The sequence below is a fragment of the Bos indicus genome, chromosome 2 (assembly GCF_029378745.1).
Source record: "Bos indicus isolate NIAB-ARS_2022 breed Sahiwal x Tharparkar chromosome 2, NIAB-ARS_B.indTharparkar_mat_pri_1.0, whole genome shotgun sequence".
NCBI lineage: Eukaryota > Metazoa > Chordata > Mammalia > Artiodactyla > Bovidae > Bos > Bos indicus.
In genome coordinates, this window is record NC_091761.1 from 98,999,299 (window position 1) to 99,143,477 (window position 144,179).

The following is a 144,179-nucleotide window of genomic DNA, read 5'->3' on the forward strand; positions in this document are numbered from 1 at the left end:
TCCTATCTTGAAAGGGTGTGGAATTTGTCAAACACTTTTCCTGTATTTACTGAGATGATCAGAGGATGTTGTTGTTGCTCAGTCACTAAGTCATGTCTGACTCTTTGCCACCCCAGAGGAGCTTGCCAGGCCCCTCTGCTCATGAAATTTTCCAGGCAAGAATACTGGAGTGGTTTGCCATTTCCTACTTCAGGGGATCTTCCTGACCCAGGGATTGAATCTGCATCTCTTGAGTCTCCTGCATTGGCAGGTGGTTTGTTTACTGCTAGTGCCACTTGGGAAGCCCCAATGTTTACGCTTAATTCTGTCATTTGTGACGTATTACATTTATTAATTTGCATCTGTCAAGTCACTCTTGCATCACAGATATAAATTTCACTTCACTCTGGTGTATGCTGTTTTTATTGTGCTGTTGAGTTCAGTTCAGGGGTTTCACTGGTAGCTCAGATGGTAAAGAATCCACCTGCAGTGCAGGAGGCTCCAGTTGGATTCCTGGGTTGGAAGATCCCCTGGAGAAGGGCAAGGGTACCCAACCCAGTGTTCTTGGGCTTTTCTGATGGCTCAGATGGTAAGGAACCCATCTGCAATGTGCAAGACCTGGGTTTGATTCCTGGGTTGTGAAGATCCCCTGGAGGAAGGCATGGGAACCCACTCCAGTGTTCTTGCCTGCAGAATCCCCATGGACAGAGGAGCCTGGCGGGCTACAGTCCATAGGGTCACAAAGAGTTGGACACAACTTGGGTACAAGAGGCTTAAGATCTGGAATAAGACAAGAGTGCTTTCTTACCACTCCTATTAAACATGGTATTGGAAAGTCCTAGCCAAAGCAAATAAGCAAGGAAAAGAAATAAAGACATCTGAATTGGAAAGAAAGGAGTAAAGTTGTCTCTACATACACATACATTATTTTATATGTAGAAAACCCTAAAGACTTACCATTAGTGCACACACATGAGTTCAGTTTGTTAATATACTGTTGAGAATTTTTGCATATATATCTTTCAGATATCTTGACTGTAGTTTCCTTTTCTTGTAGTGTCCTTATCCAGATTTAATATGGGATAATGCTAACTTGATGAGTTTGGGGATATTCTTTTTCTTCAATTTTTGGGAAGAGTTTGAGACAGGTTGGCATTCATTATTCTTTGGATGTTTGGTAGCCCATTGATCCTGGGCTTTATGTTGTTGAGACATTTTTGATTACTGCTTCAGTATCCTTCATGATTCTTGGTCTACTCAGATTTTCTATTTCTTCAGACCTGGTCTTGGTAGGTTTAATGTTTCTAGGAATTTGTCCATTTTCTTTAGGTTGTCCAATTTGTTGGTATATAATTGTTCATAGAAGTCTCTTTGACCTAACAGGCATATGGAGGGCATTCCATCCAACAGCACCAGAATACACATTCTTCTCAGGCATACATGGAATATTATCCAGGATAAATCATATGTTGGGGCACATAGCAAGTCTTAACAAACTTAAGAAGATTAAAATCCTATCAAGTATTTTTCCAATCACAATCGTACAAAGCTAGAAGTTATATAATAAGAAGAAAATTAGAAAATTCACTAATGCTTAGAAATTAAGCAACACACTCCTGAACAATCAATGGGTTGAAAAAGAAACCAAAAGGTGAATCAGAAAGTATCTTGAGACAAATGAAAATGAATGTGCATGTACAAAATGTATGGGATGCAATAAACCCTTTCTAAGAAAAGAATTTATACAGTAAATTTCTTCACATAAGAAAAAGAGAAAAATCTCAAGTATACAACCTAACTTTACATGTCAAAAAATTATAAAAACAAAATAAGTCTAAGGTTAGCAGAAGAAAGAAAATAATAAAGATTAGAACAAAAAGAAATAGAAACTAGAAAGACAATAGAGAAAAATCAATACAATTGAGTTAGTTTTTTTTAATATGCACAAAATTAACAAACTTTTAGCTACAGCAATCAAGAAAAAGAAGACTCAAAAAGAAACTATAAATAAGAGATTACAACAGACACCATAGAAATATATAGGATAACAAGAGGCTATGATGAGCAATTATATGCATAATCTCTCTGTGACAACATTCTGTCTTTATTGGTTCTCTTAAGAAAATTAAAAGCCTCAATATTGTACTGAAAACAGTTGCTTGGATGACCATGGCTTGTCCTCTTGTATTTTATGTTTCTGCTAGGCTCAGCTATTTCATTGCCTCACGTGACAATTTTCTTCACTCTGCTCTGGGCTATAACACTTCTGCTCTCTTTTCTTGAATGGGATACACTCTCTCCTTTTTATATGCTCATCCTCTTGTCCCCTTGACCTTGTTAATTTATTCTTTACCTTAAGTACTCATGTTAGAACTTATAGCCCAGGATATCTTTCCCCCCCAGTTTCGTTAAACGATCATCTTGTGCTCTCCTGTTATTTTAAACTACTTACTTCATTGTATTATAATTTCATTTTAAAAATATTTCCATCTGTCCATTGCACCAAATTTAGAACTTAAAAGGTAGACTACTGGATATTTCTCAAGCATATCCCTTGTCATTGCTGTGTTGATTAAGCAAATAAGCTCACTTCCTCTAAGCGGTAAGTTATAATTTCAACATGGGCCCGTCTAATCCAAAGGTCCATAGTCTTTCACTTTATGCTCTCTCATGAATGAAATAGATCATCAGTCCAGGTTCCATGCATGAGGCAGGGTGCTCAAGGCTAGTACACTGGGTTGACACTGAGGGATGGGATGGGGAGGGAGGTGGAAGGGAGGGTCAGGATGGGGAAAACATGTACACCCATGGCTGATTCATGTGAATGTATAGCAAAAACTACCACAATATTGTGAAGTAATTAGCCTCCAATTAAAATTTTAAAATACACATAAAAGAAAAGAAAAAAATGAATGAAAATGCATCTCATGAATGAAAGAATTTAAAAAATGAATGAAAATTAAACTATACTGACATAGGTAAGATGGAATGGCCTCATAGAACACAATAAAAATAACTTACAGACTAGCTTCCTGATTTTTACATTTTTACATCTACATTGTCCAGCCATACATGCATAAGCCACAATGCTCTCCAAACGTGCACTTGTGTCCTAGTGTTCTGTTAGGTGGAGAGGGCAGAAAGAATTTTTCCTTTCTAGTAAAAATTTAGATGATTTCAGAGTTTATCAAAAACAAACTTACATAGGAAGTGTTAGTGGTAAAGAATCTGCCTGCCAATGCAGGAGATGCAAGAGATGCCAGTTCAATCCCTGGGTCAGGATGATCCCCTGGAGGAGGGGATGGCAACCCATTCCAGTATTCTTGCCTGGAAAATCCCTGGACAGAGAAGTCTGATGGGCTACAGTACATGGAGTCGCATGGAGCTGGACATGACTGAGGCTACTTAGTAATAGCACTAGGAAAAAAAAAAGCTAAAAGCCTAATTAATCTCAGTTATTAACTGCAATGAGAAAAACTGCCAAGACTGTGCTTATTCTAACCTGCCTCTTTTTCTGTTCTCCAGATTGAGAATCTATAACTTATAGTTGAGTTATATAATTTAAATGTAAGGAAGCATCTCGACAGTTTAAAAAGTATTGAGAATGGATAGGGTTTCATTTTTTATTATAATTTTGGTAGCATATCAACTCTGCTAGGTATTACTTAGTATTCTGAATTCTTTGAAAATATATAGCCAATCAACCTTGGATTTTGTCTAATAAAAAGCTCAAATCCCTCCATCTCCAATAAAAAGCTTTCTATATGAATAACAGCATTAGTTCTCCATACTACCAGTGTCATGATATAGAGATGACACCAGGAAGATGAAGAGTTGCAAAAAAGCAGTAGGTGGCAATACCATAGAAAGTATTAATATTAGGATCCTCTGACTTGATTTTCAATCTATGTTGGATCAAATTATGTAGGGTAAATCAACATAGTGACTGTCTATAATCATGCTGAATATTTGAAGCAAAAGAGGACAGCAAATTTCATTTTTGAAAGTAGAAATCGACAAAGTAGAATTATCTAACTTCTTTCAAAAATAGCACTAGAGGACTGATGCTTGATTATGCTAATCATCGCTGATTTTTCTTGTTTTGAATTGGATTTAGAAATAACACTTGGAGTGATTTGCACATTCGTCTTCATTGGGAAATCAGCCAGGCTCCTTAGGCTGGCATTCAAGGCTCTCTTATAGTCTGATGAAAATCGATGTTTGATTTTGACCTATTCCTCTCAGCATACAGCCTTTTATTGGCAATAGTAGCTTACCGTGCTGCTCACTAAAGCTGCCTTCACACTGTAGCACCACTTGAGTTACTCTCCCATTCCCAGTTTATAAAAACCTGTCTATCCTGCAGAGTAAGGACTTGTTAAATTGGTTGTACACACGGTGTCTGATACACAGCAAGGGCCCAATAAGTATTTGTCAAAGGGGCCAATAGAAGTATCATTGAATAAGAACTTGTCATCCTTTTCTTGGAATTCAGTCTTGTTAGAGATACGTTATGTCTAGCATATTATGGGGTGCAGTCAAAGAAATCACAATCGTAGGTGATTGTTTTGCTTAAGGGAATTAAGATTTAAATTTTTATTGAAGGAATTTCACTAGAGTATACTTAAAAGAAAGCACACATCGCTTTGCTGACAAAGGTCTATATAGTCAAATCTATGTTTATTTCCAGAAGTCATGTATGGATGTGAGAGTTGGACCATCAAGAAGGCTGAGTGCCAAAGAATTGATCAAAATCAAACTGTGGTGCTGGACAAGACTCTTGAGAGTCCCTTGGACTGCAAGGAGATCCAACCAGTCAATCCTAAAGGAAATCAACCCTGAATATTCATTGGAAGGACTGATGCTGAAGTTGGAGCTTCAATACTTTGGCCCCTAGATGCAAAGAGAGGACTCATTGGAAAAGACTCTGATGCCAGGAAAGACTAAGGGCAGGAGGAGAAGGAGTTGACAGAGGATGAGAAGTTTGGGTGGCATCACTGACTCAATGGATATGCATTTGAGAAAACTCTGGGAGGTGGTGAACGACAGAGGAGCCTGGTGTGCTGCTGTCCACCTCTTGGGGGTTGCAAAGAGTCAGACATGACTTAGCAACTGGACAACAACAAAAACTCTGCACTAACATTCTACTTGTGCATGAATATTCTTTTCTGAGCTGGGACATCAGCAAGATATCCTAGCCTATTCAAAAAATACGAATAAAATAACTGGATGGAGATGGGGACTTTCACAATTGATAAGAATGCCAGTTTACCCTCTTTTACTTGACTCGGATTCTGTGTATCTGGGAACTGAATCCTACAACATTGGCTTTGAAGTTGGACAGGCTGATCTGTGCTACTTTTCAGGTTTGTAACCTTAGTGAAGGATTTGTTGTCTTTGAGCCTTAGTTATCATCTATAAAATACAAATGATATCACATACACCTCACTGTGTCTATAAAGTTGTTTAGAATAGAGTCTGTATTATAGTAGGCATTCAGTAAATGTCAGAGACACATACTTTTTATGGTCATATAGCAAGATATTTTGGGCTTCCCTGGTGGTTCAGATGGTAAAGAATCCACCTGCAATGCAAGAGACCTGGGTTTGACCCCTGGCTTGGAAGATCCCCTGGAGTAGGGCAGGGCAATCCACTCCAGTATTCTTGCCTGTGGAATCCCATGGTCAGGGGAGCCTAGCAAGCTACAGTTCATGAGGTTGCAAAGAGTCAGACATAACTGAGCGATTAAGCATAGCACAGCAGTAAGATATTTGGTTTAAACACTGCTGCTGCTGCTGCTGCTGCTGCGAAGTCACTTCAGTTGTGTCCGACTCTGTGCAACTCCATAGACGGCAGTCCACCAGGCTCCACCATCCCTGGGATTCTCCAGGCAAGAACACTGGAGTGGGTTGCCATTTCCTTCTCCAATGCATGAAAGTGAAAAGGGAAAGTGAAGCCACTCAGTCGTGTCTGACTCTTAGTGACCCCATGGACTGCGGCCTACCAGGCTCCTCCATCCACGGGATTTTCCAGGCAAGAATACTGGAGTGAGGTGCCATTGCCTTCTCCTGTTACTAGACTACTACCAGTAAAACAAAGAATTTAAAATGACTAGGTAAGCCAATATGACATGTTTAATGTCTAAAATTTAAACTTTTAAAAAACAGGAATTGTGCAGTTCAACAAACTTTATTTTGCATAGAAAAAGCTCAGAGAGTAAAAGTAACATAGATAAACCTATGGCAGTTTAGTGTGATAGGCCACATACCCATTTTTATTTTATTTTCTAGTATTTACCTTAAAAACACACATACACACACATAAGTTTTGACTCTGGGTAACCATCACTAAAATTCCACAAAGCAAATTATTTAAGCATATCTGGTTAATAGACATTATGGTATTTGACTCAGAGTTTAGCTGACCTTTTAAGACATTACAGAACCCAACGTAAATTGTAGTTAAAATGGGAACAAGCCAGAATAGAATCCTTAGGTGTCAATAAATGTTGGAGAGTTCATAGCAAAAAGTAAAGGAAATTGTAGAGGGTATTGGCCGATTTTTATTGATTCTGGTGTCTAGGATTGTTAAAGATTTGCAGAGCAGCCAAAGTGCAAGTGGAATGAAATTCAAAGTTATGTCTAGTTAAAACTTCTGATAGCAGAACTTTCATACTACCTATTAAAGGCTAAAGCCGTAGGGGTTATGGCTAAGCCAGAGAAGATTGATCAATATGATTTGTTGCCGAATCTTAAGAATTTTTTTTTCTTAATTTCTTACCTCATGTAACCCTCAGCCTTATTGCAACAGGTCATAGAAATCTCAAACCTAATTCAGATGGATAAATTTAGGACAAAATTTGCATAAGTTAAAAATATTGTCCAGTTATAATAACTATAATAGGTATGTATTATGTGTGCTCAGTCTCTCAGTCGTGTCTGTCTCTTTGCCTGTGTCTTCCAGCCACACTATTTTCTCTCAGTTTTTCAGGCATGTTCTTCCTGCCTTAGGGCCTTTACACTTGTCATTCCATCTAACCCACTTCCCCTTCACTTGGTTAACTCTCTACCCTTCAAATGTCTGCTCAAATTTTCCTGATCCTAACAGGCTTTCTCAGGACCCAAGGAGGATGCTTTATTTATTTTCTTTTCCTCTCTATTTCAAATAGCATTGTCTATGAATATGTTTGTATCTTTATTTAATTGTTAGTTGTTTAACCAACTAAGCTATAAGTTTCATGAGGATGGGGCTCATGTCTCCCTTGCTCCCTGTGTTTCATACCCAGCCTGCTTTCTAGCATCATGTGGATGTACAGTGTTGAATGGAAGAATAACATGTTTGCCTTGACAACTAAGGTGGAGCAAATCTGGGATGTGATTCTCAGCCTTACATCTAGCAATGTGGAGATGGAAAACAGAGGCAAGGGATTACCCAGAATTAAAGTAGTGATTGAATATCTACTGTTAGTGTGATGGGTAATGGCAGATGCTTTACTTATTGACACGTAGTGGCAGCTGATGGCCATATGTTAGACCACAATGGGCTTAAATTCTGTTTAACTTGCCTGAGGCCTTGCCACCAACTGCGTATGAGCAACCTATTTAGATAATATCAGACTCTGCTTCCTCATCTATAAAATTAAGATGTTAGTACATTATCATTATTATTATTATAATTAGCAATAACATGGGAAGAACCTAGTAATAATAGTGGTGGAATTAACCTAACTTGACACTTAAGAATGACATTTCTCTCCTATTCCATCCAGACTAAAATAATCAGTTATATCCGACTCTTTGTGATCCCATGGGCTATAGCCCTCCAGGCTCCTCTATCCATGGGGATTCTCCAGGCAAGAATACTGGGGTGGGGTGCCATGCCCTCCTCCAGGGGATCTTCCCAACCCAGGGACAAGACCCAGGTCTCCCACATTGCAGGCAGATTCCTTACTGTCTGACCACTAGAGAAGCCCAACTAAAATAATTTATTCTTTCATCTCTTTATATACTGTTTCATTCAACAAATGGAATAAACCCTGCTTCCTATCCTCTAGTTGCTTGCTGGATAAAGAGATATTCAGATATCATAAAGAGAGATCCAGAAAAACATCTTCTTCTGCTTTATTGACTATGTCAAAGCCATTGACTATGTGGATCACAACACACTCTGGAAAATTCTTAAATAGATGGGGATACCAGACCACATTACCTGCCTCCTGAGAAATCTGTATGCAGGTCAAGAAGCAACAGTTAAAACTGGACATGGAACAAACTGGTTCCAAATCAGGAAAGGAGTATGTCAAGGCTGTATATTGTCACCCTGCTTACTTAACTTATATGCAGAGTATATCATGTGAAATGTTGGGCTGGATGAAGCCCAAGCTGGAATCTAGATTTCTGGGAGAAATATCAATAACCTTGATCAATGATCAAGATACGCAGAGGACACCACCCTTATGGCAGAAAGCAAAGAAGTAAAGAGCCTCTTGATGAAAGTGAAAGAGGAGAGTTAAAAGTTAGCTTAAAGCTCAACAGTCAAAAAACTAAGATCATGGCATCTGGTCCCATCACTCCAAGGCAAATAGTCAGGGAATTGATGGAAGCAGTGACAGACTTTATTTTTGGGGGCTCCAAAGCCACTGCTGATGGTGATTGCAGCCATGAAATTAAATGACACTTGCTCCTTGGAAGAAAAGCTATAACCAACCTAGACAGCATTTTAAAAAGCAGAGACATTACTTTGCCAACAAATGTCCATCTAGTCAAAGCTATGGCTTTTCCAGTAGTCATGTATGGATGTGAGAGTTGGACTATAAAGAAGGGTGAACACTGAAGAATTGATGCTTTTGAACTGTGGTGTTGGAGAAAACTCTTGAGAGTCCCTTGGACTGCAAGGAGATACAACCAGTCAATCTAAAAGGAAATCAGTCCTGAGTATTCATTGGAAGGACTGATGTTGAAGCTGAAACTCCCATACTCTGGCCACCTAATGCAAAGAACTGATTCATTTGAAAAGACCCTAATGCTGGGAAAGATTGAAGGCAAGAGGAGAAGGGGATGACAGAGGATGAGATAGTTGGATGTCATCACAGACTCAATGGACATGAGTTTGATCTAGCTCTGGAAGTTGGTGAAGGACAAGGAAGCATGGTATGCTGCAACCTATGGGATTGCAAAGAGTTGGACATGACTGAGCGACTGAACTGATGTACACTCTGCAGACTCAATTTTACAGTACTCAGAAATACTGTATTTTCTGTTGTCCCTCATATTCTATATTTATTTAGCTCCCTATCCCCTCTTTCTTTTTAGAAGTTTGAAATGTCCACGTTCAATCTTGAATTTGTTTTCTTTCTCCTAAAAAGATTGTGATTTTCATGTCCTCTTGTCTTTCTTCTCAGGCATTTCCTAGGTCAGGTGAAAGCTCTCCCTGGTGGAAGGGCATACAAGCTGGGTGGATGGGGTATGTCTTCTGGGCAGGTCCAGGTACATTTCCAGGCAAGAAGTAAGATAAAAGTATAGTGTAGACTTCTATTGGAACAGTCTCGGATGTCCTGTAGTCTAGAACTTTAAGACAGTTTGATTAGAATGTGTTGGGGATTAGAGAGAGACAGGAGAGACAGAGCCAAGAGGAGAAAGTATGCTGCATATGAGTAATTTTTCTCAATCTCACTTCCTAATACATGGAGAACAACAAGAATCCATGTAACCTGGAGGTGTATGCAAAAGGTACACTTCCCTAAAGATGGAGAGGCAACATTTCACTTGGAGCTCACTAAGATTTTGCGTGTTAAAAGCAAAAACCTAAGAATTTTTTTTCTTTTTTTTTAAATTTTATTTTATTTTTAAACTTTACAAATTGTATTAGTTTTGCCAAATATCAAAATGAATCCACCACAGGTATACATGTGTTCCCCATCCTGAACCCTCCTCCCTCCCCATTTTTCTTAAAATGCTGATCCCTTTAGTTCAATCCTTAGTTGCAATACAAAAAGTGATCTTAAGACTTGAAAACCATTATAAAGACTATAAATATTATTGGCAATTTTCTCTATAAGAAAGCATAAGTGTATTTAGGTATTTGAGTTATACATACTCAGAAAGTAAGGGCTATATTAAAGTACCCATAATTCATTGTATCTAAAAGATTGAAATTTAAATATTTGAATTTATATGTCATAGCGTATTAACATGGTATATACCATTGTATTCTAAGTGCCAGTTTTCACATCTACTCTGTCTTCTGAGAAACTCAAACTGAAAAGACTATAATAGTAAATAGGCTGAGTCTAGGATATGCATTACCTTCCCCTATTGTTAAAGCATAATTCCTCCTGCTTTGCCATCATATGTCACTTTTCTGTTTTTCTAGTGCATTTTCCTGTTGAGAAACCAGTTGGAGCTGGTGAATGCTTCCCCACAGAGAAATTGGAAGTGAAATCATTAGAGAACTTTTGTACATTAACCTTAAATTATTTCATCTTTTAAGGAAATTGAGCCCTCAAATTATTAACTTTTGCTTTGTATTTACCACAGTGAATGCTTTTTATTTAATTCTATATTAAGTGAAAACTTTGTTCCTTGAATTCTAATACCATTCCTGAAGAGCAGGAAAAAGGACGCAATTCTAGCACTCCGTCTTCACTGAAAGCCTCTATATTTTACTAAGAAATCAAGCCAAGATAATTACCTCAAGTTTTTTGTCACTAAAAAGTGAAAGCTGAATGGTATCGCACACTGGTACAAATGTAATATTTGTGGTAAGTATGGTGAAAGTTATGTAAAGATCTACTTTGAATTCTGGGGGAGGTACAAAATGTACAGATGTACAAAAGTATTCCTTCCCTTAATTATTCTTGAATTCTCTCTATTACACTGTGAGCTTCCTGAGTGCAGAAGTTCAATTATAAGTTTCCTGTGAAAAGTAGCACCTGAGTAGAATAAATGGAGGGGAAGACAGACAAACAAACAAAGCTAAATCAAAGAAATAAAACAGCACCACTTTATTTAGACAGCAAACCTCTCAGATGCTGGAGGAAGGCTGGTGGAGCTAGAGGAACATTCACTGCAGCTGTCAGTTGTCCCAGTACAAAGTTATCCCTGGGAAGAGCTTCTTCCATTTATTTTTCTTACAGATTCCATTTTATTGTTTCTAAACAATCACGTTTTTCTGAAGAGTCACCTCTCAGGATGCATAAACCTTGTCTGAAGCAGTGGCTGCCTTTTCCTACCAGAATATTTTCTACATACATTTGTAAATAGTCTGATGAAAGCTCCCTTTGTTATATATCTTGACATGCTTGAATCTGAGAGGTCACAACTCTGCCTTAGTTTCATTTTTTTATCCCAAATTCTTTCTCATAACAGGTTAAAGTAGGAGCATGATAATACCTGTATATACCAGAAGTATAGGATTATAGCATAATGTTTTGCTTTGAAAATCAACTCCAAATCCCTGGAAAAACTAGCTAATTTTAATGTTCCCATGCTGGTTTATTATAAAGACTAAAACCCATTTTCTATGAATAAGCATATTTATTTGGAAATATTGATGTACATTGGAGAGGAAAATAATTCATCCTGTGTTTTCTCCATCACTGTCCCTTATAAATATACAAGTCAACCAGAATCATGACCAGTTCTCTATTTTCATCAATAAAAGTCACCAACAGTGTCAATACTGACAACAGCATCACTCAATAGTGAATCAAAGGTTAGCTTTTTCAGTGCCCATCAGAACATTTTATCTTTCTGAAATTAGCATGATTCACTCTATTGGTTGCTATTATGTAAAATGCATAAAATTTATATAGTAATTATTAGTTTAACAGAGTTTCAAATTTATTTAAAGTTTGACTCAAATCATTCAAGAGGAATCTCTTTATTTATCTATAAGAGAAATCTATTCTGAGTTGAACAGTAATAAAAAAATTTCATAAAATTTGTGCAGTTCTTTTTAGTGTACAAAGATTTTTTTTACAAACAATAGCACATATTTTCATCATCTTTATAGTCTTCATAGTAATAAAAAACTTTAAAAGAAACTTATTTTGTGACAATCATTGCTTTAACAGTCATCATGAGCAAAAAATGTTTAATCTCACAACAATGTCATAAACAGTTCTATGACTGTCCTTTAAGTTATTTATTTATTGATTTATGGCTGTGCTGGGTCTTCATTCCTGTGCACGGGCTTTTTCTAGTTGTGGCAAGAGGGGGCTACTCTCATGTTGCAATGTATGGGCTTCTCTTTACAGTGACTTCTCTTGTTGCAGAGCATGGGTTCTAGGGTGTATAGGCTTCAATAGTTGCACACTGGCTTAGTTAGCTCTATGCTATGTGGAATCTTCCCAGATCAGGGATCAAACCCATGTAAACTCATATTCTAAGAGAATTGGGCTACTAAGAGGCATGAGAGTCCCTTGACTGTCCCTTGGACTGCAAGGAGATCCAGTCAGTCCGTCCTAAAGAAAATAAGTCCTGAATATTCATTGGAAAGACTGACACTGAAGCTGAAATACAAATACTTTGGTTTCCTAATGTGAAGAACTAAAGTTTGAAGGCAGGAGGAGGTAGGGACAACAGAAGATGAGATGGTTGGATGGATGGCATCACCGACTCAATAGACATGAGTTTGAGTAGACTCTGGGAGTTGGTGATGGACAAGGGGGCCTGGCATGCTGCAGTCCATGGGGATGCAAAGAGTCAGACATGACTGAGCAACTGAACTGAACTGAAGAAGCATAGCTGAGGTTACAACCAAGACAATTTGACTCTGGAGCCTGCGTGTTTGTCCACTATTTTCAGTCGAGAATATGGGGTTGATGTAACCAAAAAGGCCTTCTAACACTGAGGAAATTTTATAAAACTGGAATTGGAGCTGTAACCATGACATTGAAGCTAACTAAGCTAGTTGGTTGGAGTTGTATTTGCAAAGACAATGCTTAAAGAAATGACAGAAATCAAGACATAAAAATTGAAGATTTGGAGAAGCATAATCAACACATAGTTCTTTGAAAAGAAAATTTAATGATGTAACTGTGTATATATTTTTCACATATTTAAAACAAGAAAAATGGAATATACTTAAGTATACATTTATTTGTTTAAAAATTATTGTATACTTTATTATACATAAACTGTGGAAAATACATAATTTCAAAGACATGATCCCTATCCTCAAAGGCCTTATGGTTCAGAGAAGAGGCTAAAGATATGAGAATCTTACACCTTCACAATAATTCATGTTTTCAGAGATTTTCTATAAATCATTTTACACCAACTCTGTTAAATAGGTATGTGATGATCTCTCTTTCACAAATAAGTAAACTGAATTTCAGAGAGGTGACATGGCTCATCTAAATTAAAAGTTAATGAATACATTAAGGAGGAGCACACAAAAAAAGACCACAAGAGAGATTTGAACAAGATGATATGGAATTATCAAAAGATATAGATGGAGCTATTATAGAAGACTTTATGGAAGACATAATAGAAAATCGAGAATTGCAAGTTAGGTTACTAGGGGTAAAGTAGGAATATGAGCATTTAAGTTTTACATAACACCAGGAGAAGGACCAAAGAAGGCCAGAAAGTGCAAATATATTCAGACAACAACAATCAATATAATTTCTCTGAAGCTTTGGTAAAGGGAAATGGGTAGGAGAAAATATAGGCAGTAGGATGGAATCAGATTTTGGAGTACTTAGAATGCCTTAAAACTTGTTTTAATTTAATAAAAGACTGAATTTTTTTTTTAATTACAGACATGACATGAAAAGTATCTTAAGAAAATTAATCTGGGACTCTCTAATAGTATAAACTGAAAATGAAAAGATTGGAATCAGAGTCCATTTTCATCTACTTATAGCTTCTCAAATTTTAAGTAGTTATGAATCACCTGGGAATATTGTTTAAAATGCAGATATCAGAATCAGTAAGGTCAGGGATGAGAGCTGAGATTTTGTATTTTTATTAAGCTCACAGTAAATTCTGATGCTCCCTGGCTGGTCTGCTGATGTTGAACAGCAGAGATTCAAATCATCTTCTACCCATGTCTCTGAAAATAAGAAATGATGTAGAGGTTTCCTTCCTATGAGAGGCAAATAGAACCTTGAACTTCCAATACCTGAGAATGTGTAAGTTGAAGCTTGAGTCTTGAAAGATAAATTATGTACTAAAACCTTGACAGAAAAGGACAAAGATAATAAAGCTGTAACTGCCAAATCTGAGCTCAGCAGGCACCCAATGCTAGAAGCCTCTAGCAAGGGCTTACCGTGTTGTGGCATATCCTTGGAAACTTCACAATTACAACACACTTCAATCAGCAATGTCCTCCGCAGCCAGCAGGGGCCCAATACTATCACACCCAACTCTGCCTCCCAACTAGACTCAAGGAATCTCAGTGTCAACCATTATACCCTTTTCCTCAGATCCTCACCTAGCTCTCCTTAGGAAGCTCTCCTTCCTATCTCCTTGATTTCTTCAGTTCAGTTTTAGTGATAAGCAATGTTTGATAAATATTAGATAAACAATATAAAAATCGTCATCATTACCAAAACATCATCAATACCAACTCTGTCAATATGTGACTTCCTCTATTCCATTTACTGAAACTCCATACTTCTGATAAGAAGGCACTTCATTTTTCTTCTAAAATGTGTGTCTCTGATGCCCCACCAAAGAGATGTTATCATTATCATGTTTTACATTTTCTAGATACTTTTGTCATTTTTTTTCAATTTTTATTACAGTTGATTTACAAAGTTATGTAGTTTCTGCTGCAGTACACATACATATAACTGCTTTTTTGTAGATTCTTTTCCCATATAGTTCCTTACAGAGTATTGAGAAGAGTTCCCTGTGCTATACAGTAGGTCTTTGTTAGTTATCTATTTTATATCTAAATAGTGTGTATTTGTTAATCACAGTATCTCAATTTATTCCTCTTCCCTCCACCCCTGCTTTTCTTCCTGGTGACCATAAGTTTATTTTCTATATCTGTGACTCTATTTCTATTTTGCAAGTAAGCTCATTTGTCCCATTTTTTTTTTTAGATTCTACATATAAATGATATATTTGTCTTTCTCTGTCTGAATTACTTCACCCAGTATTATTCAAATATCAGTCCCTTGGACTTACTTGTCTTATTTTTAATAACTTTAAGTCTGTTCATACCAAACTGGACTAAGAACAGAAACTAGAAGTGGGACATCCTAAGAGTCCCCCCACCACACACACACAAATTTAATAATATCCCATGGAATCTCAGAGAGTTGCTCTGGCGCACTACAGTTGTTTAAAGATCTTAACATCCCTAAGAATCACCTGGGATCTTGTTAATAGAACAAACCAATAGGCTCTATATTTTCACCCTGCTTATTTAACTTATATTCAGAGTACATTATGCGAAATGCCAGGCTGGATGAAGCACAAGCTGGAATCAGGAGTGCTGGGAGAAATATCAATAACCTCAGATAAGCAGATGACACCACCCTTGTGGCAGAAAGTGAAGAACTAAAGAGCCTCTTGATGAAAGTGATAGAGGAGAGTGAAAATGTTGGCTTAAAACTCAACATTCAGAAAACAAAGATCATGGCATCTGGTCCCATCACTTCATGGAAAATAGATGGAGAAACAGTGGAAACAGTGTCAGACTTTATTTTGGGGGGCTCCAAAATCACTGCAGATGGTGATTGCAGCGATGAAATTAAAAGACGCTTGCTCCTTGGAAGGAAAGTTATGACCAACCTAGACAGGATATTGAAAAGCAGAGACATTACTTTGTCAAAAAAGGTCCGTCTAGTCAAGGCTATGGTTTTTCCAGTGGTCATGTATGGATGTGAGAGTTGGACTATGAAGAAAGCTGAATGCAGAAGAATTGATGCTTTTGAACTGTGGTGTTGGAGAAGACTCCTTAGAGTCTCTTAGACTGTAAGGAGATCCAACCAGTCCATCCTAAAGGAAATCAGTCCAGAATATTCATTGGATGGACTGATTTTGAGGCTGAAATTCTGATACTTTGGCCACCTGATGTGAAGAACCAACTCATTGGAAAAGACCCTGATGCTGGGCAAAATTGAAGGTGGGAGGAAAAGGGGATGACAGAGGAAGAGATGGTTGGATGGCATCACCGACTCAATGGACATGAGTTTGAGTAAACTCCGGGAGTTGGTGATGGACAGGGAAGCCTGGCGTGTTGCAGTCCATGGGGGTTGCAGAGAGTCGGACACGATTGAGTGACTGAAATAAATAGGCTGTACCCCAAAGATTCCAATTCATGAGTTATAAAAAATAAAACTATGTATTTGTATTTGAAGCATCACTGTGCTAAGTCACTTCAGTATTTTCTGACTCTTTGCGACCCTATGGACAGCAGCCTGCCAGGTTCCTCTGTCCATGGGATTCTCCAGGGAAGAATACTGGAGTGGGTTGCCATTTCCTACTCCAGGGCATCTTCCTGGCCCAGGGGTCAAATCAAACCTCCATCACTTTTGTCTCCTGAATTGTCAGGAGTGTTCTTTACCCCTAGCACCGCCTAGGAAGCATCACCCCAGCTTACTTCAATTTGCACAGTCTTGGATCTCCCTCTAAAAAGCACAAATATAGTCTAAGGAATTCAGAGATTCGTGTTTTTCATCTGTTGTTTTTCAGTCACTCAGTTATGTCTGACTCTTTTCAACCCCATGGACTGCAGTATGCCAGGCTACCCTGCCTTTCATCATCTCCTGGAGCTTGGTCAAACTGATGTCCATTGAGTCAATGATGCCATCCTACTTTCTCATCCTCTGTTCTCCTCTGTAAGGAGATGAAATCAGTCAATCCTAAAGGAAATCAATCCTGATTATTCACTGCAAGGACTGATACTAAAGCTCCAATACTTTGGCCACCTGATATGAAAAGCTGACTCATTAGAAAATACTCTGATACTGGGAAAGATTGAAGGCAGGAGGAGAAGTGTCTCACAGAGTTTTTCATCTGGCTTCAATCAAAAATCAACCATGTGACACTGGACATGTCATTTGGCTTGTTTGCGTCTAAGTTTCACATCTGATTGTAAATATGATTATGAATTTTTCAATGTCCGTTCCAGTTCTGTTTATCTATGAATCTGTAAATATCTAATCATCCAACAAATATTAAATGCAAAAGAAAAGCAGTCCAGATAAATACAGAATGAAAATAAGGCAAGACCAAGCAGAGAATTAGGAAGTAAATAAGAAAAAAACAATATTATCAGGGTATAAACTTTTTCTGATTCATCACTTAAGATTAAAGGCAGTATCCTGAAGAATTAACATAACTGCATTTTGCAGCTTCTTCTAAACCTGAGCTATCACATAGTTTTCATATTCTGATACTCTTTCCTCAAGCTGTTTCTATATAAAAGAGCCAGCATGCCATATACGAAGAATGACCTGACTCAGGATGAATAATCCGAAGTCAGACGATGTGAACAGGTTAATTCTAGGACAGGCAAAGCTAGGGGTGTTGCTTCACACTTACAGATTTCTTTGGCAAAATAGGCCAAGTTTCGTGGGCCTAAATTCTCATCTTTTTCAGTATCCCTGGATAATAATTTAAAGGGAGCGTGATCATCAGTAAGCCTTCTTCCCTGCTAATGTTCATAGTATGGAGAAGCCACCTCTGAATTATGATAATAAGGCATTAGCGTCCACTCTGAATTGCAAGCACACAACTTCTGTTGTCTGCAGTGCAGCTGCCTGCATGTGGTGGAAATGAGAAACTTTTATGAAATAATTATCTTCAGAATAACTCTGAACATTTATGAAATTAAATGCTATTTATTCATTAACATTTGAAAAACCAGAAATATCTTTCCATCTGCCTTTGATGAAATCAGCTCTTTATTCAGTTTGATATTACCACAAATTAGTCAGCTTGCTTTCATAGCCTTTCACGCTCTTCGTTTCCTTTAACTCTTAAAAGTGATGTGTACTATCGCTTAAAGACAATGCTCTCCACTGATGAAACAGCCACAAATTACACAGACACAATATGAGAACCTTTAATAAGCTGAATAGAAGTATTTACAATATGCATCTATGCATGGCTGTCTGAACAGTTTTGCTTAGATTTCATATTTCACTTTCTATGGCTGGTTTGATGGAAGTCTTAAGAGAATAATATCATTTTGTAGCTTTTCATGATTACTATTGTACTCTGTTATAAACTGTATATGCTTCATTTAGATATGCTAAATAGTATTTTTCTTTGTTAATAATGGAAAAAATATCTTTTTGTACAGTGTTCAGAGTGAAAATTAATATTAATATTGTGCTCCTCTGGGTTAGTAAAATGAATTTCAATAACTTCAGCCAACTGTGGAAGAAAAAAATGTTGAAATAAATGGATAAGATTTGGGTGTAAGTTCTAAAAGTGTTTAGCTGATAGTGATCTATGATGAAAGTTGTTTTTATTAATTTATAAATATAAAATTCTTCCATTGTGAGAAAACCAAATCTGTAAAATCAAGCAATGAGAGTTCTATTAGTTTTACATGTTGCAATGATTTGGATTAGAATGGACCTCTGTAGAAGCAGTTCTCCATTTCCTGTAAGTGAAAGAGTTGATTTGATTTCCTATGTTTTGTTTCTTGCTCTTTTTTCCAATCAGGTTCATATCAAAACTACTAGAACTAGTGAGACACCTTCCATAGCTTGCTTCTCTTTCTTTGTATGCCATTTTCAAGATGTAATATTTTAACAATACTTTTCAGCTAAACATAAGCCCCTTAAGCAATTCTAGTAGTTAGTAGTTCTCTATCTTAACAAAAGGTCAAGTCTGAGAAAGGCAGTAGATATATTGAAATTATGTATTTATTCTGTCCAAGCCCTTGGACTTAGGATTTTATAAATGTCATTCTCATTTTGCTGGGCATGTCTACCAGATTCCTTTATTCTCACCTATTTTCATGAGCTTTGTCCTGTAATACATTTGTGAAATATATTTGTGTGATCACCAATAAAAACAAACGCCTATATCTCCAGGAATGAGAATAGCAATGGTATCTACAGCTACCAGACACTATGAACAACAGATAATATCTAGTGGAAAAATCATATACCTGGTTTCATTAAAATTTGATGTCTTTATTTTCCTATCTTAATGCCAAAGGTGAAAAGAAAGAAAAGTGAAGTAGCTCAGTCCTGTCTGACTCTTTGTGACCCCATGGACTGTAGCCTACAACGCTCCTCCATCCGTGGAATTTCCCAAGCAAGAGTACTGAAGTGGGTTGCCATATCCTTCTCCAGGGGATCTTCCCAACCCAGGGATCGAACCCAGGTCTCCTGCATTGCAGGTAGATGCTTTACCATCTGAGCCACCAATGAAGTCCCAACATCAAAGGTAATTATTGTTGATTTTTAAGTGAAAGTCCCTTAGTTGTTTCCAACTCTTTGTGACCCCATGGACTATAGCCCACCAGGCTCCTCTGTCCATGGAATTCCCCAGACAAGAATACTGGAGTGGGTAGCCATTCCCTTCTCCAGGGGATCTTCCCAATCCAGGATTGAACCCAGGTCTCCTGCATTGCAGGCAGGTCCTTTATCGTCTGAGCCACCTGGGAAGCCCATATTATAGTGCAAATGTTGAGATTTTCAACATGCTATTAATAGAACCTTGATTATCCATCTATTTGTTGACATCATCTTAGCTTTGAATTGAGTTTGAAATGAAATGTATGGTATGTACTGTTAGAATATTTTTGAATGGAAGTTAAAGAAATTAACACAGGACAGCTTAAGCAGAAATGGGAAATTTATGATAAGGACATCAGTGGTTTCTGAAACCAAAAGAAAAAAAACCCCTCAGATCATATTTTTTTATTTCAAATTTCTAGGAGAGAGTATTTCATAGATCCAGGGTGACCAGGTGGCCTCTATCTAATCACGTGTAGCTAAGGGTGGTGATCACAGAGGAAAATGTTGCCATGAGAGGCCCATTGGTCTAGATGACGTGAGGTAAATGAAGCAATTATTTTCTATTGAGTAGATAAGCTAAGAGTTTTCTGTTATAATATAATTGGTTAGGTTACCATAGGGACTCAAGTGTATTTCCAATGAATTATCATTTCTAATTATCCACTTAACAATTGATTTTAATCATCCATTCTTTTCAATGAAACAAATAATATTTTCTTTCCATTTTTTGAGTCTAGTCCATACCCATCTGAAAAAATGTCTATTTCTTAATAACTAGAAGATCCCAGGTCAGTCTGAAAGGAGAGATTTGGGTAATTGTGTCTTTGCACTGGCAAAGTAGAAAGGTAATAATTATAGCTAAGATTTGTTGAGCACTTACTAAGTGGCAGGGACCACACAAAGAACTGTACATAATTATTTCATTTAACCCTATGCAGTGGAATTTTATTCCACAGTTATCTTTGAGAAAAAGAAGTAGTGGCCCAGAGAGTCTAAGTAAATTACCCAAATTTGTATGGCTAGTAAGTGGCGAAAGAAAACCTTATCTTAGTCATCTCTGAAACTTGATAACAAGTAGAAGCTAAGTGTTATTTCATGAGAAAAAAATATGTATTGATGTTAGAGCAAAAATGAAGTTAGAAATGATGTTAGAAAAAAAAGATCAGTAAAATTCTTTGTTTCTTTTGCTGTGATTCTGAGGGTCAAATTCCAATATTTTGGTGGTTGTAGTGTGGTTCTTTGCATTTACCTTATTTCTTGCTATATTTTATTATTCTTAGAGTAAACTTCCTTGACTTAGCACTTCCCCTCTCTTACAAGCCAGGCACAGTACTCCTCCTTATTTCTCTTCTCAAGGCCCCTGTTGGTCAGGTTGACAATGCCTACATCAGTCTTGCTAAGAGAACCTGGCACCACCTAAGCCTGCATGGGTATTCAGGGAGTGTTTGTTGAGTGAATGGATGGATCAAAATTATTCTTTACTGGTTTAACAAATTCAGTGGTCTTACATTTTCTGTAGAATAAAATTCAAGTTTGTTAATTGAAAGTGTTTTTCAAGTTTTTTGAAAAAAGCTTCAAAGTATTTTTTTTTCAACTGGCTGTGAAAATTATCTCATTACTCACTGCTCACTTTTTCTCCTATCTTGTTTACGGTGTACATCAGAGAATCTCAAAAATTACCTTTCTCCAACAACACACACGCCCTGGGCATGACATATTTCCATGAACACAGCCACTGGCATAGATACGGATGATTTGTCAGACACCCTTCACAGCTCCACCTCTTTGCCTCTCACTTGGAAAATCTTTTTTGAATGCTGAGTAGAACTGACATTCTTTTAGTGAACACCTCAATCCACTCTATTTCCAAAAAAAAAAAAAAGGAAACTTCAGTGTACTTTAATTATTACTTTTAAGAAATAGTTTGCAGAATATCATTTCATCATGATTCCTTGGTTGAACACCATTTTTAATAGTAAGAGTCAATATCAATTGCCTGCCTTTAAACTCCCCAACAACCTTGTGAAGTAAATATCATTAATCTTCTTATTTTATAGAGGAGAAATTTAAGTTCAGAGAGCCTAAGTAATCTACCCAAGGTCACAAAACTAGTCAGTTTTATGTGTTTTTCAATTTAAAAAAATTTAAGGTGCTGTCAATTGCTGTCAAGGTACTCCCTTTCCCTGTCTGCCACACCCATGTCTTGCTTTGTGAGCTATCTTGTGACATACACACATACACTAAATTTTATGGCTTTCATTACAAATTATATGTTTTCAAGTACTGTAATATTGCTAAAAGAAAAAAAAATTAAATACCTCTTTGGTAGAGCAGATTACACAAGTAAGTGTATATTAGGCATATTTGACACCAGTACATCAAAGTTCCCTGGTGGCTCAGACAGTGAAGCATCTGCCTACAATGCAGGAGACTCAGGTTCAATTCCTAGGTTAGGAAGATCTCCTGGAGAAGGCAATGGCATCCCACTCCAGTACTCTTGCCTGTAAAATCCCATGCATGGAGGAGCCTGGTAGGCTGCATTCCATGGGGTCACAAAATGGGGTCACAAAGAGTCAGACACAACTGAGTGAATTCACTTTCACATGAAAGTTCTGACCTGATATTGTTTTTGGCACCATTGCTTCACACATTGCCTTATGTTTCAAAGGGAATAGCTCCTTTTTTTATTAGTTCATATCAAGTTCAAATTTGATATTCCCCAAATTAATTAGACCAAAGTCTGTTATGTTTGTTTCACATGGGGATGTGTTTCCTTCAACATTTTCTCTGTGAGCAACTTTGATCTAACTAAATACATATTATCTGGTTAAATACTTTTTGCATCAAAGATTGTACATAAAATTTGGTGAGAAAATTCCCTGATGGTCCAGTGATTAGGACTCTGCTCTCTCATTGCTCAAGGCATGGGTTCAGCCCTTGGTTGGGGAACTAAGATCTCACAAGCTACACTGCCTGGTCAAAAATAGGGAAAAAAAAAAAATTTGGTGATACCTCCCTGAATTCACAGTTATAATTCCTCTATAATGTTTTCTTAATGATTCCACTTCTTAATCTTTCATATAATAGAAACCAGAGCTGCATGTGGTACACCACATATCACACACACAAATTATTTCTTTATAAGTATAGCTCTGTGATCCTTTCCTTGGTGAGGCTATTTTGTGGAGCCTCCAACTTTTTCCCAAAATGCTATGGAAAGTAAACATCTTCTGGGGTAGCCCCTTGTTGAATGAGATGCTCTCCTTCAAAAACTTAGTAGCTATCCTCTGCATCTCAATAAAGTTACCTGAAGTACCATAGTGGATAGCAGTTGCTTCTGTGGAAACATTTACTTCTTTATTTCTTCCTTATTACAACAGAACACAATATTTGTTACTTGGTACAAATGACCAGTATATTAAAGAGAGGCTAAAAACAAAATTTTCAGCTAAACTACCAAACTCAGAATGACTTTTCTTTTTAATCTGCTGGTAATGTTGAAAAATAAAAGAAATAAAATGGATTCTTAATGTTTTTAAGACTTTGCTAAAAAAAATCCAAAAGAAAAGTTAATGAGGGAATATTATTTGATAGGATGGTGAAAGTGGACAAACAAATAACTTTGGAGAGAAGATAGATGGCTTTAAAGTCAAGGTCACACTGGTGTCTGGATGGACACAAGCAAACAACCTACTGAGTCAGCTTTGGAAACGCAGCCAGCGTTGGGAGGTAAATAAGAAACAGGGAGACAAGATAAAACGGATTTTCCTCAAAAAGTCAGGCCAGATTCTTATTAGAATGCCATGATCATTTCTTGAGATACTCAAGAGTGATTAAGAATAAGAGAATTAAACGTCTAAATATTTGGAAAAGAAGAGTGCCTGGGACAGGCATTCTTAACTTGAGTGCTACTGACATTTGAGACCAGATAGCTCTTTCTCATGGGAGCCATGAATTGCAGGATGCTTTCCGGTATTCCTGGCTTCTACCCACTAGCATCCCCTATTATGACAATGAAAGATGTCTCAAGACGTTGATGAACGTGTCTGAGGGAACAAAATTGCTCTCAATGGAGGGCCACTGGCTTAAGGGAATTATAGTCATTAATTTAGGCTGAAGGTGAAAAAGAGACCATAGATTATAATGGATTCTTATATAGAAGATATTATTAACTAGTTTTCCATTCCACCAAAGTGGAAAAGTAGATTTTTGGAAGATTGACAGTGCATCTCAATTGTTAGATTTCTAATAGGTATCCACAGTAAGTATAATTCTGAGGCTGAAGTATTGTCCAATAGAGAAGTAGAATTTTTTGTGGCCTTATACCAACAATATTTTGTTAACTATTTTATTTAGCTTACTATTTCATGAATAATTAAATGTTAAATTATTCAAACATGCACTTAATAAGAAAACATATTATGTGTACCACCCATTCAGATTTAATAACATTTGGTCATATTTGTTTGATATATTTTTTCTTGAGATTTTTTTCTTTTGTTTACATTTTTGGTATTGTAATTACACCTACAGGGTCCTCGTGCACCCTTCTCACATTGTCCCTTGTCGCCCAGAGGTAGGTAACCAATAATCCGAAGACAATAGATATTCTTTCTGGATGTGTTTTACTTTTACACTTTGATTCTATGTATAATTCACCCATGGCAACATATGGCATTGAGTTTTTGGTGTTTTGTATGTTTTTACATAGGCAGCATCTTTGCGAATCTTTATTTTTCACTCAGCTTTATATTTTCAAGATTTTTTTCATGATGGCGTATATAGTTCTTTCCAGTGATACTGGCCACTACAGGAGGTAAAAATAACAAAGAGGAAATAAATAAGCCCCATGATCATGATAGACTCCTACCAGTTCAGGCCAGGGGTCCAGGTTAACAAAGACAACTGCGCCCCAGCCTCTTCCCTTTTTTTGACTGCCATGCAGGGCATGTGGGATCTTAGTTCCCTCACCAGGTATGAAACCCACTCTCCCACAGTGGAAGCACAGTCTTAACCCCTGGACCATCAAGGAAGTCCAAGCCCAGCCTCTTCTTGAGCCACTTCAGGACCATGCCCAGAGTGAGTGATGCCTAGAGGAACCCGAGGGTCCAGTGTGTCCACTGATTTGTGCTTGAGTTAGTGACTGTTGTTTCATTGCCATTACTCTGGTCCATGCTCCTGGATTTAAAGTCTTCATGTTGGAGGAGCCTTAGAAAACACCTCAAACTCACAAAAGCAAGGAGTTCTCCTCTAAGATTTGATGTACATGTCTTTAAAATGAACTTTCTTCTCTCATATTAAAGTTCCTTTAAAAATGAAACTTTGTTCTGGGCTTCCCTTGTGGCTCAGCTGGTAAAGAATCCACCTGCAATGCAGGAGACCTGGGTTCGATCCCTGGGTTGGGAAGATCCCCTGGAGAAGGGAAAGGGTACCCACTCCAGTATTCTAGCCTGGAGAATTCCATGGACTATATAGTCCATGGGGTCACAAAGAATTGGACAGAACTGAGTGACTTTCACTTTCACTTTTCTGAAGCTCAGTATGACTCATAGGCCCAAGAAGAGTCCGTTAGCAATTTCCCTTACGCTGAATAGATAACCCCTTGCTAATATTCTAGTAGCAATAAAGAGCATGATCCCATAATTCCCAATTTAAGACATATACTCTAACATGAAATGAGGATACTCTGTTCTTTGGATTCCCTATAAAAGCAGAATCTGAGGAGTAGCTTTCTTGCTAGTGGTTTATTTAGGAGGTGGAGGACTCCCAGGTGGCACTAGTGGTAAAGAACTCAACTCCCAATGCAGGAGACCTAAGAAACATGGTTCAGTCCCTGGGTCGGGAAGAGGAGGGCAGAGCAACCCACTCCAGGATACTTGCCTGGAGAATTCCATGGACAGAGAAGCCTGGTGAGCTACACCCCATGGAGTTGCAAAGAGTAGAATACACCTGAAGTGACTTAGCATGTCCACACACACCAAGGAATAGGAAGGAAGGAATGGAGACAGTGGTAAAAAGAAGGAGGAAAGGCCAAAACAAATGTGTACTCTCAAACTGGGCACCAGCTCAGTCCTGCCAAGATATCCCCAAGTCCATTACTGGATGAATCCACAGAAAAGATCAACAGATGGGCTTGTTCTCCATGAGTGAAGGGTTGTTAGCTCCATCTCACTCCAAAATGGTGCATGTATGAGGTCTGGGGAAGTTCCTACAAGAGTGTCATGTACAAGAGAAGACTTAGGTGGAAAGCCTGAGATTCCTGGTACCACTAAGATGGAGAATCCTCTACTTACATCTACTTGAAGCAGCTTTGACACAGCAGCAACAGGAATAAGAGGTGGACTGAGGGGCGATGTGGAATTTTAAAAATCCAATGTATAGGTCAATTGCAAGTTATAAAAATGTGATTACTGATTCTGGTTTAAAGCCAACTATTTAAGTATCTTCAAGTTTTACAGTTGAAAAAGACCTTTACTTTCAGATGAAACTTTTTAAATCTTGTTTAGTCCAAAATAGTCTCTGCAGATCATATTTGGTTGGAGACACTTTCTTAAATTGCAGTGATTTTTATTTTGGAGACAGCAGAAAGCAGTGGTAGTATTAAGTTAATTACGTTAAATAATACAGAAGATAACATTTACAGGAAATCTCTCAATAGGTTTATCAGTAATAATGTCTTGCATAGTTGGCAGTCAGATTCCAGGATAGACCAGATCTAATCTTGAACCAAGAGCATTCAGAAGCTGAGTCTATCAAGTGATTATCAGCAGTGTTAGAAGTGGGAAGTAATTCAGTAACTATGAAAATAGTATCTTACAGTTTTATTTGCAAATTCAACTTCCAACAGGTACAGTGAGAGAATCACACTATTCACTTCTTTTTCCATAAGTTGCCTGTGATTCAAGAGATGTAATTTAAAAATGCAGATGGATGTACCCCAAGGTCCTACCTACTATCCTGTCTAATTTAAAAATGACACAGTGCAATTCATAAGGTGAGAAAAGAAAAAAAAAAAAAAAAGAAGAAGAAGAAGAAAACAGAAAAGGAAAACAAAAATAAACTATTTTGGATACATTTAAATAGTGCCAATCAATGATGCTGTTTTGTTGCTAACCTAGTAAATATGTTGATCAATATCATGAAAAACCAAATAGCAGACTCTAAGTCAAATGTTATTTCAGAATACTTCATCATTTTGCTAGCCTTGTGCAGTGCTCAAAGTGGGAAATACTTCATATGATCTCAGATATAGCAAAGTTCAGTGAAAAGTCTGGGGAATTAATTCCAAACGTACTCATTAAAGGCAAAAGTAGTTATCTGCTTTCTCTTGTGTATCTATTCCCATTTTACTAGTAGAAATTAAACCAGTGTTTAGATAATTTTATGCTTTTATTGGTTTTAAAGGAATGATTGTACACAGTGATGTGCTAAAAGAGCCCTGATTAAAATCTTGTTTTAGTAAACTTTGTAGTAAGTTAATCACAGGCATTTCTAACATAGCACCTAACTACACTTGTTAAGCCATCAGTAGTCAAGATTCATCATGCCTGTGATCAAATAAATCTTTTCTTAAGATGAAGAGCACAGGCCTTTTACACTTGATTTGTTTTATCACAAAAATAAATGTCAGTGTACATTGTGTAGGATACAACTCACCTCTTTTACACCATAATTCTAACTATACTTTTCTCACCATTAACTTTTTTCTCTGTGATGACATTCCATTTGACTTTGACAGAAATTTTTTTTAAGCTGATATTTAGTTTAAAATAAAAAGAGTTTCAGAACACTGAATCAGTTCAGTTCAGTCATTCAGTCGTGTCCAACTCTTTGTGACCCCATGAATTGCAGCCTGCCAGGCCTCCCTGTCCAGCATCAACTACTCAAACTCACGTCCATTGAGTCAGTGATGCCATCCAGCCATCTCATCCTCTGTTGTCCCCCTACTCCTCCTGTCCCCAATCCCTCCCAGCATCAGAGTCTTTTCCAATCTGTCAACTCTTCACATGAGGTGGCCAAAGTACTGGAGTTTCAGCTTTAGCATCATTCCTTCCAAAGAACACCCAGGACTGATCTTCTTCAGAATGGACTGGTTGGATCTCCTTGCAGTCCAAGGGACTCTCAAGAGTCTTCTCCAACACCACAGTTCAAAGGCATCAATTCTTCGGCGCTCAGCCTTCTTCACAGTCCAACTCTCACATCCATACATGACCACTGGAAAAACCATAGTCTTGTCTAGATGGACCTTTGTTGGCAAAGTAATGTCTCTGCTTTTTAATGTGCTGTCTAGGTTGGTCATAACTTTCCTTCCAAGGAGTAAGCGTCTTTTAATTTCATGGCTGCAATCATCATCTGCAGTGATTTTGAAGCCCCCAAAAACAAAGCCTGACACTGTTTCCACTGTTTCCCCATCTATTTGCCATGAAGTGATGGGACCAGAGCCATGATCTTAGTTTTCTGAATGTTGAGCTTTAAGCCAACTTTTTCACTCTCCTCTTTCACTTTCATCAAGAGGCTTTTTAGTTCTTCTTCACTTTCTGCCATAAGGGTGGTGTCATCTGCATATCTGAGGTTATTGATATTTCTCCTGGCATGTCAGTAATTTTGAGAGAGTGAAAATCTATGGCAGAGATATTTTTCAGAGGAATGGTTAATGTAAGGTAGAAATATACAGCCTGAGAAAATCTTATATCTCTCTTATATAGATCTTTCCTCCTTATATGTTCCGACCCATTTAGTATCTTCATTAATTTGGGGGATTCAATATGTTTTCTACCTCAAGGAAAATAAGGCATGATTTAACTTTCAAAATACTGAAGTAATATTATTTCATTAAAATAGGCAGGTTTATTTATTTTTTGCTTTAAGGTAGTGCTTTATCCAAATGACTTCACCATTAACTTAATATCCTACTGGAAATTCTATGCTAATTTTCTAGATTGTTTACAATACAAGAATGTTAGGATATTAAACCAAACTGAAAATATTTAAAATACTATAAGAGTAGAGAAAAATGCCATTGTGAACAGGAACCATTTTCCATCCGGCTTAGCATTTAGACTGAGGAAGGCATCATAGAACTTGGAGTTTGTTTTTCCAGATGTCAAAGTAGAAATTCACAGGGTATTTTAAAATGCCCAAAGCATTCTAAGTGAATCATGACTGTTCTTCAAAAATATTTTCTAAATTCATTTACATCCCAGGAGTTATTGGTATTATTATTCCACCTATTCTGACTGGCAGAATTTTCCAGGTATTTCCTTCCTCACAGCTAAAACTCAAGTATCTTTGTTAACAAGTCTTCTGGTATATTCCCCAGTGCCTAAAATAATGGAGCTTACATAAAGAACCACCTGAATAGGAGTTGGGTCCTATTGAACTAAGTTCTTGAAGGGCTGCTCCTAAAATTTAAACATAAGCCTTTTGCTAATCTCCCAGTCCTCTAGGTACATTGTTGTTCAGTTGCGAGGTTGTGTCCACCTCTGAGACCCCATGGGCTGCAGCTCGCCAGGCTTCCCTGTCTTTCAGTATTTCCCAGAGTTTGCTCAAACTCGTGTGCATCAAGTTGGTGATGCCATCCAATCATATCATCCTCTGTTACCCTCTTCTCCTGCCTTCAATCTTTCCCAGTGTCAGAGTCTCTTCCAATAAGTCAGCTTTTCGCATCAGGTAGCCAAAGTATTGGAGCTTCAACCTCAGCATCATTTCTCCCAGTGAATATTCAGGGTTGATTTCCTTTAGAATTGACTGGTTTGATTTCTTTGCTGTCCGAGGGACTCTCAAGAGTCTTCTCCAGCACCACAACTTGAAAGCATCAATTCTTTAGTGCTCAGCCTTCTTTATGGTCCCACTCTCACATCCATACATAGTATATAAGGTATATAAGGCTCCAGGCCTAAAAGGCTGCATAGATCACTGAGTATTAACAAGTATATTGGGGAAGTTTCTGAGAGGTAAATTTTGTCTTCCTTGACAATTCCTTGACAGCTAGCATTTTTAACACAATTAATGGAAAGATGTGCTGTATACAGAGAGAATATATCCAAAACCTTATGGAGAATTTTAAAAAACCTATGAAAACCTACTTGTTACTGATTTATTACTGGAAGGAACAAGTGCTAGAATAAATCTAAAATCTATTTCTGTTGTGATATGAAAGTTCTTTACTGAAGTTTTAATAAATTGTAAGAATTAATGTCCAAAGTGTCTATTAAAGTGTCAGTTTTATCATCATCATCATCATATATAATATTTATTGAGAATTTACTACATATTAAGCACAGTTCTAAGCATTCTATATTCATTACCTTTTCTAATACTTATAAAAACCTTATGTGGTTCTCAGCTTCATAGAGAATGTGCCATTCTGGTAAGTGACATTAACAACAGAGGACATCATGCATTTGTAGTTGCACTAGATGTATGGAAAATCTCTGGACCTTCCTCTCAATTTTGTTGTGAACTGCTTTTTAAAAAATGCGGGGGGGAAAAGTTTTTAAAAACACTATTTAAGTTCTTTTAACTCAAATTTCTAATAAATAGATGATATTCTTAAAAATATTTGTGATTCAAACATACATGGTAGAGCAATAGATCGATAAATACATAGGTAGCAATTACATCATTATATATTAGAGAATTATTGAAAATAAACAACTTTGTTTTTAGGCTACTAACCACGATAACAGAGACTCTGATTATAGATAAAACCTCTACAAGAAAGAGTATTTTCATGATATGTAGAGTGATACAGTGGACACAAAAAGGGGGGTTACAAAGCGAATGACAGTGACTTCAATGGGAAATCATTTCTCCCTCTCCTTCCATTGCAACCTCTATCCACTAAACTCCTGTGGATTCTCAAGTCCCAAGACCAAGAGGTAAATAAATTTATAAGGCTTACAGGACATTTGGATTTCAAAATTAGCTCCTGAAATGAGTCTCAAAAAGGTTTAACACTAAGGCCCAATGAAATAAGATATATATTTGGTTAGAATATGATAATATCTGAGTTTAATAGTACAAGATCAAGTGATTCAAAAGTAGCACCCTGTGTCAAGAAGGTACCCGTCTCCATCAAAATGTAAAAAAATCTGAAGAAAATCTGAGTGAGAATAAATGGATTAAAAATATTGACATTTATTTTCAGACCACCCATTCAGGTTTGACTATGAAAATGTTTTCAAAATATATATCAAAAGGTGTATGCAAAATATAGTTGAGATAGCCAACTGGATATCCATGTCAAAACATCACTGGACAAATGGCCTATTACAAAAAGACTTGATTGCCTTTGATAACAGTTTCATTTTTATAACATTAACAAAGTTAAGAGTGAATTTACTATTCCAAACTTAACTGTGAGCAGTAATGACATGATTGATGATCTTAGGGAAAAGTGACTGTTATCATGGTGAGATTTTAGAACTGCAAAAGAGAATCTAGCAGCATTCTTCAGCATTCTTAAGAAGAGTTCATAAAACTCTTCTTAAGGATATGATTTAATAAGAGTTTCTGACCTGTGCTATAGCTATTCCACCAAGTTGTAGTTCTTGCTTGTCTGGGTGATCCGTTGCTTCGGTGGTGTCTGACTCTTTGTGACCCTATGGATTGTAGCCTGCCAGGTTCCTCTGTCCATGGGATTCTCCAGGCAAGAATACTAGAATGTGTTGCCATGCCCTCCTCCAGGGGATCTTCTCAAACCAGGGGTCAAACCTACATCTCTGGTGTCTCTTGCATTGGTAGGCTGATTCTTTACCACTAGTGCCACCTGGGAAGCCCAGTTCTTGCTTATTGCTTAATGTCATTTTTATTACAATTTGATTATTCAAACAAACAAACAAAAAAAGAGCAGCATACTGAATACTTCCCTTCTTTTTAAACCCAAATTATGCTTACACTGTCTCAGATCATGTGATTAAACAATCAAATTTTCAAAACCTCAGTTTCAAAATCCTGTAAAAATAAGAGGACAAGCTGGTACTTTCTTTCATATCAAGCAACTAACAAATTACCAAGCATCTCTTAAGTGCCTACTTTGTGCTAAGAAACTAATGTAGGCAAAAACATTTATTATTTTCCATCTTTCTTTTTCCAACGGAATAATAGTTCTTTCACTTTTTTCATTTAAATAACTTAAACATATACAATGAAATATTGTACTCTAAATGTATATTTGCTTCCAGCCCAGAATTTTATATTTAACCATAGTTAATCATTTTGCCTTTAAATGCTTTTAGATGGTACAATTTGTTCTTAATGCCTTAGCTTTCTTCTTCGGTCACACAGCTGGAGTGGAACGTGAAGGCTCCATGTAGCACGTCTCTCTGGGTGAACGTTTAAAAAAAAATCACAACTAGTAGGCAAAAAGCCATTTTCTCTAGTCAGGCTGTGGTTATCTTGATCTAGCATGACAAATTGGTGTTCCCAGAGTGGCTGCAAAGTAATCAGACTGTGACAAATGGTTTACTTATAGCAATTTGTTTCCATTTTACTGAAAATTTCCACAGTCTTAAAAAAATAAAAAAAAAGATTTTTAATGGTATTTGAACATTGTTGAAAGTGAACTGCATGAAATGGCTGAAGCTGGAATCTAGAATCATTTTGAACTCCCAGGAGATGTGACCACAAACAGGAATTTCTGAGTCATAGAATCTCTAAAGAAGGAACACCTCTGTCCATTGATGATACCACTGAGTGACTCTCTACCCCAGATAGAATCCCTTAAGATTCTGTACTCATCCTAGGCTAGAGGATTCATGGTATTGTGTTCGGCACAATTTGTATCCTTTAAGGGTGTTCTTTAAGCCCGACAAGATCCCCACTCTTGTTGCAACTAAAGAATATCTGTTTGAGCTTGGATTCTCTAAAGACTGACCCCCTTTTTCTGGACTGGTATTCCCATTCTCTGCCTGCTTATGCTAGTCTTTCAGGAAATTCTACTTTTGTCCTTGGCTGGTGGCTCCAAGTTGACTCAAACTGATTTGTCATACACCTTGACTGACCTGCTTTGTGGCTAATGTCTTCTGTCTCTTTCTTATTTCAGTGAATTTATGGATGTTCTTCAAGTGATGCTTTTACAGACAAAAGACCTTTCTCTTCTTCCCTAGTTTCTTAAAGGAAAGAAGAGATTAGAGAGGGCATGGAGAGGGCAAATTTGGTGTTAGGAGTTAACTCAAGTGGCACATGGAGGTCTTGAGTGAGGTGACTGGCCTGTTATCCCGTTTAACCTTGTAAAGTCTGCACTATTCTTATTTCCTAAAGTACATGTTATTCAGAAAGATGAAAAAAATTGTTAGAGATTAAGTATCTTTGAAGTCTTCTTCCTGTCAACTTCCTCAACACCATGCCTTATTTTTATTTCTGTTTATAGGTAGTATGAGGCATTCTTTGTTTTCCATTGGTCTGTATTATGTGTTACTACAAAAAAAAGTGAGAAAAACTATCTATACATTAGCAGAGAAATAGTTTATAATCTAGAAATTCAATTAAATGGTTTATAATCTAGAAATTCAATTAAATAAAAAGGAAATGATTTATTAAAATCATTGCACTGTTAAGCTTCAATTTGTACATTTCCCATTTAAAGCCATTTGCTTTACTCTGTACTTACTTGCAATTTTTACATTATATTACTCCTTTAATTTTGTTGTTCTTACTCTTATCTAAATATATACTGAAAAAGAAAAATCTCTAAACAAGAAATCCTGTTTTTTATTCTTTATGATATATCTTCAACAGCTGTAGTCATAATGCATCATTGGTAATTTTCATATCCTAACAGAATTTCCTAATTGTTATTGGATGCTCTGTGTACTACTATAGGGTTTCACATAACTAAAAAACAAATTAGTCACAACTCAAAATCTTCTGATGTTCTGTGTTATTTTGGAATCTCTTCTTTTTCTCAAATTGTTTCATTTACTCCATTAATGATTATTTCTTGGGCTCGGTACATGTGACTCCCCTTGTGCTCTTTACCTTAAATTGTAAGAAATGGTTTGAGATATATGCAATTCTTTGGTTTGTCAACAGAAGAAAAAAGGGAGGTTATTCAGCTTTATTTAAATAACAAATGTAGTTTTCATTTGTCAAAAAGGTCCATCTAATCAAGTCTATGGTTTTTCCAGTGGTCATGTATAAGGGTTAATGAAGTAAAAATCAGTATAAGGGTTTCATACAAAATACAGTTTAAACAACTCATGGTCTATTTACTAACAGTCCCTTTGCACAAATACTATTACTAAACTGATGTGCTTGCCTTTTCCTCATACTATTTAAAATTTTTTAAATATTTTTTTCAGTTTAAAATAATATACTTTCATTGTTTTAAGAAAGTAGGACAATACACCTTAAACATATAGAGCAATGTATGTCATTGTTTCTCAAAAAAATAGGGAAAAAAGAAAGTAGAGCAAATAATTAAAGATGCAGATTGATAAAAATGTCTAAGCAATATGGAAAGACAACTAATGACTTTCTTAATCTGTCAGGACTTACATAACAATCCAAAAATAGTCTTCAAGGATTTTTTTCTTTTTAAATTTTTAACATAATATAAAATATAGGCTTTATATTTATCAGTAGAGTACAAATATGAAATCTTTTATTTTCATTTATACCTAATAAAGTGCCTTTGCATCATCAGTTCAGTTCTGTTGAGTTGCTCAGTCATGTCCAACTCTTTGCGACGTTCATGAATCACAGCATGCCAGGCCTCCCTGTCCATCATCAACTTCCGGAGTTCACCCAAACTCATGTGCATCGAGTTGGTGATGCCATCCAGCCATCTCATCCTCTGTCGTCCCCTTCTCCTCCTGCATCAGAGTCTTTTCCAATGAGTCAACTCTTCTCATGAAGTGGCCAAAGTATTGGAGTTTCAGCCTCAACATCAGTCCTTCCAATGAACACCCAGGACTGATATCCTTCAGAATTGACTGGTTGGATCTCCTTGCAGTCCAAGGGACTCTCAAGAGTCTTCTCCAACACCACAGTTCAAAAGCATCAATTCTTCGGTGCTCAGCTTTCTTTACAGTCCAACTCTGACATCCATACATGACCACTGGAAAAACCATAGACTTGATTAGATGGACCTTTTTGGCAAAGTAATGTCTCTGTTTTTTAATGTGCTATCTAGGTTGGTCATGGAGAAGGCAATGGCACCCCACTCCAGTACTCTTGCCTGGAAAATCCCATGGACGGAGGAGCCTGGTAGGCTGCAGTCCATGGGGTCGCAAAGAGTCAGACACGACTGAGCGACTTCACTTTCACTTTTCACTTTCATGCATTGGAGAAGGAAATGGCAACCCACTCCAGTGTTCTTGCCTGGAGAATCCCAGGGACAGGGGAGCCTGGTGGGCTGCTGTCTATGGGGTCGCACAGAGTCAGACACTACTGAGCGACTTAGCAGTAGCAGCAGCAGGTTGGTCATAACTTTCCTTCCAAGGAGTAAGCGTCTTTTAATTTCATGGCTGCAGTCACCATCTGCAGTGATTTTGGAGCCCCAAAAAATAAAGTCTGACACTGTTTCCACTGTTTCCCCATTTATTTCCCATGAAGTGATGGGACCAGATGCCTGAATGTTGAGCTTGAAGCCAGCTTTTTCACTCTCCTCTTTCACTTTCATCAAGAGGCTTTTTAGTTCCTCTTCACTTTCTGCCATAAGCGTGGTGTCATCTGCATATCTGAGGTTATTGAGATTTCTCCCGGCAATCTTGATTCCAGCTTGTGCTTCTTCCAGCCCAGTGTTTCTCATGATGTACTCTGCATAGAAGTTAAATAAGCAGGGTGACAATATACAGCCTTGATGTACTCCTTTTCCTATTTGGAACCAGTCTGTTGTTCCATGTCCAGTTCTAACTGTTGCTTCCTGACCTGCATATAGGTTTCTCAAGAGGCAGGTCAGGTGTTCTGGTATTCCCATCTCTTTCAGAATTTTCCACAGTTTATTGTGATCCACAAAGTCAAAGGCTTTGACGTAGTCAATAAAGCAGAAATAGATGTTTTTCTGGAATTCTCTTGCTTTTTCGATGATCAGAGAAAATCACTGAGTATTCAAAAATAGGTAAGATCCATATCTGTCTAAAAACCATTGTGTTCTTTATTGATTTAACTGCATTCTGAATTTGATGGCAAAGTCATAGTGGGAAAACTTTATTCTATGTTGTTGTTCAGTCTCTCAGCCTTGTCTGAATCTTTGTGACCCCATGGACACACCAGGCTTCCCTGTCCTTCACCATCTCCCAGAGGTGCGAAACTCATATCCATTGAGTCATTGATGCCATATAACCATCTTGTCCTCTGTCACCCCCTTTTCCTCCTGCCTTCAATCTTTCCCAGTATCAGGGTCATTTGTAAGAAGTTGGCTCTTTGCATCAGGTGCCCAAAGTATTGGAGCTTCAGATTCAGCATCAGTCCTTCCAAAGAATATTCAGGGTTTATTTCCTTTAGGATTGACTTGTTTGATCTCCTTACAGTCCAAGGGACTCTCAAGAGTCTTCTCCAACACCACAGTTCAAAAGCTATGTGTTGCCGCTTATTACTTTTGAGAATTTGATTGGCCAGGCATAATAAGAATGGGTTGGGAGGGGAAGAATGTTGACTTTGCTTTCAAATTTTAACACAATGTCAGTCCACATTATAAACATTAGTAAAATGATGGAACATATCATTTACCCGAGCAGAGACACACTGCAAAATGACATACTAGTTGTGACTAATGCAGGCTGATGGACACTTTATCCAGGGTAAAGAGAATTTCTTAGGCTTTGCTCCTTCCAGTCAGATTTGGGTGGGTTTTTATAAGATTCCCAACTCTCTGCAATGACCCCATAGTCTTTCTAGTCACCTTGAACATTATGATTTCATTAAGAGAAGAGATTTCATTAAGAGATTTATTAAGATATTGATATGGAGATCTTACCACATATAATCCTCCACATTGCTTATTTGCTACTAAACTCAAAGGATGTCACCCATCCTTTGTCAACATATTCCAAGTGAATCCAATAAAAGTAAACTAATCAGAAATCAAAAAGTCAACTCAATTTCTGTATGATTTTCTGAAGATCTAATCTATATGCTTCCCAACGATTTTAGTTTGTTAAACAGCCATTCCATTAGTCTAATGATGTCTCTTAAGGAATATGTCTGCATTAAATTATTGCTATATTTCTTCCTTCCTGAACGTCCAGAGAATTCTCTTGAAACACAAATACCCAGCATCTATTCACTTGTATACTTATCAAAGAATGCTGCTTACTATTCTAATAAGAGCAAGAACCTGAGGATAATTACTTCAGTTATACTTCTCTTTCCTCTTATTGTTAGCCACCAACCCAAATTCAAGGCCATCTTTTAGTGATCCTCTTAGTATCACATTGCATAATTATCTTCTCCAATTCAATTCCTCCTTTCACAGTTGGCTTCTCCTTTTCAACAGCAGCTGCTTGAACCCTCATGCTCTTACCATTATGCTCTGTATCCTTAATCACAGATACTATGATACCATTTCTGTGATAAAGGATACCATTATTCTCTGTATCCTTTATCACAGAAAACTTCTGTTACCTGATTAGATTTGAAACCTGGATCTCCCTTGAAAATGTCTCTTCCCTTGTTCCCAGTCAAGTGAAACCTTTTTGTACTTTCACACCCAAAGATCATGATAGCTTGGTGTCAATAATCTCCCAGCTCTCAAGTATTTTTGTAGCTCAGAAGGTAAAGTGTCTGCCTACAATGCAGGAGATCCGGGGTTTGAGAAGATCCTCTGGAGAAGGAAATGGCAACCCACTCCAGTACTCTTGCCTGGAAAATCCCATGGACAGAGGAGCCCGGTAGGTTACAGTCCATGGGGTCGCAGAGTGGACATGACTGAGCAACTTCACTTCACTTCACTTTATGCAAAAATCACTCTTTTCTTGAGGCTCATGATGACTGAGCTTGCTATTATTTATTCTTTTGATTGACATTATCCTCTATAGTCTTGACTACTCCTATCATTCTCTTTGGACTTCGAAACCTAGCTTTCAGAGTTCTTTACTCCCATCAACCATCATCAACTGAGTAATTTCTATATGTAGATAATCTTTCTAACAAATAGCATGAAAGATGGTTGACTTCAGTATCAATATCATTACCACAATCCCACTCCCTCTAAATCACTTTCACACCAATACTATGAACATGGTCTCTCACACTCTTGTATGAAATCATAAAATCCAAAACATAATCATCTTACCATACCTCCTGCCCATTTTGGTCTCTCACTCCTGTTCTTTCATTCATGATGTACAATGGATTATCTTTCCCTCCACTTATCATCTGCTACCCTTCTTCATAGATTTATGTCATTTTCCCTCTTTGCTTGAATCCTGGTAGTTTTTTTTTTTTTTTTTTTTTGCAATAACGTTTTTGCTAGTATCCCAACATTTTCATTCCTTCACTTCAAAATCATTTTCAAATTATCTGGTTTTTGCTGTTCACAGATTTATGAATAGTTAGACAAAGTAATCCAGTTGTGTGAATTTTTGCCAATTATTTGGTCTCCAGATGGGTTTTCAGCAGAGCTCAGCAACTCTTCTTCTGGCTCCTGGTTCTATTCTCTCCCCAGTTTCTCAAAAGTGTCATTTCTAAACAAAACTAATAACTTTATACTTCATATTCCACAACAATTTCCTTCAGTTTCAATCAGATATCTTGCCTCTTAATTCACAGAGAAACTTTCAGGCTATTTTGTATGATATTTCACTAATCGATATTCACAAACATATAATATTTTCATCTTTTAAAATAAGTTATTTGTTTTCTTTCCTTCTATTTCCTGATTCTGCTTCATCAAAAATAGCCAGGGCTTTTCTAGTGTTTTAATTCATGAATGGTTTGAGTTAGGGGCTTAAAAGGAGGAGATGTCTATATTTTTGCTTGTCTAATTTTAAAGTTGAGATGAATAAATAGATTGTGATAAATAAGCTACAACAACACAATGAGTGTCTTAGGGGAAGAGGAATAACCTTGGAAGGAAAGTTATGTCCAACCTAGATAGCATATTCAAAAGCAGAGACATCACTTTGCCAACAAAGGTTCGTCTAGTCAAGGCTATGGTGGTCATGTATGGATGTGAGAGTTGGACTGTAAAGAAAGCTGAGCCTCGAAGAATTGATGCTTTTGAAGTGTGGTGTTGGAGAAGACTCTTGAGAGTCCCTTGGACTGCAAGGAGATCCAACCAGTCCATTCTGAAGGAGATCAGCCCTGGGTGTTCTTTGGAAGGAATGATGCTAAAGCTGAAACTCCAATACTTTGGCCACCTCATGCGAAGAATTGACTCATTGGAAAAGACTCTGATGCTGGGAGGGATTGGGGGCAGGAGGAGAAGGGGACGACAGAGGATGAGATGGCTGGATGGGCATCACTGATTCCATGGATGTGAGTCTGAGTGAACTCCAGGAGTTGGTGATGGACAGGGAGGCCTGGTGTGCTGCGATTCATGGGGTCACAAAGAGTCGGACACGACTGAGCGACTGAACTGAACTGAACTGAAACAATAATAAGAGGAATACTTTTGATCAAATCAAAAGAAAGCAAAAAAGGATGAGGGATAAAATGAATATGGAACAAATAGAAAATAATATACCAAGATTTTAAGATTTTATAGTTAGACTTAAATAAGTCAATGACTACACTCATGCATGTTGCTCAGTCGCAAAGTCATGTCCAAGTCTTTGTGACCCCTTGGACTGTAGCCCACCAGGCTCCTCTATCCATTAGATTTTCCAAGGAAGAATACTGGAGTGGGTTGACATTTCCTACTCCAGAAAATCTTCGCGACCCAGGGATCAAACCTGAGTCTCTGCATTTCCTGCACTGGCAGGTGGGATTCTTTACCACTGAGCAACCTGGGAAACCCTGATAATTACATTAAAAGGATCCAAATTAAAAGATTAGATAGTAAAACAATACCCAGCTATACGATCGTCACAAAATAGAAGTTGAAAGAAATGCACATAAAGTCTGAAAGTTGGAGAATAAAAAAGATATACCAGAAAAAAACTATTCTACTTACAGAAAAATATAATTGACAGCAAAAAGCATATTAAAGATACACAGGAATTTTTCAAAATTTTAGAGGGAATTCAATAGTAGTATTTAGCAATTCTAATTGTATACATTTAAAGCAACATGGCTTTAAAATATATAAAGCAAGCAAGAACTAAGAGGTGCAAGAGATAAATCCACTTGTATTTTAGATTTTTAAATATATGAAAGAATTATTAGACAAAATTATTCTGTAAGCACATAAGAGATCTGAAAAACATACTAATTAACTTTAAAAATGCTAACTAACCTAGTAGATAATTATAGAACATTACACTACAACAATGCAGAATATACAATATTTTTATGGGACATTTACCAAAATTTACCACATCCTGGGTCTTCCAGCAAGTCTTAACAAAGATCAAAGAATTAAAATGGTAAAATCTTGTTTTTGACCACAGAGAAATTAAACTACAAGTGGAGAACAACAACAAAAAAAGAACTGGAAAACTGCCTAAAGTTTGCTAATGTATTAGCATACCCCCAAATTATCCCACTAACCAAACAAGAACTCACCATTATAACAGAAAATATATTAAATTGTGGGATATAAGTAAGGCCAAAATTTAAAGAAATATATAGCCTTAAATGTGGGGCTTTCCAGGTGGATCAGTGGTAAAGAATCTGCCTCCCAATGTAGGAGACCTGGGTTTGAACCCTGGGTCAGAAAGATCACGCAGAGAATGTAATTGTAACCCATTCCAGTATTCTTCCCAGGATAACCCTCTGCACAGAAAAATCCGGAGGGTAGCAAAAGAATCAGACACAACCAAGTGACTGAGTACATATTGCCTTAAATGCATATATTAATATATGGAAAAAAGCTAAAAATTATGATTAAAAATATATCTTTAAAAATTAGAGAAATAGCAAGTTAAATCCTCCCCAGAAGAGGATGGAGAAAATAAACTTTTAAATAATAGAAATTAATGAAGTAGAAATAAAACTGGAATTCTAATAGATTTCTTAAAAGATTCTAAACTGGTGGAAACCAGGGCCAGGACTAGGGTGAGGCAAATGCAACTCGGGCACAAGATGTAAGCACACACTCACCGTCAGAGCTCATTCTCACTTGCATGATCCAAAGAGTGAGTGTCTCCTCAAGGTCATGCAAGTAGAAGGTCAACCCTGAGTACGAGAACCTTCTTAGACCCTGTGCCCTAAGTGTTTATCTAGCTCAACTGATTTTAGTTCTGGCACTCATGGAAATGGCAACCCACCAGTATTCTTGCCTGGAGAATCCCATGGAAAGAGGACCGAGGCAGGCTACCGTCTATGGGGTTGCAAGAGTTGGACAAGACTTAGCAACTAAACCACCACCAGCACTCATGCAGCCAGTTTGGAAAATGGTTTGGCTGTATCTGGGTATATCTGAGCATATACATATCCTGTGAACTATCAATTCTACTTCTGGCTATACACTCAATAGCAAATGCATACATATGTTCACTAAACAACAAAAGAATGTTCATAGCACCATTATTTGAAATATTCTAAAATTATAAACAGCCCGAATTTCCATTCATAGTAGAATTAATACATAAATTGTGGTAGTTTGATATAACAGATGACACTATACAAAAACAAGGAATGACTTACTGTTACATGCAAACATGGATAGGACTCACTGACATAATATGCAGACTCCAGCACTCATAGGTATAAGTTCTTTCATACAAAGCTCAAAAACAAGCAAAATTAATCTGTGGTGATAAATGTCTGACTAGTGGTTACCTCTGAGAAAGGGGAATGATTTTCTGAGGTGCTGTTAGTGTCTTCTCTTGATCTCCATTGTTGTGACATATGAATATTCATATTATTAAAAAATGGCCAGTTTTCTTCAATGTCAAGTAGGGATCAAGTTTAACAAGAAGATATGTGGTGTCCACAATAAATATCAATACAGAGTAGTTTTATAAATGGCACGCAGATCATGATATCTGTGTGTCAATGTTTCTTTTCACTGTCATTGCTTTAGGATAAATCTCTATGGCTTTCTACTATACAAAACTCTAGCGACACCAGCAATTTGAAAACAAAAACCTAAAGAACTTTACAGTAACATATTCTGGTCTCTAATGAAATCTTAGAAGAAGGGTAGAGATGTAAGAAATTTTATGGGACTGGCCTAAGAGGGAAAAATCTCTTTTCTATTTTATTTCCTCAACATAGCAACTTTCATTTCTCTTTCACTGAACATAATACCTTAGTTTTCAGTTTCAATTTCAATCAAATATAGGCCAAAAGTGGTAGCAGAATCCCCATTAGCCTCACTACCAACACAAAGTACAAAAATTCGTAGAATAAAATACCATAAGAACTGTCTGGCAGTAAAAATGACCCTGGTATTTCCAGTTTACCTGAAATAATGCTCTGAAGTCTTCTGCCTTGACTAGCATTCAAATAAAAATGAAATGTTATATAAATTTTTTCTTAAAAATATAAAATATAAGAGTAATAAGCAGGTAAATTCCCTCAAACATTTATTACATCTTTAAACTGTATACATTGATTTTCCACCCTGATTTTACACTTGCCCAGTACCCACATCTGGGCCAGACTCAGAGCTTTGCGGTATCCTAGAAATAGATCCAACTCCATAAAGCATTAAGAGAAAAATAATATTTAACTGGAAACTGCATGGGGATACAGGGAAGAAACTGACATAGTATAATTGCAAGAAATTTAATCAAATTTCTATTAGACATCTCAATTTTCACCTGAATGCTTCCTGCCCTCTGGTGTCTCATCAACATCCTTCATTAACTGAATGGTGACTCCTGTGGTAAGTTTTGGTGGTGTTGGTCAGTCACTGAGTCATGTCTGACTCTGCAACCCCTTGGACTGCAGCACAACAGGTTCCCCTGTCCTTCACTATCTCCTGGAGTTTGCTCAAATTCATGTCCATTGAGTTGGTGATGCTATCTATTCATTTCCTCCTCTGCTGCCCCCTTCTCCTATGTGATAAATTAGACAGACTTATGACAGATCTCTCTTCATCCAAATACACTTGCTTCTTTTAAGTGTAATACCTTTTCTTGTGTCATGAGACTGAAGTCACGAGTCAAATAGAAAACTAGACTCAACGATGTGAAATGACTTTCCTCAAGTTTACATCAAATAATTATGAACTTGGAATCAAGCCCTTGACACACGTTTTCTGTTACTTTTCCATCACTCACTAGGTTCTTTATATAAGGCATTGTGCTGGATTCTGTGACAAACACAAAAGATAAACTGGACACAGTTCTTGCCTTCAAGTGGTTAAAAATATAATGAAAAGGAAAAATAGATGTATAAATAGTTGTAATTTAATAAAGGATATGAAACATAATATAGGAGAATTGACACATCATTGAACCATAGAGAAGAAAAAGAGTAGTTCTGGAAAAGGAGCAAGAAAAGATGAGTATGAAATAGTTTTTTAGAAAGAGGTGACCTTTCATCTGGTGAGTAGCCTGGTTTTGAATAGTTGCCAGATATGCTTATTGAATTCTAAGAATATTAATTATTATTTTCTGAACTACATGTCTGTTATTTATTTTCTTTCCAGCTAAATTAAATCTCACCAATTTTCCCAAATAGTCTTATTTTCTTTTCTTATCTAAATAATGTCTGTCAATCCTTAGAGCCACAGGGCTTTCCTAGAACATATAACATTTTACAACCTTGTGGAAGCTGTTACTTATAGGCCCTAAAATCTAATGTTTAATTTTATTTATTTATATGTGGCATTTGGCAGAATATCAATATCTGAACTATGTGAATCTGTCATCAATCTAATGAAGTATTGATGCTAAAATACCCAGAGAAATAAATCATTAGTCATTTGTACCAAATGTATCCATCTTTGTCTTTAATATCCTTAATATTATTCACTGTTACTTTGAGTCAAATACACCAGTCGAATTTATTGTTATAGGTCATATTAGTATGAGGATTTCTCCAACTGTAATTGATGAAACACTAGAAAACCTTTTTTTTTTTTTTTTTGGATGGGGGAAGAATTAACTCTTATTAACCCACTTTCCTCTTGCCTGTAAGATTGAACCCTACATTTCACTCCTGCCACTGAAATATCTTTCAAATATGTCTACTTTTCCACCTCTATTATGACCAACCCAGACAGCATATTAAAAAGCAGAGACATTACTTTGCCAACAAAGGTCCATCTAGTCAAGGGTATGGTTTTTCCAGTAGTCATGTATGGATATGAGAGTTGGACTATAAAGAAAGCTGACCACCGAAGAATTGATGCTTTTGAACTATGGTGTTGGAGAAGACTCTTGAGAGTCCCTTGGACTGCAAGGAGATCCAACCACTCCATCCTAAAGGAGATCAGTCTTGAGTGTTCATTGGAAAGACTGATGTTGAAACTGAGACTCCAATACTTTGGCCACCTGATGTGAAGAGCTGACTCATTTATTTTTTTTTTTTTTCTAATTTTATTTTATTTTTAAACTTTACATAATTGTATTAGTTTTGCCAAATATCAAAATGAATCTGCCACAGGTATACATGTGTTCCCCATCCTGAACCCTCCTCCCTCCTCCCTCCCCCCTCCCCATACCATCCCTCTGGGTCGTCCCAGTGCACTAGCCCCAAGCATCCAGTATCGTGCATCGAACCTGGACTGGCAACTCATTTCTTACATGATATTTTACATGTTTCAATGCCATTCTCCCAAATCTTCCCACCCTCTCCCTCTCCCACAGAGTCCATAAGACTGTTCTATACATCAGTGTCTCTTTTGCTGTCTCGTACACCGGGTTATTGTTACCATCTTTCTAAATTCCATATATATGCGTTAGTATACTGTATTTATGTTTTTCCTTCTGGCTTACTTCACTCTGTATAATAGGCTCCAGTTTCATCCACCTCATTAGAACCGATTCAAATGTATTCTTTTTAATGGCTGAGTAATACTCCATTGTGTATATGTACCACAGCTTTCTTAGCCATTCATCTGCTGATGGACATCTAGGTTGCTTCCATGTCCTGGCTATTATAAACAGTGCTGCGATGAACATTGGGGTACACGTGTCTCTTTCCCTTCTGGTTTCCTCAGTGTGTATGCCCAGCAGTGGGATTGCTGGATCATAAGGCAGTTCTATTTCCAGTTTTTTAAGGAATCTCCACACTGTTCTCCATAGTGGCTGTACTAGTTTGCATTCCCACCAACAGTGTAAGAGGGTTCCCTTTTCTCCACACCCTCTCCAACATTTATTATTTGTAGACTTTTGGATCGCAGCCATTCTGACTGGTGTGAAATGGTACCTCATAGTGGTTTTGATTTGCATTTCTCTGATAATGAGTGATGTTGAGCATCTTTTCATGTGTTTGTTAGCCATCTGTATGTCTTCTTTGGAGAAATGTCTATTTAGTTCTTTGGCCCATTTTTTGATTGGGTCGTTTATTTTTCTGGAGTTGAGCTGTAGGAGTTGCTTGTATATTTTTGAGATTAGTTGTTTGTCGGTTGCTTCATTTGCTATTATTTTCTCCCATTCTGAAGGCTGGCTGTCTTTTCACCTTGCTAATAGTTTCCTTTGATGTGCAGAAGCTTTTAAGGTTGATTAGGTCTCATTTGTTTATTTTTGCTTTTATTTCCAATATTCTGGGAGGTGGGTCATAGAGGATCCTGCTGTGATGTATGTCGGAGAGTGTTTTGCCTATGTTCTCCTCTAGGAGTTTTATAGTTTCTGGTCTTACGTTTAGATCTTTAATCCATTTTGAGTTTATTTTTGTGTATGGTGTTAGAAAGTGGTCTAGTTTCATTCTTTTACAAGTGGTTGACCAGATTTCCCAGCACCACTTGTTAAAGAGATTGTCTTTAATCCATTGTATATTCTTGCCTCCTTTGTCAAAGATAAGGTGTCCATATGTGCGTGGATTTATCTCTGGGCTTTCTATTTTATTCCATTGATCAATATTTCTGTCTTTGTGCCAGTACCATACTGTCTTGATAACTGTGGCTTTGTAGTAGAGCCTGAAGTCAGGTAGGTTGATTCCTCCAGTTCCATTCTTCTTTCTCAAGATCGCTTTGGCTATTCGAGGTTTTTTGTATTTCCATACAAATTGTGAAATTATTTGTTCTAGCTCTGTGAAGAATACTGTTGGTAGCTTGATAGGGATTGCGTTGAATCTATAAATTGCTTTGGGTAGTATACTCATTTTCACTATATTGATTCTTCCAATCCATGAACATGGTATATTTCTCCATCTATTAGTGTCCTCTTTGATTTCTTTCACCAGTGTTTTATAGTTTTCTATATATAGGTCTTTAGTTTCTTTAGGTAGATATATTCCTAAGTATTTTATTCTTTCCGTTGCAATGGTGAATGGAATTGTTTCCTTAATTTCTCTTTCTGTTTTCTCATTATTAGTGTATAGGAGTAGCAATACTCATATCAGATAAAATAGACTTTAAAACAAAGGCTGTGAAAAGAGACAAAGAAGGTCACTACATAATGATCAAAGGATCAATCCAAGAAGAAGATATAACAATTATAAATATATATGCACCCAACATGGGAGCACCACAGTACGTAAGACAAATGCTAACAAGTATGAAAGGAGAAATTAACAATAACACAATAATAGTGGGAGACTTTAATACCCCACTTACACCTATGGATAGATCAACTAAACAGAAAATTAACAAGGAAACACAAACTTTAAACAATACAATAGACCAGTTAGACCTAATTGATATCTATAGGACATTTCATCCCCAAACAATAAATTTCACCTTTTTCTCAAGTGCACATGGAACCTTCTCCAGGATAGATCACATCCTGGGCCATAAAGCTAGCCTTGGTAAATTCAAAAAAATAGAAATCATTCCAAGCATTTTTTCTGACCACAATGCAGTAAGATTAGATCTCAATTACAGGAGAAAAACTATTAAAAATTCCAACATATGGAGGCTGAACTACACGCTGCTGAATAACCAACAAATCACAGAAGAAATCAAAAAAGAAATCAAAATTTGCATAGAAACGAATGAAAATGAAAACACAACAACCCAAAACCTGTGGGACACAGTAAAAGCAGTCCTAAGGGGAAAGTTCATAGCAATACAGGCACACCTCAAGAAACAAGAAAAAAGTCAAATAAATAACCTAACTCTACACCTAAAGCAACTAGAAAAGGAAGAAATGAAGAACCCCAGGGTTAGTAGAAGGAAAGAAATCTTAAAAATTAGAGCAGAAATAAATGCAAAAGAAACAAAAGAGACCATAGCAAAAATCAACAAAACCAAAAGCTGGTTCTTTGAAAGGATAAATAAAATTGACAAACCATTAGCCAGACTCATCAAGAAACAAAGGGAGAAAAATCAAATCAACAAAATTAGAAACAAAAATGGAGAGATCACAACAGACAACACAGAAATACAAAGGATCATAAGAGACTACTATCAACAATTATATGCCAATAAAATGGACAACGTGGAAGAAATGGACAAATTCTTAGAAAAGTACAACTTTCCAAAACTGGACCAGGAAGAAATAGAAAATCTTAACAGACCCATCACAAGCACGGAAATTGAAACTGTAATCAAAAATCTTCAAGCAAACAAAAGCCCTGGTCCAGACAGCTTCACAGCTGAATTCTACCAAAAATTTAGAGAAGAGCTAACACCTATCCTAATCAAACTCTTCCAGAAAATTGCAGAGGAAGGTAAACTTCCAAACTCATTCTATGAGGCCACCATCACCCTAATACCAAAACCTGACAAAGATCCCACAAAAAAAGAAAACTACAGGCCAATATCACTAATGAACATAGATGCAAAAATCCTTAACAAAATTCTAGCAATCAGAATCCAACAACACATTAAAAAGATCATACACCATGACCAAGTGGGCTTTATCCCAGGGATGCAAGGATTCTTCAATATCCGCAAATCAATCAATGTAATACACCACATTAACAAATTGAAAAATAAAAACCATATGATTATCTCAATAGATGAAGAGAAAGCCTTTGACAAAATTCAACATCCATTTATGATAAAAACTCTCCAGAAAGCAGGAATAGAAGGAACATACCTCAACGTAATAAAAGCTATGTATGACAAACCCACAGCAAACATTATCCTCAATGGTGAAAAATTGAAAGCATTTCCTCTAAAGTCAGGAACAAGACAAGGGTGCCCACTTTCACCATTACTATTCAACATAGTTTTGGAAGTTTTGGCCACAGTAATCAGAGCAGAAAAAGAAATAAAAGGAATCCAAATTGGAAAAGAAGAAGTAAAACTCTCACTATTTGCAGATGACATGATCCTCTACATAGAAAACCCTAAAGATTCCACCAGAAAATTACTAGAAATAATCAATGACTATAGTAAAGTTGCAGGATATAAAATCAACACACAGAAATCCCTTGCATTCCTGACTCATTTAAAAAGACCCTGATGCTGGGAAAGATTGAGGGCAGGAGAAGGGGACAACAGAGAATGAGATGGTTGGATAGCATCACCGACTCAACGGACATGGGTTTGGATGGACTCCGTGAGTTGGTGATGGACAGGGAGGCCTGGCGTGCTGCGGTTCATGGGATTGCAAAAAGTCGGACACGACTGAGCGACTGAACTGAACTGATACCTAGGTATTTCCTATGGTTGCTATAATTACCACACAACTAGTGCCTTAGAACAACATATCAGTATTGGTTTATAGCTCTGGAGCTCTGAAATCCAAAATAGGATTCGGATAACTGAATCAAGGTGTCAATGTGCCTGCATTCCTTCTAGTCTTTCTAGGGTAGAGTTTAATTCCTTGCTTTATTCAGCTTCTTAAGGCTTCTTGTATCCCTGAGTTCATGGCTGCTTTCCTCCATCTTCAAAATCAGCAATGTATGGTTTTCAAATCTCTGACTCCAACCTCCTGTTTTGCCTCCCTTCCACTTTAAAAGACTGTTGCAATCACATTGAGTTCATCCACATAGTCCTGGGTAATCTCCTTAAATTCAGCTGATTAGCAACTTTAATTCCCTTTGAAACTATAATTCCCTTTGCAAAACATAACCTATCTCAGGTTCCAGGGATTAGGATGTGAAAATTTATGACTTTGTTGTTGTTTAGTCACTAAGTCCTGTCTGACTCTTTTGTGACCCAATGGACTGTAGCCCACCAAGCCTCTCTGTCCATGAGATTTCCCAGGCAAGAATATGGAGTGTGTTGTCATTCCCTTCTCCAGGAATCTTCCTGACCCAGGGATCAAAACTGCATCCCCTGCATTGGCAGGTGGACTCTTAACCACTGCGCCATCAGGGAAGCCTTTGGACATCTGTGGAGGAACCATTATTCTGCCTTCCATACTACCTACAGTCATGATTCTGGCTGCAATTAGCCCTGAGTTGAATTTCTGCAAGAGTCTCTTAACTGGTCTCCATGCTCCCATTCTCCTCCTCGTTGGGACACTGCAGTCAGAATGATCTGGTCATGTTATTCCTCCTACTCTTCAAAACTTTAGAATAAAATTCAAATTCTTTAACATGAATTTCAAGGTTGTACATATCTGTGCTTATTCAAGTTCCTAGTGTCCTGATTCTTCCTCCCATGCACGTGTCTTCCACTTTATCCTCACAAAATGAGTTTCATCTCGCTAGATGACCCACAGTTTCTCCTGTCTTCACGTTATTTCTGTTCCCTGAAACATGCTCTCCTTTTTACCCCTTATAATAGCTAATTCTGCCTCATCTTTCAAATTTCACCTTAGATGGTATTTCCTCTAAATATTTTTCCTTGACAACTTTCCAAACACACAAATACACATGGATGTTTAGGCATTTCTCATACATAATCCTTTAGAACCCTCCACTTTTCACATCAGAACACTTAACACACTCTAGTATATTATAAAAGTAATACCTTTTTATATGCCTGCATTCCTGACTTTATGACAAACTCTACCAAGACAGGGACTTTGTTCATCTTATTCAAGGTTGATTGTGTCTCTACTACGTGGACCACTTTCTGGAATGTGATAAGTACGCAGTAGTCATTTTTAACTGTTGATAATCCAGAAGAAATAGTCATTCCTGCCCCCTTCACCACCATCATGTTTCAGTCCCTCGAAATGCAACTCTCTATATTCTCCAACCATAAAATATGCATGTTAACTCTTTGTAGATGTTAACATTTTACTTCAGTTGTTGAGTGGTGTCCAGTATTTTCCCTTGTGATCCATGTGATTATTCTTTAATGGAAGGAGTAAGAATGCAGATAGTCTATAGACAATTGATGTCCCTCAGTAGCCTTTGCTCAAAAAGGTGAAGTCACTGCTAAGCGAGATACCATAGTTGGGTAATAGTTCAACCCACTTATTTGCAAATATGGACCCAATTGTTGGCCTGAAGGTAACTCAGACTGGTAACTAAGCTCCAAACTTATGAACATGTGTGTGTGGGGGGACAGGGAAATCAAAGAAGTGATTGAATAATAGGGTAGAGAGGAAGAAGAGATAATTCTAGGAGAGAACTGAATGAACTCATACATAAATAAAATCTGTGGATAAGCTTCAATGTGTCATCAGTGGCCACCATGTCATGAGAGGAGTAACAGACTCCTCTTTTCTAATATTTTATTTAACCATATTTTCTTGGACCGCAAATACACAGAATTAAGATATTAGAAGTCTTTGTTCATCACATATCATTTCTGAACAGCTATCATCATTTCTCAAATAAGGATTATAAGCCATATTGTGACGCATTCTGCTCATAATAGGCAAATCATTGAGTGCCTCCTGTGTACCAGACAGTGCGTTAGGACCTTGCCCTTATGCAAGTATTAGCATCTTTTTTGGTAAATCATCAGAAACAGTTGATTGTTCAGTGTGGGCCAACATTACCCCTGAGGATATTTTGATAATAATGCAGATGTTAGTGTCAGGAGCCCTGGGGGAAAGTGGGAACATTTACAATTGAAATTCAGGTGTGTAATGACTTTTTCCATGGAATGCAGGACTGCTGCTGCTGCTGCTGCTAAGTCGCTTCAGTCGTATCCAACTCTGTGCGACCCCATAGACGGCAGCCCACCAGGCTCCCCTGTCCCTGGGATTCTCTAAGTAAGAACACTGGAGTGGGTTGCCATTTCCTTCTCCAATGCATGAAAGTGAAAAGCAAAAGTGAAGTCGCTTAGTCGTGTAGGACTCTTCGCGACCCCCTGGACTGCAGCCTACCAGGCTCCTCCGCCCATGGGGTTTTCCGGGCAAGAGTACTGAAGTGGGGTGCCATTGCCTTCTCCGAATGCAGGACTAGTAGGACATAAAACAGGGCCTCTAGAGAAATCCATTACACAGTTAGAAGACTAGTAGAATAGGCAGACTGTTCATAGCAGCGCACATATTGAAGAGTATGATGATTCCAGGTATCGTGTGATACCATTACTTCACCATCCACCAACCTGGTTCTCTGTTCTACTTTCAGATGAAGAGAACATTTACTGGGGCTTGAAGTTTCTTTTAGTGGAACCCCATAGGAAAGAGCTGGTGACAAAAGACATTTCCCTGCTGGTCAAGCAAGAAAAGCCCAAGAGACTGGAGTCAGGCAGGGTCAGGACCAGGACTGAGAGACACCTCCAGGTTCCCAGGAGATCCAGGGTCTGAAGGTTAAAAATGGAGTGGAAAGCAACCAAGTAGGAGGCCAAAGTTCAAAGAATCTAAAATAAAAGGACAGGAAAGGACAACATGGGCATCAATTGTTAGGATGAGCACCAGATTAACCTCCTTTCTTTTCTTTTCCAGACTTGACTCCTACACAAACAAGTGCATACTGTACCAGAGACTTCTAAAGGGAATAATTAGGAATGGAACAATAATAATAACCAATTACATCTGTTGAATACTTAATATTATCTCATTAACTCCTTACAACTGACTTTATTTTTCTGGGCTCCAAAATCACTGCAGATGGTGATTGCAGACATGAAATTAAAAGACACTTACTCCTTGGAAGGAAAGTTATGACCAACCTATACAGCATATTAAAAAGCAGAGACATTACTTTGTCAGCAAAGGTCTGTCTAGTCAAGGCTATGGCTTTTCCAGTAGTCATGTATGGATGTGAGAGTTGGACTATAAAGAAAGCTGAGCACCAAAAAATTGATGCTTTTGAACTGAGGTGTTGGAGAAGACTCTTGAGAGTCCCTTGGACTGCAAGGAGATCCAACCAGTCCATCCTAAAGGAAATCAGTCCTGGGTGTTCATTGGAAGGACTAATGTTGAAGCTGAAACTTCAATACTTTGGCCACCTGATGCAAGAGCTGATTCATTTGAAAAGACACTAATGCTGAGAGGGATTGGGGGCAGGAGGAGAAGGGGATGACAGAGGATGAGATGGTTGGATGGCATCACTGACTCAATGGACATGAGTTTGGGTGGACTCCAGGAGTTGGAGATGGACAGGGAGGCCCGGGGTGCTGCAGTTCATGGGGATGCAAAGAGTCGGACATGACTGAGCAACTGAACTGAACTGAACTGAACTTACAACAACCAGATAAGATTGATAACTACAATGAAGCTCATTTTTTTTTAAACAAATAGTACTTAGGTTAAGAAGCAGATTAAAGATAAAGCCTACCACAGAGTAAGCAGAGGCTCAGAGCACTAAGAAACAGGGAATTACTCTAAATATCTTTCTCTTTCTTTCATAAATTGACAGTAGCAATGAAAAAGGGAATAATCAGGGCTTTTCCACTGTGTGCTCCATAAGTGAGTCCACTTAAAATTGTGTGTGCTTGTGTGTGTATATATGAAAAAATAAAGGAAGAGATAATCAAGAATGGGTTGTCACTATGTCATCATCACTGGGGGAAAAAATGAGAACGTTATTTTTCCTTGATATTCTAGCCATCCTAACTTCAGGACTACAAAAATATGCTATAGACATTAATAAATAACTGTGTTTAAGGAAACATACACACATTTGTGAGGGTTGCTTGTGGAACCTTGATCTATAGTTACTGAATACATGTGATTTGTCAGTTTCGGACATGAATCTCTCCAGTCGTGGCACAAAACCCCAGGCTGGGCTGCAACAGCTAATGAGTATTGCTGTGGGGAGCCACCTTCTTACTGCACTTGGAGACTCTCTGAGGAGTCCTTGGCTAAGATGTCAGTACATGCTCTCAATGACAGCCCTCCCACTGGGAGTCTCGCTCTCCTTGCCGAGAGAACTAAGGAATTGGTGCTTTCCCAGGACCTTGAAATAACTATCCAAATGTGAGAAAGAGACCTGGAGATCTTGAGGCTAGCATGAATGCTCAGTGAGTCTTTCACATTTCCAAAAGTCGCCACATGACCAGCACACTCACCCCTTGAAGCTGACTGAAATTTCCTTCTTTGAGGCTGCCTGGGTTTTGCCTTTGAAGTTTAAACCTGAGAGCAGTTATCTGCCAACCGAGATAAGCACTCCCAGGGCTTCCACGGGCAGCCAGTCCTAACAAAGAAGGAATAAGACCTCTGAGTGCGCTTTGCCATCTACCAAGTCGCAGTGGAAAAGAGAGTAATCAGGGTTCTTTCTACAGGGTGCTCCAAGAGTGAATCCAATCAAATTAAAAGAAAGTCAAAGAGAAAAGATAAAATAGCTTCAAAAGAGAACCCACAGCTGTAGACTTGCCTGTCAATCAGCAGGAGTCACAAGCCAATCAAAGGTGAAATAAAAAATTTTGTTTGAAAGAAAATGCATTGGAATCAATTGCATTCCACCAGAGTAGGGGAAAGAGAAAAAGTCAACCCATACTGGGGGCAGTAAAGCTGATAATCAATCTATACATTTAAGCATATCAGTAAAAAGTATATACACCCATCTGAATGCAGGATTTTTATGTGTCCAGTCATGATTTTGGCATCCTCAAAGGCTGTTGTCCCTGATCTAAAAAAGTTAGCATAACCAAGAGAATGAACAAAACTCTTAAGCAGTAAGTACATGAGCTATTTCAGTAGACTAATTTAATTTAGCAATTTGTGTGATTATTTTTTCCTCACTGATATAGGAGTATGCTTGCCCATCGTAAAAAGGTAACTAAAGTCTTATGTACCTCAGTATAAGGAATTTTTCAGTTCAGTCACTCAGTCATGTCCAACTCTTTGCGACCCCATGAATTGCAGCATGCCAGGCTTCCCTGTCTATCACCATCTCCCGGAATTCACTCAGACTCATGTCCATCTAGTCAGTGATGCCATCCAGCCATCTCATCCTCTGTCATCCCCTTCTCCTCCTGCCCCCAATCCCTCTCAGCATCAAAGTCTTTTCCAATGAGTCAACTCTTCGCATGAGGTGACCAAAGTACTGGAGTTTCAGCTTTAGTATCATTCTTTCCAAAGAAATCCAGGGCTGATCTCCATTAGAATGGACTGGTTGGATCTCCTTGCAGTCTAAGGGACTCTCAAGAGTCTTCTCCAACACCACAGCTCAAAAGCATCAATTCTTTGGCACTCAGCCTTCTTCACAGTCCAACTCTCACATCCATACATGACCACAGGAAAAACCATAGCCTTGACTAGATGGACCTTTATTGACAAAGTAATGTCTCTGCTTTTGAATATGCTATCTAGGTCGGTCATAACTTTCCTTCCAAGGAGTAAGCGTCTTTTAATTTCATGGCTGAAGTCACCATCTGCAGTGATTTTGGAGCCCCAAAAAATAAAGCCTGACACTGTTTCCATTGTTTCCCCATCTATTTCCCATGAAGTGATGGGACCAGATGCCATGGAATTTTTATGCTTATTAAAAAAAAAAAAAAAAAAAAGAACTAGTGCCCAGGGTAGAATTTTCCAGGCAATACCAGCCAGTCTTTGCTTCAGGAAAGATCAGACTCACTTAAGCAATGGAGGTGCATAAACCTGTGAGCAAGAAGAAAATGAAGGCATGGAAAATCGAATATTGCCTAGATAGGACAAAATTGGTTAGCTTTCTGAAATGGAGAGAGGATGATGTCTGAGGAATTTAAGTGTCAGGAACTTGTGACTAACTTGCATGCAACACCATTGGGTCAGGAATGATAGCAGTGAAGGATGCTTACTGAACACAAGTTGAGTCCTTGACAATACTACACCTGAGTATTTTGCAGTTGGTGGGATGGACAGCCTTGTGAGGAATCTGTATCATCTTGGAGTATCAAGTTAAGGATTTTGAGATAGTGAGATTTTTTTTGGATTATTTAGGTGGGTCCAATGTAATCACAAGGATAGTTCAAAGAGATAGAGAGGAGGATCACAGTTAGAGAAGGTGACATGAGGAAAGAAGCAGAGACAGGTCTTCAGAAGCAGAGAGTGGCAAATGAAACACCGCTGAATTTGAAGATAAAAAAGAAACCACAATCCAAGGAAAGCTGTGGACCTCCAAACTCTAGCAAAACAGATCAACAGATTTTCTAAAAAACTCTGAAAGAAACCAGTCCTTGTCAAATCATTTTGAACTTCTCAACTCCAGAATAGTAAAAATGATCTGTTGATATTTTTGCTCTTTTACACCACAAAGTTTATAGCTATGCCTTATAGGAGAAATAGGAACTTACACTATCATCTTCTAAAATCAGTATTTTTCTTTTTTAATAATCTACAACACTACAGAATACTCTGCAGCTTTTATAAGCAACAGACTACACATAAGCAGAGAGCCATGGGTAAATCTTACATAAACACAGTGCTAAGTGACATAAAATAAGAAAGGAACAAGCCTATAGCTTAATATATATTACAAAATGGTACCACATATTTTTCAATTTTGCATAATTAAAACTTCAACCAAGTTGCTTTTGCGGACAGCATAGAAATGGGAGCAAGGAGAGAATGGGAGTAAAAGCGAAACAAAAACAACTAATCAAGAGGATATGACTCTACTTTCGGTACTTCAGGTTCAAATATTAAAAAAAAACAAATAACAAATATACAGTTAGTCCACTATATTTTAAAATAGAAATTTAAATTCTATCTTTCAAACAATAGATATATGAAGGGACTTGACATTAAATTCAAAACCTAGAAGAAATTATGATTTATCTCAGCAAGCAGAAGCTCATGGAAATTTACCATATTTTATGGATAAGCAGAGTCAATGCAAATTTAGTCTGTAAGAAGAAAAATGTCAATTTTTCTTCAGTAGGTGGTTTTTTGATCCTTGTGTTTGTAATGATCACTTTATCTTCTACTCTCTTACATCCTCTGTTTTTCCTTCTAGAAGTGAAACACGTCACTGACCATTTTGTAAAAGTGACAGTGACTCAGTAAGAAAAAGTGCTCTTTCATCTCAGTGGAATTTATCCTTTTTAAAAGGAGATCAAGTTGATATGTTGATATCTTGGGTCTAAGAATTATTGGCTAATGAATTAACCTGATGACAATTAGATGAGAATCCTCTGAATCCACTTGCAGGTAAGACCCATAAAAAGAAAGTGTGAAAGGAGAGAGGGAAGGAGGGAGCAAGGGAAAAGAAAACATAGACCTATAGCCACCGCCATTTTGGACTCCTTTTTCCTATTTTAACTACCTAATAAAATCAAGTCAAAAGTATTTTTAAAAAACACAACAGTAATCAGAAGACTAAAGTATTTTACAGAGCATATCTCAGTTGTAATTTTTAACTATATACCTAAGGAAAATTTTGACCTACTGAAACAACAAAACCCATCTTCTAGATTTTGAAAACCTTTTTTTTATTTTTTTCTTTTTTTTAATTTATTTATTTTTTAATTGAAGGATAATTGCTTTACAGAATTTTGTTTTCTGTCAAACCTCAACATGAATCAGCCATAGGTATACATACATCCCCTCCCTTTTGAATCTCCCTCCCATCTCCCACCCCACCCCAACCCTCTAGGTTGATACAGAGCCCCTGTTTGGGTTTCCTGAGACATACAGCAAATTCCTGTTGGCTATCTATTTTACATATGGTAATGTAAGTTTCCGTGTTACTTTCTCCATACATCTCACCCTCTTTTTAATGTAATAATTTTATTTTGTAGGGAGAGGTGAGCCTGGTGAGACTCTAGACGACCAATTTTGAGAAGAATTAGGTGCTGTTTGCTGCTGCTAAGTTGCTTCAGTCGTGTCCGACTCTGTGCAACCCCATAGACGGCAGTCCACGAAGGTCTGCCGTCCCTGGGATTCTCCAGGCAAGAACACTGGAGTGGGTTGCCATTGCCTTCTCCATTGTGTGAAAGTGAAAGTGAAGTCGCTCAGTCGTGTCCGACTCGTAGCGACCCCACGGACTGCAGCCTACCAGGCTCCTCCATCCATGGGATCTTCCAGGCAAGAGTACTGGAGTGGCTTGCCATTGCCCTCTCCAGTTCCTGTTTATCTTTGTATAATTCAAATGAAAGCAATTTCCACTTTTTGTGTATGTGTGATGTGTTCTCTTATGTTTGTTTTAATGCAACTACAAAAGGGACTCTGTAAAGGAACTAGCATTAGACGTGCTAAAGAAAAGTCAGTTTTATCCAAACAATGCACAAATGTTGTGGATGGTACCAATAAAGTTTTGGAAATAATTTCCTTTAATTTTAGGAGAAAATAGAATGGGCAACTTCCCAGATCATATACGTAATTCACATTCCTTAGCAGTAATTTGGAAACGTTACATGTGAGATGGATCCATGTGATGAATCAGCTGTCCAAGGATTGAAAATTGTGATATAGAGGACAGTTGTCTCTTTTTCCTTTCATCTCTTACAGCTGAAATGTTCCTCCTCCATCTCACCCAAAAAGTATACACATTTTCTGTTCAAGAAAGAGTACAGAGAGAATAAAATTCCTCCTGTGTTAAAAAGTAACTCCTGAAGCTCCACAAATAAACATCTCCAGGTAAAGAAAAAGAAAAAAATTATCTTGTTTTCATTTCATGAATTTCCAAGCAATGAAAACATAAAATTTTATAACCTTGATTATCACAGAAAATAGGAAAATCCTGGGAGAGCAATGGGTATATTATGCTCAAGATTGAAGCCTCAGTGGAGTCACTGTAATTTCTTCCTACTTTTCACAGAATATGATTGCTTTTTAAAAAAAGTAAATTAATTTTCCAATATAAGCTGTTTTTGTTCTCTGGTGGCGATGATTCTCCTCAAATAAAATGAATCAAATTGCTCATCAACTATGAAAATACTTTTAAAAACATTCTGACAAAAAAAGAGATAGGTTTCAAATATTATCAGTCACTCTTCTGCCCAGAGAAGTAACCTCAAGTATACTTAAGGAATAACTAAAAAAGAAAATCCTTTGGAAATGTTTTTATTATTTTTAAAACTAGACAATGGGTTTCTTTCTTCCTTTGTTTGAACCAGCATTCCTACTGAGCACACTTTTTTTCAATACAGATTCCATTTTTTCACAACTCAAAATTCAACTTCAATAGTTCCTACACTCTTTCTTTGGGGATCAACACTTAATGGTGGTTATACCTATGCGTTAATTATTTTCTAGCATGTAACTAAATGACCTTAACAGCTCACTTGAATCTGCATTTCATTTGCATTTGGAGCTCCTTCTTTGTTAGTTATAATAAACTATTATATTGCAATTCAAATAGATGTATTCTATCTAGGCAATGGCCATGAGTTTAAGAAAAAGCTCAGAAAATTTTAGTGTACAATAAGAATGTTTCACAGTCAAAATTATGTAAAACTGACCTTTAATTATTTTTCAGGTGATAACAAGGAGTATGATTTGAATGATACAAACATTTTACTAGTTGAGAACTTTAGGTTGTGTACATCTGTTGACAGATCAGAATTTGGGGAATGTTTAGAATTTGCTACATGAAAGATATCATGTCTTGCTTTGCTATTCACCTTGATCAACTGCATTCAAAAATGTAATAAGCAAAGGAGAGTAAAGCATTATCTTAGAAAACATAAAGATGTATATAATTTTTCTGTGGAACTCTTATTTTATAAAATAAGTATCTTGATTTTTCTCTCTCATTGTCTTTTACATCTATTGTTTGGTGTTTTCTAATTATACCTAGGTAATTAAACTTTTAACTTATATAATATAATCTTAGTGAATAAATTTCCATCTCAAAATATAATAAAATCAACTTCAGTTTTATTTTAAAGTCTGATTTCTCTCCCTTTCTGTAGCTTATGCCCTATGCCATATGAATTGTGTTTCCATGTCTAGTTTCTCTGCCACAGAGAAACTCAGAATAAATTTAGAATCACACTACTAATCTTTATATATCCAAAGACCATGGCCATTTCTTTATCTTTGTTGTTGTTGTTGTTGTTTGGTCTTCTATGTTTCATATTAAAATTTTGACGCAATTACAGTTATTCCCTCAAACAAGTTTTCCAAACCTTCCAAATACTAGGCACCCTTTTCTTTATTTATTCTTTTTTTTTTTTTCTTTTTTGGTCACACAGAGTGGCATGGGGAATCTTAGTTCCCCAACCAGGGTTTGAGTCCATACCACCTGCAGTGGAAGTGTGGAGTCTTAACCACTGGATTCCCAGGAAGTCCTGTGCTGTACTTTCTAAAATCTAATGTCTATAATTACTCAGAAGAGGCTGCATCCAGAGTAGGGATTAAGCAGTCTCTCCAATATCCAACAACTCCATACTATCTACCCAAGCCTTAGGGCCTCCTTTTGATTCCTTGCATTAGTCTTTAAAACAAAATTGTCAGAAGTTTGCAAAACCCTTTGGCAGTCTGCCTCATTTCTATTTCCTTTTAATCTGGTCTGTAACTAACATGTTAGCCATACACAGGCCTACCTGATGATCATCCCCTAGTCACAAAGAGGCAGACATGACTGAGTGACTAACATTTAAAATTATCATTATGCTTAAATACTATAGTACGATAAAACATACTCTGTTTGGAAAGAATAAAGGAAGGAAGTGGCTAAGAGAAAACTTGGGGGCAGAGGGAGGATATTAATATATGTGCCTGAAATTTCTTCTTCTGCTCTCTGCACAGCATGAAATTTCTTCCCTTCCTTGTCTCACCATGTCCTTGTCTCATTCGTTCCTTGGTCTCAGCTTTAGTGACTGAAGTCTGCCACCTGCAAGCTCGGGTCTGCCCAGTTTTAGTAAGGCTGGTGTCAGCCTCAAACTGTCTGAAATTGGTCAGACTATTTGAGCTCTAAACACTCTATTTTCCAATGAGTTCCAAAAAGAATTTTTTTCTTCTTCCAAGTCCAAAGTGTAGGTTATTGATTTCTCTCCAGTCCCTAACTGAGCCTGAAACCTCACCCTGGCCCTACCCTTAGAGTACTTGCTTGAGCCATGAAATTTTATCTAGCCTTTGCCAATTTCCTTTTTGCTGTTGAAACAAGATCCCACTCCCATATCCTTAAGCATTGGCTAAGACCTAGCTCCAAATCCGATGGACTTTCTGGCCTTTAAGAAACCGCTTGCCTTACCATAACTGTCGTCAATTTTAACAGCTGGCTATTATTAACTCCAAACATAGTGGCTTAACCCAACATATTTATTTAGCTCACAATTCTGGGATTGAACAATTTTAGGCTGGGCTTAGCTGTAAAGCTATTTAGTCCTCAGCTGTTCACCTAAGTATTTCCTCCAAAAGATTGACCTGGGCTTGTTCCAATGGCAAAAGCAGGAATTCAAGGAAGATGAAAGAATTCAAGGCCTTTTGAGAGCTAGACTGTACTGACACACCATCACTTCTGTCACACTCTTTGTAGCAAAACAAGCCAGCTCACATTAATAAGTAGGGAAATTCATGAAAGGAATGACAAAGTTTTATTGAAAATTATGTCACTATATGAAGGGCTGAAAAGTTGGGAAATTTTTATGGTCGATATATTACTTACTGCTCAAAAGTATACGGGGTGACTCTGGATGACTGAATGACTCATTCTGGATGACTTTGGACACTAGTTCTGGTGTAATTCCACCTAAAGTCACAGTGCCCTTTTCGGATACCATATTTGAACTTATTTCTTCTACTTCTGGCTATGGGTTTTCCTGTGGTCATGTATGGATGTGAGAGTTGGACTGTGAAGAAGGCTGAGTGCTGAAGAATTGATGCTTTTGAACTGTGGTGTTGGAGAAGACTCTTTGAGAATCCCTTGGACTGCAAGGAGATCCAACTAGTCCATTCTGAAGATCAGCCCTGGGCTTTCTTTGGAAGGAATGATGCTAAAGCTGAAACTCCAATACTTTGGCCACCTCATGCGAAGAGTTGACTCATTGGAAAAGACTCTGATGCTGGGAGGGATTGGGGGCAGGAGGAGAAGGGGACGACAGAGGATGAGATGGCTGGATGGCATCACTGACTTGATGGATGTGAGTCTGGGTGAATTCCGGGGGTTGGTGATGGACAGGGAGGCCTGGTGTGCTGCGATTCATGGGGTTGCAAAGAGTCGGACACGACTGAGCGACTGAACTGAACTGAACTTCTACTTCTTAGAAGAAAAAAAACTGCATCATCACTGGTTTATCTAATTTTTAAACTTCTGGTCGAACTCACTCCCGGATTTATTGTTTTCCCCAATGTACTTTTTCTTACATATGCTGTTAGCTAACTGTCAAGCAATAATTAAACATGTTTATATTAATATTTGGTGGGTTTTACTTTCTTCTGTGGAACACCACCTTAGGGAAATTGGATCAAAAGTGCTTATGAAAAACTGAGTCAATCAAGGCAGCTATTTGCCAGAATGAAGAACCTCAGTAATTAAAATAGTAGTCTTTCAGCCCATCTTAAAGTGTTCTGACATACTGTTCTCCCTACACTAATATCATTTCTGAGGTATATTTGGAAGTTGTCATGTATAAATATTAAAGATCAAGATGAGGAACCAATAGTGGTTTCTTATCTTTGGGATAGCCAAAAAGACAAATTTCCCTAAGGATATAGTTTCATTATTCAAGCAAAATCAAAACTAAAAAAAAAAAAGTAGGGGGGGTAGCTTTTGTATCTCTGGTGGTTAATTGGTGTGCCATCAATAACGTAATTAAATGACCACAGACTTACTGAGTTGCAACTCTACTTGAGCAACAGTATGTATTAAAATAAAATAAAATGAAAATATGTTAACAGTTTTTATTATATTAATAGCTATCATTTTTTCAGCAATACTTCGAGCATTAATGGGGCTTCCCTGGTGGCTCAGCAGTAAAGAATCTGCCTGTAATGCAGGAGTTATAGGAGTTGCAGGTTCAATCCCTGGGTTAGGAAGATCCCCTGAAGGAGGGCATAGCAACCCACTCCAGTATACTTGCCTGGAGAATCCCATGAACAGAGGAGCCTGGCGAGCACCAGACCATAGGGTCGTAAAGAGTCGGACACAGCTAAAGCAATTTAGCACGCATGTTGAGCATTAATGTAATTTTTCTCATTTAATTTTTACCACCTCATGTTGGGATCCTCCCAACCCAGGAATCAAACCCAGGTCTCCCTCATTCCAGGTGGATTCCTTACCAGCTGAGCCACCAGGGAAGCCCAAGAATACTGGAGTGGGTAGCCTATCCCTTTTCCAGTGGATCTGCCCAACCCAGAAATCTAACCGGGATCTCTTGCATTGCAGACAGATTCTTTACCAACTGAGCTATCAGGGAAGCACCCTCATGAAATAGATGTTACTATAAGCAATTTGCATATTAGGAAACTATGATTCTAATAACTAATTTTCCCAAGAGGTATGTAGCTCTTAAATCTGGGAATTTGAAGTGCAGGCTACTTAACCTTTATACCTGTCCTCTTAACCATTGTATTAGAATGCTAATTTCACACTATATTATAATTCTGGGTTCACAGGAGCAATGAAAAAGTGAAAGTCTTTTCATATTGATTCTTTTCTGGCTTGAACTGAATCTCCTATGAGATTCCAAAGTTTCTGGAAAGTGAGGAGCTTGCAGGGAGACCAGTTTTACATGGTATGAAAAGCAATATGCTTACTTCCCACGTACATACATGTGAAAATGGATATGGACATATACACACATACATGAATTAAGAATGAAATTTCCATTCTTGATTCTCCTTAGGTATAGCCATTCTAGGATGAGTAAATTTTTCTAGCGCTATTTATAATTTTTAAGGCTTTTAATAAATTATATATTTTTTAAAATGGCAAAGCTAATACAATATTGTAAAGTTTAAAAATAAAATAAATTAAAAAAATAAGTATTCATTTCAAGATAATCATGGTGATTTAAAAATCAAATAAAGAAATTTCAGTTTAATATGAAAAATACTAGTTATCCAAAGTTCTGTTTTTAATGGTCAAAAACTACCAATTAAAAAGAGCAATGATGAAAGGGCACAACCTAGAAACAAGCCATGGGTTAAACTGCATCGTATGACATCCTTTTAACTAATACACTAAAATACTGAAGGAACTGGTAGTGGTAACATACAGGTGGTGACATTTCAGGGATAAATCCTAATCTAAGGGATAATTAGCATTTATTCAAGTACATAATAATGGAGTTTTAAAGGAAAATGGATCCACTGGGCTTGTTTACTCCCTTTTTAACATACAGAGGGCATTTTAATTAACTCTATTGCTTTTAGTGCATTTCCCAGGTGCGAGAGAAAACATTTTAGTGCCTGAACATAAGTTACGAAAAACCAATGTATTTTCTTCATATTTTTTTGTTTTTTCCATTCCTTTTAAAAGATAACCATAATCTTATTTATTTTTAGCAAATAAAAAATTAAATGTGCATTTAAATATGCACAGTATATACTTATTCAAATCCTCTTCCTGGAGACAACTATTATTAATGGATTGTGAAGATGATTTTTAGAACCACTCTTTGTGCGTATAAGATAAACAATGTATATGATTTTCTTTTAAATTTTTAAGCAAAATGATAAATTTTAAATGATTTATTCTGCACACTTCTTTTTATGCTCAGTAATGCATAAAAAGGATATTGTTCCACATCACTACAAAAAGCTTCTTTGTTCATTTAGTTGGTTGTGTAGTACTCCATTGCATGGATGGCAGTACCACATTCTTCATTTAACTAATTCTTTATTGACAGGTCTTTTGGTTGTTTCTGATCTTGTTTTTGCCTTTTCTTGCACTTTAGTTTATATTCCTACCACAATAATGGCTAATTTAAACATAAACCATAGAGGGATCCTGAAAAGGTGTCAGCAAAGTAATGAATGTGTCAAAGACTGAGGGTCAGGTCAGGAGAGGCATCAGCGAACCATCCTAACAGGGCTCTTGAAGTTGCTGGTGGCTTGGAGCTGCTGCTGGTAGACCACTGAATGGATCTTGAAACCATAGAGCCTGGACACAATCTGGTTGGTGGCCCTCTGTCCAGTACTTGGGTGTACCATGAAGAGCATGTGAGGGAAACCAGTGCCAAAGTAGACGCCATCCATGTGTTGGTGCCTCAGTGACTTATGTGTGTACACATCCAAGCATTTGAGGCAGTAGAGCTTACCATGGCCTCACTTGGGATGTCTAAAAAGCCACTGGGAAGCATTGGTTGGTTTCCACAGTACACACAGGCTCAGTAGCCAAAGTCTTCCTGTTGGTACTCTTCCAACATCTGGGCAATGCCACAGCTGATGAGGATGTATTGTTATTCAGTCACTAAGTTGTGTCCAGCTTTTTGTGACCCCATGGACTGCAGCACACCAGGCTTCTCTGTCCTTCACTATTTCCTAGACTTTGCTCAAATTCATGTCCATTGAGTCAGTGATGCTATCTAACAATTTCATCTTTTGCTGCCGCCTTCTCCTTTTGCCTTCAATCTTTCCCAGCATCAGGGTCTTTTCCAGTGATGCAGCTCTTCACATCAGGTAGCCAAAGTGTTGAAGTTTCAGCTTTAGCATCTGTCCTTCCAGTGAATATTCAGGGTTGGTTCCCTTAGGATTGACTGGTTTGCTCTCCAAGGGACTCTCAAGAGTCTTCCCTAGCACTGCAATGCAAAAGCATCAATTCTTTTCAGTACTCAGCCTTCTTTCTGGTGCAACTCTCACATCCATGCATGACTACTGGAAAAACCATAGCTTTGACTATAAGGACCTTTCTTGGCAAAGTCATCTCTCTGTTTCTTAATACACTGTCTAGGTTTGAAATAGCTTTCTTTCCAAGGAGCAAGTGTCTTTTAATTTTGCAGTGATTTGGGAGCTCAAGAAAATAAAGTCTGTCATTGTTTGCACTTTTCTCCCCTTCCATTTGCCATGAAGTGATGAGACCAGATGCCATGATCTTAGTTTTTGGAATGCTGAGTTTTAAGCTAGATTTTTCACTCTTCTCTTTCACCCTCAAGAGGCTCTCTAGTTCCTCTTCACTTTCTGCCATTAGAGTGGTATCATCTGCATATTTAAGGTTTTTGGTATTTCAGCTGCCAATCTTGATTCCAGCTTGAGTCATCCAGCCCAGCATTTTGCATGAGGTAATCTGCATAGAAGTTAAATAAGCAGAGTGACAATATACAGCCTTGACATACTTCTTTCCTAATTTTGAACCAAACCATTGTTCCATGTCCAGTTCTAATTGTTTCTTCTTGACCTGCATACAGGTTTATCAGGAGACAGATAAGGTGGTCTGGTATTCCCATCTCTTGAAGAATTTTCTACAGTTTGTTGTGATCCACATGGTTAAAGACTTTAGCATAATCAATGAGGCAGAAAGAGATATTTTTTTCTGGAATTCCCTTGCTTTCTCCACGATCTAACAAATGTTGTCAATTTGATCTCCTGTTCCTCTGCCTTTTCTAAATTCAGCTTTTACATCTGGAAGTTCTCAGTTCACGTACTGCTGAAGCCTAGCTTGAAGGATTTCAAACATAAAGTGAGGATATAGCAGGTGTGGGTCCATCTGTAAAGCATTTTGGCTGCCTATTCAGTCAGGTCATTCTTGTTGGTGTTGTCTTCCAACTCCATAACCAGCCCCAGGTTCAAGATCATGTGTAGTCTATAGTGAGGCACCCTCTCATTGAGTCCAGTGACATTGAATCCATCCTAGATGTAGTCTTTATCCACTAAACCAAAGAATTCATCTCTAAGGAGCCCACAGAACCAGGAAATCCAGGACACCTCCTCTGAGCGGCTAGTATTCATGTGACTGGACGGGAGCTGGGACCAGGGAGCCTGGGGGTGGGGTGGAGGAGGGTGCAGAGGGAAAGGAAGTTTCTGCTTCCAAGAACCATGGCGATGGCTACAACACAGCCTGAAGACCCAACTGCAGTCTCTAATCTTTTTTATATTACAAACAGTTATAACCCTGGATCTCACCTGCACCTTTTAAGTCTACTGCATTAGCAGGCAGATTCTTTACCACTAGCACCACCTGGGAAGCCCTTTATTACAAACAATACATCAACAAAAAAAACCTCATAGGAGTCGTTCTCAAACATACAAGTGTACTCATGGGAAAAATACCTAGTGGTGGAATTGCTTTACAGAAGGGGACGTGTTTGTAATTCCTGCTGCCATTAATCAAAGTGCATTCCTACCAGTTTCCTGCAAGTAATAGAGTGCCAGTCTCTGTATACACTTGCAAACTAAGTTATCACATTTTGAGGATTTTATAAATTCGGTTGACTAGAAATTTTATAACAGTGTTGTCTTAATATAAATTAATCTTATTATGAATGTACTGAGCATCTCTTTATATGCTTAATTGTATCCTTCTCTTTTATTTCATTTTACTGGTCTTGTCCCAAACTTTTTGATTGGCAATTTAACTTCTTTATTTATATTTATTCTTATTTGTTAATCTTTTAAGGGCATTAAAATATTTCTAAATATAAATAAGTTTCCTTTGATCATCACATTGACTCTGTCCCTAGAATTCTTTATTATTATTATTATATTCTCAGATTTTTAATTTTTGATCTTATCTCATTACTTTCCCACCCATGGAACAGGGATTTTGTTATCTGAATTAGTAAAAATTTATAGTTTTACTGTGTTGACATTAGGTGACATACGATTTCTACATTTAGAGAATGTATGGAAGTTTTAGGGTGATAACATGTTAGTTTGGGCACCTATGAGAATATTATGTATTCTTTATTCTTAGAATTTAAAATTCAACCTACATCCATTACATCATAGCTCTTGGTAACCAAGGTGCATCTATTAGATATACCTTATTTTACTTGCAAAATGTATACTGTTACTTGTGTTTTATACACTAGAGGTATCATGGATTAAGAGTAGTGAGCATTGCACTACAGAGAATGACTTCATATTTTTCTATGTAGTAGTTAATCTCAGCATGGACTTTTGGATTCTTACTATATACAAAGTATTCTAACTCATTACTGTTCTTAATTATTTTTATATTCATATTGCTCCATATTTGGGAACTCCTTCAACCTGGACCTTTTATTTTGAGACTTCATCTCCTTCAATGAAAACACATAAATCCGTCTTTTTTTTTTAGCACCTCCTCACTACTCACTTTGTTATACAAGAGGTTTCAGGTTCAGGTTCTACTTTTCTTTCTCCAGCATTGTTGCTGAGTCACTTCAGTCGTGTCCGACCCTGTGTGACCCCGTAGACGGCAGCCCACCAGGCTCCCCCCTCCCTGGGATTCTCCAGGCAAGAACACTGGAGTGGGTTGCCATTTCCTTCTCCAATGCATGAAAGTGAAAAGTGAAAGGGAAGTCGTTCAGTCATGTCTGACTCTTCGCGACCCCATGGACTACAGCCCACCAAGCTCCTCCGTCCATGGGATTTTCCAGGCAAGAGTACTGGAGTGGGGTACCATCGCCTCCTCCAGGATTAGAATCAGCTATTTCTCCAAGGTACCCTGTCTCCTTTTAGTGGGGAAAAGTATTTAAAAACCAAGATATGGATGCTCTGCATTCTCCTTGCTCCTCCTCATTGTTTCTAGACCCTTTCAGTGGATGTATATATATATATAGACATACATATCTATATAAGCAATTTTCCTAGGGAAAGAGTGGAAATAGAAAGCATTAGAATTTAAACCTAATCCTGTTCTTTTTCAAAGGCTCAGCTGTCAACTTGTTTTTCCATTTATTTAAAAATTTAATTTATTCAAACTGAAAAAGAAATCCACAGTATATCCATTTCTTCCACACCCTCTAACCCTCACCTTTGGCTGCCACCAATCTGTTCTTTGTATCTATTATCGCAAATGGTGAAAGTACAATAGATATATTGGTTTAAGTCAAATACATTATTTATATTGATTTTACCTGTTTAGTTTTACTTCTATTAATGTGGCTACTATAAAATTTAAAATTACATATATGGTCCACATACGTCTAATAAACAGTGATACACTAGAGGGTAAAAGCATGAGGATCCAGAAAACAAAGCTGCTACAGAACACTTAGCCCACAAACTTCTCTTGTTTGTCTGTGCAATGTTAAACAAATTTAATTAGTAGAAAGAATTTTTATACATAGTAAATATATAGTTTATATGATAATTTTGGAAATATTGATACCTGGCTTCTTTAGAAAAAATAGAAAATGTGGTTAAAAACGCATTCATAAATTCACTTTGCATGGCAAAAGTTTAGTGGAACTGACAGTGGCTAGGTCACTAGCCCCATTTAGAGATCTTCCTTTTGCACAGCCCGACTGCCAAAAAAAAAAGAAATCACTCTACCAGACCTCTGAAGACATTCATGTTTGAAATCCTTGAGGCATATGACAGGATGATGTAAAAGAAGTAAGGATTTTATCCACTAAATTTGTTCTGGCAAATGTGCTCTACATTGGATGGTTTCCATTTTTCTAGCTACAAAAATTGATCAACATTTTATAAGGTAAAATTCCACTGAGCATTTTAACAACTGTTCATAAATTGGGCAACAAAACCAGAACAAAGCAACATCTTGCGTTGTGGTACAGGAAATTCTAATTATATTTAATGTAGAGTCTACTCCTTTAAATCCAAAGAACCTCCCAGGTCTTCTCTGCACTATTGGCCTATATGACAGGCTTTAATTAGCACAGATTTTTCACATTCATGGATAGATTAGAAATTTAGAAGTACTTAATGGAAAAGGTCTTTTACCTTGACCAGTCTGAAATTGCAGTTAGAGGACATTTGCTTGCTCTAAAGGCTGACTGCATACAAATATATGAATATTAACACATGCATACAAAAATGAAGTTTTAGGATTTTTACCAAAGGAATATTTATTTTGATCCAACGTTAACACCCTTGAAAATGTGAGTGGCACCTCTATGTAATAACTATGAATTAAATATAACTAGATTGTTTGGCATCCATTCAGGCATCATAGCTTTACTTTTGCCTGCTGAATTAAAGAAAATGAGGCCAAAAAAATATGATCTTATTCATCTTCTACTCTAGCGTGCTCTATATATGTAACTTCCAGATGTAAAAAAAACAAAAAAACAAAAAACAGAAACCACAATGAAATAGAACTGGGAGACCAGAAGGGGAGCTCCCATCCACTGAGATAATAGCAGAGTTCAACAGGGAGAAGAAAGGCCTCTCCTCTTTCCTGGCGAGGATTCAGCCAATGAAAAGCCATGGATTCTTGCTTATTTTAACTCTCCTAACTTCCTTTCCTATCTATAAAAGTATTCTCCTTCCTTTACTCTGAGGAGACCTGCACATTTCTCACCAGGGTTGCAGATTCAGACCTGCAGTTCTCTGTAACTCCTGCGTAAACCCATCCTTGCTGGAGAAATATCTGGCATTCTGTTAGTTTCAGGACAACATTTTGGTGGCCTGTAAGGGGGCCAGAGAAGACTCCCAAAGATTCCAGGGCTGGTGAGCAAATAGATTTGGTACTCCACAATTAGAGCCCATTGCCACTCACTGATTTTCTCATCAACCTTGAAGGTGAAGGTAAATCTTTCTTCTGAATCTGATCTCGTGCCCTCTTCGGCTCTGAAGCTCTCCAGGCTTTATTTGTTGTTGTTGTTGTTCAGTTATGTCTGACTGTTTGTAATCTTATGGACTGCAGCACGCCAGGCTTCCTTGTCCTTCACCATATCCCAGAGTTTGCTCAAACTCATGTCCATTGAGTCAGTGATGCCAACCAATCATCTCATCCTATGTTGCCCCCTTCTTCTCCTATCTTCAATCTTCCCCATCATCAGGGTCTTTTCCAATGAGTGGCTCTTCGCATCAGGTGGGACAAAGTATTTGAGCTTCAGCTTCAGCATCAGTCCTTTCAATGTATATTCAGGGTTGATTTCCTTTAGGATTGGCTTCATTTGGGGTCTATTTAAAGATTTCATCTTTCTGTTTAAGGCCTTGATTTGTATTTGAGTACCTTTTTGGCACTTTTGTATTGCTTGATATCAGACTACTTAACTGATAACCTTTAGCCTATTCCCTTCAGAAAAGGAGCTGCTTCTTTTAAAGTTGGCTAGCTTTTGTTATATTCCTTCAGGAACAGGGGTTGTTTCTATGAAATAGTACTCAGTTTCTCAGCCTTATCCTCTTCCCTTTTTTAATAGTCTTTTTAAACTCTTTTTTTTTTTTTTTCTTTTAATTTGTTCTTTTGGCCACACCACCACAAGGCATGTGGAATCTTAGTCCCCTGACCAAGATCAAACCTGTGCCCCATGCATTGGAAGCATGGAGTCTTAACCATTTACCACCAGGGAATTTTCCTGGCTATTCTTTTGGAAGAGCTATTCTCTAGAATATGACTGAAAAAGCCTTCTTTATGGGTCCTCTGGAAGTGAGATTTTTCTTTTGAATTGGCTGGGATAGGCTTGCAAGTTGTACGTATTAAGCTATTTGTGCTGTAAGCTGGTTACACAGTTTAAGAAGTATTTTGTACCCTACAGGAAAAACTTCTAGGAAATGGGATCCCTATTATCCAAGTGTTAAAAGTCTTGATCCTTCCTCATATACAATTATAACTAAGTGGATCAACCTCACTAAAGGCAATTTAGAAGAGCAGTGACCATTATGGGAAATTTTTGAAATTCCCAAACTTAATTTCCTTAAAATTTATTTGGACTACAACAGCGTCAAAATTTTCCAAACTGAGGAATGTTTATTTCAATTGGTATTTTGAGACTATCCAAAGTTGTCAGAAGTCTAAAATTGCCTCTCCACAAAATAAGATTTTAATATTAATTGAGGCATACAAATGATTAAAGAAAAATAAAATGAATTCCAAAGCCTCAGTCCCATTTTCCTTTGCTTCTTTATATCAGGCTCTGCTTTGGGCACCAACAGTTCTCTCTCCCTTGGCTTCTTGTGGCTAGAATCAGCGATCTTCCTTCTTTCCTTTTAGACTGCCTATGCTCCACTGGACCAGGAAATGACAACCTACTGCAGTATTCTTGCCTGGAGAATCCTGTGGACAGAGGAGCTTGGTGGGCTGCCGTCCATGGGATTGCAAAGAGCCTGACACAACTGAGCACACACGCACACAGACGCATCCACTATATCCTCAATTCCCTCATGCTAATTCCCCAGCCAAACTTCCCCATTTCCTCCGAACTTGTCAGAACCTGTTCCTTTAAAATTAGGCCTTCTGAGGATCCAGAGGCTAAACTTTTAATTTCTTAACCTCCCTGGACTAAAACTGAAACTTCATCAAAGATTTTTCTCAAGTAACCTGAGATCCTCCCAGATTTGCTGAGAGACTTAATATAGTCATTCAAACTATTACAACCTGGTTTCTTTGACTTATAAGTCAGCTAGTGCGTATGATTGCTATTGAAGGCCAGGCCTGACATTAAACAAAAATCGCTAATTGGGAAAATACTGAAAAGTCTGTAGATTTACAATTCAGAGACCAGCTAGCTAACTTATTGTATGAATAGGCTTCAACAATTGCCAGGCAACTTTGTCAAGCAATTTCTAGATCTTTTCCTAAATCTGTTGATTGGAACAAAATTCAGGTTTGCACACAAAAATCTGACACATCTTCTTATGCATATTACAATTGACTTCAGATTGCTTTTAAAGAAAATTTTGGTCTCTAGATGTCGATTTCACTCAGGTAGCTTTAACTAGGTTTATTAATACCCTGAAGAGAGAAATTTCCCTTCTAGTAAAAAGGACCGGGGTGGAATGGGAAACCATGTCCACTCCAGCTTTAATCTGGCAAACCAGCTCTCTCATACTCTGCATGAAAGAAAGATCACCAAAATTCTTAATCCTCAAGTCCAGTAAATGAAGGCTCCTGAAAGAAATGAGAACCCCCTTAGTCTCTGCTCTTACAGCAAAGAGCAAAGACATTGGAAAAGAGATTAGTACAAAGGCAATCTCTTTAGGCATCTTCAGCCTTTCTAAAGTCCTTTCAGTTCTCCATGATGTGACTCCAAGCAACTACGAGGCTCTTCCTAATCTTTCCTTTAAATCAGCCTAGAGAACATTTCCTCAGATTGGGGGTGAATCTCTTTCATTCCTAACAGATATCAGAGCCACAGTCTCATGCTCAACCCCACTACCTCTGCCTCTGAGTACTAAAACAGTTCAAAGAGTAGGAATCTCTAACCTGTTCTCTTTTGTTTAGGTCTTTGAGAGATGCACACCATTTTCTCCTTAATTCCTTTACCCCTACTGTCTATTAGACTGACACTTCTTAATATTATACCAGAATTTACTTTTCCCAGAAGGGGGAAATAATTCTAGGATTTGACAGTAATATCAAAGACACCAAATGAATTAAATGACTCTTTGGCATCTTTTATTTGTTCTATCTCTGATGGTATAACAGCTGATTCTGGAAACATTGATCATTTGTCCCTGTTGAGTCAGCTACCACTTTCCTATGGACAAAATCTCCAATTAAGGCTGGCAAAATTTGCAGTGCATTTTCCATCAAGATTAAACAGATCCCTGAAAACTTCTTCCCAGAATTAATCAATAGCCTATAAATAAAGGAGCCCTTCAAGGTGTAAAGCCCATAATAGAAGATCACAAGGCTCAAAACTACATTATCCCTATACTAGCCCCTGTAACATTCCCATTGTACCAGTAAGAAAATCTAAGAGCCAAGGATGGGGGCTTGTCCAGGACATGTGAGTAATAAACAACATAGATACTGTTCTTCCTAACCTCGTATGTTACTAAAATCCATATCCACTGAAAGTAAATTCTTTACTATAACTGATTTATGCAGTGCATTCTTTCATATTCCAGTTGATGAAGGTAGACAATCCTTTGTTTTGTTTTCACCTGGGAAGAAAAACATTTTACCTGGACAGTGATACCAAGAGACCTCCTTATTTCTCAAAAATCCTGAAGGCTGATCTGGATGACCTAAATTTCCCTAGAGGTTCTATTTTGTTACAATATTGCAATATGTGGATGATTACTTCTTTGTTCTCCCTCTCAACACCCCTCACAGAAAGACAGCTTCCTCTTAAAAAAGTTTTTAGCATTAAAGGGACATAAGGAGTGCCGAAGAGTTGATGCTTTTGAACTGTGGTGTTGGAGAAGACTCTTGAGAGTCCCTTGGACTGCAAGGAGATCCAACCAGTCCATTCTGAAGGAGATCAGCCCTGGGATTTCTTTGGAAGGAATGATACTAAAGCTGAAACTCCAGTACTTTGGCCACCTCATGCGAAGAGTTGACTCATTGGAAAAGACTCTGATGCTGGGAGGGATTGGGGGCAAGAGGAGAAGGGGATGACAGAGGATGAGATGGCTGGATGACATCACTGACTCGATGGACATGAGTCTGAGTGAACTCCGGGAGTTGGTGATGGACAGGGAGGCCTGGAGTGCTGTAATTCATGCGGTTGCAAAGAGTCGGACACGACTGAGTGACTGATCTGATCTGATCTGAAGTTTGGCAAAGAAAAATTTCCATTTGTCAAATAAACAGAACAAGGGCTACACTTAGATTGAGATAGACTTCATGGTATCCTATTAATAATTTGAGGTGAGATGTGAAGATAGAGAAATAGCTACGTGAAGAGCAGAAGAATGTATCAAGTGGAGGAAAAGCATGTTCAAAACCCTTGAGGCAGGAATGCTATTTCTGGAACTAAAGGAAGTCCAGGATGGCCGTGACAAGTCTTGACCTGATGACTCAGCCTGTAGGTGATGGAGCAGGCCTGGCTGGGCACCATCATCCTGACTCTGGCATGGCACCTTTGCAACAAAGGCAGCTGGACCCCTCTCCCAGGTGCTCTCCATATGCTTAGCATCAGACAGTCAGTCCCCAGCACTTACCTAAATCAACAAGCCTAGAGGTACTAAGCAACCTCTGGTAGTAGAGATTTCGCCTCCCTTAAAATAAGTTGAAATATTCCTCTTATTTTGGCTTTAAAAGGCCTACCCCGTCTCCTATATCCAACTTTCTCACCCAGAGCAGAAACTCTGCCAAGTTGCCCTTCTTGCTGGGCAAACTTCTCTATTCAGTGCTCACTCTTTTATCTCATTGTCTTTATTTTTTTTCTTCAATATTTGAACAGAAAGAGGTAGAAAACAACATAGATAAATCGAAGAGGTAGGAAGTAAATAATATAGGCACAGAAAGAGGTTTGGATCTCATTTTAAGTGTAAAGTCAGATTATTGAAGGATATTAAGTGGGAAATGTGACAAATCCTGTTTATATTTTAAGATGACTTTTTTTTCACTCTTATGCACAAAGAAAATGTTTGAAGATAGGTAGGAGTTAGAGAACAGGGACCAGGGATGTTACAGAGGGAGGTGTGTGTGGGTATAGGAGTAAGTCTGAACTGAATGGATGTGAGGTCAATATGTTGAATTAGTATGATCAAGCTAACAATAAATGTTGTCAATTTCAACAATTGATGAGGGAAAAAATCAATATTTATTGAGTGCAAGCTACTTTATATGTTTCCAACATTGAATCCTTACACGACTCTGTGAGTATGTGATTGAGCTTATTTTATGGTTAAGAAAATGCAGACTCACACAGGTTGCCTAAAGTCACATAGCAAGTAACTGAGAATTACTGTGTTTGCACTCTCACATATATAAATCCAATTAATTGCAGAACATTGTTGACAGCCTGTTGTTTAGCAAACTTATACACTCTTACCCAGTGAAAGGAAAACAAATGAAGACTCAAAGACATCTTAGGTCTTTGTTTACTGTAAATAAAACACTTACATTTTGGAGTTACAAAATTATAATTCAAATGTCTAAGGTGTTTAATTTGAAATTAGCAATTGGATTTGTACAACATATACTGCAGTCCTATATCTAAAACATAGCTTTTAAATTCTACATAAAGCTAATGGAGCAAACCATGTTGAATCAAGCATGCATCTCCTTTAAAAAATATCCCCAGCTGGACAACTCCAGCATTTTCAAAGGTGGAAATGGGTAGGAGATAGTGGAAGAAATCAAGCCACAATCTAAATAAAGTACTATTGATTTGTTAGTAGCTTTGCTAAAGCTCTTTCTGTTGGATGACTAAACAACATGGGCACTAGTCAGGAAGATGGATTACTATCCTTATGGTTACGCAAGCAAATCACCTTTCGATCTGAACCACGAACACTCTCTTACTGTGTACCCAGCCTTTTGTCCTTTCCCAAGGCTCCCAATCTTGGTGGATGTGAGACAAAATTCATTTTGTGTCCTAAAGCACGTCTTTCATTCCACATGTCCTTGCTTTTTGTTTGTTTGATTTTCTATTTCAAACCAAGCTCTTGGTATTTGTATCCTTTTAGTGCAAGTTGGTCATTTAATAAGGAAATTATTCTTAGCTTTAGAATGGAAAAACAAATTCTGCCTTCTGAGAGCTTCCACTGGGGCACACAATCGCCCATGCTGTGGGCAATTGGCTACTAAAATATATCTGCCTCAAATGGTACATTGGAGTATGCAAATCCACCTTCTCAAAAACAAAGAAACTTTCAATAACCCTGGATTTGATCTTCCGTTTCTTCCTTTCTATCCCTGCTTCACACCCCACTCTGGGAAGATTGCCCCAGTGGAAATGTTTTCTTTATGCCTCAACCCCCCACTTCCATGAAATTAATTAAATGATGTCATGCCTCATTTTATCTGATTTGGAAGCAATTCATCACCCTTTTGCTGGCTGTATTAGTCCAAGCAATCAGCATATTAATTCATTTGTGAGAATAAGCTCAAGGGTAATTACAGTGAGGAGGTTTAATGCCTAAACGTGTTAATGTCTGTAATCAGAAATATTTTCTCAGTACGGAACAATTGTTAGACAATTACTGCTGGATATGATTGCCCTGGTAGACAACAGACGCCATGTCAGGAGGGAAATAGCAAAAGCTTGTTTTGCAAGTACTGTATTATCAGCAAGTTCTCTCTTTTCTCCCTCAACAATATTTTCTGCTATGTTCAGCTCACGTATAGCCATCCTAGTACTTACTCTTTACTTTGTTGATTAAGTAAAAAAGTTGCATTTGTTATGTAAAATGATCACAAGAGACAGGTTGGAATTTTCTGAAAGTCGTACCCTTTTCTTATTCTTTCTCTTCTGGTGCTTTGATTTCTTTCTATATAAAATTATAAACTTATTAACTTTCTTTTACTTCCCAATATACCCTAGAGTCTCTATTACCTAATTGTTTTTCCTGTAGTGAGAAGATTCTTAGATCTAACTGAATATCAAGACCCAAATATTCTTAACAGGGAGCAGTTCTTCTCAATTTTCAAGTCGCAATAAGTTGGATCTATAACAATGGGAGAACTTGATTATTGATTATCACTCATTACTCTGCTGGAGCTATTTTGAATGTGAATTTTAATTTACTTTCTATTACTTTTTGCCTTTTTTTTTTTTTTGCTCAAAGCCTTATGATATAATGAAAAACAGAAATGAGGTCATAGTTACTGCTTTACATGGTATTGCTTTCCTAGACCTCTTTTAGGCATGAATGAAATTGTATCTTGGGCTTCATTGGTGGGTCAGTGGTGAAGAATCCACCTGCCAATGCAGGAAATTTGGGTCCAATTGCTGGGTTGGGAAGATCCCCTGGAGAAGGAAAGGGAGTGCAATCCACTCCAGTATTCTTGCCTGGTAAATCTTATGGACAGAGGAGCCTGGTGGACTACAGTCCATAGGGTTGCAAAAAGTCAGACAGGATTCAGCGACTGAACATGCACCCACGGGATCATATCTAACTGCAAGGAACAGAAAAAGCAATTCAATATTCCTTAGCAGCAACTCATAAAGAAGATTGATTTTGAAAGAAAGTGATTTTGATGGTATAACTGAAAAGTCCAAAAGTAGAAAAGTTTTCAGTATGTTTGTATCAGGACTCTGGTTTTGCTTACTGTAATTCTCTGGTCTCCACATCATTATGTGGCTTTGAGCTCAGAATGACTTTCCGTATGGTTCCAAATGGCCATAATCCCAGTCCTTGGGCTTCCCAGGTTGCACTAGTGGTAAAAAGCCTGCCTGCCAATGCAGGAGACATGAGAGATGTGGGTTTGATACCTGAGTCAGATCCCCTGAAGGAGGGCATGGCAACCTACTCCAGTATTCTTGCCTGTAGAATCCCTTGAACAGAGGAGCCTGGTGGGCTAGGATCCATAGTTTAACAAAGAGTTGGACATAACTGAAGTGACTTAGCACACACGCCTCAGTCCTCAATCCTGACACCTGCGTGCAGCCTTTATCTGTGTTTCCCCAACCATCAAGCAGAACTTATGGGCCCCTCTCTGATGAATCAACAGGGATAAAACATAATTCACTGAACCAGTTGCTGTTGCTGCTGCTAAGTTGCTTCAGCCGTGTCCAACTCTGTGCGACCCCACAGACAGCAGCCCACCAGGCTCCCCTGTCCCAGGGACGAGGGACTCTCCAGGCAAGAACACTGGAGTGGGTTGCCATTTCCTTCTCCAATACGTGAAAGTGAAAAGTGAAAGTGAATTTGCTCAGTCGTATCCAACTCTTAGCGACCCCATGGACTGCAGCCTACCAGGCTCCTCTGTTCATGGGATTTTCCAGGTAAGAGTACTGGAGTGGGGTGCCATCGCCTTCTCCCCACTGAACCAGTAACTGTGGCCAAAAGAATGCCAAGCACTCACTGGTTTTGGTTAAGGATGAAAATAGAACCTAAGTCTATCACCAAGGCTAGGAAAATATGGGTAACAGAAAGGGTTTATGGCATCAGGACCTCCGGTCTCAACCAAACTGCTTGACTCGAATACCATGGAAAAATCAGGAAAGCACAGAGCTCTCAGTATATAAATAGTTTATTCATTTGAACAAAAGTGATAGAGAAATGCTTATAAATTTGATAAAATTGGAGATTCCAGTGCTTGAATTCTTGTTTGTCTGAACTCGAAAGCAATTCATTCATGGTTCAGGAGAACAGAAACCATTCTATGTATTCCAAAAATGAGGAGGTTTAATATATCACCTGATGCAAATGGCCATCTCACTAAAAAAAAAACAAAACAAAACAGATGCTGGGAAAGATTGAGGACAGGAGGAGAAGGGGATAACAGAGGATTAGATAGTTGGATGGCATCACTGACTCAATGGACACAAATTTGAGCAAACTTCAGGGGATAGTGAAGGACATAGAAGCCTGGCATGCTGCAATCCATGAGGTTGCAAAGAGTTGGACACGGCTTAGCAACTGAATAATGAAAAACAGAGGCTTTTACTCCTGGGGAAAGGCCGTGGGTGAAAGTCAGGGAAGCTGCCATGTCATTTCAACTTTAGCATTAAAGCCAGTCATTCTCAAGAGCTCTCTGTGAATCTCACATTTGCCTACTCTCCAGTATGAACTCCCTCTGGAAAATAATGATCTCTTCTGTTCTTCCATCTTCCAAACCTCACTTAGGAGCTTCTCACTATCCAGTTCTAACGGAACCAAAACAGGAAAGAGATTCTGGGAAACGTAGTTCCTAGCTTTTCTTTTGCAATGCCCTATAATGGAACAATGGTACTACTGAGTTGACACAGATATCCAACACAGTATGTTTAATGGTTTGTTTTTTTAAAAAAAAAAAAAGCTTCATTAGATGTCATTTATTTATTCAGCATAAAATTTACCCATTTAAAAACTACAATTCAGTGCTACACACACACAAATACACACACACATGCACACAAAGTTATCCAATAATCACCCAGGATAATTTTCAAACATTTTCATCAACCACAAAAAGGAATTCTTTATCCATTAGCAGTCATTTCCCTATTCCCACTTTTTCCCACCTCCACAAACTACATAACTACTAATTTACATTCTGTTCACTCACTTTGGAAACTTTATATGAAAAGAATCATTACCATATATGATCTTTTCTTTAGAATGATGTTCTCAACTTTCATTCATGGGTGACTTGTATAAGTACATTATTCTTTTTACTGCTGAATAGTATTTCATTTTATAGATATATCCCATTCTGTGGCTTCGTCCCTCATTCCTCACTGTAAGCATGTGAGTTGTTTCCTCTCTTTGATTATTATGAATAATGCTGCTTTGAACACACACTTGTACATTGTTGTGTGGATGTATATTTTTATTTCTTTTGGTAATGATGTTTTCTATTATTCAAAGTGCTTTCTACTGTGAGGCAGTCCCCATGAGATTCTTGTGGTATCAAAGCTGTAAGATCTTGACTCATTTTTTAGCTCAGCCATTTCTCAGGATTGTTTATGTAGCTGGCTTGCTTACTACCTGATATAAAATCATGAGATTCCTTAAGTTCCAGATTCCTCACCTGCAACATGAACCCACAGCATGTGCAGCATCTGTCTAGGTCTAGTGTGCTGTCCCATGGACTTGTGGGTAGGGAAACTGGTACAATTCTGCTGATGCTCATGCCACTGGCTTTGCTGAAATAATCTTGGTCGGATCCATTAAATCTCTGTCTACATTCAGTGCTTATGGCAAACTGTAGCCACTTTACTTCTTACCATACTCTCTGGGTTTGGAAGTATTAACTATTTCATATTAAGTTTCATTGGAACCTCACAACAAACCTATAAGAATATTGAGGACTAGAAAAATTGGTCACTTGACTTAAGTCACAAAACTAATTGAATCACTTATATCTACTACTTCCTCATGTATTTCTTAATGAGAAGTAGTTAAGAACCTCAAAAAAGAATATGTCCCAATAAACTGTCCCTAGAGACTACCTTTAACCTAAGTAGAGATTGTAAAGTAATTCAGAGGACAAAATTATCACCCTAAAACTAAGCATATTCAGATTATCTTTATTCGATGTTTATTATATCTATAGGCTCCTGGTTTTTCCTACTTAATCTGTGTGTTTATTACTTTTTACCTCATGAAATCCTACTTTTGAGTTGATTTACTTTTATGCAGAATAAATGTCTAAATTTCTGAAATTTGCCTACATCTTTTGACTATATGATCTGTGACTTTTACATGTCCCTAACATTTACAAACCTCTCTTGGAACAATGCCCCATAATGGAATAATATTCTATCCTGATTTTAAAGTATCTAATTAACAAAACACTGTAATGTCATGAGCCAATAGTAAAAATGAATTTTCAAGATGCCTCTATTACTATATAAATGCCATTCAAATCAGTATTTATGGCAGAAAATTTTCTTGTGAAAAAATTTTAAAATATTAACCAGAGAGATTTCTTGGTTTAATTTGAATTCTGCCAGCCTCAAGGATTCTTGTTGTACAAGGGGACATCCCATTTTGCTGTGTGGCACTGCTCTGTACTGCTGTTTATATAACCATGCTCTTTGCTTTAGAGCAGCTAACATGGAAAACATTTGCATGGAGGATATAAAATGTGCAAAACAAAATAGAGGGCTTAATGGGCTATTTATTTAAGTCAGAGACTTTAAGCAGTTCATGCTCAGATTCTTTGAAAATATTAAATTCACATGGCACTTCTAGGACCGTAAATCCATGACTAAAGTGTAATGTATATGACAATTAGCTTTTATATAGGTATCAGAAAGCCAGTGCTCCTTTCTTTATTGTCTCTCTGGACTTGGATAAGTCAATGAACCACTCCAGAAGCTCAGTTTTCTTATCTGCCAAACAGACTCACTCATTCATTCATTTGATTCCCTCACTCAACACATATTTATTCAAATTTAATAAGACCAGATTCTGTGTTGAGATTGATGAAGACAAATATGTAAATAAAGTCTAACTTAAAAACTCACTATATAGTAAGAAACAAATTCTATAAATAAGGAATTCAGTACAATGAGGGCAATCAATATACAGGGGACAAAAAGGGGTAGGAATATGGAACTAGTCTATGAAGAGTGAGATGAAAAAATTTCACAGAAGTCATAGAGAGTTTAGTCTCTCAAATCCAACCCCAAATTCAGATTGTGAGTTTGCAAAAAAGAGAAGAGGAACCTTAAAGGGTTGTTGTTAAATAACTAACTTTAAATGAGCCAATATTTATGTTAAGGCTTTAAAAGTTTTTAGACTTCAATTAAGACAAAGTAAACACAATTGTAGTGAAATGAGCACAGATCAGTCTTGGAAATAAACCTAATCATAAATTTCTCTATATAAATTTGTACCAGAGTTCTTTGCAATATTTATTTAAGTAATTAATGGATTTATCTGTTCTAAGAGTAGTAGGGCTGGGGTTTATTAGTTTTTAAAAATCATTATTCTTATATAGTATAATGGTAAAAGAGACAGATAGATACACATTAGGAAGGAAGGGAGGGAGATGGGAAGGAAGGAAGGATTAAATTATAAAATGGTAAGAACTAAGAGGAAAAATCATGTTAAAAAGATGAAAAAAATCAAAAGAAATATTTTGAATAGAATCATCAGGGAGGAACTCTGATAAAGTGATTTTTGAGAAGAGATTCCAATGAAATAAGAAATTAAGCAAATACAACCATTTTGGAAAGATACTGCTTTAGCAAATGACGGTTCTGTATTTGCCAGCAACCAAAATTCCCTGTCTTTAAATCATATCAATGTATCAAAACTTCCATCTTGGGTTGACGTAATAGTTGGTCTCCAGTTTTACACTTGAGCTGCTACAAGTTACTAAAAAATTTCACACCACCAAGTAGCCAAGTAGAGAGGTCTTCTGCTACCAACTCAGTATCCCATTCAACGGAGTCCTGGGTGCAACCCAATATTCAAATTTCTACAGCCAGATTTCTACCAGAGTCTCCACCATGGTAACCTCAAAACTTTTTCATACTCTGCCAAACTTTGAGCTTGCTAAACTCATCTGTTCCTCTTTCTTTCCTCCTCCTTTGTGTAAAATAAATAAATATGTAACATTTTTAAAACTGTATAGAATTCACTAGTTAGGTACTCTTGCAGATTCTTCCTACAAACTTCTTACATATGCAATCTAACTTTCCTTTTTCTCTCCTGTTTTTAGTAGAAAATGTGTTGCCTTTGCAATGTCAACCCAATCCTTAAATCTATGCTTTTATCATGAGCTTTGCTTTTTCTTATAACTAATCTTTTCCTCCCTATTGCTTTTTATCAACACAAGCACAATTGATTTGTTTGTTTGTACCTTAAAGACCTCCCTTGGGGGAGGAAATGGCAATGCATTTCAGTATTCTTGTCTAGAAAACTCCCTGGATGGAGAAGCCTGTCACAGAGTTACAAAATGTTGGACGTGATTTAGTGAAAAAACAACAACAAACAACATTTTCTTAACCCCACTTTGCATGCTTCCATTTAGTCCATATTCATTATTTCTTTCATTTAACTTCAGTTCACTTCAGTCACTCAGTCGGGTCCGACTCTTTGCGACCCCATGAATTGCAGCACGCCAGGCTTCTCCGTCCATCATCAACTCCCGGAGTTCACCCAAACTCATGTCCATCAAGTCGGTGATGCCATCCAACCATCTCATCTTCTGTCATCCCCTTCCCTCCTGGCCCCCAACCCCTCCCAGCATCAGAGTCTTTCCCAATGAGTCAACTCTTCGTATCAGGTGGCCAAAGTATTGGAGTTTCTGCTTTAGCATAATTCCTTCCAAAGAACACCCAGGACTGATCTCCTTTAGAATGGACTGGTTGGATCTCCTTGCAGTCCAAGGGACTCTCAAGAGTCTTCTCCAACACCACAGGTCGAAAGCATCAATTCTTCGGCACTCAGCTTCTTCACAGTCCAACTATAACATGCATACATGACCACTGGAAAAACTATAGCCTTGACTAATGGACCTTTGTTGGCAAAGGAATGTCTCTTCTTTTGAATATGCTATCTAGGTTGGTCACAACTTTCCTTCCAAGGAGTAAGTGTCTTTTAATTTCATGGCTGCAACCACCATCTGCAGTGATTTTGGAGCCCAAGAAAATAAAGTCTGACACTGTTTCCACTGTTTCTCCCTGGATTTGCCATGAAGTGACGGGACCAGATCCCATTATCTTCGTTTTCTGAATGTTGAGCTTTAAGCCAACTTTTTAACTCTCCTCTTTCACTTTCATCAAGAGGCTTTTTAGTTTCTCTTCACTTTCTGCCATAAGGGTGGTGTCATCTGCATATCTGAGGTTATTGATTTTTCTCCCGGCAATCTTGATTCCAGCTTGTGCTTCTTCCAGCCCAGCGTTTCTCATGCTGTACTCTGCATACAAGTTAAAAAAGCAGGGTGACAGTATACAGCCTTGACGTACTTCTTTTCCTATTTGGAACCAGTCTGTTGTTTCAGGTCCAGTTCCAACTGTTGCTTCCTGACCTGCATACAGGTTTCTCAAGAGGCAGGTCAGCTGCTCTAGTATTCCCATCTCTTTCAGAATTTTCCATAGTTTATTGTGATCCACACAGTCAAAAGCTCTGGCATAGTCAATAAAGCAGAAATAGATGTTTGTCTGGAACTCTCTTGCTTTTTCCATGATCCAGCCGATGTTGGCAATTTGATCTCTGGTTCCTCTGCCTTTTCTAAAACCAGCTTGAACATCTGGAAGTTCACGGTTCATGTATTGCTGAAGCCTGGCGTGGAGAATTTTGAGCATTACTTTACTAGCGTGTGAGATAAGTGCAATTGTGCAGTAGTTTGAGCATTCTTTGGCATTGCCTTTTTTGGGGATTGGAATGAAAACTGTCCTTTTCCAGTCCTGTGGCCACTGCTGAGTTTCCCAAATTTGCTGGCATATTGAATGCAGCACTTTCACAGCATCATCTTTCTGGATTTGAAATAGCTCAACTGGAATTCCAGAACTTCCACTAGCTTTGTTCATAGTGAATGCTTTCTAAGGCCCACTTGACTTCACATTCCAGGATGTCTGGCTCTAGGTGAGTGATCACACCATCGTGATTATCTGGGTTGTGAAGATCTTTTTTGTACAGTTCTTCTGTGTATTCTTACCACCTCTTCTTAATATCTTTTGCTTCTGTTAGGTCCATACCATTTCTGTCCTTTATCAAACCCATCTTTGCATGAAATGTTCCCTTGGTATCTCCAATTTTCTTGAAGAGATCTCTAGTCTTTCCCATTCTGTTGTTTTCCTCTGTTTCTTTGCATTGATCAATGAGGAAGGCTTTCTTATCTCTCCTTGATATTCTTTGGAACACTGCATTCAGATGCTTATATCTTTCCTTTTTTCCTTTGTTTTTCACTTCTCTTCTTTTCACAGCTATTCGTAAGGCCTCCCCAGACAGCCATTTTGCTTTTTTGCATTTCTTTTCCATGGGGATGGTCTTGATACCTGTCTCCTGTACATTGTCACAAACCTCCATCCATAGTTCATCAGGCACTCTCTCTATCAGATCTAGGCCGTTAAATCTATTTCTCACTTCCACTGTATAATCATAAGGAATTTGATTTAGGTCATACCTGAATGGTCTAGTTGTGTGCCCTACTTTCTTCAATTTCAGTCTGAATTTGGCAATAATGAGTTCATGATCTGAGTCACAGTCAGCTCCTGGTCTTGTTTTTCCTGACTGAATAGAGCTTCTCCATCTTTGGCTGCAAAGAATATAATCAGTCTGATTTCGGTGTTGACCATCTGGTGATGTCCATGTGTAGAGTCTTCTCTTGTGTTGTTGGAAGAGGGTGTTTGCTATGACCAGTGCATTCTCTTGGCAAAACTCTATTAGCCTTTGCCCTGATTCATTCCGTATTCCAAGGCCAAATTTGCCTGTTACCCCAGGTGTTTCTTGACTTCCTACTTTTGCATTCCAGTCCCCTATAATGAAAAGGACATCTTTTTTGGGTGTTAGTTCTAAAAGGTCTTGTAGGTCTTCATCAGTCAGTTCAGTTCAGTCACTCAGTCATGTCTGACTCTTTGTGACCCCATGAATTGCAGCACACCAGGCCTCCCTGTCCATCACCAACTCTCAGAGTTCACTTAAACTCACTTCCATCGAGTCAGTGATGCCATCCAGCCATCTTATCCTCTGTCGTCCCCTTCTCCTCCTGCCCCCAATCCCTCCCAGCATCAGAGTCTTTTCCAATGAGTCAACTCTTTCCATCAGGTGGCTGAAGTATTGGAGTTTCAGTTTTAGCATCAGTCGTTCCAATAAACACACAGGACTGATCTCCCTTAGAATGGACTGGTTGGATCTCCTTGCAGTCCAAGGGACTCTCAAGAATCTTCTCCGACACCACAGTTCAAAAGCATCAATTCTTTGGTGCTCAGCTTTCTTCACAGTCCAACTCTCACATCCATACATGACCACTGGAAAAACTATAGCCTTGACTAGACAGACCTTTGTTGGCAAAGTAATGTCTCTGCTTTTGAATATGCTATCTAGGTTGGTCATAACTTTCCTTCCAAAGAGTAAGAATCTTTTAATTTCATGTCTGCAATCACTATCTGCATTGATTTTGGAGCCCCAAAAAATAAAGTCAGCCACTGTTTCCACTGTTTCTCCTTCTATTTGCCATGAAGTGATGGGACCAGATGCCATGATCTTCATTTTCTGAATGTTGAGCTTTAAGCCAAGTTTTTCACTCTCCTCTTTCACTTTCATCAAGAGGCTTTTTAGTAGGTCTTCATATAACTGTTCAACTTCAGCTTCTTCAGCGTAACTGGTTGGGGCATAGACTTGGATTACTGTGATATTGAATGGTTTGCCTTGGAAACGAACAGAGATCATTCTGTTGTTTTTGAGATTGCATCCAAGTACTGCATTTCGGACTCTTTTGTTGACCATCATGGCTACTCTATTTCTTCTGAGGGATTCCTGCCTGCAGTAGTAGATATAATGGTCATCGGAGTTAAATTCACCCATTCCAGTCCATTTTAGTTTGCTGATTCCTAGAATGTAAACATTCACTCTTGCCATCTCCTGTCTGACTACTTCCAATTTGCCTTGATTCATGGACCTAACATTCCATGTTCCTATGCAATATTGCTCTTTATAGCATGGGACCTTGCTTCTATCACCAGTCACATCTACAACTGGGTTTTGTTTTTGCTTTGGCTCCATCCCTTCATTCTTTCTGGAGTTATTTCTCCACTGATCTCCAGTAACATATTGGACACCTACCGACCTGGGGAGTTCCTCTTTCAGTATCCTATCATTTTGCCTTTTCATACTGTTCATGGGGTTCTCAAGGCAAGAATACTGAAGTGGCTTGCCATTCCCGTCTCCAGTGGACCACCTTCTGTCAGACCTCTCCACCATGACCCGCCCATCTTGGGTGGCCCCACATGGCATGGCTTAGTTTCATTGAGTTATACAAGGCTGTGGTCTGTGTGATTAGATTGACTAGTTTTCTGTGATTAGCATTTGTTTGTCTGCCGTCTGATGTCTCTTGCAACACCTACCATCTTACTTGGGTTTCTCTTACCTTGGACTTGGGGTATCTCTTCATGGCTGCTCCATCAAAGCGCAGTCACTGCTCCTTACCTTGAACGAGGGGTATCACCTCACAGCCACCCCTCCTGCCCTCATTTAACTTAGTTAAGTAAATTACTTTATTTAATATATCATGGCATTGTGCTAGACTCTGGAGATACATTAATGAGTAAAATCTAAAATAAAATAAAGACATGTTGTATGATAATCAAAAAATGATACTACTAGATATCACATTTCAAATTATGATTCATGTTTTAAAAGAAAAACAATGCTGCAAAGAGAAGTCCTCTCCTTTAAAAACTAAGATAATCTAGAAATTCAGGGAACACATCCCTAATGGAATAAAAGGCATCGGAACAGTGAATGTGGAAGGAAGATTTTCTGGTGCAGGGAGCAGTGTGTGCAAAGTCCATAGTGCTAGAGAATTCTACAGCAATATCGCTGGAGTAAGGAAAGCAAAGGGGTGTAGAAGCAAGAGGCCTGGGGAAGCAGACAGCTATTTATCTAGAACAAAAGGTAATCATAGTCTATCTTAAGGAGGGAAATGGTGCTATCAGCTTTAAGTTTGGAAATATTTCTTCTAGCACGGCAGAGGGAGTGAATTGGAGGATAGGAATAGATGCAGAAAGATCAGTTATTCCAGAATTTAGAAATCTGGGGGGAAAACATGATGGTGTATTCATCTAAAATGGTGGCAGTGATAGGAATTGCTTCAGGATAAATTTAGGAAGGCAAACTGAAAATGTGTGTCTATGATTGGATGAAGGAAGGAAATATGAAGCTTGATACTCAGTTTTCTGGCTTTTACAACCAAAATATAGACTGACTGAGGTGGGGATGTCTTGAAGAGGACCAGAATGAAAACAATAGGTGGTCACCACATAAAGTTTGAGTTCCATGAGTTTCATTTCCAATACCTTAGCTATCTTCCCCTTTCTTGCCTGAAATCCTCCATAGAATCCTAGCACCAAGTTGCTAGGAAAGCAAGGTGTGAAAAATATACAGTTGCTTAAAACTGAATTTTGCATATACTTTCCAATTGACAATATCTCTATATTTTAAGCATTTTTTAAAAAGTTTTATCTTTTAGGAAGTTATTTTTTAAGCAATTTCTTGGAATGTTGATGAAATTAAACGTTACCTTGGCTCAGATTTGTTTCCATATTGGGTTTGGTTTATTGGCCTTTACATCACTCCCTGAGTTATTATTCCTCCCTTAAACCTAAGTTTAAGGGAGGAATAATAATGATAAGCCAATTCTTGACACAGAACAGTTCAATTTTTTATGAGATGTTGTGCCCAGCAGAGAAAGGAAAAGAAATCATCCAAGATAAGAACTTTGTGAAAAGGTGAATTAGGAGATTAGGAGGGAGCTCTTGTTTCCATGGTGACAACTATACTTCTATTATTCCTTTCAAGAAGAGAGGTGTATTTTGATTTACATGGTAGAAAATACTAGTAGCATCAATACTAGTAGCATGATATATCATTCCTATAAGCTGGAATGTAAATATTACCAGCTTCTTTTGTTAGTTCATAATTCAATATGTTTTGCCTAATGCAAACATAGCAGTCACTACTAAAAGGAAATGTATTGGAAAATTTTAAGAAATACTAAGATTTTCTACAGTATAAAGGTCATAAAAAATCAACTTGTTTTCAAATATGAGGTTTTCTTTTGAAACAACTTTTAAAAATAAAGATTAATTTAGATATCTGACCTAGTGAAATTTTCCCAGTGTAAAATACAAATAACATTGTTATTTAGTTCAAAATATTAAAGATAATGAAAAAATCATAATAATGCAAACAAGTTCCATAATACTAAGTGAAAATATAATGTATTATCCAATCAAGGACTTTTAGAGTGTAAAATGGGATAATAAAAATAATTTTGAAATATAGACTTATTTAAACAGTTTATTGAGTAGCAAATTGGCCTAACTGTATTGGTAGATTTTTAAATTCTAAAATTGCAAATATAACATAATTTCATGAATCTTAATGGAAAACTCTTATTGTTGTTGCTGTTATTCAGTCACTAAGTCATGTCCTACTCTTTGTGACACCATGAACTGTAGCATCCAAGGCTTCCCTCTCCTTCACTAAGTGTTAGATCAAGCTCATGTCCATTGAGTTGATGATGCCATCCAACCATTTTAACCTCTGTTGCCCCCTTTTCCTCCAGCCCTCAATCTTTCCCAGAATCAGTATTTTGCTATGAGCTGGCTCTTTGCATCAGGTGGCCCAAGTATTGGAGTTTCAGCTTCAGCATCAGTGCTTCCAATATCCAGGGTTGATTTCCTTTAGAATTGACCGATTTGATCTCTTTACTGTCCAAGGGACTCTCAAAAGTCTTCTCCAGCACTAGAATTTGAAAGCATTAATAAAATCAGCCTTCTTTATTGTTCAACTTTCACATCCATATATGACTATTGGAAAAACCGTAACTTTGACTATATGGACCTTTGTCAGCAAAGTGATGTCTCAACTTTATAATATGCTGTTTAGGTTTCTCATAGCCTTTCTTCCAAGGAGCTAGCGTCTTTTATTTTCATGGCTGCAGTCACCATCTTCAGTGATTTTGGAGCCCAAGAAAGTAAAATCTGTCACTGCTTCCACTTTTTCTCTTTCTATTTGCCATGAAGTGATGGGACCAGATGCCATGGTCTTAAGTTTCTTGAATGTTGAATTTTAAGTTTTTCATTATCCTTTTTCACCTTCATCAAGAGGCTCTCTAGTTCCTTTTTACTTTCTGGCCTTAGAGTGGTATTATCTGCATATGTGAAGTGTTGATATTCTACTAGCAATCTTGATTCCAGCTTGTGATTCATCCAGCCCAAATTTCGTATGATGTACTCTGCAAAGAAGTTAAATAAGCAGGGTGACAACATACACCCTTGATGTACTCCTTTCCCAATTTGGAACTAGTCTACTCTTCCATGCCTGGTTCTAACTGTTTTCTATTGGCTTGCATACGGGTTTCTCAGGAGGCAGGTAAGGTGGTCTGGTATTCCCATCTCTTTAAGAATTTTCTTCAGTTTATTGTAATCCACACAGTCAAAAGCTTTAGCACATTCAATGAAGCAGAAGTAGATGTTTCTTTGGAATTCCCTTGCTTTTTATATGATCCAGTGGATGTGGGCTATTTGATTTATGGTTTTCTGCCTATTTAAATCCAGCTTGTACATCTGGAAGTTTTCAGTTCATGTACTGTTGAAACCTAGCTTGAAGGATTTTGAGCATTAATCTTGCAAGCATGTGAAATAAGTGCAGTTGTGCAGTAGTTTGAACATTCTTTGACATTGCCTTTCTTTGGGATTGGAATGAAAACTGACCTTTCCAGTCCTGTGGCCACTGCTGACTTTCCCAAATTTTCTAGCATGTTGACTGCAGCATTTTTAACAGCATCATCTTTTAGGATTTGAGATAACTCCTCTGGAATTCTATTTTATCACTTCCACTAGCTTTGTTTTGTAGTAATGCTTCCTAAGGCCCACCCAACTAAAAACTCCAGGACGTCTGGCTCTAGGTGAGTGACCACACCATCATGGTTATCTGGTCATTATAACCTTTTTTGTACAGTTCTGTGTATTCTTGACATCTCTTCTTAATCTCCTCTGCTCCTGTTATTTCATTAATGTTTCTGTCCTTCACTGTGCCCGTCTTTGCATGAAATGTTCCCTCGGTATCTCCAATTTTCTTGAAGAGATCTCTAGTCTTTCCTATTTTATTATTTTCCTTTATTTCCTTGAATTGTTCCCTTAAGAAGGCTTTCTTATCTCTCCTCGCTATTCTCTGGAACTCTGCATTGAGTTGCATATGTCTAACCCTCTCATTTACCTTTTACTTCTCTTCTTTTCTCAGCTATTTGTAAGGCCTTCTCAGACAACCATTCTGCCTTCTTGCATTTCTCTTGTTGGGGGATGATTTTGGTCACTGCTTCCTGTATGATGTTTTGAATCTCCATCAATAGCTCATCAAGCACTCTATCAGGTCTAGTCCCTAGAATCTAATTGCCACCTCCACTGTATAGTCATAAGGGATTTGATTTAGGTCACACCTGAATGGTCTAGTTGTTTTCCCTACTTTCTTCAATTTAAGCCTGAATTTTGCAATAAAGACCTCATGATCTGAGCCACAGTCAGCTCCAAGACTTTTTTTTTTTTTTTTTCTTTTTGGCTGACTGACTAGAGCTTCTCCATCTTCAGCTGAAAAGAATATAATAAATGTAATTTCAGTATTGACCATATGATGATGTCCTTGTGTAGAATCTTCTCTTGTGTTGCCATAGAGGGTGTTTGTTTGGCACTAGTTTGTTCTCTTGGCAAAACTGAGGGTCTCTGCAGAGGTGTGGGTTGGTAGTGGCCTGCCACCCAGACAGGTACACTGGCAGCAGCAGTCCTGAGAGGTACATGTTGGCGTAAGTCCTTTTGGAGGTCACCTGTAGCCCTACCATAGAGCCTGTAGACTCCAAGACTGGGCCACCTCAGGCCAGAGATCTGATTAATATTGTACAATATTACAGTATTAATACTGTACAATATTAATTTTAATAGTTTGCAATTGAACATTGGATTATATGTGAAAGGTAATTAGCAATATTTCATGTCTCTTTTACCAATTCTTTCCAGCTGAAACAATGCCTGTCTTAAAAGATAGCATGTAAGATGTCCACTGACAAAGCATCTCTAGACACAAACAGTTGAGAATGTCTGACCCATTCCTGTCTTGACTGGTGATGGTAGAAGTATTTAAGGCTGCTCCCTTTGCTGGCCACTTGGTGTGCAAATTATGCCACTCTGGCCCTTGAAATGCATGGAACTATGAGACCTAGAAGCAGTGAGAAACCTGGTGTACATAAAGTATATGTGGAAAATAGAAGTGGGGCGATTTTTTACAGTGTATGGAAAGTAGCTCAAATGTTCTTGCTGTAGTGGGTTTTGCTTTTAATTGTATGATACCAGTCTATAACTCTTTGCTTAATTGTTCATGAATGCTTTTTTTATTTGACAATAATTCCTTTTGGAAGCAGTAAGCTAAAATAAGAGCCTATGACAATGAACACTTAAGTACTGAATTTCTTTTTCTCAAGGAAGCCTAGATTTAAAAAATCTCCTACAGCAGAAGGGACAGATCTCCTAGGCCTCAAACACAATAGTCTCCTCTTGCATTTCTTCTTAGAGGTTACAGAACATAATGGAAAGGGATACAAACATCAACTGTCCCTGTATCATTTACCTAGCTCTCAGCTGCACCTTTGGAAAACTCAGCAGTGGCCACAGGACAGGAAAAGGTCAGTTTTCATTCCAATCCCAAAGAAGGCAATGCCAAAGAATGCTCAAACTACCACACAATTGCACTCATCACACATGCTAGCAAAGTAATTCTCAAATTCTCCAAGCATCGCTTCAACAATACTTGAACCATGAACTTCCAGAGTTCAAGCTGGATTTAGAAAAGGCAGAGGAATCAGAGATCAAATTGCCAACATCTGTTGGATCATTGAAAAAGCAAAAGAGTTCCAGAAAAACATCTATTTCTGCTTTCTTGACTATGCCAAAGTCTTTGACTGTGTGGACCACAACAAACTGTGGAAAATTCTAAAAGAGCTGAGAATACCAAACCACCTGACCTGCCTCTTGAGAAAGCTATATGCAGGTCAGGAAGCAACAGTTGGAACTGGACATGGAACAACAGACTGGTTCCAAATTAGGAAAGGAGTATGTCAAGGCTGTATATTGTCACCCTGCTTATTTAACTTGTATGCAGAGTACATCATGAGAAATGCTGGGCTGGAAGAAGCACAAGCTGGAATCAAGATTGCCAGGAGAAATATCAATAACCTCAGATATGCAGATGACACCACCCTTACAGCAGAAAGTGAAGAGGAACTAAAAAGCCTCTTGATGAAAGTGAAAGAGGAGAGTGAAAAAGTTGGCTTAAAGCTCAACATTCAGAAAACGAAGATCATGGCATCCAGTCCCATCACTTCAAGGGAAATAGATGGGGAAACAGTGGAAACAGTGTCAGACTTTATTTTTCTGGGCTCCAAAATCACTGCAGATGGTGATTGCAGCCATGAAATTAAAAGATGCTTACTCCTTGGAAGAAAAGTTATGACCAACCTAGACAGCATATTAAAAAGCAGAGACGTTACTTTGCCAACAAAGGTCCATCTAGTCAAGGCTATGGTTTTTCCAGTAGTCATGTATGGATGTGAGAGTTGTACTATAATGAAAGCTGACTGCTGAAGAATTGATGCTTTTGAACTGTGGTGTAGGAGAAGACTCTTGAGAGTCTCCTGGACTTCAAGGAGATCCAACCAGTCCATCCTAAAAGAAATCAATCCTGAATATTCATTGGAAGCACAGATGTTGAAGCTGAAACTCCAATACTTTGGCCACCTGATGCGAAGAGCTGACTCATTTGAAACGACCTTGATATTGGGAAAGATTGAAGGTGGGAGGAGAAGGGGATGACAGAGGATAAGATGGTTGGATGGCATCACCAACATGATAAACTTGAGTTTGAATAAACTGTGGGATTTGGTGATGGACAGGGAGGCCTGGCGTGCTGCAGTCCCTGGGGTCACAAAGAGTCGGACATGACTGAGCGACTGAACTGAACTGAACACCTGCACCATCCTTCCCACTCCATTGTCACCACCCAGTGCAGGCTCCTCTCATCTCCTTGATAAAGTGTTGCTAAAGTCACATCATTTGTCTGCTTGTCTCCTCTTTCACTCATTCAGTCAGTTATCCTCTTGCAGTCAAACAGCTACCTGGTTACATTTACTGTCCAAAGAACATGAAATACTCATCTTGTCTTTGTTCACATAGTTAGATCATTTTCATGTTTCAAATACGACCTTAGATTTACATACTTCTCATAAGTCTTCTCTGAATGCCTAAATCTGAGTAAAACCCTCTGTGCTTCCACTGGCCCAGGTTATCCCTATGGCTCAGATGGTAAAGAATCTGCCTGCAATGTGTGAGATCCAGGTTTGATCCCTGGGTCAGTAAGATCCCCTAGAGAAGGGAATGACCACCCATTCCACTATTCTTGCCTGGAGAATTCCATGGACAGAGAAGCCTGGCAGGCTACAGTCCATGGGATTGCAGAGTCAGCCACAACTGGGTGAGTGTCACTTCACTTCACTTCAAGAATGGAATGATTACTATCACTCCTTCAATTCATGTGTTGAGGTCCTTAACCTTCCAAAGTGATGGTATTTGGAAGTAATATCTTTGTAAAGTAATTAGGTTTAGATGATTTAACAAAAGTGAGGCCCCTGTGATGTTGTTAATGTCCTTATCAGAAGAGGCAGAAACTAGAGCTCTTTCTCTCTCATATTAGGATACAGACAGAAGATGGGTGTCTGCAAGCCAGGAAGAGGGTCCTCAGCAGGAACCAAGTTATCTGATATGTGCATCCTGGATTTCTCAGCCTCCATCATGTGAGAAATAAATTCCTGTTATTTAAGCAATCCCTTCCACAGTATCTTGTTATAATAGCCCAGGGAGACCAAAACACTCCATTTATGTCTTCTACGATGTTAAATAAGTAAATACATGGGACTATGATGAAAATTGCAAATATTGCAAATATCCAGCCTAGAGGCCTGCATTACCATGTTTATTGATAGAAATGTCAGGTGCCTAAAACCCTGTGAAACTATTTTCCAGAAGAGCTTTGGACACTGGGAGTACTAGGGTAGAGTTGCACAACAAAGGTTTATTCTAAAGACATGTCACCCATTTATGATTGACTAATTACCTCTCATTCAAGTCTGAGTTTAATTTTCATATCTATTAGCTAGTAAGGATGCAAAAAAGCCAAAAGATTCTTAGATGTTATAAAAATTTTAATATTCTCACTACCAAGGCTAAAAGTATAAATTTCAGGAATGGTGATGGAGAAATGGAGACAAAATACTTCATGAATACTTAGACACAAAGTGACAATGAAAACAAGATACATGGCTCTCAGTAACTAGTATGAGAGATATATGATTATAGTAAAACAAAGTGGATTTAGATACTGAAAAGGACTTAATACGAAAAGATAGAGAATTTCAAAACTCATCTCCCATGGCAGGGAAAAGTGGAATAAATAATGGTCCTGGTTAAGATAATAAATATGATCCTTGATGAACAAATACAAACAAAAAATTATACAGGAGTATAGATGGGCTTCCCTCATGGCTCAGACACTAAAAGAATCTGCTGCAATGCAGGAGACCTGGTTTGATCCTTGGGTCAAACCTTGGAGGAAGATTCCTTGGAGAGGCAATGGCAATCCACTCCCATATTCTTGCCTGGGAAATCCCATAGACAGAGAAGCCTGGCGGGCTGCAGTTCAAAGGGTGGCAAAGAATCAGACATGACGAGCAGCTAACACATAGAAGGAGGAAGAAAAAGAGAAGGAGTGAAAGGAAGGAGGAAAAAACTGAAAGTATGAGTTAATCAAAAGGTGGTAAAGCCCAGCAAATTGGCATGCATCAGGGAGGATGAAAAACTCAAAATCCAGTAGCATGTGCTTTCTGCAGACGAACTGCTAATTTTAAGTGATTTCAATATCCATTTAACATAACCCAACAAACTCTAACAGTGCCTTTAGGACTTACTTTTATTTAAATTGTTTGTTAATTTTATTATAGCTGTATAATATAGTGATTTATGCTTAAAAGTATGTGATGAAACTACTTGAGTCAATTTATTTCTTACTGTCAGTTTTTAGTGCCTTCCTCGAGTCTTTTCATGTAAGAGACATCCTTTCTTCCTATTTTTCACTTTTATGCTCTTTGATAACACTGGGCCTTCTCCTATTGTATTCTGTGCCCATATAACACTACTGTTTGCAAACAACTTAACAGCTTTGGAGAAGGCAATGGAACCCCACTCCAGTACTCTTGCCTGGAAAATCCCATGGATGGAAGAGCCTGGTGGGCTACAGTCCATGGGGTCTCTAAGAGTCGGACATGACTAAGCGACTTCACTTTCACTTTTCACTTTCATGCATTGGAGAAGGAAATGGCAACCACTCCAGTGTTCTTGCTTGGAGAATCCCAGGGATGAGGGAAACTGGTGGGCTACCATCTATGGGGTTGCACAGAGTCGGACATGACTGAAGCAACTTAGCAGCAGCAGCAGCTAACAGCTTTAGTCTTATAAGGCTTAATTATCTCTGAATAATTGTTGCAAACAGTATGTCCCAGTACAAGGAAATAGTTTTTAGATCTACCTTGTAAATCAGTGAGAAGTCACACTTTTGAGAAATAAATAAACCAGAGGGATAAACATAGCTTTCATATACCTTAGACCAATGTTGCTTTAAACAAACAAACAAACAAAAACAAGGACAGAGGCATAATATGAGTCCATATCTCAAAATAAACAACAAACAAGCAAAACACTAAGCAATTTCAAGGGAAAAAATAATTGTCTATTGGCCAAGAAGAGCCAAAAAAGGAAAAAAGTATAATCTGATATTGAATCTATCCTAGCAGCTTATTAGTATATAGAATAAAATTTCCAAAGACTGAATGAAATTACCCAGTAGGGTGCACTGACATTATTTTGAGTCTGAATTTAGCAAGACTGATTGTCCTGTTCAATTCCATGCCAAAGCTCTTTGATTCTTTTTATACTCCTTGATTGTTTTATGCTAACCTATCCTGAGATTTATATTTCTTTGGTGGATATTGTTGAAATGGGTTCAATTTATAATAAAAATCTTATAGCTTAAATTTAAAAGGGAAAAGGGAAAAAGCCTTCTTGATTTCTTCTACACACATATCCACCAGATGGGTAAGATGTCTTTAAACTAAAATCTGATATGTTAGTGCTCTGACTAATGCTTCTTAAATCTGAAAAATAAATTCATGACTGTACTTTAAAACCATTTTTGCAGTGTTCACAGGAGCCATCTCCATTACAACATTATTTCTGAATTTTTCATTTGCTGCCATGGGCTGTTCACATTTTCTACATCCGTCTATTACTCTCAGACAGCTTACTTCAGCAAATTGAAGTGGTTGTATTAAAAAAAAAAAAAATTCTATGGTCATGAGTGTCTAGCCTTGATGTTACCCAAACTTTTATGAAAATCTAGGAAGTAAGAAAAGGATACAGAATTTTTCTTTAGAAGTGACACTGAAGATACAGACTGGTTTTTGTGTGCTAGGTATTCAATGCTTTCATGCCTCCATGTTAAGATGTAAAAAAACATTTACAAGAGATAACAAAATCCTTCTTGATTCCAAATTGAACTTTGAAATTCTTTTTCCTTTACTTAGTTATTCTTTAATCCTACACAAAGCCATACCCAGGCAAGCACTGTGCTTTGGAATATGTGTAAGCTATTCCATGCTGAGTACGAAGTAGTGAATCGTCATGTCCTCATTGGAACATCTTTCTCCTCTTCCTTTCCTGATATTTTTCTCATCTATCTTATAACTCATGGTCATCAGTTTTAGCATACTTTTTGCCCTTATTGTAACCTCTCATTATTTTATGAAGGATTTTTGTGTGTTTCAACTGGTCTGGGAAAAGCACATCTTTGAGTAGATCCACTGAGGCTTTATCTCTATAGTTTTTCAGTTGCTAAATTATGTCCAACTCTTTCCGACCCCATGAACACCAGGCTTCTCTGTCCTTTACCTTATCCTGGAGTTTGCTCAAACTCATGTCCACTGAGTCACTGATACCATCCAAACATCTCATCATCTATCACCTCTTTCTCCTCTTGCCCTCAATCTTTCCCAGCATCAGGATCTTTCTTTTCCAATGAGTTGTCTCTTCGTATCAAATGGCCAAACTATTGGAGCTTCAGCTTCAGCATTGGTCCTTCCAATGAATATTCAGGGTTGATTTCTTTAGGATTGACTGGTTTGATCTTCTTGCTGTCAAAGAGCTTTCAAAAATCTTCTCCAACACCAATTTGAAAGCATCAGTTCTTCAGCACTCAGCCTTCTTTATAGTCCAGCTCTCACATCCATACATGACTACTGGAAAAACATAGCTTTGACTAGATGGACCTTTGTTAGCAAAGTGATGTCTCTGCTTTTTAATATGTTGTCTAGGTTTGTCATAACTTTTCTTTCAAAAGACAAGCATCTTTTATAATTTTGTGGCCACAGTCACCATCTGCAGTGATTTTGAAGCCCAAGAAAATAAAATCTGTCACTGTTTTCATTTTTCCCACATCTATTTGCCATGAAGTGATGGGACCGGATGCCATGATTTTCATTTTTTGAATGCTGAGTCTTAAGTCAACTTTTTTTCTCTCCTCTTTCACCTTCATCAAGAGGTTTTTTAGTTCCTCTTTTCTTTCTGCCATTAAACTGGTAACCTCTGCATATCTCAGTTTGTTGATTTTTCTCTGTAGTTACATATGAATAGCCACCATGACTGAGCCAGGTTAGAGTGGTTCCACTATAAATTCATCAACCCTCAGCTGTCCTGGGACTTCTACAAGGCTCATTCCTAGGTCTCTCCCTGTCTCATTCTTAACTTACCTAAACTTCTGATCCCATCCCTGCCTATCCCTTCAACTGCTATCTGTAAATAGGTCTTTACATTTACATGTTTTATTCAGATTTATCCCCCAAGCACTCACTGGCATATTGAGATGCCTAAGACGATGTCTTAAGGATGTTTGCAAAGCATCCTGTATAAAACTGAACACATGGCTATCTCTCCCAAGCCAAAAAGTGCTTCATTTTTAAAATTTTAGTCAAAGGCAACACCATCCATCTAGTTATAATAACCATGAATTCAGGAATCATCCTTAACACCTCCTTCTTCAGGAGCAAATTCAGTTACAAGAATATACATATCTACATCCACATGTATATCTGCCTGTGTGCTAGGCCACTTGAGTAGTGTCCAATTCTTTGCCGCCCTATGGACTATAGGGGCCAGACTCTTCTGTCCATTGGAATTCTCCAGGCAAGAATACTGGAGTGGGTTGCCATGCCCTCCTCCAGGGTATCTTTTTGACCCAGAGATTAAATCCAAGTCTCTTATTTCTCCTGCATTGGCAGGTGGGTTCTTTACCACTAGCACCTCCTGGGAGCTCCATATGTATGTCAGTGTCTACCTATATCATCTTCACTTCCTTATATCACAATTACCACTCCTTATCTAAACTGCCATCATCTCTTAGTTGGACCACTGCAAATAGTCTGTTAACTGGTTCCAGCCTTTACTTTGGCACCCTTTAAACTGTTCTTTTCACTGCAGGTAGAATTGTTGTTGTTCGGTCGCTAAGTCATGTCAGATTCTTTGTGACTGAACAATAACAACATGTAGAATAATAGATTCAAATGCAATTCTGGTAGCTTACTTTTTCTGCCTAAACCCTTCAATAGGTTTCCAGTGTTTTTAGAAGAAAAGTCAAAAAATACGTTTTTAATGGCCTGAGTAGTCCGAACTTTATTTAGCTTCCAGAATCACCTCAAACTTCTCTCTGCTTTCTTCTCATTGGCCAAAAACCCATCTTTTCTCTGCCAGGAATCCCTTAGCCTGGTCCTTTATATATTCTATTATCTCTCACTGGTATGCCCTCTCCTCCCTTTTTTATTCCAATTATTACAACTTATCCCTTTATATTTTAGCTAAAATATCAATTACTTGAAATTTTTCCCTGGCCACCCTGACTAGGTTCAATTTCCCATTACAGCTTTCACAGAACCAAATAACTTTCTATCACACTTAACAATTTTTCAAATTGACTTTGTGTGTCTCTCCATTAAACTATAAGTTCCAAACAGCAAGAGTCTGTTTTTTGCTGTAGCATTGATTTTTATCCCAAAACTCTAACATACTGTTTATTTCACATGTCTGCAATTTGCATGTTTGTGTGTGTGTGTGTGTGTGTGTAAATAGATTATTAAAGCTAAAAGTAGAGATGGAAAAAGAACACACCTCTATGGTTTGAAATCTTCATAAATTCTCCTCTCCTGCTTCCTTACATTGTCATCAGATTGTCATCATCATCGACAATATTCACCAAATGCTTGCCATGTACCAGGTATTGGTGTAAGGATTTTGCATGCATTAATCAATGGAGAAGGAAATGGCACCCCACTCCAGTACTCTTGCCTGGAGAATCCCATGGACAGAGGAGCCTGGGAGGCTGCAGTGAAGAGTCAGACATGACCAAGCGACTTCACTTCACTCACTTCATACTTTATCACTGGATACACTCTCTGTATCCCCAAACACATTTGGAATAGTTATTTAAAATGACAGATAGTATACAATGGTGAAGTATTGTAAAAGTATTCTTCATTATTAAATTGGTGTTGGGTATCAAAAAATACCCTCTTCCAACAACACAAGAGAAGACTCTACACATGGACATTACCAGATGGGTCAACACAAAATCAGATTGATTATATTCTTTGTAGCCAAAGGTGGATAAGATCTATACAGTCAGCAAAAACAAGACTGGGAGCTGACTGTGGCTCAGATTATTAATTACCTATTGCCAAATTCAGACTTAAATTGAAGAAAGTAGGGAAAACCACTATACCATTCAGATATGATCTAAATTAAATCCCTTATTATTATACAGTGTAAGTGAAAAATAGATTTAAGGGACTAAATGTGATAGACAGAGTGCCTGATGAACTATGGATGGAGGTTAGTGACATTGTACAGGAAGGAGACAGGGATCAAGACCATCCCCAAGAAGAACAAATGCAAAAAAGCAAATGGCTGTCTGAGGAGGCCTTACAATAGCTGAGAAAAGAAGAGAAGTGACAAGCAAAAAGGAGAAAAGGAAAGATATACCCATGTGAATGCAGAGTTCCAAAGAATAGCAAGGGGAGATGAGAAACCCTTCCTCAGTTATCAGTGCAAAGAAATAGAGGGAAGAAATAGAATGGGAAAGACTAGAGATCTCTTCAAGAAAATTAGAGATACTAAGGGAACATTTCATGCAAAGATGGGCACAATAAAGGACAGAAATGGTATGGACCTAACAGAAGCAGAAGATATTAAGAAGAGGTGGCAAGAATATACAGAAGAACTACACAAAAAAAGATCTTCATGACCCAGATAATCATGATGGTGTGCTCACTTACCTACAGCCAGACATCCTGGAATGTGAAGTCAAGTGGGCCTTAGGAAGCATCACTATGAACAAAGCTAGTGGAGATGATGGAATTTCAGTTGATCTATTTCAAATCCTAAGTGATGATGCTGTGAAAGTGCTGCACTCAATATGCCAGCAGATTTGGGAAACTCAGCAGTGGCCATAGGACTGGAAAAGGTCAGTTTTCATTCCAATCCCAAAGAAAGGCAATGCCAAAAAATGCTCAAACTACCACACAATTGCACTTATCTCACAGGCTAGTAATGCCCCAAATTCTCCAAGCCAGGCTTCAGCAATACATGAACTTTGAACTTCCAGATGTTCAAGCTGGTTTTAGAAAAGGCAGAGGAACCAGAGACCAAATTGCCAACATCCGCTGGATCAAGGAAAAAGCAAGAGAGTTCCAGAAAAACATCTATTTCTGCATTATTGACTATGCCAAAGCCTTTGACTGTGTGGATCACAATAAACTGTGGAAAACTCTGAAAGAGATGGGAATACCAGACCAGCTTTTCTCAAGATCTGCTTCTTGAGAAATCTATATGCAGGTCAGGAAGCAACAGTTAGAACTGGACATGGAACAATAGACTGGTTCCAAATAGGAAAAGGAGTATATCAAGGCTGTATATTGTCACCCTGCTTATTTAATTTATATGCAGAGTACATCATAAGAAACACTGGGCTGGATGAAACACAAGATTGCCGGGAGAAACATCAATAACCTCAGATATACAGACGACACCACCCATATGGCAGAAAGTGAAGAACTAAAGAGCCTCTTCATGAAAGTGAAAGGAGAGTGGAAAAAGTTGGCTTAAAGCTCAACATTCAGAAAACTAAGATCATGGCATCCGGTCCCATCACTTCATGGCAAATAGATGGGGAAACAGTGGAAACAGTGTCAGACTTAATTTTCTTGGGCTCCAAAATCACTGCAGATGGTGACTGCAGCCATGAAATTAAAAGACGTTTACTCCTTGGAAGAAAAGTTATGACAAACCTAGACAGCATATTAAAAAGCAGAGATGTTGCTTTGCCAACAAAGATCCATCTAGTCCAGGCTATAGTTTTTCCAGTAGTCATATATGGATGTGAGAGTTGGACTCTAAAGTAAGCTGAGCGCCAAAGAATTGATGCTTTTGAACTGTGCAGTGTTGTAGAAGACTCTTGAGAGTCCCTTGGACTGCAAGGAGATACAACCAGTCCATCCGAAAGGAAATCAGTCCTGAATATTCATTGGAAGGACTGATTTTGAAGCTGAAACTCCAATACTTTGGCTACCTGATGGGAAGAGTTGACTCATTTGAAAAGACCATGATGCTGGGAAAGATTGAAGGTGGGAGAAGGGGATGACAGAGGATGAGATGGTTGGATGACATCACCAACTCAATGGACATGAGTTTGAGTAAACTCTGGGAGTTGGTGATGGACAGAGAGGCCTGGCATGCTGCAGTCCATGGGGTCTCAAAGAGTCAGACACCACTGAGTGACTGAACTGAACTGATCAAAAAATAATAATTCTTAAAAAAAACCCTGTGATATCTGTTAATTAAGTGTGTGTGTGTGTGTTAGCCACTTAATCGTGAGACCCCATAGACTGTAGACCCCCAGGCTCCTCTGTCCTTGGGAATCTCCAGGCAAGAATATTGGAGGGAGTTGCCATTCCCTTCTCCAGAGGATCTTCCCTGAGCTACCAGGATAATGTGCTACTTGCTCAGTTGGTTCACTCTTGTTCAACTCTTTGGGACTCTATCGACTATAACTCTCCCGGCTTCTCTATCCATGGGATTCTCTACGTAAGTATACTGGAGTGGGTTACCACGCCCTCCTCCAGGGGATTTCCCAAACCAGGGATCAAACCCAAGTCCCTGTGTCTCCTGCATTGCAAGCAGATTCTTTAACATAGAATCACCAGGAAAGCCGGTCAATTAAGAACATTTAAATTCAAATCACAGATAGAACTAAAAAATAATATAAGGATTTTTATTAATATATTTCATCTCCCAAATTTGAAATTATTCTAGAGGTCACATTTAAAAGTGCATTCTCTCCTTAAACAATGTTCTTTTAAAATTCAAAGGTTAATTTCCACTCATTAATCTTGTGATTCTAACTTTAAATAATGTTCTGCAGCCTCTGGTCCAACTGTCCATGTCTCCTTGCCAGAGCCCACCCCTCTTAGTGAGGATGTTCCTAAGAACATCTGTTCCTTTCTAAGAACTATGTTCCAATATAACATAAAAACACAAACTTTCATTCTCTTAAAATTCTTGGAAGTGAATAGTGCATTAGTTTTCTAATAGCTGATTTTCTAATTGTTTCTATATCAAATGACCATAATCATAATGGCTTATAGTAGCATATATTTATTATTTTAGAGCTTTGGAGAAGCTGAAAAATATATCTTATGGGGCTAAAATCAAGATGTCAGTAGGGCTGTATTTGTTCTGGAGGCTCCACGAATCTGTTCCTTACCTTTTCCAGCTTCTAGAGGCAACCTGCATTCCTTGGTTCATGATCCCCTTCCAGCAATGATATTACTCTGATCTCTGCTTCCATCATCACGTCTCCTTTTCTAACACTATACATTCCTGCCTCTGTTTTATAAGGACACTTACAAAATATCTAGTGGACCTATCTAGATAACTCAAGGTAATCTCAAAAATCCTTAACTCAATCATAACTGTAAGGTCCATTTTATCCTGTAAAGTAACACTACAAGGAAACATATTCACAGATTCTGAGAATTAAGACATGGACATCTCTGGGGGCCATTATTCAGTCTGCCACAAATATAATCCAGTTATTGACTCTCTGATACCTGAAATCCCAATTAAACCACAAGAAACTCTAGATTTCAATCAATGAATTCAATAATCTTTTTAAAAAAATGTATGTGTATTGTATAGATAAGGAAATGAAGGTGTGATATTATGATTTACAACAAGAAATATATATACCGTATTCACATCCCTGTTTCTGACACAGAATTCCTAAAACCCTTGGCATTTCCTAATGATAAAAGTGTCTTTACATTCACAACAAACACTTTTCAACCCCACCTAAATTTATGTTAATAAGATGGCATTGGAAAACCCCTGAGGATTCATATTTGTTGTCTATCATACCAACCTTGAAGTAGAGAATTGGAAATTGGAAACTTGAGTGCCCCTTCCCCCAACCCCACCCCAATCCACACCCCACCTCACTGCCACCAACTTTCTGGGAAGGCAAAGGGGCTAAGAGTTGAATTTATTGCCAATGGCCAATGATTTAATCAATTGTGCATAGATAATGAAGCCTCCATATACACCTTAAAGGGCTGGAGAATTTCAGGGCTGCTAAACACATAGAGATTCAGGTAGAGTGATGCATTCAAGAGCATGGAAACCCTGTGCCTTTTCCTCATTGCCTCACCCTCTGCATCTCTTTCATCCGGCTATTCCTGAATAATATCCTTTTCTAATAAGCAGGTTATCTAGTAATTAAAATGTTTCTCTGAGTTCTATAAGCTGTTCTAGCAAATTAATTGAACCCAGCAAAGGAAATGTTGAATCCGCCTATCTATAGCAGGTCAGTCAGAAGCAGAGAAGCAGTGGACTAGTAAATTGAAGCTGTTTGGGGCACAGTCTTATGGGACTGAGCCTTTACCTCTGGGATTTGACACTATATCCAGGTAGATAGTGTCAGAATTGACTTGAATTATAGGACTCCCAGTCTAGAATTGTTTGGTGATCTAAAAGGAGATTGAACCAGTAAATCCTAAAGGAAATCAATCCTGGATATTAACTGGAAGGACTGGTGCTAAAGCTGAACCTCCAGTATTTTGGCCACCTGATGCAAAGAGCCAACTCATTGGAAAATACCCTGATGCTGGGAAAAATTGAAGGCAAGAGAAGAAGGGGGCAACAGATGGTTGGATGGCATCACTGACTCAATGGACATGATTTTGAGCAAACTCAGGGTGATAGTGAAGGACAGGGAAGCCTGGTGTGGCACAGTTCATGGGGTTACAAAGAGTCGGACATGACTTAGTGGCTGAACAACAACAATGGGAAAAAAATACATTGAAATTGAGTGCAGAATATTGGATGGATGAATAGGTAGAAGGAAATGGCAACCCACTCCAGTATTCTTGCCTGGAAGATGCCATAAGCAGAAGAGCCTGATGGGCTACAGTTTATAGGGTCATAAAAGATGACTGAGCAACTAATCACAACACAAATAGATAGGTGGATAGATAGATTGATAGTTTGATACATCTGTACATATATACATGTTACATACATAGAGTTCACAAATTGCTCAAGTCAATTTGAACAATTTAGTTGCATAGAACTCTGAGGACCTAGAAAAGTCTTCACTGAGATTATAAAAAATGGCAGTTGGAATTTAAGAAATATCAGGAGAGAGCTCTCTGTATGCAATATACTTTTCCACAGCAGCAAGGACGCCTAATTCCAACCACATGTACTCTAATTTCATAATATTAGGAGAATTACCTTTTATAGGTAATTTTTAGTATCTAAAGCAGTTTCTTTCGAACAGGTGTTCTTAAAGTAACGCATCTCCCAATTTGTCAGATAACTAGAGATCATTCAAAAGAAATCAGACGTCATTGAGAAAAACATTTTCCCCCTCTACATTCTCAATTCACCGTGACTAGGATTTTAGGCTTGAACTGGTATTTTTTTCTGTTTTTTTTTTTTTAATGTTAAATGCCATGAATTTCTACAGTATTTTTCTACCTATCTAAAAAGCCCATACGTTAAGGAATTCACCAACAAGAGTAGATACGGAAGGTTTGGCTGTCTCTGTGCTCAGGATTTCCATAAATGTTTTTTCTTTTTCACCTTTAACTTCAATTTTCTTCTCTCTTTTTTTCTTTTTTTTTTTTAATTTTGAAGGCAGTGTTATCTGCTAATCTTGATATAAATTTTAGTGGACATAAGTTTTTAAACAGCGGATTAATTTTCTGAAATTCAGACTCACTATACCCAGCCATGTTCACTGAAGTTGACTTGATTTAACTAAAATAAACAATTTATTTGCTTGGTTACTTACCTAGTTTATAAGAGACTGAACCTGAATTTTTTTTTTTTCCTACCAAAGCATGATGTGGAAATTTACAGAGAGCCTCTGAGAAGTAACCATCATTCTGACAATTTGTAAACCCACAGCCTGTTTTCTGGTGAACAAGTAAAGATCAGTTTACTGTGGTGGTGGTGGTGGTTTAGTTGCTAAGTCGTGTCCGGCTCTTGCGATCCCATGGACTGTAGCCTGTCAGGCTCCTCTGTCAGGCTGGATACTGGAGTGGGTTGCCATTTCACTCTCCAGGAGTCTTACTGTAAGAGTTAACAAAATTCTATAATGTTTCTCGCTAAGAAAGTATGCTTATTAAATGGATAACAGAGAGTAACTACATTTCAAACCAATCTATTTTTTTTCTGCCTCATCCAAGTACGCATCACCCCTCCTCTTAGGGCAACCCCACCACCGTATCTTTATTGATTTGAGTAGAGCATTAATGTTAACTGACTTATAGCTCTCACTTTTATAGTGACTGAAATGCAAACTGAATCCCATTTTCAGCAAATTGGTGACTACAGAAGCCATTTATTGGCAATCCCCCAAATACATAGTTTACTCTATATATAGAATCACCTATAATTTCATGAATGCATTAGGAGATTAACAGATATAAGGAAAGAAAATACAATAATGAGTTGTATCATGGTTTCTGTATGACATTTGTGAAGCAAAATTCATAGGGAAAAAACATCCAAAGTGGGTCTGTGTACAGTATTCTGCTTTTGCTGATCTGTTGAAACTGCTTTTCTTTCAAATCCTCACTTCCCTTTTTCCTTCAGAATATTATCGTATTTCCAAAGAACCAAAACAGCTTCTCCTTTCCAGATCAGAAAAACTAGTACCTATTTTATTCATCCACAATTCTAGGATTTAAAAATGTATGTTAAGAACTCATTGCATTTTACTTGAATTTAGAACTGCCACTTAAAATATGTTGCCCTTTGGGAAATGAGTTTTGTTTTGTTTTGTTTTTGTTTTCAGGGATCATATTAATAGGACATTAATTGAAATTGTAAGAACAAGAAAAAATACTTCATTATTTCCATATTCATATCAAAGTTTTCCTTCTAAACATCAGAACAGCAAAATAAAAAGAAGTCTCAGATTTTAATGAGCAATCTCTTTGTCCCCCTGTCACCTGTGACAGGACAGGCTGCGGCAGAAACACTCTTGGGTTGAGTTCACCAGATGTCATAGTGAAAAATTAGCTTTCACAAAGAAATGAATATACTATTCATTTCAGTTCCATTCAGTTCATTTCACTCAGTCATGTCCACCTCTTTGTGACCCTATGGATTGCAGCACATCAGGCTTCCCTGTTCATCACCAACTCCCGGAGCTTGCTCAAACTCATGTCCATCGAGTTGGCAATGCCATCCAAACATGTCATCCTCTGTCATCCCCTTCTCCTCCTGCTTTCAATCTTTCCTAGCATCAGAGTCTTTCCCAAGGAGTCAGTTCTTCACAACACGTGGCCAAAGTATTGAAGTTTCAGTTTTAGGATCAGTTCTTCCAATATACTGTTAAGAATATGGAATCCATGCACAATAGATGAGATCCTTGTATGAAATATACCAAATGTTGACTTCTAATAAAGATACATAACCCCTCAGCTACTGACTCCCAAATAAAGGAAAAATCCATGTTACATAGTGTTATAAGGATGACCTTTAATTTTTTTGTTTCCTTTTTTAGCAAATTATGATCACACATGACAGACATTAATAAGAGGGTTTTCTTTTCCTAAGGAAGAAATTCACCAACCCAAATTATGACAATCTGCTAAGCTCTAGTACTTACTTTTGCATTGTCAGGAGTAAAGTGTGGCTAAATATTAATTAGTCATAGAGTATTATCATTAGATAAGTCTTGATACAATATTTTTCAAGGTAACTCAAGTCTACCATTATTTCTGTTATTAGTTTGATGATTTAATTGTTTGCCTCTTTTGTTTTCTTTAGGTGCATCTGGGCTGTTGGGATAGACAACATCAACAAAATTCAAATCTAGGATTGTTGGTTACCTTCCATTTAAGTAAGAGTAAAGATGGTGTCAGAATTTGGCAATGATTATGCATGATTATTGTAATGCATTTTTCTTTTATTCCCTATCACAGAAAAGAAACATAATCTAACAATAATTATGGTATATATATATATGTGTGTGTGTATATATATGTGTGTGTGTATATATATACACACACATACACACTCATTTTCTGTGTATATACACACACTTTCTATGTATACACACACACACACACACATACTAACTTATATGTTTATTAATTTGCATTTAACCTAGTTAAATAACTGTGTAAGCACCAGCATTCCCCAGACGTACCAAATAGCTTCCAAGGATCTTGTAGGCTGAGTATTAAACAAGCAGTACTTTCATTCTATGTACTTTAACCTAACATAGACTCACACATTTCTCATTCTTCATTCAATATAAGTTAGTTGGCAGCATCACTCTTGATTATTACTGACAGAGGGCCATTTTTCAGGTAGTCTATTTTTCCCAGAGCACCTTGGGAGAAAAGTCAGCAATAATAAAATCATCAATCGATTTGTTCAAAATCCAACTACTAGTAATGAGTCAAAAAAATAGCAGTGGGGCGGTCCTAAGATGGTGGAGGAATAGGACGGGGAGACCACTTTCTCCACCACAAATTTATTGAAAGATCATTTGAACACTGAGCAAATACCACAAAATAACTTCTGAACACTGGCGGAGGACACCAGGCACCCAGAAAGGCAGCCTATTGTCTTCAAAAGGAGGTGGGACAAAAAATAAAAGATAAAAAGAGAGACAAAAGAGTTAGGGACAGAGACCCATCCTGGGGACGGAGTCTTAAAAGAGGAGAAGTTTCCAAACACCAGGAAACCCTCTCACGGGTGGGTCTGTGGGGAGTTTTGGAATCTCAGAGAGCAACATAACCAGGAGGAAAAATATAAATAAATAAAATCTACAGATTACACACCTAATCTGTAGAGAAGTAGCCCAGTGGAGAAGTAGCCCAGACACTTGCGTCCGCCACCAGCAAGCGGGAGCTGAACAGGGAGGTGCGGGCTGCATTGCTTAGGGTAACGACTGGGCCTGAATGCCCTGAGGGCAATCTGAGGGAGCTAACATGAGATAGCAACCCAAACCATGGGATAGCCAAAGAGAGGGGGAAAAAAAAAGAGTAAAGAATGAGAGAGAGAACTTTCCTGTGAAAAGCTCTAATCTAAGGCACTGCCGAGTCTCACAGAACAAAGGACTGAGCGAATACCAGAGGAGAGCTAGCCAGCAGAAGTTGGGCCCATCCCCTGCCAGAGGCAGGGGGGAAGGCGAGTGACAGTCAGAGCCAGAAGGCAAGGGGCAAAGTTGGCCCCAGAGATGGCATCCTCTACCAAACTGCAAGCAGGCTCCCAGTTGCTAAGCAGGTCTTCCTGGGATCCTGGACGGTTATCTGCCAGGAGGGTCGCAGCCAGAGATCAGCTCCCCAGAGGAGATACGCAGCACACCTGCCTGAGACAGTGCTCCCACTTCACACACAGGAAACTAAGCGGCTGGGACAGAGGAGGTAATAAGATGCACTGCCCACATGGGTAGTGTGTGCTCGCCAAGCACCTGGACGCCTGAGCTGCTCGGACCTGGGAAGGGCACAAAATGCAGGCCAAACCAAATCTGTGCCTTTGCGGAATACCCGAGAAACTGAACCTGAGGGGCTAAGACCTGGGAACTATGTGCAACCTAGGGCCCACCTTAGACAGTTCCCCTGTAGAGCAACCTGGAGCCTGAGCAGTGTAGACCAGGACAGCACACACACTGTGAGCAGGGGCAAACCCAGTGTGGCCTAGACACTGCAAGCACTCCCCACACACACCAGTGATATTTGTTTGCAATGTTCCTCCCTCCCTGGAGCACAATTGAACAAGTGAGCCTAAGTGAATGGCCACCTGCACCCCCTTGTGTTAGGGCGGAAGTTAGATACTGAAGAGCTTGCAAACAGAGGAAGCAAAAGTAAACCAAGAAGAGGGAACTGCTTTGGAAGTGACAGGTACAACAGATTAAAAACCTGTAGTTAGCATTGGCTACATTGGAAAGGACCTATAGACCTTGAGAAGAAGTATAAGCTGGAACAAGGAACTATCTGAAACTGAACTGACCCCACACTGCCCTCAACAGCTCCAGAGAAATTCCTAAATATATTTTACTAGTATCATTTTTTATTTTTTTTAATTTTTAAGTTCTTTATTACCCCTTCAATTTTCATTTTTAAAACCTACTTACTATTACCTTGCAAAAAAAAAAGACCCTATTTTTAAAACATATTTCATATGTATATTTTTATAACTTTTGTAATTTTGTTTTGTTTTTTTAATATTGTATTTTTGAGAGTCTAACCTCTACTCTAGATTTTTAATCTTTGCTTTTTGGTATTTGTTATCAATTCTGTACCTTTAAGAATCCAATCTTCAGTACCCATTTTTACTTAGGAGTGCAATTACTGGCTTGATTGCTCTCTCCCCTTTTGACTCTCCTTTTTCTCCCCCAGGTCACCTCTACCTCCCTCCTCCCTCTTCTCTTCTCCATGTAACTCTGTGAACCTCTCTGGGTGTCCCTCTCTGTGGAGAATCTTTTCACCATTAACCTAAATGATTTATCATCAATGTTGTATGGATGGAGAAATCTTGAGTCTACTGTAAGAATAAGACTGAAAGCCAGAGGCAGGAGGCTTAAATCCAAAATTTGAGAACACCAGAAAACTCCTGACTCCAGGGAACATTAATCGACAAGAGCTCATCCAAAAGCCTCCATAACCTACACTGAAACCAAGCTCCACCCAAGAGCCAACAAGTTTCAGAACAAGATATACCAAGCTAATTCTCCAACAACCCAGGAACATAACCCTGAGCACAAAAATACAGGCAGCCAAAAGTCACACCAACCCCATAGATACCTCAAAACTCACTACTGGACACTTCATTGCACACCAGAGACCAGAGATCCAGCTCCATCCCCCAGAACACTGACGCAAGCTTCCCTAATCAGGAAACCTTGACAAGCCACTTGTCCAACCCCACCCACAGGGAGGAACCTCCACAATAAAGAGGAACCACAAACTTCCAGCATACAGAAAGGCCACCCCAAACACAGCAACCTAAATAAGATGAAAAGGCAGAGACATATTCAGCAGGTAAAGGAACATGATAAAAGCCCACCAAACTAAACAAAAGAGAAGGAGATAGGGAGTCTACCTGAAAAAGAATTCAGAATAATGATAGTAAAAATGATCCAAAATCTTGAAAACAAAAAGAAGTTACAGATAAATAGCCTGGACACAAGGATTGAGAAGATGCAAGAAAAGTTTAACAAGGACCTAGAAGAAATAAAAAAGAGTCAATCAGTAATGAATAATGCAATAACTAAAATCAAAAGCACTCTGGAGGAAACCAACAGTAGAATAACTGAGGTACAAGATAGGATAAGTGAGGTGGAAGAGAGAATGGTGGAAATAAATGAAGCAGAGAGGAAAAAAGAAAAAAGAATTTTAAAAAATGAGGACAACCTCAGAGACCTCTGGGACAATGTCAAATGCCCCAACATTTGACTCATAGGAGTCCCAGAAGAAGAAGACAGAAAGAAAGGCCATGAGAAAATACTTGAGATAATAGTTGAAAACTTCCCAAAATGGGAAAGGAAGTAGCCACCCAAGTCCAAGAAACCCAGAGAGTCCCAAAAAGGATAAACCCAAGATGAAACATCCCAAGATACATCCAAGATACACAGTAATCAAATTAATGGAGATTAAGCACAAAGAACAAATATTAAAAGCAGCAAGGGAAAAACAACAAATAACTCAAAGGGGATCCCCATAAGGACAACAGCTGATCTTTCAATAGAAACTCATCAAGCCAGAAGGGAATAGCAGGACATACTTAAAGTGATGAAAAAGAAAAACCTACAACCCAAATTACTGTGCCCAGCAAGGATCTCATTCAAATATGAAGGAGAAGTCAAAAGCTTTACAGACAAGCAAAAGCTCAGAGAACTCAGCACCACCAAACCAGCTATTCAACAAATGCTAAAGGATCTTCTCTAGACAGGAAACACAGAAAGCGTTTATAAACTCAAACCCAAAACTACAAAGTAAATGGCAATGCGATCATACTTATCAATAATTACCTTAACTGTAAATGGGTTGATTGGCCCAACTAAAAGACAAAGACTGCCTGAATGGATACAAAAACAAGACCCCTATATATGCTGTCTACAAGAGACCCACCTCAAACCAAGGGACACATACAGACTGATAGTGAAGGGCTGGAAAAAGATATTTCATGCAAATGGAAACCAAAAAAAAAAAAAAACAGAAGTAGCAATACTCATATCAGACAAAATAGACTTTGAAATAAAGGCTGTGAAAAGAGACAAAGAAGGGCACTACATAATGATCAAAAGATCAATCCAAGAAAAAGCTATAACAATTATAAATATATATGTACCCAACATAGGAGCACCACAATTTGTAAGACAAATGCTAACAAGTATGGAAGGGGAAATTAACAGTAACACAATAATAGTGGGAGACTTTAATACCCCACTCACACATATGGATAGATCACCTGAACAGAAAATTAGCAAGGAAACACAAACTTTAAATGATACAATGGACCAGTTAGACCTAATTGATATCTATAGGACATTTAACCCTAAAACAATGAATTTCACCCTTTTCTCAAGTGCAATCAGAACCTTCTCCAGGATAGATCACATCCTGGAAATGTGGCCATAAATCTAGCCTCAGTAAATTCAAAAAAAATGAAATCGTAAGATTAGATGTCACCTACAGGAAGAAAAATCTATTAAAAATACAAACATATGGAGGCTAAACAACACACTTCTGAATAACCAACAAATCACAGAAGGAATCAAAAAAGAAATCAAAATATGCATAGAAATGAATGAAAATGAAAACACAACAACCCAAAACCTATCGGACTCAGTAAAAGCCGTGCTAAGGGGAAGGTTAATAGCAATACAAGCCTACTTCAAGAAACAGGAGGGAAATCAAATAAATAACCTAACTCTTCACCTAAAGCAACTAGAAAAAGAAATGAAGCACTCCAGGGTTAGTAGAAGGAAAGAAATCATAAAAATTAGGGCAGAAATAAATCAACAAATCTAAAAACTGGTAATTTGAGAAGATAAATAAAATAGACAAACCATTAGCCAGACTCATCAAGAAAAAAAAAGGGAGAATAATCAAATCGACAAAATTAGAAATGAACATGGAGAACTCATAACAGATATTAGAGAAATACAAAGGATCATAAGAGACTACTATCAGCAACTATATGCCAATAAAATGGACAACTTGGAAGAAACGGACAAATTCTTAGAAAAGTATAACTTTCCAAAACTGAACCAGGAAGAAATAGAAAATCTTAACAGACATATCACAAGCACAGAAATCAACACTATAATCAGAAATCTTCCAACAAACAAAAACCCAGGACCAGATGGCTTCATAGTTGAATTCTACCAAAAATTTAGAGAAAAGCTAACACCTATCCTACTCAAACTCTTCCAGAAAAATGCAGAGGAAGGTAAACTTCCAAACTCATTCTATGAGGCCACCATCACCCTAATACCAAAACCAGACAAAGATACCACAAAAAAGAAAGAAAGAAAACTACAGGCCAATATCACTGATGAACATAGATGCAAAAATCCTTAGCAAAATTCTAGCAAACAGAATCCAACAACATATTAAAAAGATCATGCATCATGACCAAGTGGCCTTCATCCCAGGGATGCAAGGATTCTTCAATATTTGCAAATCAATTAATGTGATACACAACATTAACAAATTGAAAGATAAAAACCATATGATTATCTCAATAGATACAGAGAAAGCCTTTGACAAAATTCAACATCCATTTATGATAAAAACCCTCTAGAAAGCAGGAATAGAAGGAACATACCTCAACATAATAAAAACCATATATGATAAACCCATAGCAAATATTATCCTCAATGGTAAAAAATTGAAAGCATTTCCCATAAAGTCAGCAAGAAGACAAGGATGCCCACTTTCACCATTACTATTCAACATAGTTTTGGAAGCTTTAGCCACTGCAATCAGAGAAGAAAAAGACATAAAAGGAGTCCAGGTTGGAAAAGAAGTAAAACTCTGTTTGCAGATGACATGATCCTCTACATAGAGAACTCTAAAGACTCCACCAGAAAATTACTAGAGTTAATCAATGAATATAGTAAAGTTGCAGGATATAAAATTAGCACACAGAAATCCCTTACATTCCTATACACTAACAATGAGAAAACAGAAAGAGAAATTAAGGAAACAATTCCATTCACCATTGCAATGAAAAGAATAAAATACTTAGGAATAAATCTACCTAAAGAAAAAAAAAAGACCTATATATAGAAAACTATAAAACACTGATGAAAAAATCAAAGAGGACACAAATAGATAGAGAAATATACCGTTCATGGATCAGAAGAATCAATATAGTGAAAATAAGTATACTACCCAAAGCAATCTATAGATTCAGTGCAATCCCTATCAAGCTACCAATGGTATTTTTCACAGAACTAGAACAAATAATTTCACAATTTGTATGGAAATACAAAAAAAAAACCTCGAATAGCCAAAGCAATCTTGAGAAAGAAGAATGGAACTGGAGGAATCCACCTGCCTGACTTCAGGATATACTACAAAGCAACAGTCATCAGGACAGTATGGTACTGGCACAAAGACAGAAACATAGATCAATGGAACAAAATATAAAGCCCAGAGATAAATGCATGCACCTATGGACACCTTATCTTTGACAAAGGAGGCAAGAATATACAATGGAGAAAAGACAATCTCTTTAACAAGTAGTGCTGGGAAAACTGGTCAACCAGTTGTTAAAGAATGAAACTAGAACACTTTCTAACACCATACACAAAAATAAACTCAAAATGGATTAAAGATCTAAACGTAAAACCAAAAACTATAAAACTTCTAGAGGAAAACATGGGCAAAACACTCTCTTACATAAATCATAGCAGGATCCTCTATGATCCAACTCCTAGAGTAATGGAAATAAAAGCAAAAATAAACAAGTGAAGTGAAGTGAAGTGAAATTTTTCAGTCATGTCTGACTCTTTGCAACCCCATGGACTGTAGCTTACAAGGCTCCTCTGTCCACGATATTTTCCAGGCAAGAGTACTGGAGTGGGTTGCCATTTCCTTCTCCAGGGGATCTTCCCGACACAGGGATTGAACCCAGATCTCCCCCATTGCAGGCAGACACTTTACTGTCTGAGTCACCAGGGAAGCCTATAACAAATGAGACCTAATTAAACTTAAAAGCTTTTGCACAACGAAGGAACTATAAGCAAGGTGAAAAGACAGCCTTTAGAATGGGAGAAAATAAAGCAAATGAGGCAACTGACAAAGAATTAATCTCAAAAATATACAAGCAATTCCTGCGGCTCAATTCCAGAAAAATAAGTGACCCAATCAAAAAATGGGCCAAAGAACTAAACAGACATTTCTCCAAAGAAGACATACAGATGGCTAACAAACACATGAAAAGATGCTCAACATCACTCATTATCAGAGAAATGCAAACCAAAACCACAATGATGTACCATCTCATGCAGGTCAGAATGGTTGCTATCAAAATGTCTACAGACAATAAATGCCGGAGAGGGCGCAAAGAAAAAGGAACCCTCTTATACTGTTGATGGGAATGCAAACTAGTACAGCCACTATGGAGAACAGTGTGGAGATTCCTTAAAAAACTGGAAATAGAACTGCCATATGACCTAGCAATCTCACTGCTGGGCATACACACCGAGGAAACCAGAATTGAAAAAGACACGTGTACCCCAATGTTCACCGCAGCACTGTTTACAATAACCAGGACATGAAAGCAACCTAGATGTTCACCGGAAGATGAATGGATAAGAAAGCTGTGGTACATACACACAATGAAATATTACTCAGCTATTAAAAAGAATGCATTTGAATCAGTTCTAATGAGGTGGATGAAACTGGAGCCTATTATACAGAGCGAAGTAAGTCAGAAAGAAAAACACCGATACAGTATATTAATGCATATATATGGAATTTAGACAGAGAAGGCGATGGCACCCCGCTCCAGTACTCTTGCCTGGAAAATCCCAAGGACAACGGAGCTTGGTGGGCTGCTGTCTATGGGGTCGCACAAAGTCGGACACGACTGAAGTGACTTAGCAGCAGCAGTAGCATGGAATTTAGAGAGATGGAATGATGACCCTATATGTGAAACAGCAAAAGAGACACAGATGTAAAGAACAGACTTTTGGACTCTGTGGGAGAAGGCGATGGTGGGGTGATTTGAGAGAATAGCATTGAAACATGTATATTATCATATGTGAAATAGATCGCCAGTCCAGGTTTGATGCATGAGGCAGGGTGCTCAGGGCTGGTGCACTGGGATGACCCAGAGGAATGGGATGGGGAGGGTGTGGGAAGGGGGTTCAGGATGGAGAACACATGTACACCCATGGCTGATTCATGTGAATGTATGGCAAAAACCACCACAATATTGTAAACTAATTAGCCTCCAATTAAAATAATTTTTTAAAGGAAAAAACAAAAACAGAAACAATAGCAGCAAAAATTTAAACTTCTGAACTTTTACTCATACAAAATATAGACACAATTATCTTCTTAATAGGGCTAACATAGGCTGCAAGTACAGTCTGTCCATTTTAGGCAATGAAAAAAATATTAAAGGTAATGAAATTCACCATTTTTTAGAAGTTGGGGTCAAAGGCTGATTATAATAATCCCTTGAAGTTAGCAATTAAAATGAATCATTGCCTCTTAAACCACAAATTTTAAAGATTTTATCCATCAAGGACATCTCCAAAAAAGAATTAACTTCCCTGATGGTTCGGCTGTAAGAAATCCCCCTGCAATGCAGGAAAACATGCAGGAGATTGGGTTGGATCCCTGGGTTGGGAAGTTCCCCCAGAGATAGAAATGGCAATCCATTCCAATATTCTTGCCTGGGAAATCCCATGGACAGAGGAAACTGGTGAGCTACAGTCCCTGGGGTTGCAAAAAGAGTTGAACATGATTTAGCAAGTAAACAACAAGCAAAAGGAGTTTGAGCATCTGAGTTTAAGTTTTAAAAGCTAGATCCTTTCCTTTCAGAGATGCAAAATATTAAAATTATTATGTTTCCTTTTCTAAATGTATGCTGTTGTGGATATGATGACAATTGCTAGCAAATTATGCTTATATGTTTTTCAGTGAAACACAAATATATTTGAGCTCTCTCAAATAAAAGTCCCATCTTACAAGACTCACTTGGCAGGCTGGGACTTTCCTGATTGTCAGTGGCTAAGATTCCATGTTCCCAATGCAAGGGCCCTGGGTTTGAACACTGGCCCGGGAACTGGATCCCATGTGCCCCAACTAAAAGATCCTGCACCCCACAACAAGGACTGAGGATGCTGCAGGCCACAACTAAGACCCAGTGTAGCCAAATAAATAAATAAATATCTTTTTAAAAAGATTCATTTGGCAGGCATAATAGTTTCTTTTACCCTTCCAAAAGAATGGGGAGATGCTTCACAAAGTTTACTTAGCCACTGTAAAGGAAAAATTACACTAGACAAAGTTAAACAGGATGGAAGACTTTATTCAAGGCTACTGCAATAGGGAACAGAGGCCAGAACTCAGTCTGAGCTTAACTTCACTGAAACAACTGGCTGGAGAGTTTTTAAGAGCTGGGATGGAGAGAGAGATGGAGGGATAGGAAGCCATCTGTGCTTGCTAATTGACCACACCTAAAGGAAAAGTAAAACTCTCATCTTCAGGAAAAGAGGTAATTTTACAATTTAGAGTAAGGTGTCCACTGAAGTTGGACATCCTGGACTTTGCAAGGATGTCTCAGTTTGGCCAAAAAGTTTGTTTGTTCTATAACATCTTAGAGAAATATCTGAATGGAACTTTTTGGATAACCCGATAGACCCTTGATGCTGGGAAAGATTGAGGATAGGAAGAGAAGGGGATGAACAAGCTCCAGGAGATAGTGAAGGAGAGGGAAGCCTAGTGTGCTGCAGTTCATGGGGAAGCAAAGAGTCAGACACGACTTATAGACTGAACAACAAATAGTAACTGGTTTGTAATAACTTATGTACTAGAAGTAAAGGATCCTAAAATATGGGAATGACAAAGATCATTAAATATCCTTCAGCCCAATCAACTTAATTAGTTCTAAACTTCTAAAAGATACCAGGAAAATTAGCTTCCAGTCCCATGTGTCCTAGTATAAAATAAACCTTTGAAAATATTTTCTTAAAATAACTACTTGAAAATGTCACATTGTCATTTATCCCTTAAAATTACCTCAAAATTACTTACTTCAAAGAGAGTCTTTTCTCCTAGAAGCTTGATAAAATCTTAGAAATAAAATAATAGCATTTATAATAAAGGAAAAATGGTGAAGTGGAAAATGCATGGAGTATTACAAGCCTGGGGCAGATTTAAATGGAATACCACAGCTGAAACATTTGCTTGCCAGGAGGTGAGAAACAGGAATTAGAAGGTCAGTGAGACCAAAAAGAAAAATGAGAGGGAATAAAAGCAAAAATAATTTTTTTTCAGTTTCCTCCATTACCAGCTCTTCTAAAATTTCATTTACAAAACATTATGAAGGAAGTTTTATATACATATTCAAAATGGCTCTCCGTGTATATAAAAATTACAGTTTCTTTATCTGGGATAATAGGAAAAGAATATTATTTTCTGCAAAAAAAAAAAAAAAAGAATCATAGTAGCAATATAATAGTACAGTACATACGTAAACTACAGTTAAAACAGCTCAGTAAATGGATGCTAAATTCTATATGTTGTTGTTGTTTAGTCCTTGACCCCATGGATTGTAACCAGCCAGGCTTCTCTGTCCATGGGATTTCCAGGCAAGAATACTGGAGTGGGTTGCCATGCCCTCCTCCAGGAGATCTTCCAGCCCAGGGTTTGAACCTATGTCTCCTAAATTGACAGATGGATTCTTTACCACTGAGTCACCTAGGAAGATCATAATTCTATATAAATTTAATCTTTTTGCCTGACATTTTACACTGGTAAATTCTGTAATTTCTGTGTGCCACTTTTAGAATCTTCATATATGTTCCCTTTGTGTGTGTGTTTTCCTGCAAAATGTGTATTAATAAGTCACTTTTGGTTCCAAGTGGTAGAAACACGACTAGTTTAAGAAACACAACTTGACTAGTTTAAGAAGAGTGAGAGGCAAGGGAAAAAGACACACCTGCTAAGGTTGGCCAGTGGCAAGGACAAAGTAGTTCTCTAATGTTAACTGAGTTTGAGGTAATTTTTTTTAATAACAATGATCTTTATTCTTTTTTTATTGAAGTATAGTAAATTTAAAATTTTGTATTAGTTTCAAGTGTACAGCAAAGTGATTCAGGTATACACTGATGTATATATATATATATATATATATATATATATATGTGTGTGTGTGTGTATAACTTAATATATACATATATATTATTTTCAGATAAGTTATTACAAGATATTGAGTATAATTCCCCATGCTATACAGTAGGTCCTTACTGTTTATCTGTTTTGTACATGGTAGTGTATATATGTTAACCCCCAACTCCTAATTTATTTTCCCCTCCCCATCCCCTTTGACAACTGTAAATTTATTTTCTATGTCATCTGTGAACCTATTTGTGTTTTGTAAATAAGTTCATTTGCATCATGTTTTTAGGTTCCAGATGAGTGATAACATATGATGTTTGTCTTTCTCTGTATAATAATCTCTAGGCTCATTCATTCTGCTGTAACTGACATTACTTCATACTTTTTTATGACTGAGTTTCAGATGTTTTTAATATATATATTTTTTTGATTTTCATAACAATGCCATGAGATAGAAATGAAAATAGCCTTTGCTGCTGCTGCTAAGTCACTTCAGTCGTGTTCGACTCTGTGCGACCCCATAGACAGCAACCCATTAGGCTCCTCTGTCCCTGGGATTCTCCAGGCAAGAATACTGGAGTGGGTTGCCATTTCCTTCTCCAATGCATGAAAGTAAAAAGTGAAAGTGAAGTCGCTCAGTCATGTCCGACTTTTAGCGACCCCATGGACTGCAGCCTACCAGACTCCTCCGTCCATGGATTTTCCAGGCAAGAGTACTGGAGTGTGGTGCCATTGCCTTCTCCGGAAAATAGCCTTTATTTGCAGGTAAAAAATCTGAGTAACTAGGAGCTTATGGCACTAGTTAATGGTGGGACTGACATGAACCTTTTGGTGTCAGAACCTGTTTTCTTAACTGCTTATGGTTTTGGCTCTCATAGCCCCAATCTGATACCACTCTAATTCCTTGTGACCTGGAAGACTTTACAAACATCCCTGGAAGGATTATATCTAAATTCCATTGCTTTGCATGCATGCTTAGTCATGTCTGACTCTTTGTGATCTCATGGACCATAGTCCACCAGGCTCCTCTGTCCATGGCATTTCCCAGGCAAGAATACTGGAGCCGTTTACCATTTCCTTCTCCAGGGGATCTTTCTGACCCAGGGATCAAACCTGTGTCTCCTACATTGGCAGGTAGATTCTTTAGCACTGGGCCGCATGGAAAACCTATCTAAATTAGTTGTCAGCTAATGCATAATCAAAATTACATTAACAAGTAATTGAAGAATAATTAGATAAATACTTTTAGGAAGAAGAAGAAGACCTTTGCCTAATTTCAGATTGTCCAGATTTGTCCTAGCAGAAAGGACCAGTAGAATGAAGCACAAGTCTGTCTTTTACCTCAGCATCTAGTGCAAAAAAGTTACATGTCTAAGCATTGATTTAGCCTTCAACTGGCATCTACTAAACTAGATGTGAAAAGACATTTTAAATTCTTTGGGATGGCTGGGAAGACCCTACCTTCTTGATTATTGATTTTTATCTTATTTCTTTTTGTTATGAATTGTGGACTTAAGAAGAAAAATAAAACTTTATGATGGCTAATAAAAGAGAAAGCCAATATAAAATTCAACTCCCATCTAACATCACTCCATTAGTTTTTTTTTTCTTTTTATATAAATCTATAAACAGAATTTGAAAAAAAAAATAGTATATAAAAATCCAATTTGTGTCACAGAAAGGCATAAAGAAATTCTAAGACATAAGGATTGTGTATGGCAAAGTAAAAGAGAAAACCACCATTTCTCCTGAAGACAGAAGCAAATGACAGAGGGCATTAACATTTTTTCTTGCCAAAAGAGTGCCTGATGATCAATAGCGAATTTCAACCATCAGCCTCTGAAAAGAATGAACTAGTGATCTGCTTTCATATATCCAGCTCATTATAAAGCATCAAGTTTCACAATTTGTTTTATTACATCACTGCAGGCAACTGGAATATGAGTTGTTGAATTGTTGCTACTCCACAAAGAATTACAGATCATGTGTTATTTTTACTTTGGCTCATTGGTGATCTAGGTGAATTTGAATAGCTTTATTATTCTCAGATTCCAATGGTTTCCTGAAAAGTAGGCAGATAGAGAGAAATGGTGGCTCAGATGGTGAAGCATCTGAGAAACCTGTATGCAGGTCAGGAAGCAAAAGTTAGAACTGGACATGGAACAACAGACTGGTTCCAAATAGGAAAAGGAGTACATCAATGCTGTATATTGTCACCCTGCTTATTTAACTTATATGCAGAGTACATCATGAGAAACGCTGGGCTGGAAGAAGCACAAGCTGGAATCAAGATTGCTGGGAGAAATCTCAATAACCTCAGATATGCAGATGACACCACCCTTATGGCAGAGTAAAGAAGAACTAAAGAGCCTCTTGATGAAAGTGAAAGAGGAGAGTGAAAAAGTTGGCTTAAAGCTCAACATTCAGAAAACTGAGATCATGGCATCTGATCCCATCATTTCATGGCAAATAGGTGGGGAAACAGTGGCTGAATTTATTTTTCAGGGCTCCAAAAATCACTACAGATGGTGATTGCAGCCATGAAATTAAAAGACACTTTCTCCTTCGAAGGAAAGTTATGACCAACCTAGACAGCATATTAAAAGTCAGAGACATCACTTTGTCAACAAAGGTCTGTCTAGTCCAGGCTATGGTTTTCCAGTGGTCATGTATGGATGTGAGAGTTGAACTATAAAGAAAGCTGAGCACCAAAGAATTGATGCTTTTGAACAGTGGTGTTGGAGAAGACTCTTGAGAGTCCCTTGGACTGCAAGGAGATCCAACCAGTCCATCCTAAAGGAGATCAGTCCTGGGTGTTCATTGGAAGGACTGATGTTGAAGCTGAAACTCCAATATTTTGGCCACCTGATGTGAAGAGCTGACTCATTGGAAAAGACCCTGATGCTGGGAAAGATAGAGGGCAGAAGGAGAAGGGGATGACAGAGGATGAGATGGTTGGATGGCATCACCAACTCAATGGATATGAGTTTGGGTAAACTCTGGCAATTGGTAATGGACAGGGAGGCCTGGTGTGCTGCGGTTCCTGGGGTCTCAAAGAGTTGAATACGAGTGAGCGACTGAACTGAACTAAACTGTCTGCAGTGCATGAAACATGGATTTGATCCCTGTGTTGGGAAGAACCCCTGGAGAAGGAAATGGCAGCCCATTCCAGTACTCTTGCCTGGAAAATCCCGTGGATGGAGGAGCCTTGTAGGCTAAAGTCCATGGGGTCCCAAAGAGTCGGACATGACTGAGAGACTTCATTTTTACTTTTCTTTATCCTTCAGATGAAGTGTTAACTTCTAAAAATATTCTCTACTAAGTAAATAAGGCTGTTATTTAATCCAAAATTGTGGGCAGGTCCCACTAGTGTAACGGAGTCTTCAGAACAAAAGCCATTGCTTGTAGCCTCACCTTATGACTGGAAGAGGAGGTCTTCTAGCCTTCTTTCTATCAGCATTTTGAAGTTCTCAGAGATGCTGTTTCCGATCTTAGGGGCACAAGAATCAAGTGGAAAGCAATCCAAAAATAGAAGATTGAAAAGCACTATGACCACAAGGGATTGTGGAAGTACCAGCCATGTGATTTAGAAATAGAGACACTAATAATTACCACTTGTTATAAAATACATGGGAACCATGAGCTTTCAGAATGAGCCCTGCCAAATTCCTTTGAGGAAGTTTTTGTTGCAATATTTCACATGGAGAAATTAGTGCATTAAATAATTCTGCCTATTTATCTAGTAGGTCTAGAATATAAATCAGAATCCCACAATCACAGTAAGCCTGTATAGTAAGTGTTGGGGATGGATTCATGGATCATCCCTGGTAGAGTGCTGTTATGCCCAGCACCATGTAAGCCACTTTCCATATGCTTATTGTATTACATTTCTTTTGGAGGGGAAGTGTTATTCTCAATGTTTTAAATGCACAACTGTAATTAAGAGATATTAACTTCTCTACTACCACACAGCCACTAAGTGGCAAAACTGGAATTCAAATCAGGTTTGTCAGATTCCAAAGTCTTTGCCTTTCTCTTAAACTGCCCCCGTTTAATTTGCCAATCTTTAAAAGAAAGAAAATCTGTCATTCTTCTTTTTAAAACATTTTCTGCAGTTTCCTCTTCTAAGCCTAGTAGAAGAACCCCAGGTAATCTTTTCTTTACGCTTCTAGTCCCATCACATGGTCACAGCATAAACACACACATACCGGGATGTATCCACACATATATACACAGCCTTTGGACCATGATTTGTGTGCATAACCTTTCCTTCCCTAGCTTGCATTTTCCTTTCAAGTTACTAGCGCTTTGATATAATTCCCTCAGGTTCTTCTTCCCTACTGGATGTCATGGACAGTACAAATTCCTGACCTTAATTAAATTTGTTGCAAATTCCTCCCTTATCATATTTAATATGCTCTACAATATAGTTCCAAATTGATTTATCCAGGTATCTCCAATTACTCCCCTATGATCCACTCAAACTACTATTCAAATCTAATCCGTTCATCCCTATATCCATGCCCTGTATCCCAAATCCTTAGAATGGCTATTATTTATCAAGTTCTCTACTAAATGCACACATATCTTAATGACATCACAACAGCACAATATAAGAAGTACTACATCATAGAATGATTCTTAATAAGAAGATAACCTTAGCATCAGTATGCAAAATTAAGTTTCACAACGGGTGTATTATCTATTGCTACATAGTAATTTATCCCAAAACTTACAGCTTAAAACAATACATATATATTATCTCACAGAATTTCTGAGAGTCATGGAAAGCAAGAACACCTTAGCTGGATAGTTCTGGCACAAGGTCTTCTGTGAGGTTTTAGTCAAGAAGCTGGCTAAGGGTATAGTCATTAGAAGGCTTTGTTGGCAGGAGGATCCAGTTCTAAGATGGTGCACCCACATGGTTATTGACAAAAGATCTTATTTACTTACCATATGAGTCTCTCCGTGGAGCATCCTTATCACATAACCACTAGCTTACCTCAGAGTGAGTAATCCAAGAAAGAGAATAAGAAATAGAAATTGTATTCCCTTTTATGCACTAACCTCAAAAGTAATATACGCGCTGCCTGCCAACCTTGTTACACTTCAGGAGAGCACTACACATGAATATCAGTGAGAGGAGATGGGGATAACTGAGGGCCATCTAAAGGCTGGTCATCCCATCGGGGAAGATTGGAGTGAGGGAGATCAAGCTACTGAAATCTTTTAAGCATAAAATGATAATCAGGAGATGTTTCTGAAACAAAGCCACAGAATAATTTGAATTCAGAAGAATGAAAAAGAGGAGAGTTAAATATAAATCTCAAGTTTGTAAACTTAGACCCTCACAATGATGTATTTAATCACAATACAAAGAACAAGAAGGAGAAGAATCTGAGTCCAGATTTGTACATGTTCTGTTCCATAGGCATTAAGATGTGCCTGTAAGGGTTGGGGGAAGGGATGATTAGGAAGGGTGGGATTAACACACACACTCTGCTATGTTTAGAATGGATGGCCAATGGAGACCTGCTGTGTAGCACAGGGAACTCTGGTCAGTGTCAAGAGGCAGCCTGGATGGGAGGGGAGTTTGGGAGAGAATGGATACATGTACATGTATGGCTGGGTTGCTTTGCTATTCACCTGAAACTATCACAGCGTTTTTAATCAGCTATACTCCAATATAAAACAAAAAGTTTAAAAAAAAATGATGTGCCTCTAGATGGAGATGTGGAGTAGGTAGTCCTTCCTCCCAACCTCAAGATCTCCTGAAATTCTGCTCCTATTGCAAAACCAACCCCAAATATCTTTCTCCATGAACACTTTTAAGGAGAAAGTATTTCTTTAACACAATAACTTATCCTTCCTCAGCGCTTCTTTCACTCTGTCTTGCATTAAACTATGAATGTATTCTTATCTGGGTTTAATAATTCAATTGTGCCAGAAATTCTTTGAAGGCAATGAGCCTTCCATAGCACTGAAGCCCTTTAGCCGAGTTTAGCACCTGATACATAGCAAACAGCCTTTCAATGAATGTTTATTGAATAGAATTAAAGACACCATCTCAGTAATGTTCTTACTGAAAAAATTTCTGGCCACCTAAAATCAACTAAGAAGACCTTTTGTTTGCAGAGGGGTTCCTTGGGTACCATTTATGCCATACTAGGTGGATGGTGCCTCCTCTGCTCTGCAGAAATCTGTGCTCAAAGATGACAAAGGATGTATCAACAGCTCCGAAATGTTCCAGTTACAGGAATAATTTTCAATTATTCTGTGACTTTGTACCTTATACCTAAAGTTTCTGCATTTCATTGTGTCAATATTTAATATCATCTTTTGGTTTACAGTGTGCTTTAATAGTATTTATGTTTTTCTGTGATTTTATCTTTTATATGGACCAATTACTAAATTAGCACATTTGGAAGACAGGATAAAGGAAATAAATTATACTTCTGTCTTTTCTGTTCATGTTCCTATATCAATAACAAAAATGTGAGACGCTAGAAACAATCTCTCTCTTTCAGTATCCTGGTGGTTTGGAGATTGTAAGCTCATAGGACATGCATTTCTTACCTATCAGATGATGAGGTAGACCAAACTGATTTCTGAGTTCTCCTGTAGCTTCAGTCATGTTTCCTTCAAATGAATAGCAAAATATCAACAGTCCATGTAAAATAAAAACTCAGGGAATTCCCTGGTGGTCAAGTTGCCAGGACTCTATGCTTCCACTTCAGGGAACACTGATTTCATCCCTGGTCAGGCAACTAAGATCCTGCAAGCCACACAGAATAGCCAATCAAACAAGCAAATAAATAAATTGTTGCAAGTTTTTCTCAATAAATACATAAATAAAACAAAAAAAAAATGCTTTTAATCTCATAAACATTTTAAACCTGAAGAGCATAAAGCAAAATGTCAAGTAACTGGTAAAAAAAAAAAAAAAAAAAGAAGAAGTCTTTACTTTCTTTCTTCTGTATAGTTCCTTTCATATAAAAATATTAAATGCCATTTTAATATCACTTAATCATTTAAAATGTACTAGAAGCAGATTCGAGTCATTTGATTCATTATTAAACAGGATTTCCATCATCTCATTTGAACTTTATGACAACTCTATGAGATATTATTAGGTCCTTTTTTTTTTCAAGTCAGGGTACCAAGTCTCATTGACTTAACCAAGGTCACAAAACTTGTATCCGGACTAAGGACTCAGCTCTTCTAAGTCCAAATTCACATTACGTTGATATATAGCAAGACTCAGCCAAATGCTCTGACTTAAACTTTGCTGATTAGATCCATGTACTTTCTTCTAAACTTTCTCCAATCAAACTCTTGTTCTTTGTGTTTAACAGAGAAAGGATTTGGCTTATTGTCTCCCGAGGAATCCACCAACAATAACTTATTCCCTCCCAAATGCTTCCTCATCCCTCCCAAAGATTGCTCTGCTGCTGGTTACTTTCAACGAATAGATTTCATGACCTGAGCTATACTCGGCTTTCCCAAGGAACACATCTCTCAGATAATTTAGTTTCTCTGCCTCCTCTCTGAAATACTCTTTCTATACTCAATAAAATAAGGCAGTGGAGGAAAATATGTTTAACTCTTCACGAATATATTTGAGCTTACTTGAAAAAATAAGAAGAGGCACAAAATTATAAAGTTGCGCCTAAAGAAAAAGAAAAGTGTCAAAGTGATATTTTAACGCTGGAAGACTGCTTGAGTTCCTCGGGTGACAGCTTCCAATCCCAACAAATTTGGGGGTTTGTAAAAACATTCAAGCATCCTTGAAATATTTTCCAGATTCCAGTTATTATTACCTCTATAAAGATGAAAGTATAGCTAAATCTGCAACATGATTGAAACATGCTAATGTCATATCATTTGATTATTAGAGAATTTTCTTCAATATTCAGATGACATAGAACAGAATAGAAAACTGCAGACACCGACCCATATTTATATGGTCATTTGACTCCAACAAAGGTTCGAAGGCAACTCAATAGGGAGAAGGTAATGGACATGTTTCTATGCTATTCTCTCAAATCATCCCACCCTCTCCTTCTCCCACTGAGTCCAAAAGTCTGTTCTTTATGTTTGTGTCTCCTTTCTGCCCTGCACAAGGGGAGGTAGGTGGGAGGAGATTCAGGATGGAGGGGACAAATGTATACCTAATGCCAATTCTTATTGATGTATGGCAAAAACCATCACAATATTGTAAAGTATCTACTCTCTAATTAAAATAAAAATAAGTTAAAAAAACAGGGAGATGGTAGTATTTCAACACATTGTACTAGGACAGCTTGCTATCAATTTGAAATTTAAAAAATAAACAAACATAAAAACCTTGACTTTTATCTCATTCAAACTAAAATAAAATTAACTTGAAATGCTTGAAAGCAATGTAAGAGCTAAACTACTAAGCTTCTGGAAGAATAGATAGGAGAATTCTTTATGATATTGAGGAAGGAAAAGGTTTCTAAAATAAGAAACAAACTTCTAGGAGTAAAAATGACAATATGGACTTCAATAAAATTTTTTAAACTTTTATTTTTCATAAGACAGCTAAGAAACAAATAAAGACACAAATTGGAAGAAAATATTGGCAAAGAATATGTTTCACAAAAGACTTGATCCAGAATGTATAATGACCTCTTTCAACTTAATCATAAGAAAAAGAATCCAATGAAAATATAGGCCACACACTTGAATAGGTATTTCACAAAATGAGATATGCAAGTATCGAATAAGCACATGGAAAGATATTCAGCATCATTAGTTGTATAAATTTCTAGAATTATTGTAACCAAGTGCCACAAATTGAGTGGCTTAAAATAACAAATTTATGGCCTCACAGTTCTTGAAGCTGAAGTCAAAAGTCAAGGTGTTTGCATGGCCCTGTGACCCTGTTTTTTTTTTTTTTCTGGAACTCTCTTGCTTTTTTGATGATCCAGCAGATGTTGGCAATTTGGTCTCTGGTTCCTCTGCTTTTTCTAAAACCAGCTTGAACATCTGGAAGTTCACGGTTCACATATTGCTGAAGCCTGGCTTGGAGAATTTTGAGCATTATTTTACTAGCGTGTGAGATGAGTGCAATTGTGCGGTAGTTTGAGCATTCTTTGGTATTGCCTTTCTTTGGGATTGGAATGAAAACTAACCTTTTCCAGTCCTGTGGCCACTGCTGAGTTTTCCAAATTTGTTGGCATATTGAATGCAGCACTTTCACAGCATCATCTTTCAGGATTTGAAATAGCTCAACTGGAATTCCATAACCTCCACTAGCTTTGTTCATAGACATGCTTTCTAAGGCCCACTTGACTTCACATTCCAGGATGTGGAAAATTCTTCAAGAGATGGGAATACCAGACCACCTGACCTGCCTCTTGAGAAACCTATATGCAGGTCAGGAAGCAACAGTTAGAACTGGACATGGAACAACAGACTGGTTCCAAATAGGAAAAGGAGTACATCAAGCCTGTATATTGTCACCCTGCTTATTTAACTTCTATGCAGAGTACATCATGAGAAACGCTGGACTGGAAGATGCACAAGCTGGAATCAAGATTGCCGGGAGAAATATCAATAACCTCATATATGCAGATGACACCACCCTTATGGCAGAAAGTGAAGAGGAACTAAAAAGCCTCTTGATGAAAGTGAAAGAGGAGAGTGAAAAAGTTGGCTTAAAGCTCAACATTCAGAAAACGAAGATATGGCATCTGGTCCCATCACTTCATGGAAAATAGATGGGGAAACAGTGGAAACAGTGTCAGACTTTATTTTTGGGGGGCTCCAAAATCACTGCAGATGGTGACTTCAGCCATGAAATTAAAAGACGCTTACTCCTTGGAATAAAAGTTATGGCAACCTAGATAGCATATTGAAAAGCATAGAAATTACTTTGCCAACAAAGGTCCGTCTAGTCAAGGCTATTGTTTTTCCAGTGGTCATGTATGGATGTGAGAGCTGGACTGTGAAGAAGGCTGAGCCCCGAAGAGTTGATGCTTTTGAACTGTGGTGTTGGAGAAGACTCTTGAGAGTCCCTTGGACTGCAAGGAGATCCAACCAGTCCATTCTGAAGGAGATCAGCCCTGGGTGTTCTTTGGAAGGAATGATGCTAAAGCTGAAACTCCAGTACTTTGGCCACCTCATGCGAAGAGTTGATTCATTGGAAAAGACTCTGATGCTGGGAGGGATTGGGGGCAGAAGGAGAAGGGGACGACAGAGGATGAGATGGCTGGATGGCATCACCGACTTGATGGACATGAGTTTGAGTGATCTCTGGGAGTTGGTGATGGACAGGGAGGCCTAGTGTGCTGCGATTCATGGGGTCACAAAGAGTCGGACACGAATGAGCAATTGAACTGAACTGAACTCTGACCCTGTCCCCTCTGAAAATTATAGGGTTCTCCTTACTTGTCTCTTCCTAGCTTCTGGTGGTTTGCTGCCAGTCTTTGGTGTTCCTGGGCTTGCTGCATAATTCCAATATCTGTCTTCATTGTCATATGACATTGTGTGTGTGTGTGCCTCTGTCTTCACAATGCCTTCATCTTATAAGGACCATGGTTATATTGCATTAAAAGGCCACTCTATTCTGGTATAAAATCTTCTTAACTAAGTTCATGTTTAATGATCTTCTTTCCAAACGGTCAAGAGTCCGAGGTACTGGGTCTTAGGATTTCAAGATATCATTGTTGAGACACAATGCTGTCCACAAAATTGCCTATTTGGAAACTGGAAATTAAAACTACATTTGAGATACCTTTTAGATCAGTGGGTCCCAATTTTTGTGGCACCAGAGATTGGTTTCATAGCAGCCAGTTTTTCTACAGACAGGGTGGAAATGGAGTGGTTCCAGCAGTAATACTAGGAGATGAAGCTTCACTTGCTCTCACCTCATGCTGTGTGGCCCAGTCCTAATAGGTCATGGACCAGTACAGATTCCCAGCCATGGGACTGGGGACCACTGCTTTAGAGCAATGTGGGTAATTAAATTTAAAAGTTTGACAATACCAGGTATTGGCAAGGAGCCCTCATACATTGCTGGTTGGAATGCAAAATGGTACAACAAATTTAGAAAATAGTAAAGTATTTTTTTTTGAGTGGGTTTTTTTCTTATTGTTCTTATTTGTGTTTGTTTTTTTGTTTTTAATTTTAGAAAATTAAAAAAATACATAAATTATATAATCCAGCAAACTCACTTCTAGGTATTTGCCCAATAAAAATGAAACCATAATTACTTGTTCACAAACATTCAATATTCACAATAACCAAAAACTAAAAATAACTCAATATCCATCAACAGGTGAATGATGTGACAATCTATATAACATCAACAGTGAAACAGAGTAAAATAATGCATGTAACAATAGAGATAAATTCCAAAAAAGTAGTCACACTAAGTGAAAAAAATCAGTAGATAAGTGATTACATACAACTAAGGTCCAGAGGAGGGGACAAGTCATAAGAAAATAATGTTTAGGACACTGTCAATTTTTCTATTTCTTGATTTTGGTGGCAATTATACGACTGTTGCTGCTGCTGCTGCTGCAAGTCGCTTCAGTCATGTCCGACTCTGTGCGATCCCATAGACAGCAGCCCATCAGGCTCCCCTGTCTCTGGGATTCTCCAGGCAAGAACACTGGAGTGGGTTGCCATTTCCTTCTCCAATGCATGAAAGTGAAAAGTGAAAGTGAAGTCACTCAGTCGTGTCCGACTCTTAGCGACCCCATGAACTGCAGTCTACCAGGCTCCTCCGTCCATGGGATTTTCCAGGCAAGAGTACTGGAGTGGGGTGCCATTGCCTTCTCCAATAAGACTGTAGTCAATATCAAATTTTATCAAAGTATACACTTAAATGAATATATTTTACTGCATGTGGATTATGTCTCAGGGCTTCCCAGGGGGCATAGTGGTAAAGAATCTGCCTGCCAGTGCAGGAGACACAAAGACATGGATTTGATCCCTTGGTTGGGAAGATCCCGTAGAGTAGGAAATGGCAACCTGTTCCAGAATTCTTGCCTGGGAAATCCTATAGACAGAGGCTCCTGTGGGCTACAGTCCATGGCATTCGGAAGAGTTGGACAAGGCAGAGGAACCAGAGACCAAATTGCCAACATCTGCTGGATCATGGAAAAAGCAAGAGAGTTCCAGAAAAACATCTGTTTCTGATTTATTGACTATGCCAAAGCCTTTGACTGTGTGGATCACAATAAACTGTGGAAAATTCTGAAAGAGATGGGAATACCAGACCACCTGTCCTGCCTCCTGAGAAACCTATATGCAGGTCAGGAAACAACAGTTAGAACTGGACATGGGACAACAGACTGGTTCCAAATAGGAAAAGGTGTACATCGAGGCTGTATATTGTCACCCTGCTTACTTAACTTATATGCAGAGTACATCATGAGAAATGCTGGACTGGAAGAAACACAAGCTGGAATCAAGATTGCCGGGAGAAATATCAATAACCTCAGATATGCAGATGACACCACCCTTATGGCAGAAAGTGAAGAGGAACTAAAAAGCCTCTTGATGAAAGTGAAAGAGGAGAGTGAAAAAGTTGGCTTAAAACTCAACATTCAGAAAACGAAGATTATGGCATCTAGTCCCATCATTTCATGGGAAATAGATGGGGAAACCATGGAAACAGTGTCAGACTTTATTTTTTGGGGCTTCAAAATCACTGCAGATGGTGACTTCAGCCATGAAATTAAAAGACGCTTACTCCTTGGAAGGAAAGTTATGACCAACCTAGATAGCATATTGAAAAGCAGAGAAATTACTTTGCCAACAAAGGTCCGTCTAGTCAAGGCTATGGTTTTTCCTATGGTCATGTATGGATGTGAGAATTGGACTGTGAAGAAGGCTGAACGCCGAAGAGTTGATGCTTTTGAACTGTGGTGTTGGAGAAGACTCTTGAGAGTCCCTTGGACTGCAAGGAGATCCAACCAGTCCATTCTGAAGGACATCAGTCCTGGGTGTTCTTTGGAAGGAATGATGCTGAAGCTGAAGCTCCAGTACTTTGGCCACCTCATGCAAAGAGTTGACTCATTGGAAAAGACTCTGATGCTGGGAGGGATTGGGGGCAGAAGGAAAAGGGGATGACAGAGGATGAGATGGCTGGATAGCATCACTGACTCGATGGACGTGAGTCTGAGTGAACTCTGGAAGTTGGTGATGGACAGGGAGGCCTGGCATGCTTCGATTCATGGGGTCACAAAGAGTCAGACACGACTGAGTGACTGAACTGAACTGAACTGAACTGAGCAAAGCACACAAAGTGAAAGGGAGGTGAAGTGGTAAAAACAAATATCAAAGCTGCAGTATCATCTATATGGCTAATTTAGGTAACACTTCCACATATTTAGAATCCAAACTTCAAGTCTCAAACAAGGGATATCCTCTAAAATGAGTAGAGGTCCTTTCTGTTGTTTGAAGAGTTGGCTATTCAGACTGGAATGTTCGTGTATGGAAAAAGCACCAGCTAAAGTGTCTGACTTATTTTTTCATTTAATATGTAAAGAGAGACTCTTTCTTTCTCTCACTGCTGCTCTCTGGGGCCAGGGAGCTATCACCTTGGTAAGAGGGAGCTTTCTGCTTCCATGTGAGTGGAAGGCACAGTGGCTGATCCCTGAAAGTCAGCTTCTGTGTGGATGCCAGTGCCTTACCATCAGAGGTGCCGTCCTCTGATTTGATCAGACATCTACCTTGCCTGTGGTTTAGAGTCAGTGCAACTGCTTTATCTGTCTGTAATCTAAAAGTTGTTTGACTTCTTGGGGCCAAGCTTCTTTTGCCGGAGACTTTATACCTGAGATTGGGTTCACTGTCTTCCTGGCTGCCATCTCCTAAGGAGTCTTCTCTGTGTGATGCTTCTGGATGAGGGCATAGAGATTTCTGTTCCTAATGCTCAGTGAAATCAGAAATCCATAAAAAGTACATAAAGAATAAAGAAACTGACTTTGGAGGACAAGTTGGCCTCCTGTGATCACTTCTCATAACACTCTCAATCACAGTTTTCTCAGTCTTTCAGAAGTTTTCTGCCATGGTGGACATTTACATAAAAGTCACACCATTTGGGGGACTTCCCTTGGTAGTCCTGGGCTTAAAACTCTACACTTTTGGGGCAGTAGGTGTGAGTTTAATCCCTGGTTGGAAACTAAGATTCCACATACTCTGAGGTAAAAAAAAAAACACCAAAATTTACACTATTTTTATCTTTTATAAGCAGAGTTGAAATGTCCTGTATTCCCTCACTTCACCACCTTATATAATATTTGAAATATAAATGAAAAAAACTATTGAGGATGAAGTTAAAAGGAAGTTATTTATTAAATTCTTTGTTAATGTTCTTTATCATCAAATCTAATAGATTCATTCTATATATAATTACTGAAGAAACCAGATGGCTTGATAAATATTTTGTTAATAATAATAGTCAAATGGCTAATCTGCTTCTAGAATTTGCCTCTTTGTTTTATTAAGCAATAGAGAGAATGGTTGTTTTACTTAGTTTATTTAAAAATATATTTAGATTTAATTTAAATAAAATTTAAAAATAATTAAAAAAAATAAAAATATATTTAGGTATGAACTAGGACAACTGGAAATAAAAAGGATTATATCTGTAAGCTGAAGGAAAATTTTATTTTAAATATATATATATGTACACGTAAGCATGGGCTTTCCTGGTGGCTCAGACAATAAAGGATCTGCCTTCAATGTAGGAGACCTGGGTTTAATCCCTGGGTCAGGAAGATGTCCTGGAGAAGGGAATGGCTACCCACTCCAGTATTCTTGCCTGGGAAATCCTGTGGACAGAGGAGCCTGACAGGTTACAGTCCACTGGAGGTTTCAAAGTGTCCGACATGACTAAACGACTAAAACATGTAAGCACACACACACACACACCCCACATATATATACACACAAACACACACATAGCAGACTTCCTCCATTTTTATACTTGCAGGTCCTTTAGTCTTCTGTTTCTATTCCTATACCCATATGATTTTCTTTCCTCCTCTTCCTCATAGCTAATGAGAACTCAACAACACAAAATGCTTTTGCCACCACTAAAAACTGTTTTCCAGTGAATTCATGGGCATATCACCTTTCTAGAGCCATTTTACATGAGACTTTCTTTAACCAATTAATTTTAAAATGATAATAATGGCTACCAAAATCAAACAAAGTTTCTTCAAATACAACAATAACATCTCTTTTCTTAGTATCACCAACTTTTAATCATAGAGGCAAAAATTGTCGATAATTGTGTTGTGTTGAATGCAAATACTTTTTACTAACAAACATTACCTGTTCTTAGAAAATATTAAGACCTGTGAACCAAGAACTTCCAGATGTTCAAGCTGGATTTAGAAAAGGCAGAGGAACCAGAGATCAAATGGCCAACATCTGTTGGATTATAGAAAAAGCAATAGAGTTCCAGAAACACATCTACTTCTGCTTTGTGGGCTATGTTGAAGTCTTTGGCTGTGTGGATCACAACAAACTGTGAAAAATTCTTAAAGAGATGGGAATACCAGACCACTGTGCCTGTCTCCTGAGAAATCTGTATGCAGGTTAAGAAGCAACAGTTAGAACCAAACATGGAACAATGAACTGGTTCCAAATCGGTAAAGGAGTATATCAAGGCTATATATTGTAACTCTATTTATTTAAATCATATGCAGTGTACATCATGTGAAATGCCTGGCTGGAAGAAATACAAGCTGGAATCAAGATTGCCGGGAGAAATATCAATAAGCTCAGATATGCAGATGACACCACCCTTATGGCAGAAATTGAAGAGGAGCTAAAGAGCCTCTTGATGAAAGTAAAAGAAGGGAGTGAAAAATCTGCTTAAAACTCAACATTCAGAAAACAAATAAGATCCAGGCATCTGGTCCCAACACATCATGGCAAAGAGATGGGGAAATAATAGAAAGAGTGAGAGACTTTATTTTTGGGGGGCTCCAAAATCACTGCAGATGATGACTACAGTCATGAAATTAAAAGATGCTTGCTTCTTGGAAGAAAAGCTATGACAAACGTGGACAGTTTATTAAAAAGCAGAGACATACTCTGCCAAAAAAAATCCATTATAGTCAAAGCTATGATTTTTCCATAGTCATGTATGGATATGAGAGTTGGATCATAAAGAAAGCTGAGCACCAAAGAATTAATGCTTTTGAACTGTGGTGTTGGAGAAGACTCGAGAGTCCCTTGAACTGCAATATCAAATCAGTCAATCCTAAAGAAAATCAGTCCTGAATACTCATTGGAAGGACTGATGCTGAAGCCAAAGCTCCAATACTTTGGCCACCTGATGCCAAGAGCCAACTCATTGGAAAAGACCCTGATGCTGGAAAGATTGAAGGCAGGAGGAGAAGGGGATGACAGAGGATAAGATGGTTGGATGGCATCACCAACTCAAGGGGCATGAGTTTGAGCAAGCTCTGGGAGTTGGTGATGAACAGGAAAGCCTTGCGTGCTGCAGTCTGTAGGGTCACAAAGAGTTGGACATGACTGAACAACAGAAATGAACTGAAAGGCATCAATGCTTACTGTTACTTATTATTTATTTTCAGAGTTTCCCAGGTGGTATCAGTGGTAAAGAACCAGCCCGGTCAATGCAGGAGATGTAAGTGATTTGAGATCAGTCCCTGGGTCCATAAGATCCCCTGGAGGAAGACATGACAGCTCGCTCCAGTATTCTTGCCTGGAGAATCCCATAGACAGAGGAGCCTGGCAATCTACTTTACATACTGTTGCAAAGAGTCAGACATGACTGAAGCAACTTAGCACAGCACACACACATTATTCATTTTCACAGAAAAGAGATAAAACCAATTAACGAGGGCCCAAGAATAAGGAGCAGGGGGAGGAAGGGTAATTAAATCAGGTTTTAAAATATATTGTTTATTTCTTTTCCCTGTAATAATTCAACATCCAGGTGGAAGCAAATAGTTTAATTAGATTTTCATAACACACTTATATAGTTCAGATTTTTTTAAACACAAATTTACATTATATAATGCATATTTTAAAGACTGTAGGATACAGGTCATTATATAAGCCGGTCATATTTCTGTACATTAGCCATAGAAAATTGGAATTTGAAATTAAAAAAAAAAAATTTGCTATAACACCAAAAATAAAGTATGTAGAGAATTATCTATCTGATGAACACTACCCACTAATGAAGGGATTCAATGTCGATCTAAAGAAAAGAACAGCTCTACTGTATTCAAGGACTGGAAGACCCAGTATTAACAGCATTAATTCTCCACAATTTCTTTCTAGATTGAATGCAATCCCAGCAGATTTCTTTTTCTTTCTTTCTGTTTTTTTTGTTTGTTTGTTTGTTTTGTCCCTTTGAGTGCTTAAGGGAAAATAACAATCAATGTAAATTTAATTTTCCTAAATGTTTTTTAAAGTTCATAGAATTACTAAACATGATTACTGAAAGTTTCACTCAAATGATTAAGTTTGAGTTTTAGCTGACCCATGAGGGCTATCAAATAAAAAACTGACCTGAATTTAGATGGGTAGACTTGATTTGAAAAAACTATTGCAATGAGGCAGGGGAATTATTATACTAGAGGGAAGGGGACTATTGCAATAGGGGAAAGAGGGTATTTTAATACAAGTTTGTATGTGTTTAGTCACTCAGTCCCATGAAATCCCATCACTTCATGGCAAATAGATGAGGAAACAATGGAAACAATGAGAAATTTTATTTTCTTAGGTTCCAAAATCACTGCATATGGTGACTGCAGCCATGACATTGAAAGATCCCTGCTCCTTGGAAGAAAAAAGTTATGACAAACCCAGACAGCATATTATTGCCAGCAAATGTCCATCTAATCAAAGCTATGGCTTTTCCAGTAGTCATGTATGGATGTGAGAGTTGGACCATAAAGACGCTGCTGCTGCCGATGCTGCTAAGTCGCATCAGTCATGTCCAACTCTGTGTGACCCCATAGACGGCAGCCCACCAGGCTCCCCAATCCCTAGGATTCTGCAGGCAAGACTACTGGAGTGGGTTGCCATTTCTTCCTCCAATGCATGAAAGTGAAAAGTGAAAGTGAAATCTCTCAGCCGAGTCCGACTCTTAGCGACCCCATGGACTGCAGCCCACCAGGTTCCTCCATCCATGGGATTTTCCAGGCAAGAGTACTGGAGTGGGTTGCCATTGCTGAGTACCAAAGAATTGATGCTTTTGAACTGTGGTGTTGGAGAAGACTCTTGAGAGTCCCTTGGACTACAAGGAGATCCAGTCAGTCACTCCTAAAGGAGGTCAGATCTGGATTTTCATTAGAAGGACCGATGCTGAAGCTGAAGTTCCAATACTTTGACCACCTGATGCAAAGAGCTGACTCACTGGAAGACACCCTGAAGCTGGGAAAGATTGAAGGTGGGAGGAGAAGGGGATGACAGGATGAGATGTTACGATGGCATCACTGACTCAATGGACATGAGTCTGAGCAAGGTATGGGAGATGGTGAAGGACAGGGAAGCCTTGCATGTTGCAGTTTGTGGGGTCACAAAGAGTTAGACACAACTGAGTGACTGAACAACAACAAGTTGCTCAGCCATTTCCGACTCTTTGCAGCCCCACGGACTGCAGCCCACCTGGAGTGGGTTGCCATGCCCTCCTCCAGGGGATCTTCCCAATCCAGGAATCTAATCTGCTTCTCATGTGTTCTGCATTGGCAGGCAGATTCCTTACTACTAGAGCCACCTGGGAAACCCTATTTTCATACAAGAAAGAGAACTATTTTAACTAATAGAGAAAGACTATTACAATGGGTAGAAAACTGAACTGTAAGATCTAGAATTGTCTCAAAGGTCAGGTAGAAAAGGCTTTTCTATCCTAGATAGGGCAGTTAGCAAGAGAAGAGGAAAACCAGGTGTGGGGGAGCAAGATGAACAGGTGGCATGAACGGGACAGAATTTCTTTTCAGAAGGGGCCATCCCACAGTGCTTGCTTAGGCTTAAGAATGGATCAAAGTTCAGAGACCTTGAGAGGAAAGAGACGCCTAATTAAAGTTTGATTAAGTGAGAGGACATGTTGTCAAGGCTCAACAGTAGGGACAAATGGTGAATTTCATCACTTGTGAGACAAAAAATGAGAATGTTCAGGGTCAAGAGCTCCTCCCTGATTCTTATCTAAGTCAGATGAAGAAAGGTGATTCTTAGCAATGAGCCATTTCCTGGAACACAAAATGATGGAGGATTTCTTAATGATCACTGTTTTCCGGGAGCACAATGCTCAGGTAAAGTTCAACATTGTCAGAGCCCACTCAAGACAAGCAAAATGAAGATACTGTCTTCTTCCTCTAAGAGTTTAATTTTGCTGCATTGTTCAGAACTCTAAAAACTAAATTCCTCATAAGTGGTCAATCTATCTGTATATGTTAGAAATTTCTTATTTTTCTCTTTAGAAAAAAAAAGAAGTCTCAATCACTAACAAGAAAACATTAGACCATTTGAGTATGCCATTGTTCATTTATTTATTGCTTAGCAAATTAATCTAGGCTAGAGATGTAGGAAAAAGATTGCATATGGATCATATCAGGCTCATTGTACTGTAAACAGGAGATGGAAAGATTTTCAAAGGAGAACTGAGGTTTTGTTAATGAAAGCCAGTTTTGGCTTCCCTACTGTCCTTGCAATCTTAAGCCTCAGTTGCTAAAGGACCCTCCCTGCTTTAGTGCCTTCCGCCCCCTAAGGGTGTGAGCTTTGGTCTGAGTAAAGAGAAGAAGATCAAAGAAAAGCATGCCAAGCACTCACCACCTTCTCTCCACATTCTAGGACAGCACCTGCTGTTCTTCCCTGGGGTATGGCTACTCTTTATGAGAAGTAATATCAAGACACCGATGGGCCCAGGTTCACCTTGGATTTTATCACTCTAATAAAGACATCATTAGAATTGCTTTTTATTATGCATATGATAATCTGAAGTTTTATTTTACAATGGTACCATTTCCTTAAAAACCTGTGTATATATCCAGTGATTTGCCTCTCCTCCAATGTTAGAGGGGTTTATTTTTTACAAAAATTTACTACAGTATTCATTCAAAAATAATTTTACCTTATGCAATTATAACAGAATAATTGCAGTAGTGGTGGTTGCATTTTGTATTAAAGAACCCCCGTGTGAAGATTTCTGAATGGCAATTTAATTTGTTAGTTACAGTGGAGTTTTTTGGTGTTTTTTTTTTTTTTTTTTTTTTGCCCATGTTCCCAGTTTTCTTCTCTGTCCTTTATGGAGATAGAAAACAAAGAGAAAGAATTTGGTATGGAGAACCATTTTTTAAAACGTATCATGAATTTTCTTTCCTTCTCCAGACCTAATAGAGATAAATTAGTACCAGCTTCACAAAGTTTATGAACAAAACATTCAGAATACGGGATGCCAGGCATACACTTTGAAGGGGAATAGAAGGTTGCATCCCTTGCCAGCCTTGGAGTTACTAACATAATACCGTGCTTATGAATTTGCAGCTACATGTACAGGGATGTGAGAAAATATATGGTGTCTTATTTCTTTAACTCAAACTAAGTCTGACTCCATGTCTGCTTCATGCTGTCCTGAAGGTAACTTTTACATCAGTCTTTCTTGAAGATTTCAAATGACCTACTTGGTTTTCGTGTGCTAACTTGCTAAGTTGCTTCTGTCAGGTCCATCTGTTTGCAAGACTATGGACTGTAGCCCGCCAGGTTCCTCTGCCCATGGGATTCTCCAGGCAAGAATACTGGAGTGGGTTGCCATGCCCCCCTCCAGGGAATCTTCCTGACCCAGGGATCAAACCTGCAACTCCCACATTACAGGTGGATTCTTTACTGCTGAGCCACTGTGGAAGATCGACCTATTCGGCTTATGCAGAGCAAAATATTCATGAATGACTACTCCAGTTTCAACCCATATAGATAATCCTCGGAGGTTCATTATTGAAACCCACCCTGTTTTGTGAAGTTTGGTGGCTCTCCTCCTTCTCTTTTTTTATTGGATGAGGGGAACACTGTCAAGACCAAGAGCCTCAGTCCAGCCTCCCTAAGTGACTTGTACAGCCATTCTTCTTAGCGATCTAGCCATGTCCAAGCCCCTGTGAGAATTTTGTGGTCTCCTAACACTGCCCCTTTCCTAGTCTTGCTCTGACTGAAAGAGGAGACGCTGTGTCTCCCTGCCAGAAAACTTCAAGTTTTTCAGACTTTCACAAAAGCTTAAGAAGGTGGTTGTGTACAAAAGCCCTTGAGACAAGAAAACAAAGGCACTTCCTTCTGGAATGGCAGAGGAGAGAATACGGAGAACAAAGTATGAACAGTTCCTAGTCTCTCTGATTCTTCCAACTCAAAGAACACAAAACACAGACTACCACTTGAATACATCTTTCTGCCACCTGGGATACTCAAATGTTGAAAGTCTGCCACCAGAATAAGGCGCTCAAAGAGATTCAATGCAGAAATCATGATCATGTTTTCTTCATCCACTGTGAGGGAAACAGATGAATGGGAGGAAAAGATCATTAATTGAATTCCCAGTTGGACCACTGATAATATTATGTATATATGTATAGATTTATGTATCACTTATTGTTACATCTATACTCCTGGTTTTTGAATATGACTGTGGGTATTTTTTAAAACTTGATTTATCTTCAGGAAACCCAGGGAAGAGCAGCTACCATCTCAGTATCATGCATATTCCAAAGTAGGCTGATTAGAATACGGCAGCAAGTCTGGAGTGAAAGGTGAGAAGAGTAAACTCATTCCATAGGATTAAACAAAGATCTGGCAGGATGTTAGAATATAATCCAATCAACTATCAAATACCTTATTTTAAGGAATGAAAGCATTATATAAATTATGGTATAATTTCATATTTTCTAATGTCTTGGGGATGTGCTTTATGTTGTGAAGGATACTTAGAGTCTTAAAACTTTCACTTCCTTTCAGAGAGCAGATAAGAATTTTCTTACAGAAATAAGACAAATATGATATATTTCCTATGGGAGGCTTCAGGTATGAATCTAGCATCATCGAACATGTACACAATAATTTAACCTGGGGACACAACCATATAAGTTTAAGATCACAGTGTTTATACCCTTTAAGCTTTAAATTAAAGGGCAGTTCACTTGTTTATGAAGCTTTCTGTATGTCTTTCATAGGTTAGACCTGCAAACGGTTAGGAAAAAATGGCTTCAGTTCAGTTCCGTTCAGTCTCTCAGTCGTGTCTGATTCTTCGCAACCCCATGAATCACAGCAGACCAGGCCTCCCTGTCCATCACCAACTCCGGAGTTCACTCAAACTCATATCTATAGAGTCACTGATGCCATCCAGCCATCTCATCCTCTGTTGTCCCATTCTCCTCCTGCCCACAATCCCTCCCAGCATCAGAGCCTTTTCCAATGAGTCAACTCTTCGCATGAGGTGGCCAAAGTACTGGAGTTTCAGCTTCAGCATCAGTCCTTCCAATGAACACCCAGGACTGATCTCCTTTAGGATGGACTGGTTCGATCTCCTCTCTCAAGAGTCTTCTCCAACACTACAGTTCAAAAGCATCAATTCTTCGGCGCTCAGCTTTCTTCACAGTCCAACTCTCACATCCATACATGACTACTGGAAAAACAATAGCCTTGACTAGACGGACTTTTGTTGGCAAAATAATGTATCTGCTTTTTAATATGCTATCTAGGTTGATCATAACTTTCCTTCCAAGGAGTAAGTGACTTTTAATTTCATGGCTGCAGTCACCATCTGCAGTGATTTTGGAGCCCCCAAAAATAAAGTCTCTCACTGTTTCCCCATCTATTTCCCATGAAGTGATGGGACCAGATGCCATGATCTTAGTTTTCTGAATGTTGAGCTTTAAGCCAGCTTTTTCACTCTCCTCTTTCACTTTCATCAAGAGGCTTTTTAGTTCCTCTTCACTTTCTGCCATAAGGATGGTGTCATCTGCATATCTGAGGTTATCAAGATTTCTCCTGGCAATCTTGATTTCAGCTTGTGCTTCTTCCAGCCCAGCATTTCGCATGATGTACTCTGCATATAAGTTAAATAAGCAGGGTGACAATATATAGCCTCGATGTACTCCTTTTCCTATTTGGAACCAGTCTGTTATTCCATGTCCAGTTCTCACTGTTGCTTCCTGACCTGCATATAGGTTTCTCAAGAGGCAGGTCAGGTGGTCTGGTATTCTCATCTCTTTTAGAATTTTCCACAGTTTATTGTGATCCACACAGTCAAAGGCTTTGGCATAGTCAATAAATTGCTTATACCGGGCTAATTTCTGTAGACAGTGTGAAGATGATCAAGAAGAATATTTGGAAGAGGCACTTCACATCCTAATCTATCAACTAATTACCATTGTTTTGTTCCTGAACCCTTTGTGTTTCTCAGTGTCTAACAAACAGTGTTTCCTCTTTGTCTCCTGTCAAGCAAAATTTAATTGCTAGTGTCCCAACAGTTGAATTCATTCAACTTCTCCTGCAAGTGAGTTGATGGTCCCTTACAGCAAGTTGAGTAAAGAGGTGGAGGGAATTATGTTAGACTCTGAAGACTCCATTCCTGTTTTTGCACCTTAATATCTTTGAGGTTGTGTAGTCATTTAATAATTTTTCATTACATGTCCATCTTATTACAAATAGTAATAGTAATGCTATTACTAATATTTGCATTCCATGTATTACAGGGTGTTCACAGTGACTGATTTTGTTTTAAAATTTACTTATTTAGTATGCAAATAAAAGAAACAACTATAGTATTAAAATAAGACTCATCTGGTTAGGTTCATTTTGCTTAATAGCTTCATGAATTTTCAAGGTTCCCAGACAAAATGGTTCTGAAAATATAAGCTTAGTAAAGAGAGTTTTGAGGAGAACTTTGAATAAGTTACCACAAGTTTCAGCAGAAGTGATTTAGTGGATATGCACCTCCTGTGGTAGAATTACTATTTTTTTTTTGAGATATTTATTTATTTTTATCACCCATTATTTTACTTCTCCTATTTAGGCAAATTAGATTCAAGGTGCCCCAGTGCCATAAGAGAGGGTTGTGGAAATGCTAAAATAGGAATAGCCTTCAATTTTATTTCCTGGTTTTTGTTTTTCAGAATCTAAACTCACTGGAAGGATAATGGGACATTATCTGAAGAGCTAGTGCCTTCAAGGCACTGGAATTCATTGAAAGGGATTTCTGGAGAGCCAGGGGTCTGTGGGTTGGAAAAGCAGAAAACTGATGCTTTGATTTAGATGGACATCCAATGCGAAGTGGCAAGAATGGAGGGAAATGTCTGCTTGGTTTCCCAGTTTTGCCAAGAGCCCTCTTATCAGGCATCTGCAAAAGTTGCAGAGCCAAGGAGGTCATCATATGAACTAGACCAATAAATGATCATCGATAAGCTATAGGCTGTTGATTAACAGCCAAAGGGATTCCCGGGTGGTCTAAGCTCCTGAGATCTCTTCGTCCATTCCTCCAAATAAAGATAGCCCTATTGGTCTCATTTATCTTCCTGACCAGCAAATCAGAAATTATTTTCAAAATTATATAGACTTTGTGAAAAGTATTCATTCTGCTACCTCTATTATAAGATGTCTTAGAAACCAAGTGAAATGACAAAAAAAAAAAGTCAATTGAGTTGAAAAATATACCTCTTCTTTCTTGTCAAAATTAAGCTACCCTCAATCTGAATGCTTTAACAGATTTTTAACTGTTACTCATTGATTAACCAAATCTACTTACGGCATCATACCAGTCACTCAGTTAATATTTATTGAACACCCTCCATGAATAGAGCACTAAGAATAGGAATAATTTAGTTATTACATGGGAATTGAGTCAATTTCATAATATAAATAGTTCTTAGTCTGCGTGCCTCCCTCCCTTGGCAGTTAAGTACCCAAATAACAGAAATCTCAAAATCATGCCTGAGTCAATCAGTATTTCCCCCAAAACATTTTAATTGTAGTTGTTAATATGTAATAGTATGAAATAAAAAGTATACTCTTTCCATGTAAAATCATAGAATTTTAAACCTGAAAGTCACCTTGAAGAGTTTCTAACTCTGACTCCCTCTGCAATTCTATTTAAAAAAATACGAACACTGGAGCCAAAACTTAACTAGCCTCTCTAAAGTCACAAAGCTAATTAGTGACAGGAGAAGGATTAGAACGTATGGTTTCTGACTTGTGGCCTTTATTCTTCCTTTTGCATTGCAAATTTGTGTTCCCTATCTCTATAAAGGTGATCTTATCCGGGATACTTACAGCTAAAGAAAAAACTAGCATTGAATGATAAAGTTATCATTATAAGCAGTATTTATTGAATTTTCACTATATGCCAGGCACAATTCTGCATGGATTTTCTCGTCACATTTTTAAAACAATTTTATACCTCATGAGG

General features: G+C 38.1%; 1 pseudogene; it reads right to left on the bottom strand.

Moving 5' to 3' along the window:
* Nucleotides 1-63,645: 63,645 nt before the first annotated feature.
* LOC109575679 (casein kinase II subunit beta pseudogene) lies at nucleotides 63,646-65,520 on the bottom strand (annotated as a pseudogene).
* Nucleotides 65,521-144,179: the final 78,659 nt, after the last annotated feature.